The 114,007-nt window shown below is 59.9% G+C and overlaps 4 protein-coding genes across 11 annotated transcripts; 3 read left to right on the forward strand and 1 right to left on the reverse strand.

The window, feature by feature from the left end:
- The first annotated feature begins 23,632 nt into the window (after window positions 1-23,632).
- On the forward strand, window positions 23,633-53,621 carry LOC101939164 (uridine-cytidine kinase-like 1). Its single transcript, XM_065590030.1, is given in 16 exon segments — window positions 23,633-23,791; window positions 25,543-25,742; window positions 28,330-28,371; window positions 28,374-28,435; window positions 29,178-29,348; window positions 30,435-30,506; window positions 30,728-30,917; window positions 31,573-31,634; window positions 33,040-33,056; window positions 36,490-36,588; window positions 49,078-49,171; window positions 50,203-50,265; window positions 50,737-50,859; window positions 50,996-51,103; window positions 51,702-51,858; window positions 52,111-53,621. Coding segments are annotated over 16 exon segments (1,581 nt in total). The 5' UTR covers window positions 23,633-23,744; the 3' UTR covers window positions 52,185-53,621.
- A 585-nt stretch (window positions 53,622-54,206) lies between these two features.
- Window positions 54,207-61,253, forward strand: DNAJC5G (DnaJ heat shock protein family (Hsp40) member C5 gamma). Of its 5 annotated transcripts, none has more exons than XM_065587313.1 (5): window positions 54,207-54,405; window positions 56,197-56,315; window positions 56,686-56,899; window positions 58,648-58,918; window positions 60,357-61,253. In XM_065587313.1, exons 2-5 carry the CDS (start codon window positions 56,203-56,205, stop codon window positions 60,434-60,436), a joined length of 678 nt encoding a protein of 225 aa, XP_065443385.1. In that variant the 5' UTR covers window positions 54,207-54,405; window positions 56,197-56,202; the 3' UTR covers window positions 60,437-61,253. The 5 variants fall into 5 exon arrangements, with proteins under 5 accessions (XP_065443385.1, XP_065443388.1, XP_065443386.1 ...); XM_065587316.1 differs by having other exon boundaries at window positions 54,229-54,405; window positions 58,648-58,801; window positions 60,355-61,253; XM_065587314.1 differs by lacking the exon at window positions 54,207-54,405 and adding an exon at window positions 54,714-55,319.
- Window positions 61,254-74,391: 13,138 nt separating this feature from the next.
- TRIM54 (tripartite motif containing 54) lies at window positions 74,392-99,569 on the forward strand. 4 transcript variants are annotated; one of them, XM_005314662.5, is made up of 10 exons: window positions 74,392-74,704; window positions 78,424-78,596; window positions 79,584-79,755; window positions 80,782-80,877; window positions 90,611-90,844; window positions 91,126-91,148; window positions 94,492-94,616; window positions 95,156-95,263; window positions 98,281-98,319; window positions 98,818-99,569. In XM_005314662.5, the coding sequence occupies exons 1-10, from the start codon at window positions 74,537-74,539 to the stop codon at window positions 98,826-98,828; spliced, it is 1,149 nt and encodes a 382-aa protein (XP_005314719.2). In that variant the 5' UTR covers window positions 74,392-74,536; the 3' UTR covers window positions 98,829-99,569. The 4 variants fall into 4 exon arrangements, 3 of the variants coding, with proteins under 3 accessions (XP_005314719.2, XP_005314720.2, XP_042702817.1); XM_005314663.5 differs by having other exon boundaries at window positions 98,284-98,319; XR_006173621.2 differs by lacking the exons at window positions 91,126-91,148; window positions 94,492-94,616.
- A 4,932-nt stretch (window positions 99,570-104,501) lies between these two features.
- UCN (urocortin) lies at window positions 104,502-105,520 on the reverse strand. Its single transcript, XM_065587317.1, has 2 exons — window positions 105,258-105,520; window positions 104,502-105,001 (listed from the first exon to the last, which is right to left on the reverse strand). The coding sequence occupies exons 1-2, from the start codon at window positions 105,350-105,352 to the stop codon at window positions 104,662-104,664; spliced, it is 435 nt and encodes a 144-aa protein (XP_065443389.1). The 5' UTR covers window positions 105,353-105,520; the 3' UTR covers window positions 104,502-104,661.
- Between the last annotated feature and the right edge of the window lie 8,487 nt (window positions 105,521-114,007).

Raw genomic sequence — 114,007 nt, forward strand, 5'->3', positions numbered from 1 at the left:
CCTCGGGCTTTGCCTTCAGGGAGGACAGCTTGGGAACCGGGGGTAGGAAAGCCCACAGGGATTTCCACAGGGCCTCCGGCAAACCCCACTCCTGCTGCAGCTTCTTCCGCTGCATGTGCCAGTCCCAGTTCTCCCTGACCTCATCGAGCAGGAAATCGGTCTCCATCTCACTGAACTCCACCCCAGCTCCCCTGGCTGGGACGGCGGGAGGCAGCTTTGCCGGGGGCTCTGGGTCCAGGGTGAGCCGCCCCCGCTGCATGACGAGATGCTCACGCCTTATGTGGAGTGCGATGGGGTGGGCAGGCTGTTGTCCCATCATTGGCAATGCCGCTGTCCTGGGCTTGCCTGGCTCCCCAGGGGGGCGGAGTGGCCCAGGCAGGGCAGTCTCTCTCAGGAGGGGAGCATTTCTGTGCGACTCTCTCACCATCTTAGGAAACGCCTTCATTTGGATCTCCGAGCATTTCTGAGCCACGTGCTCCTGCAGCTTGACCAACGCTGTGGGCACAAGCCTGGCGAGGATGGCACCAGGGGATGCCATGATCCTGTGGGCCTTTTGGGGCAGGGATCCCGAGGGGCAGACACATGGTTCCTGGATCTCCTGGGCACGCTGAGGGCTGGTGTTGGATCTCAGGGGTTTTGTTTGTGGAGCTGGAGGCAGAAGAGCCGTGTGGGGTTTCTGGGGGGTGAGGGGTAAGCCCTGCTCGTGCTGGAGTCTCTTTGAGTGCACGTGACAGTCCAGCTCCTCCCAGACTTCATCACTTAGGAAAGGGCCCCTGCTCACGTCGAGCTTCGCCCTGGGGTCTCTGTCTGGTGGTTGCGGAGCAGGGGCGTTAGGGATCACCTTGGCCAGCGACTCAGTGGATAGGGTAGGTGCCCCCCGTTGGCTCTCCAAAAGTTTCTGTCGGATGTTGAAGTCTGAGCCATGGGCTGACGTCTGGTCCAGACCCGTGATCTGCTCTCGCCGGTCTCGTCTGCTGTGGACAGGAGGCCTGGGGAGAGGCTGGGCTTGGATGGGATGAGTGGATCCTTCCCAGCCCGCGACAGGCACAATCTCCCTTGTGCGGCAGAGGGGCTCTGACCAAGTCACGGAGGCTTCTCCCAGGGAAAAGGAGCTGTGACTCCAGAGGGAAGAGGGGATGGATTCCATAGACAAATAGGAGAACTGGCTCACCGCAGATGTCGTCACACTCGGCCTGTGGGAGAGAGCAGACAGGGACAGATGGGACATGGCCCTGCTGAGCAAAGGCGGGGCTTGGGCACAGCCTTCCAACTGTACTGCAATGGGGCAGTGCCTAGGCATGCATGGCACACCACACTCTGACACAAGGACATCAACTGGCTAACGAAGGACTGAGAGGGGGAGCTGGCACTCATTTGATCTATAACGATAACCCCTTCGTCACACGCTCAGGTGCAGCACCTAGCCCAATGGGGCCTTGAGCATGATTGGGGACCTAGTGCTATTTTAATAGAAAGATTAGCTACAAAAATTGGTCTGGGTGAGGAAGATGTGAGCGTGTGTGTAACCCTGGCCAGAGCATGTTGTGAAGGCCAAGACCATAAACAGGGGTCAAAAAAGAACTTTACAGCAGATTCCAGGCCAGGGACCCTCAACCCAGCAGTTCTGGGCTTTCCTCTCCCAGCCTTCCCTGCTACTTCCCTGGACTGCTTCCTGCCACTCCTGGCTCCCCTCCTTGCTCTGGGTGCACCAGCTCCAAGCACGTCCCCCTCTGCCCAGGGAGGGGCTGCCCTTTCCCAGCAGCAGCCCCTGTCTGGTGCCAGCTTCCTGGCTTTAGGGGCCCCGCCTATTCCTGCCCAGCTGAGCCTGCTTGCCATCAATTCCCTGCTCCCTGGCTCTTCCTCCAGGGGCACCTGTGGAGTTAATGGGTCTGCCTGGCCACCTTAGCCCCTTCCAGTCCTGTGTGGGGTGGACACCCCGTCCCAGGGGGTCATCTGATTGCTGTTTCTTTCAAACACAGCCGGGAGCAGGGGCAGGTTCTAGACAGTCGCCTGCTGGGAGATATTGCCGGACAGAAGGATTTGATCCTACTCACAACCCAGCTTGTGGTCTCTGCATTTAATTTCTGAGAATCCCTCACCTCACTGTCACTGGGATCTGACCTTGGAAGCTAAAGCCTCTTAGTGGTCTTTCCCCTGTCATTTTAGGATCCTGGAGTGTCTGGTTTTCCTGCTCCCGCCTCTCTCCATTCACTATCCCCTCCCACCCAGCCCCCAGGCTGGTGCCCCCCTTACGGTATCAGAACTTCATCCAGGTGTCTGGCCAGGTACTGAATATTCCTCTCAACGATCCTGAGGCGGTGAGCCCAGGGGAGCTGCTCCAGGTGCATGAGGCAGCTGTGGAACAGACAGAGCAGGTAGCTGAGTGCCGGCCCTGCCCTCAGGCCCTCTTTCACCCAGAGGGGCGGCACTGAAAGGCTCCCTGTCCCATTCTCCACCGAGGCAGCCTCCTCCCCTGCAATACCCAGGCCTTGGGTGTTCGGGTTTTGGGTTAGCTGGATTGTTAGGTGACCCCTGTCTAGGGCGGAGAAGGGGAGAGTGTATCCTGCTGGCAGCGTGTGTGTCATGTCCCTTCCGCAGAAGCTATCAACATATAGGATAACAGCCTACTACAGCTACCAACTAATGCAGCTCCCTCTTTAGCTCTAAGGGGTGCTTTCTGCTGCAGAGCTGAAGATGCAGGGTTCAAATCCTACTGGGAACCCATGCTGCGGGGTGGAGGAGGGGCCATTACACAGGTGCTACCGGATCCTTTTCACCCTACTCACCGTACCAGAAAAGCCAGCCTTCCTCCTGAACTCTCCACCTCACCTCCCTGGTGTGCACGGGGCCGCTCCCAGAAAACATATTCTCCCCGTCTTGGGAGGGGAGGATGGTCCAGTCCAGTCGACACAATCTACCGCCCCCCCCCCAACCCCAGGTTAAATGAGCCGCATGATGCTAGAGGAAGGAATGACCCATTGTATGATGCATGGGGGTGGATTAGAGATGGCAACTTCTGCTGGGTGGGGATGAATTGCATGATTCTAAGGAGAATAGTTGCTTGCCTGGTCTATAGGTCGGGGCAGGGGAGGGATTACTAGGGCTACTGCCCCTGGGGGGGATGAATTGCATGACCTGAGAGGAGGGGACTGACCCACTGCAGATTTATGGAGCGGGGCATTGCTTACCATGTCCCTAGGGGTGCACAAGTCTCCTCCAACCCTTCCTCACAGCGTCCAAAACCTGCCAGAAGTGAGACATAAAGGAGACGTTGAGCTGCTTGGGCACCCTCTGCTTCCTAGCGCCCCAGAGCCCCAGATTTCAGGGGCCCGAGCCAGCGCCTCTGCACGACTGTGGGCATGACTGCGCCTTCGCAGGAAGAGGGGAGGCAGGAGGGGGAATAGACCCTATTTCTCTGCTTTGCGTGGGGCCCGAGTCTGCCACCGCAGCTGTGGGGTCAGGGGCTGCTTACCTTTCGGTTTCTTCCTTTTGTCCCTGTGCCTCTTCTTCCTCGGAGAAGCCTGCCACACACAGAGAAAGCAGCAGGGTTATATGAGAACTCCAATAAAACGGGGATAACAATGAGGCAGAGGTGATTGCCATGTGGGGCCAGGGGGCAGTTTTTCCCATCCCCGCTCCCTCCTAGTGGAAAAATACCACCAGTCCAAAATGATGTCCAGTACCAGGTGACAGGATCACATGACCCTGCAGTGTCAAAGCAGCATCCCAGGAAACTTCTCAGGAAGGAGGAAGTTTAGTATCTTCAAAGTCCTACTGGCCCATCCAGGCGGATTGCCTACTGTTTGGTGGGCATTCCCCTGGTGCAAGCACTTTTGTAATTGATACAGAGCCCGTATTCCTAACTTCAGATACAGAAATGATACATCCATACAAATAGGATAATCACATTCAGTAAATCAGAACCTTTCCAATGATATCTCACATGACCCATCTTGCATAAAACATACCTTAGTTATGCCATATTCCTAGAACAATATTTCTATGAAGAATATAGGGCGTAATGTCACAGCGGTGAAGAAGCATGTGGACAAGGGCGATCCAGTGGATATCGTGTACCTGAACTTTCAGAAAGCCTTTAAGAAGATCCCTCCCCAGAGGTTCTTAAGCAAAGTAAGTTGTCAGGGGATAAGAGGGAAGGTCTTCTCATGGACCAGTAACTGGTTTTAAAGATAGGAAACAAAAGGTAGGAATAAATGGTGAGTTTCTGGAAGAGAGATAAATAGCAACGTCCCCCAAGGGTCTGTACCGGGACCAGAGTTGTTCAACATATTCATCAATGATCTAGGAAAGGGGGGAAACAGTGAAGTGGCCAGATTTGCAGATGATACAAAACTAAAGATCGTTCAGTCCAAAGCTGAATATGCCCTCCTTGTTCCTAGATGTAGAACTCTGTGTTGGGCTGTATGAAATCACATTTTGTTTGAATGGGCCCCATTTGCCAAACAAACTCTCCAGAACTCTCTGTATGACTGCCCTGTCCTCATCGTTATTTCCCATTCTGCCAATCTTTGTGTCCTCAGCACATTTTTATCAGCAGCAATTTTATATTGACATCCAAGTCATTGATAAAGATATTGAAAAGCATCAGACCTAGTATTGATCCCTGCAGAGCCCCATTAGAAACACCCGCATTCGACGAGCCCTTTGACAATTACTTTTTGAGATCTGTCAGTTAGCCATTAGCCTGGTCTCAGTCCATGTAACCTGTGCTCCATTGATATTGTATAGTGCTAATTTTTTAATCCAAATGTCCTGCGGTCCTTGAATGCATAAACAGGGAATCTCAAGTTGGAGGAGAGAGGTTATTTTACCTCTTTATTTGGCACTGGTGCAACCACTGCTGGAATCCTGTGTCCAGTTCTAGTGTCTAACATTCAGGAAGGACGTTGATAAATTGCAGAGGGTTCAGAGAAGAGCCATAAGACTGATTAAAGGATTAGAAAACCTGCCTTGTAGTGATAGCCTCTAGGAGCTCAGTCAATGTCGCTTAAAGGGGTTAAGGGTGGTTTGATGAAAAGTCTATAAATACCTACATGGGGAACAAATCATTACAAACCGGCTCGTCAGTCTAGCAGAGAAAGGTCTAACATGTCCGATGGCTGGAAGTTGAAACTAGACAAATTCAGACTGGAAATAAGGCGTCCATTTTTAACAGTGCGAGGAATTAACCATTGGAACAATTTACCAATTGACAAAACATTAGCACACTTCCAGCCTTCTGGAATTCCCTCAGGAATCCTAAATTTGTTAAAAATTCATGTCAGTGGGCCCATAACCTCCCGAGCCAGCTCTTTGAGGACTCTTGGGTGTAGATGATCCGAGCCTGCTGATTTAAAAATACTTCTGTTTGGTTCCTGCATTCAGCTGGCATCAATCCAGCCTTTCCCTCTCTCCAGGATTCTCACTTACCTCAGATCTGAGGCGTCTCAGCACAGCATTCAAGATGAGAACCAGGAGCAGTATCAGGATCTCTATACAGGGGGTCATTTCCCTGCTCAGACACTCTTACCGTTCTGACCTAGAGACACTCTTAAACCAGCAGCAAGTGCCCAGGCTACACCTGAGGGCAGGTTGCTGCTCTGGCATCTGGCAGGCGCTGATGTCGTCTCTAGGTCAGAATGGGGCTGCCCTCCTGCAATCTCCCACTAGCCTGTGAGCTGTCAATGCTGTGCTTACATCAGGAGATAGGATGTGGCAACAGCCCAAGGGGGCTGAGCTGCTGAGCTCAGAACTAGGCAGGAGAGAGGGCATCAGATTTCCCAGGAAAACCCTGGGTCTTTTCAAAGCTTTATGACTCTCAAGCCCCCAGGCAAGGGACGTTTTTTCCCTACTTGTGAAGCAGAATCTCCCAGCCTGAAGTGATAATCTAGTGTTACAAGTGCAGAAAAACTTTCACGGTATCGCCTGCCCAAGCATTCCAAAACCATGAGCTGGGCCCCACCAAAATCATGAGATTGACTTCAAAATAACGATATCTTAAAAAAAAAAATCATCTGGGGAACTCTTCATTTGCCTTCTGGTGTCTGAGCCGCTAGGGTGCATTCAATTGACATTTTCCAGCTTCTCTTTGCAACCATGAGGGCTTAAAATGTGCTAACAAATAAAATGAAATCAAATAAAATCAAATAAAAACCTGAGATTCTCAGATAAATCACTTGACTCCAGCAGTGGGAGCTTTAAGAAAAGCACCCTATATCATGAGATAATAAAGAGCCCTACCTCTTATCTAACACTTTCAGTCAGTGGATCTCAAAGCACTTTACAAAGGAGGTGTAGCATTAGCCCCCTTTTAGAGATGGGAAACTGAGGCACAGAGAAGAACAGTGACTTACCCAAGGTCACTCAGCAAGACAGTAGCAGAGAAAGGACTAGTACTTAAGTCTCCTGAGTTCCGTCTAGTGCTCCATCCCCTAGGCCACAGTGCATTTGAAGTAGGGGGTCATAGTCAGTACATTCCTGTGGTGTGTGGTGGTTATTTTGGCTCTCGCAAAGCCATAGTTGTTGAAGTGACACATTTTGACCTGTGACCTGTGCTGGCACAGGGGCATCATTGTTAAAACGAGTTTCTCACAGCAGGTTCTTGTTAGGCCTGAACACAAGTTAACTGGACCATGTCTCCGATGTCCCATTGGGAAAGTTTAAAAGCCACTGACGGCCTTGCAGTGCACTGACATACTGGGATTTTCAGAAAGCCTTTGACAAGGTCCCTCCCCAAAGGCTCTTGAGCAAAGTAAGCTGTCCTGGGATAAGAGGGAGGGTCCTCTCACGGATCAGTAACTGGTTAAAAGATAGAAAACAAAGGGTAGGAATAAATAATCCATTTCTCCGAATGGAGAGAGGTAAATAGGGGTGTCCCCCAGGGGTCTGTACTGGGCCCAGTCCTATTCAACATATTCATCAATCTGGAAAAAGGGGTAAACAGCCAGGTGGAAAAATTTGCAGGCAATACAAAACTATTCAGGGTAGTTAAGTCCAAAGCAGACAGTGAAGAGTTACAAAAGGATCTCACAAAACTGGGCGACTGGGCAACAAAATGGCAGATGAAATTGAAGGTTGATCAATGCAAAGTAATGCACATTGGAAAACATAATCCCAACTCTACAGATAAAATCATGGGGGGTAAATTAGCTGTTACCACTCAACAAGAGCTCTTGGAGGCATTGGGGATAGTTCTCTGAACACATCCACTCAATCAGCAGTGGCAGTCAAAAACGGAAAGAGAAAGTTGGGAATCATTAGGAAAAGGATAGCTAACAAGACAGAAAATATCCTATTGCCTCTATATAAATCCAGGGTACACCCAGATCTTGAATACTGCCTGCAGATGTGGTCTCCCCATCTCAAAAAAAGATATCTTGGGATTGGAAAAGGTTCAGAAAAGGGCTACAAAAATGAGTAGGGGTCTGGAACAGCTTCTGTATGAGGAGACATTAATAAGACTGGGACTATTCAGCTTGGAAAAGAGACGACTAAGGGGGATATGATTGAGGTCTATAAAATCATGACTAGTGGTGAGAAAGTAAACAGGAAGTGTAATTTACTCCTTCTTATAACACTAGAACTAGCGGTTACCAAATGAAATTAATAGGCAGCAGGTTGAAAACAAACAAAAGAAGTATTTCTTCGCACAACGCGCAGTCAACCTGTGGAACTCCTTGCCAGAGGATGTTGTGAAGGCAAAGAGTAGAACAGGATTAAAAAAGAACTAGATAAGTTCATGAAAGATAGGTCCATCAATGGCTATTAGCCAAGATGGGCAGAGAGGCAATATTATGCCCTGAGTGTCCCTAGGCTCTGTTTGCCAGAAGCTGGGAATGGGCAATGCGGGGTGGATCACTTGATGATTACCTGTTCTGTTCATTCCCTCTGAAACATCTGGTATTGGCCACGGTGGGAATACACGATAGTGGGCTAGCTGGACCATTGGTCTGACTCAGTATGGTCGTTCTTATGTTACAGCTGTTCAGTCTCCGTGATACCTGTGATGTCATAATCCTGCTCAGTTCTCCAGCCTTCCATGGAGTCTGGATGGAAAGACAGGGTAGATGTCACCTGCTGAGCTGGGCCTGTAAGAGCAACCTGTGTTCAGGCAGAGAGGGGCTCCTGGGAGAGCAGAGTCAGTGCTCCGTTAAAGAGACGGAGACCAGGGCCTGGCCTGAGTGTAACCCACCCAACTTGGATTCCACCCGTGCCCGTAATAATTCCATTTTACTGCAGGGCCGGGGAGCAGGGTCAGTCTGTTCTGACAGCGGAACTCCCACCTGTGGAGAACACCACAAATCTGCCAGTTGGGACAGGTGGGGATGCCAGTACCCTGAGTTGCTCCGATTTGGAGGAAAGACACCACAGTGTAGTAAAGCTGCTCAAACGAAACAAAAAAATCCTTCCGTTGCTAAGACGACAGTTTGTGGGTTAACTAAGACGCCTCATAAATCTAAACATGCTCGTAGCATTCCAGCAATACAGCCCATACCGGTCAAAGAAAAATAACAGGATCCAACATAGAGATTTCTTCAGTACTGACAGGTACATGGGCCACTGATCCCATGCATTGAAAGCACGCGCTGCTTCTTTGGCATTTATGCCCTCACACCCTCCTGAGCTGACCAGGCAGCAAGTACCTTGTTCTTTGAATAGGCCGGGATCCTTCTCCTGGCAGTTATCTGCTCGCTGCAGGTAGGCAAAGCAGGCCTGCGAACACCAGCCCTCAGGGCAGAGATCTTCACCGCCCCTCCCATACGCTGTCTCCTCTGGGGCTGGCTGAACTGGCGGAACAGGTTGGCACCCCCTTTTCTTTAAATTTGGGAGTGGAATTGGCCTTTCACCCTTGGAGATGCCCTACTGAGCATGTGTGACCCAAAGCAGCCCTCTCGTCACACCCTACATGCTATGGTCATCATCTTTGTACGAAATATGCCTTGTGAGGTACCATTTGAAAACTAACGACTCTCTGGTCAATAAGATCATGATTCAACATTACATAGAGAGTTATGAGTTCCCCCTGTACGCCATTACTTGTGAAAACCCCACAGCCCCTCCTCGGTAACGTTGTTAAAGAGGTCTGTCCTAAACAAAGGAATGGGGTTTCTATAAGCAGCAAACAGGGTCCTCAAGACAGCCGGGGAAGGAGATGGTAGTGAACAGAGCGATTTACATTTCAGCAAACACAAGTGGGGGGGAAGAAGAGCACGTGTAATGTTGACAGACAGGATCAAACCTGGGACCTCTGGAGCTTAGTGCATGAGTCTCTACGCAGGAGCTAAAAGCCAACGCGCTCTTAGCTAAGTCTGCAGAGACTCATTTTAGCTCTCTCTCATGAAGTGGTCTTGGTGCCGCTAGCTGGGACAGGACACCACCCCCAGGAGGTGTGTGGGTTACACACGGAGCCTTCACCACCAGACTTCAGGCGCCTTCCTCACCGCTTGGATACACTTTGCTTTGAGGGGTCTCCTTTAGAACAGTGACTCTCAACCTTTTCAGTCTCCTGTGCCCCTTTCAGGAGTCTGATTTGTCTTGTGTACCCCCAAGTTTCACCTCACTTAGAAACTACTTGTTTACAAAATCAGACATAAAATACAGATGTCACAGCACACTCTGACTGAAAAATTGCTGACTTTCTCCTTCTGTCTGTAGGAAATTTTAGTTTGTACTTATTTCACTAGTGTTTTTTATGTAGCCTGCTGTAAAACTAGGCAAATAGCTACAGGAGTTAATGGGAAGCAAAAGTGGATGGGAACCTAGGCAGCAGTGACCATGAGATAGTCGAGTTCAGGATCCTGACACAAGGAAGAAAGGAGAGCAGCAGAATACGGACCCTGGACTTCAGAAAAGCAGACTTTGACTCCCTCAGGGAACAGATGGGCAGGATCCCCTGGGAGAATAACATGAAGGGCAAACGGGTCCAGGAGAGCTGGCTGTATTTTAAAGAATCCTTATTGCGGTTGCAGGAACAAACCATCCCCATGTGTAGAAAGAATAGTAAATATGGCAGGCGACCAGCTTGGCTAAACAGTGAAATCCTTGCTGATCTTAAACGCAAAAAAGAAGCTTACAAGAAGTGGAAGATTGGACAAATGACCAGGGAGGAGTATAAAACTATTGCTCAGGCGTGCAGGAGTGAAATCAGGAAGGCCAAATCGCACTTGGAGTTGCAGCTAGCAAGAGATGTTAAGAGTAACAAGAAGGGTTTCTTCAGGTATGTTAGCAACAAGAAGAAAATCAAGGAAAGTGTGGGCCCCTTACTGAATGAGGGAGGCAACCTAGTGACCAAGGATGTGGAAAAAGCTAATGTACTCAATGATTTTTTTGCCTCTGTCTTCACGCACAAGGTCAGCTCCCAGATTGCTGCACTAGGCAGTACAGTATGGGGAGAAGGTGACCAGCCCTCTGTGGAGAAAGAAGTGGTTCGGGACTATTTAGAAAAACTGGACGTGCACAAGTCCATGGGGCCGGATGCGCTGCATCCAAGGGTGCTAAAGGAGTTGGCGGGTGAGATTGCAGAGCCATTAGCCATTATTTTTTAAAATTCATGGCGAACGGGGGAGGTCCCAGATGACTGGAAAAAGGCTAATGTAGTGCCCATCTTTAAAAAAGGGAAGAAGGAGGATCCGGGGAACTACAGGCCAGTCAGCCTCACCTCAGTCCCTGGAAAAATCATGGAGCAGGTCCTCAAGGAATCAATTCTGAAGCACTTAGAGGAGAGGAAAGTGATCAGGAACAGTCAGCATGGATTCACGAAGGGGACGTCATGCCTGACTAACCTAATTGCCTTCTATGATGAGATAACTGGGTCTGTGGATGAGGGGAAAGCAGTGGATGTGTTATTCCTTGACTTTAGCAAAGCTTTTGATACGGTCTCCCACAGTATTCTTGCCGCCAAGTTAAAGAAGTATGGGCTGGATGAATGGACTGTAAGGTGGATAGAAAGCTGGCTAGATCGTCGGGCTCAATGGGTAGTGATCAATGGCTCCATGTCTAGTTGGCAGCCGGTTTCAAGCGGAGTGCCCCAAGGGTCGGTCCTGGGGCCGGTTTTGTTCAATACCTTCATTAATGATCTGGAGGATGGCTTGGACTGCACTCTCAGCAAGTTTGCAGATGACACTAAACTAGGAGGCATGATAGATACACTAGAGGGTAGGGATCGGATACAGAGGGACCTAGACAAATTAGAGGATTGGGCCAAAAAAAACCTGATGAGGTTCAACAAGGACAAGTGCAGAGTCCTGCACTTAGGACGGAAGAATCCCATGCACTGCTACAGACTAGGGACCGAATGGCTAGGCAGCAGTTCTGCAGAGAAGGACCTAGGGGTCACAGTGAACAAGAAGCTGGATATGAGTCAACAGGGTGCTCTTGTTGTCAAGAAGGCTAACGGCATTTTGGGCTGTATAAGTAGGGGCATTGCCAGCAGATCGAGGGACGTGATCGTTCCCCTTTATTCAACATTGGTGAGGCCTCATCTGGAATACTGTGTCCAGTTTTGGGCCCCACACTACAAGAAGGATGTGGAAAAATTGGAAAGAGTCCAACGGAGGGCAACAAAAATGATTAGGGGTCTGGAGCACATGACTTGTGAGGAGAGACTGAGGGAACTGGGATTGTTTAGTCTCCAGAAGAGAAGAATGAGGGGGGATTTGATAGCAGCCTTCAACTACCTGAAGGGGGGTTTCAAAGAGGATGGAGCTCGGCTGTTCTCAGTGGTGGCAGATGACAGAATAAGGAGCAATGGTCTCAAGTTGCAGTGGGGGAGGTCCAGGTTGGAAAAACTATTTCACTAGGAGGGTGGTGAAGCACTGGAATGCGTTACCTAGGGAGGTGGTGGAGTCTCCTTCTTTGGAGGTTTTTAAGGCCCGGCTTGACAAAGCCCTGGCTGGGATAATTTAGTTGGGAATTGGTCCTGCTTTGAGCAGGAGGTTGGACTAGATGACCTCTTGAGGTCTCTTCCAATCCTGATATTCTATGATTCTATGATTCTACTCCCTAGAAGACCTCTGTGTACCCCGTATTCCTGGTTGACAACCACTGCTTTAGAAGAACCCACTTCCAAGACTCAACGGACTATAAAAGAAAGGGGCAGAGAACCCACCTTCTCTCTTTCACCTAAGAAAACAAAAACACCAGCACCTTTGGGCCCCTGGAAGAGAGCCTGACCAAGGGGAGAGCCAGTCACTATTTAGCTGGGAGACTATGGATGAGAGAAACCATCTTGAACAGAGCCTGTGTCTTGCTAGATGAAGTTTTAGACCTTTACAAGTGTATTTTGTTTTGTTTTACTAGTAATTCTTTCTAGCTGCATTCCTTATACTTGAATTCAAGGAATCCTACGTATGGTTTGTTAATAGACTCATTTCAGTTTGACCATCAACTCAGTGCTGCGTTTCAAGGGAAGGGTCTAGTTACCCCCAGTTAAGTTCATAAGCTGTGAAGGGCTTTGGTGTCTTTAAAGGAACAAATCAACCATATGATTTCTCTGGACTGTCCACAGGTTGAGGAAAATCCAGGACTGGGCGTGTGTTGGGGTCACCCTGTGTGACGAACTGGGACTGTTCTTACTGTGGTCTGTGAATGTTGACAGGGGAGTGTGCATTGGGGGATGGGAGTCTGCCCGAGGGCGCATACCTGAGCGTGTGGCATGAGAGCCCAGGGAGGGGTTGGAGGCCAGGGACACCTTGGCCCAGGAAACTGAACAAAGGCTGTGGGAGGGGTCGCTGAAGGCAGAGTGCTGGAAGCGGGCTGGAGAGATGGCTGGGAGGCAGAGATGGCTCTGACCCCCCAAAGGGGGGTGGGCTGGGATGCCCTGGGACCCCAAGCTGGACCTAACTGAGGGGGGGCCCTGTTGTCTGTGCCTGCAAGACCTGTCTTGGACTGTATTCCTGTCATCCAAATAAACCTTCTGCTTTACTGGCTGGCTGAGAGTCATGGTGAATCGCAGGAAGCCAGGGGTGCAGGGCCCTGAGTCCCCCAATACTCCGTGACAACTGGTGGCAGCGGTGGGATCTACTGCACCCCGTGGACGGCGCTTCCTGCAGTAAGTGACTGGGGAGCAGTAAAACGAAGGGGGATTGACGGGGACCAGGCGTGCTGAAGAGTGAGAGAGAGACGGTTATTACCCCTGGGAGTGTGTGACCAGCGAGAAGGACTTTTGCGGTAACAGGGTCCCCCGGGGGGATCGCAGCGAGTGGTCCCAGGGGCGGAGGAGTCTGCAGCTCGACCCTGGCAGAGAGGTGGTGACCTCGAGAAGGGCTGGCACCCTAGGGGGCCCCCTGGGAACTGTGGGGAGCTGTGAGCACACAGGCCGGTGAGTGGCCAGCAGGAAGATGTATGCCAAGCGGCTTAAGAGCGACCTGGTGGAGCTGTGCAAGCAGAGGGGGCTGCGCAGTGGGAGGCTCACCAAAGAACAGCTCATTGCCCGGCTGGAGGCGGAAGATCGCGCGAATGAACTGATCCCTGTGTCTCAGGGAAGCAGCCTGGCAAATGCAGCGCAGGCACCAGAGTCTGTCCCAGCTGGGAGTGGTCAGCCGGCTGCTGAGGGCTTCCCGAGACCCCTCCTTCCTATGCCTAGGGGAAGGGTGGGGAGGAGCCCAGCAAATACCGAAGGCGCCGTGACCCCCCCGGCCAGCAGGGGATCCTCCCGGCGAAGCTCGCTGGCCAGCACAGGATCCTCCCGGCGACGTTCGGCATCCTTGGAGCGGAATTGGCTGGAATGGGAGAAAGAGCTAAAACTGAGAGAGCTGGAGGATCGTGAACAACAGAGACAGCGTCAGCATGAACGGGAGGAGAAAGAGAGACAGAGACAGCATGAACGGGAGGAGAAAGAGAGACAGAGACAGCATGAAGAGAGACAGCGTCAGCATGAACTGGAACTGGCGAGATTGAAGGGCAGCGAACCCCCGGCTGCGGCGAGTGAGGGTGGACCCAGGACTGCACGGAGCTTTGATAAGTGCATCCTGGCCCCACACAAGGAGGGGGAGGACATGGATGACTTCCTGGAGGCCTTTGAGACGGCCTGCGAGCTGCACCGGGTTGATCCCGCGGACAGACTCCGGGTCCTTACCCCCTTACTGGACCCCAAAGCCGTGGCATTGTACCGCCAACTGGAAGAGGCAGAGAAAGGGGACTACGAACTATTCAAAAAGGCCCTGCTACGAGAGTTTGGGCTGACTCCTGAGACGTACCGGGAAAGGTTCCGGAGTCAGGATAAAACCCCTGAGATCTCATATCTGCAACTAGCCGTCCGCATGGAAAGATACGCCAGCAAGTGGGCTGATGGGGCCCAGACGAAGGAGGACCTGATTAAACTGCTGGTACTGGAGCAACTGTATGAGCGGTGCCCATCCGACCTGAGGCTGTGGTTGGTGAACAGAAAGCCAGAGAACCCGCGACACGCAGGGCGGCTGGCCGATGAGTTTGTAAAGAGCCAGTCAGGGGGTGGCAGGGAGGAGCCCCAAAGGAACAGGCCCGCCGCGATGCAGAGAGAGAGTCACCCTGGGACCTCCCAAAGGGGGAATATGGGGAATCCCCTCCCACGGGGAATGCCCAGCGTCAGGGACAACCGACCGGCTCGAGGGGACCCACGGGACATGAGCTGCTATTACTGCGGCCGAAGAGGCCACGTTCGGGCCCAGTGCCCCAAGCTCAAGGACAGACTGAGCAAACCGAACCCGCACCGGGTTAACTTGGTAGAGGCCCAGACGGTCGAGGGGCAGGCTTCTCACGCAAGAGGGGCTGGCAGCTTATCAACTGCTCAAGAGAGAGAAGGGCTCCAGGCCAGCTCCTCTAGGGGGCTGGATGCTCCAGACTCAGGTTTGGAACGGCTCCCATATGAGGAGAGATTAAAGAGGCTAGAACTTTTCAGCTTGGAAAAGAGGAGACTAAGGGGGATATGAGAGAGGTATATAAAATCATGAGTGATGTGGAGAAAGTGGATAAGGAAAAGTTATTTACTTGTTCCCATAATATAAGAACTAGGGGTCACCGAATGAAATTAATGGGCAGCAGGTTTAAAACAAATAAAAGGAAGTTCTTCTTCACGCAGCGCACAGTCAATCTATGGAACTCCTTGCCTGAGGAGGTTGTGAAGGCTAGGACTATAACAGTGTTTAAAAGAGAACTAGATACATTCATGGAGGTTAAGTCCATTAATGGCTATTAGCCAGGATGGGTAAGGAATGGTGTCCCTAGCCTCTGTTTGTCAGAGGGTGGAGATGGATGGCAGGAGAGAGATCACTTATGTTCTTATGTTCTAAATTGTTCCAAACTTGCACCATTGCCCCTGTTGTGGCATACCGATTGTCACGGAGTATTGGGGAACTCAGGGCCCTGCACCCCCGGCTTCCTGCGGTTCACCATGACTCTCAGCCAGCCAGTAAAGCAGAAGGTTTATTTGGATGACAGGAATACAGTCCAAGACAGGTCTTGCAGGCACAGACAACAGGACCCCCCCAGTTAAGTCCAGCTTGGGGTCCCAGGGCATTCCAGCCCAGCCCCCTTCGGGGGGTCAGAGCCATCTCTGTCTCCCAGCCATCTCTCCAGCTCGCTTCCAGCACTCTGCCTTCAGCGACCCCTCCCACCGCTTTTGTTCAGTTTCCCCGGGCTAAGGAGTCACCTGACCTCCAACCCCCTCCTGGGTTCTCATGTTACAAGCTCAGGCATGCGCCCTCGGGCAGATCCCATCCCCCAATGCAGACTATCCCAGCCCCACTCCCCTGTCAGCATTCACAGACCACAGTAAGAACAGGCCCAGTTCGTCACATCTCTCCCCCCTTCGAGACCGAACTGAGCAGGGTCACTTTAGCCAGTGACCCGGGGAAGTTCGAACCTACCCCCGTTCCCATGGATGCCCCCGCATCCCTCCCATTCCTTGGTGGGAATTACACCAGGCCCCTCCAGTTTCACGCCCCCCCTTAGGTCGGGGGTGCTTGATGGCACTCGCAGTTCGCATGTGGGAAGGTTTATGCGGCCTGTGCCCTTTTCCCACCCCCATACCTCTGGGGCTCCAACTGGGCTGTGGTCTTCTCCCAGCGCTCCAGTCTGGAGGTCTGTGCTTTGGGCTCTCTTGGTTTAGAGCCGCCCTTTTTACCTTGGCCACCCTCCGAAAAGGCTCCTCTATGCTGGGCAAGGGTCCTAAAGCTGTTTTCCCCTTGTCCCAGGCCTTCCTCCCCCTCTGACAGGGGTCACAGGATCCGCAGTACTGTCGGACAGTAACAAAGACCCCAGGCCAGTAAAAGCTCCGTAGCAGCCTCTGCTGGGTACGCCAGTTTCCCAGGTGCCCTGCGAGGGGAACGTCATGGGCCCGGCACAGCAGCTGGCGGCGATACTTCTGGGGTACCACCAGCTGCCTCCTGATCCCCCCTGACTCCATTTTCCCTGGGGGAGCCCATTCTCGGTACAGGAACCCCTTCTCCCACAGGAACCTTTTCCGGCCACCTCGTCCCATGGTCTGTACCGCATTGAGGTCGGCCAGGTCCCTTATCTTCCGCAAGGAGGGGTCTCTCTGTAACTCGGCCTGGAACTCAGCAGCTGGGACAGGGATGGCCACCTGCTCTTTCTCGCCCGCTGGGTCCGAAGCTGCAGCCTCTCTGAGCCGCGTCCCTGGGCGTTCCCTCCCCACCAGGTTAGGGTCCTGCGCCTCCGGCAAAGCACCCCCCCCAAGGCCAGGGCGCAGTGCCCCTCGCCGGCTCTGACCGCGGGTCACAACTAAGGCGGTCTGGGGGCTGCTTGGCCAGTCCTCTAGGTCCCCCCCCATCAACACCTCAGTGGGCAAATGGTGGTGCACTCCCACGTCCTTGGGGCCCTCCTTGGCCCCCCATTTCAGGTGTACCCTCGCTACGGGAACCTTGAATGGGGTCCCGCCCACCCCGGTCAGGGTCAGGAAGGTGTTGGGCACCACCCGATCTGGGGCCACCACCTCGGGCCGGGCCAGTGTCACCTCTGCGCCCGTGTCCCAGTAACCATAAACTTTCTTCCCATCCACCTCCAGGGGAACGAGGCACTCGCTCCGCAGGGACAGCCCCGCGCCAACCCTGTAAACGGAGAACTTTGAATCCGGAGCATCTGGCCCCCCAGAGAAGCTGGCCGGGGGCCCTTCTCTCTCTTGAGCAGTTGATAAGCTGCCAGCCCCTCTTGCGTGGGAAGCCTGCCCCTCGTCCGTCTGGGCCTCTACCAAGTTAACCCGGTGCAGGTTCGGTCTGCTCAGTCTGTCCTTGAGCTTGGGGCACTGGGCCCGAACGTGGCCTCTTCGGCCGCAGTAATAGCAGCTCAGGTCCCGTGGGTCCCCTCGAGCCGGTCGGTTGTCCCTGATGCTGGGCATTCCCCGTGGGAGGGGATTCCCCATATTCCCCCTTTGGGAGGTCCCAGGGTGACTCTCTCTCTGCATCGCGGCGGGCCTGTTCCTTTGGGGCTCCTCCCTGCCACCCCCTGACCGGCTCTTTACAAACTCATCAGCCAGCTGCTCGGCGTGTCGCGGGTTCTCTGGCTTTCTGTCCACCAACCACAGCCTCAGGTCGGATGGGCACCGCTCATACAGTTGCTCCAGTACCAGCAGTTTAATCAGGTCCTCCTTCGTCTGGGCCCCACCAGCCCACTTGCTGGCGTATCTTTCCATGCGGACGGCTAGTCGCAGATATGAGATCTCAGGGGTTTTATCTTGACTCCGGAACCTTTCCCGGTACATCTCAGGAGTCAGCCCAAACTCACGTAGCAGGGCCTTTTTGAATAGTTCGTAGTCCCCTTTCTCTGCCTCTCCCAGTTGGCGGTACAATGCCACGGCTTTGGGGTCCAGTAAGGGGGTAAGGACCCGGAGTCTGTCCGCGGGATCAAACCGGTGCAGCTCGCAGGCCGTCTCAAAGGCCTCCAGGAAGTCATCCATGTCCTCCCCCTCCTTGTATGGGGCCATGATGCACTTATCAAAGCTCCGTGCAGTCCTGGGTCCCCCCTCACTCACCGCAGCCGGGGGTTCGCTGCCCTTCAATCTCGCCAGTTCCAGGTCATGCTGGCGCTGTCTCTCATTCTCCTGTCTCTGTCTCTCTTTCTCCTCCCGTTCATGCTGTCTCTGTCTCTCTTCACACTGATGCTGTCTCTCTTTCTCCTCCCGTTCATGCTGTCTCTGTCGTTCACGATCCTCCAGCTCTCTCAGTTTTAGCTCTTTCTCCCATTCCAGCCAATTCCGCTCCACGGATGCCGAACGTCGCCGGGAGGATCCTCTGCTGGCCGGCGAGCTTCGCCGGGGGGATCCCCTGCTGGCCGGGGGGGTCACGGCGCCTTCGGTATTTGCTGGGCTCCTCCCCACCCTTCCCCTAGGCATAGGAAGGAGGGGTCTCGGGAAGCCCTCAGCAGCCGGCTGACCACTCCCAGCTGGGACAGACACTGGTGCCTGCGCTGCATTTGCCAGGCTGCTTCCCTAAGACACAGGGATCAGTTCATTCGCGCGATCTTCTGCCTCCAGCTGGGCAATGAGCTGTTCTTTGGTGAGCCTCCCAATGCGCAGCCGCCTCTGCTTGCACAGCTCCACCAGGTCGCTCTTAAGCCGCTTGGCATACATCTTCCTGCTGGCCACTCACCGGCCTGTGTGCTCACAGCTCCCCACAGTTCCCAGGGGGCCCCCTAGGGTGCCAGCCCTTCTCGAGGTCACCGCCTCTCTGCCAGGGTCGAGCTGCAGACTCCTCCGCCCCTGGGACCACTCGCTGCGATCCCCCCGGGGGACCCTGTTACTGCAAAAGTCCTTCTCGCTGGTCACACACTCCCAGGGGTAATAACCGTCTCTCTCCCACTCTTCAGCAGGCCTGGTCCCCGTCAATCCCCCTTCGTTTTACTGCTCCCCAGTCACTTACTGCAGGAAGCGCCGTCCACGGGGTGCAGTAGATCCCACCGCTGCCACCAGTTGTCACGGAGTATTGGGGAACTCAGGGCCCTGCACCCCCGGCTTCCTGCGGTTCACCATGACTCTCAGCCAGCCAGTAAAGCAGAAGGTTTATTTGGATGACAGGAATACAGTCCAAGACAGGTCTTGCAGGCACAGACAACAGGACCCCCCCAGTTAAGTCCAGCTTGGGGTCCCAGGGCATTCCAGCCCACCCCCCTTCGGGGGGTCAGAGCCATCTCTGTCTCCCAGCCATCTCTCCAGCTCGCTTCCAGCACTCTGCCTTCAGCGACCCCTCCCACCGCCTTTGTTCAGTTTCCCGGGCTAAGGAGTCACCTGACCTCCAACCCCCTCCTGGGTTCTCATGTTACAAGCTCAGGTATGCGCCCTCGGGCAGATCCCATCCCCCAATGCAGACTATCCCAGCCCCACTCCCCTGTCAGCATTCACAGACCACAGTAAGAACAGGCCCAGTTCGTCACACCGATATCCTAGATAATCTAATTATGCATGTAGATTTTAGAGTACTTTGAAAATTAAAAGAAGCTCATAATGCAGAGGGAGGACATGTATTGGGAACCTCTTGATCAAATGACCTAAATTTGCACCATAAATTCTACCCCAGTCCCTGAATAGCTTTTTAATTATTGCTTCCCCAAAATGGAAGTGGGTGGTGGCATTTATCCATGACTGATCCCGAGAGAGTAATATCAGGATCAGAGCCATAGTTTGAGCCCCAAGCATGTGTAAAAAAAAAAAAGTTAGAAGTGTAAAATTTGGATGTTGCTTGATTATTTCAGTGGGACTGTATCTCACTTAAACAACCTCCAAAATCTTGACTACTAAACCAACCTTGTGGCTATTTTCAAAACAAGATTTTTTGAGAGCCTCTTTCCCCTAATCAGCCTTCTCTTACCCTAACCTATTCTGTCATGCTCCCAGCACTCTGTTCTATATGTACTTGCAATGGTGGAAAGGAGAAATTTTCACACCTGGATCCAGTTTTCAGGCCCACAAAGTCAGCAGTTACTCTGATTTGGGGGAATTAGGAATGTAAAGGATAATTTCATTTTTAAAGTTGATCTGTAAAGGGGCAATAACGGAGACTGTGCCTTCGTTTGATTTTCTTCTGATGTGTAAAGAAGGCATGAAGATTTGGGGGCCTAGGTGTTTTTTTTTTTTTTTTTTTGTATGTTTGTTTTTGTTTGTTCTGGGGACGGAAGATACATTTATGTTGCCTCCTTTTATATTAAAAATCCAGGTCCTGCCTAGCCTGGGGGACTCATGCTTTGGCTTTGTCTAGACTAGAGTTGATGGTCCTGTTCTAATTTGAGCTAATTGATCGTAAATGCTAATTGTGTTGATAACGGTGGCTCTCCACAAATGTTTGTTCTGGGGCACAAGTTTTGTGGTTTGCCTGAGGCTGAGTCACCATGTCCTGATACTTTGCAAATGTTTGTGTCTAGATTTCAGAGTAGCAGCCGTGTTAGTCTGTATCCGCAAAAAGAACAGGAGTACTTGTGGCACCTTAGAGACTAACAAATTTATTAGTCTCTAAGGTGCCACAAGTACTCCAGTTCTTTTTGTGTCTAGATTAGCATTCACAGTCACTTAACAAGCAACTGGCAAGCCTATGATACCAGGAGAACTAGTTAGATGATATCACAAGAGTCAAGAGACAGAAAATTGAGCAATGGAGAGGGGAAGGGATTTTAAATCACACTTCGAAAAACTCTGTTTTGTCTGATTTTGTTAACACCTATTTAACTTCAGTGCCAAATGAGCCTTTTGGATAAAGAATGCCTGGGTGCAAGGGAGGATGAGAGAGACAAATTTGCCCCCAGATTTTTACTATCCTGGGGGGCCAGTACAGTCCCATCCCTTCCTCCCCTAAATGGCACCCCGAGGACAGACACGTCCCCACCTAGGCAGAGCAGCTTGGCACTGGCAGAAATGGGGGAAGGCAGCGGCAGTGACTCTGCATGCCCCCAAACTGCATCCAGGGAGGACTCCCGTCCCCCTCTCCTGACACTGCAGTGGGCCTGCCCGGCCGGCTCCCTCTGCCTGCAGGACTCACCCAGTGCTGCCTGCAGTTGGAGCCGGCTGGGAGCTGCAGCTTTCCCAGGAGATCTAGGGATCACGCTGGGCTTGTGCAGAGCAGAGGAAGCATGGGCGGCCGGTGACCCGGCCAGTGACCCAGCTGCCCAGGGAGGCTAAGCCCCGGACCCTCCCCTTCTGTCACATTGTGGCCTGGGCCTTCAACATTCCTCTAATCTCCTTCATATAGACACAATACAAGATCCTGTCTCTTACTTACTAAACCTTAAAACAAAGAAATGTATATTTAACTAGAGTGCCTAATTTATAATACATATAGGAAACCATAGTAGACATTATATCCCAGAACAAAAGGGTGACCATATTCAGTCATAAGGATTGTTCTGGTCTGTCCCTGCCTTAACATCAGTACAGACACTGGCAGTCTGTCAGATGTGTTTCTACCAATGCCCCAGACGGTCATTCCTTTGTGCTTTTCAAAAAGAGTGGCTGGCAGGATGATCAAATCATACATTAATTCTTATAGTACAAATTCTTATAGTAAAATCCTGCTCCTACACCCCTGTGTTGCCCCAGCTCTGCACAACAACAGGCATGGCAAACCTCAAGCAAACTGCCCAGTGACCACAAGATCCGTTAAGGTACGAAGGCGCAGAATTTTACATTTTTTGTTGCAGAATTTTTTATTTTTTGGCACAGAATTCCCCCAGGAGTAGGAGATGCAGGGGCATCCTACTGAGGGCAGGTTTTGGGTGGTCAAACGACTCATTCCAAAGAGCGGACAAGTTGGGACAGTCACTACATTAGAGTAAAACAGAGCTTGAGCCATTTATGAGTGGGATCATATTATGGGATTGCTTGCGATGGTGAAAGACCAGGGGCAGTGCCAGGCTCTTCCCGGCCAGGGGGCTGAGGTGGGCTAGACAGAAAATTGGAGGGGTGCACCCCCCACAAGGGCCTGCCCCGTCTGTGACCCCACCCACTGCTCCTCTCCCAGCAAGTGCCAGCCCCGCCTCGTCCTCTCCCCCTGAGACCCCGCCCCCTTGGCCAGGTGTGACATTATGAGTGTAATATAATATCTCATTGAAAGGTGACAGGGCCAAAAAGAGTTAATTAACTCACAGACTGACCTGACCTATGGCCGAATCTAGACTGGTTAGGAAGATCTGTAAATGAATGGAGCTTTGAAATGCAAGTCTGCATTGTTAAAAGTAAAAGGGTAGGTGTTTGCTCAGGTCTTGTGATGTAAGCAAACAAGTCTTGTCCATTGCTTTTAAATCAAAGATCAAAAAAGGAATATTAACATTTATGATGACACTTGAGTAAAATAGTATTATTGTCTATATGTCTCTTTGAAGGTTGTGGTGCTCTGTATCTGAACTGTTTAATGGATAAATTACCCTGGGCTAATTGCCAGGATGTTTGGGAGAAGGAGAGTTAAGCCTATTGTTTTCTCAGGCCTAAAGGCTGCTGGAAATGTATAAGAACCCTGGGACACGATCCTGCTGCATCTCAGACCTGCTTTGGGTTTCAAGAGGGGGAAACCTTAAACCACAAGGATTGAGATCCCCAGTCACTGACTGAAGCCACCCTGAATATGGACATTGGACTATAACCTCTGGACTATTTCTAAAAGGACTTTTGGCAACTACAAGCTCATCTCTGCTATGTGTCCGAACCTCAAGAATTGAATTCAAGTCTGTCTGTAGATTGATCTTTTAACCAACACTCTCGCTCTTTTCTTTTTTAATAAATTTTAGTTTAGTTAATAAGCATTGGCTATAAGCGTGTATTTGGGTAAGATCTAAGTTATAATTGAACCTGGGTGTGTGGCTGATCCTTTGGGGTTGGAAGAACCTTTTCTTTTATATGATGAGATAAGATTCTCAGTAATATCATCATATCTGACAGGTGTGTCTGGACGGAGGCCTGAGGCTGGGCACTTTAAGGGAACTGCGTTGTTTGGACTCTGAGTAACCAGTGAGGTACTGTATAAGTTGTTTTCTGCTGGCTTGGTAAATCTAAGTATTGGAATAACCACCAGCGTTTGGGGTTTGTCTGCCCCGGTCTGTTTGCAGTTCACCCTGATTGAGTGACCTCAGCTGGCTCCCACGGGCAGCACCGTCACAGGCAGCAAAGAATCAAGGCACCAGGGCAGGCGACCAGCAAGCGCCTCCCCCAGCGTTGTCCCTGCTCACGGCATCCAGGGGAAGTCCGACCACAGCCCCCCCCCAGGAACTCCCCCAGGGGAGATAATCTTAGCATTCAAGAGGCTGCCATAGAGCAGACGAGTCTCTGTGGGAAACGCTGGTTCTGTTCTTGTTCCAGATCCACCCCTGCAGCAAAGTATCAGGTGCTTGTCCCAGCCCCGCAACTCGCCCCATACTCTGTGCTCACAGTGGAGCCCCCCTTGGCCCTCCCCGACCTCGACTGTCGCCAGCTGCCCCCCACAGCCCCAGGCCGGACCCCCCTCGCAGCGCGCCCTGGAGAGTCCCCCCCGCCCCCGGCCAGGGTTTGGGCAGGCAGTGGGCGGGGCTGTGGGCAAGGTTTGGGGGCAAGCGGGGGGTACAGTTTATGGGGCAGGCAGTGGGCGGGGCCATGCAGCAGGCGGGCGGAGCAGTGGGCGGGGTTTGGGCAGGCAGAGGGCGGGGCCATGCAGCAGGCGGGCGGGGCAGTGGGCGGGGCCGAGGCCCGCTCCCCCCGCGCGGGGGCTGCCGGGAGCTGTAGTTCCCGCGGCCCCGCCCGACGGAGCCACGAGACACGGCCCTGGGGACCGCAACTCCCGGCAGCCCCTGCGGCAACCGGCAAGATGGCGGCGGCGGGCGCGGAGGAGCGGCCGGGCTCGCGGCGGGACAGGTGAGGGCGGGGGGGGGTGTCGGGCTCTCTGGGGCGCGCTGCCCGGGGGGGGGGGGGTGTCGGGCTCTCTGGGGCGCGCTGCCCGGCGGGGGGGGGTGTCGGGCTCTCTGGGGCGCGCTGCCCGGCAGGAGGGGGGGGGGTGTCGGGCTCTCTGGGGCGCGCTGCCCGGCGTGGCGGGGGGGGGGGGTTCGGGCTCTCTGGGGCGCGCTGCCCGGCAGGAGGGGGGGTGTCGGGCTCTCTGGGGCGCGCTGCCCGGCGGGGGGAGGGGGGTGTCGGGCTCTCTGGGGCGCGCTGCCCGGCGGGGGGGTGTGTCGGGCTCTCTGGGGCGCGCTGCCCGGCGGGCGGGGGGGGTGTCGGGCTCTCTGGGGCGCGCTGCCCGGCGGGCGGGGGGGGGGGTCGGGCTCTCTGGGGCGCGCTGCCCGGCGCGGGGGGGGTGTCGGGCTCTCTGGGGCGCGCTGCCCGGCGGGCGGGGGGGGGGGTCGGGCTCTCTGGGGCGCGCTGCCCGGCGCGGGGGGGGTGTCGGGCTCTCTGGGGCGCGCTGCCCGGGGGGGGGGGGTGTCGGGCTCTCTGGGGCGCGCTGCCCGGCGGGGGGGGGTGTCGGGCTCTCTGGGGCGCGCTGCCCGGCAGGAGGGGGGGGGTGTCGGGCTCTCTGGGGCGCGCTGCCCGGCGTGGCGGGGGGGGGGGGTTCGGGCTCTCTGGGGCGCGCTGCCCGGCAGGAGGGGGGGTGTCGGGCTCTCTGGGGCGCGCTGCCCGGCGGGGGGAGGGGGGTGTCGGGCTCTCTGGGGCGCGCTGCCCGGCGGGGGGGTGTGTCGGGCTCTCTGGGGCGCGCTGCCCGGCGGGCGGGGGGGTGTCGGGCTCTCTGGGGCGCGCTGCCCGGCGGGCGGGGGGGGGGGTCGGGCTCTCTGGGGCGCGCTGCCCGGCGCGGGGGGGGTGTCGGGCTCTCTGGGGCGCGCTGCCCGGCGCGGGGGGGGGTGTCGGGCTCTCTGGGGCGCGCTGCCCGGCATGGGGGGGAGGTGTCGGGCTCTCTGGGGCGCGCTGCCCGGCGGGGGGGGGGGTGTCGGGCTCTCTGGGGCGCTGCCCGGCAGGAGGGGGGGGGTGTCGGGCTCTCTGGGGCGCTGCCCGGCAGGAGGGGGGGGGGTGTCGGGCTCTCTGGGGCGCTGCCCGGCAGGAGGGGGGTGTCAGGCTCTCTGGGGCACGCTGCCCGGCGCGGGGGGGGGGGTGTCGGGCTCTCTGGGGCGCGCTGCCCGGCATGGGGGGGAGGTGTCGGGCTCTCTGGGGCGCGCTGCCCGGCGGGGGGGGGGTGTCGGGCTCTCTGGGGCGCGCTGCCCGGCGGGGGGGGGGGTGTCGGGCTCTCTGGGGCGCGCTGCCCGGCAGGAGGGGGGGGTGTCGGGCTCTCTGGGGCGCGCTGCCCGGCGCGGCGGGGGGCTCTCTGGGGCGCGCTGCCCGGCGGGGGGGGGGTTCGGGCTCTCTGGGGCGCGCTGCCCGGCGGGGGGGGGTTCGGGCTCTCTGGGGCGCTGCCCGGCGTGACGGGGGGCTCTCTGGGGCGCGCTGCCCGGCAGGAGGGGGGGGTGTCGGGCTCTCTGGGGCGCGCTGCCCGGCAGGAGGGGGGGGGTGTCGGGCTCTCTGGGGCGCGCTGCCTGGCAGGAGGGGGGGGTGTCGGGCTCTCTGGGGCGCGCTGCCCGGCGCGGCGGGGGGCTCTCTGGGGCGCGCTGCCCCCAGCCGGCCCGGCTCTGAGGCGCGGTGCCCCGCAGTGGCAGTGGTGAGGACTCCCTGGACACGCTGTTGAGCCGCCTGCCGCTGACGCCCGCGCCGTCCCCGCGGAAGAGAACCATGAGCCAGTCGAAGACGGAGCCCCCGCTGCTGCGGACCAGCAAACGGACCATTTACACGGCGGGGCGGCCGCCCTGGTACACCGAGACGGGCACGCCCTTCAAGGAAGCCTTTGTCATCGGTGAGACACCCCCCTGCCCGGCTGCAGCTGTGCCAGGCGCGGGACCCGCCAGGAGGGGCCTGCCCCAGCCGCACGCGCAGCTGGGCTCCCCAATCCAGCTCCTGGCCTCACGGGCAGCTCGGGCTGCCCCCGCCGCTCCCCTGCCTGCGCTGCTCTCCGGTGCCGTGCGTCCCGGCGAGAGCGCAGCATCGCTGGGCCTGCGTTGGGCTCGGGCTGGCGTCCAAGGGCGGCTCACCAATGTTGCTAGACTGGCGAAAGGTTCAGTGTAGACCTGGCCTCACGCTGCTCGGTCGGCTGGGCCCGGGCCCTGGGGCGCCCCAGAGGGAAGGGCCGAGACCTGGAACCTGGCCTGATGCCGTGGGCAGGTGGGATGTGCTGGTAGGAGCCTGGCTGCGGAGGAGACGTGCTGCGGAGGCTGGGCTGGCTGGAGTCCCCGCAGTGCCCAGGGCTCCCTGCCCAGGTGTGTCGTGTTGCCGTGATGCAGATGGGGGCTGAAGCCCGTATAACTGGGGCAGGTCATTGCCCGCCAGGAAGGGGTGGGGTCTCCTAGCCAGCCGGGGGTTGTAGGCAGTGTTGCTGAGCGAGGACTCCAGTATGGATTGCCCTGACTGTCTGTGGGTGGGTGTGAACCTGCCGCTGTGCACCCCTCAACCCCCAGGCCTCTCCTGCCCCCCAACCACTCCCCCACCCCCTGATCAGGCCCGGCTCTGCGCTGCTAGCCTCACCCCTGCAGCCTGGTGCCGTTCCCCCCCTCTGCCTTCCCCCCACTGGGCCTTGCTGTGAGTAGATGAGCTGCCTGCTCCAAGCACTGCTGCCCCCGGCACCAGCTGTGGAATACCCCCTCTCTTTCCCCAGTCTGAGCTCTCTGGGGCGCAGTGGGGCAGAGAGCAAGGGGGGAGGGAGGCCGTGTGGCTGACGTGTCAGCATGGACATGCTGACTGCCTTGAAGGGTCCAAGGAGGCCCTGAGTCAGCAACTGACAGGGTGGACACAGGGATCAGAGGGGATCATGCCTTGGGTGGGGTGACGGCAAGCGAGCGTGGGGGTTATAGTGAGCTTAAGGGGGCCGGGGGTGATGGCAAGTGGAGGGAGGAGCTGGGGGGATGAGAGGATGAGGAGGGAAGTGGCCAGTAGGCAGGGGATGATGGGCAGTGGGAGGGGCAGGGTCAAGGGGTGACAGTGAGCTGGAGGGGTAAGTGGGTGCTGGTGAGTGGCAGAGGGGTGACATAGGAGGGGCCGGGGAGATCTAGGGGTGACAGTGAGCTGGAGGGGTAAGCGGGTGCTGGTGAGTTGGGGAGGGGTGACGTGGATGGGAGGGGGCAGTGGCAGGCATGGAGGGGACAATGGAGAATGGGGGGGCAGGCTCAAGGGGTGACAGCGGGTGCTGGTGAGTTGGGGAGGGGGTGACGCGGATGGGAGGGGGCAGTGGCAGGCAGGGAGGGGACAATGGAGAAGGGGGGGGCAGGCTCAAGGGGTGACAGCAGGTGCTGGTGAAGTGGGGAGGGGGTGATGCAGATGGGAGGGGGCAGTGGCAGGCAGGGAGGGGACACTGGAGAATGGGGGGGCAGGCTCAAGGGGTGACAGCAGGTGCTGGTGAGTTGGGGAGGGGGGTGACGCGGATGGGAGGGGGCAGTGGCAGGCAGGGAGGGGACAAGGGAGAATGGGGGGGCAGGCTCAAGGGGTGACAGCGGGTGCTGGTGAGTTGGGGAGGGGGTGACGCGGATGGGAGGGGGCAGTGGCAGGCAGGAGGGGACAAGGGAGAAGGGGGGGGCAGGCTCAAGGGGTAACAGCAGGTGCTGGTGAGTTGGGGAGGGGGTGACGCGGATGGGAGGGGGCAGTGGCAGGCAGGGAGGGGACAATGGAGAATGGGGGGGCAGGCTCAAGGGGTGACAGCAGGTGCTGGTGAGTTGGGGAGGGGGTGTCTGGGCAGTTCTCAGAGCTGCTCTAGGAAAGGCCTTGGCCCTTTGCCCAGCAGCCTGCCCCGACCCACCTGGCCTCTGCCCCCTGAGGTTGGCCCCGGGCAGAGTCTGCTAAGTTTGGAACAATGCTACCAGACAGCATATTCGGAAGATGATGTGGGTCAGACCAAGTCTGTCCCCGTCCTGCTCCCCAAGCAGGACCAGCTGCCCTGAAGCCACGGGGACGGGCATGTGTTGCCTGCCATCTGTCCGTGTTCCCCCCCGTGTGGCCCCGAGGGTGCCAAGGGCCTGCAGGGGCAGCAGCGTGCATGGTGGGAGGTTGATACCCCTTGGGGGTGGGGTAGGGTGACTGTCATGGCTGAGGGTGTGGCTTAGCAGGGGCCTGTGCCTGACTCTGAGGTCTGGGAGCCCTCGCTAACTGGCCCAGAGGGTTCCCTGTGGGGCTTGCTGGGTATGTGGGGGGCAGGCCCGAGCTGCAGCATGCTGGTGACAAGCCCCCTGTCGACAGGGTTCCCGTGCCCCTCCCCAGATGGTGGGTGGGATGTGGCCGTTTTCTCCATGCTGACCTTCCTGTGAATCTCCTGGAGGGGGAGGCAGCTCTGGCCCCTCTGCGTGGCACTGGGGAAGCAACGGGTAACGCCAGCGTCCCGGGCGGATTTCTCTTCCCAGGCCTGAGTGGAGGGAGCGCGTCAGGCAAGACCACGGTGGCCAATAGATCATTGAGGCCCTGGATGTGCCCTGGGTGGTGCTGCTGTCCATGGACTGCTTCTATAAGGTGAGCCGGTGCGCCCCTGGGAGAAGAGGGAGCCCCGACAGGGCTGGACATCTCTGCTGCACAGCGCTCTGGCACTCCGCTGCCCCAGCCCTGAGGCTGACCAGCTGCTGGGAATGGGGGTGGGGGGCCAGAGCCTAGCTGAGGCTGAAGGCTTGGGGAGCTGGGCTCCCTGGGAGACAGCCCTGGGTCCCCAACAGTGGGGCAGCTGCTTGGGAGGTGTCAGGGTGGGGGCACTGGGCTCCGTGTCTGAACTTTGGCAGATCGAACGGACTAAGTTTCTTCCATCTTATCAATCCTTCCCCGTGCCCCCCTCCCTCCCTTCCGCGTGCTGCGCCCGTGCCCCCCCTCCCTCCCTTCCGCGTGCTGCGCCCGTGCCCCCCCTCCCTCCCTTCCGCGTGCTGCGCCCGTGCCCCTCTCCCTCCCTTCCGTGTGCTGCGCCCGTGCCCCCCCTCCCTCCCTTCCGCGTGCTGCGCCCGTGCCCCTCTCCCTCCCTTCCGCGTGCTGCGCCCGTGCCCCTCTCCCTCCCTTCCGCGTGCTGCGCCCGTGCCCCCCCTCCCTCCCTTCCGCGTGCTGCGCCCGTGCCCCCCCTCCCTCCCTTCCGCGTGCTGCGCCCGTGCCCCCCCTCCCTCCCTTCCGCGTGCTGCGCCCGTGCCCCCCCTCCCTCCCTTCCGCATACTGCGCCCGTGCCCCGCCCCTGTACGCTGCTCCACCCTCTTCCCTGTGCGCCCCCCCCCCCCCCCAGGTGCTAAACAAGGAGCAGCAGGAGCTGGCTGCCCACAACGAGTACAACTTCGACCACCCCGACGCCTTCGACTTCGACCTGCTGATCAGCGTGCTGCGCAAGCTGAAGAAGGGCAAGAGCGTCAAGGTGCCGGTGTACGACTTCACCAGCCACAGCCGCCGCAAGGACTGGGTGTGTGGGGGCAGGGCGGGGAGCCCCTCCAGACGGACGGCTTCCCGGGGGGAGGGGAGGGCTGGGGAGCAGTGGGGGTGTGGGGGCAGGGCGGGGAGCCCCTCCAGACGGACGGCTTCCCGGGGGGAGGGGAGGGCTGGGGAGCAGTGGGGGTGTGGGGGCAGGGCGGGGAGCCCCTCCAGACGGACGGCTTCCCGGGGGGGGGGAGGGCTGGGGAGCAGTGGGGCTGTGGGGGCAGGGCGGGGAGCCCCTCCAGACGGACGGCTTCCCGGGGGGAGGGGAGGGCTGGGGAGCAGTGGGGGTGTGGGGGCAGGGCGGGGAGCCCCTCCAGACGTACAGCTTCCCGGGGGGAGGGGAGGGCTGGGGAGCAGTGGGGGTGTGGGGGCAGGGCGGGGAGCCCCTCCAGACATACAGCTTCCCGGGGGGAGGGGAGGGCTGGGGAGCCTCTCCAGACATACGGCTTCCCGGGGGGGGGGGGGGGGGCGCTGGGGAGCAGTGGGTGTGTGGGGGCAGGGTGGGGAGCCTCTCCAGACGGACGGCTTCCCGGGGGGAGGGGAGGGCTGGGGAGCAGTGGGGGTGTGGGGGCAGGGCGGGGAGCCCCTCCAGACATATGGCTTCCCGGGGGAAGGGGAGGGCTGGGGAGCAGTGGGGGTGTGGGGGCAGGGCGGGGAGCTCCTCCAGACGTACGGCTTCCCGGGGGGAGGGGAGGGCTGGGGAGCAGTGGGGGTGTGGGGGCAGGGCGGGGAGCCCCTCCAGACATATGGCTTCCCGGGGGAAGGGGAGGGCTGGGGAGCAGTGGGGGTGTGGGGGCAGGGCGGGGAGCTCCTCCAGACGTACGGCTTCCCGGGGGGAGGGGAGGGCTGGGGAGCAGTGGGTGTGTGGGGGCAGGGTGGGGAGCCCCTCCAGACATACGGCTTCCCATGGGCAGGGGAGGGCTGGGGGCAGTGCACAGTGTGTGTGTTTATGGGGAGGATGGGGTGTGTGGGGACGGATTGGGGTAGGGCAGGGACATGGGGTGCAGTGGGGGAGTGGACGGGGCAAGGTTACCAGTCTCTGAAGCGTGGTGTGGCCCTTCTCTCTCTGCAGAAAACCATCTATGGGGCCAATGTGGTAGTGTTCGAGGGGATTTTATCTTTTTCCAACAAGGAGCTGCTGAAGGTATGGCGTGCCTGCGGGGCATGGAGGGCGTCCTGAGTGCCTGCGGGGGCTGGGCGCTGCCTGGGAACTGGTGGGGAGGACAGGTCTGTCCTCAGAGCACCCTGGCGGGGTTGGGGAGACTGGCCTGGCCAGCTGGCCGCTCCTGAGAACTCCCCTCTGTGTGGTCAGAGCTGGGTGTGCGGGGGGGGCCCAGATGGGTGCTGACCCTCCCGGCCCCCCAGCTCCTGGACATGAAGGTGTTTGTGGACACGGACTCTGACATCCGGCTGGTGCGGCGGCTGCAGCGTGACATCATGGAGCGCGGGCGGGACATCGTGGGCGTCATCAAGCAGTACAACAAGTTCGTCAAGCCGGCCTTCGAGCAGTACATTGAGCCCACCGTGCAGGTGGCCGACATCGTGGTGCCCAGAGGTGAGGCCAGGCCGGGGGGAGCGGGTCTCCGTGGATCTGGGCCTGAGGCCAGGTTCCAGGTGGGCAGTGGGTGTCAGGGTGGGCGGGGCTGTCGGGCAGACAGGAGAGGCAAGGGGGGTGAGGCAGTGCTCTGGCTATCTGAAGGGGTGTCAGGGTGGGCAGGGCCGGGCGGTCAGGGTGGAGAAGTCGGCAGCTGGGCTCCAGGGGGTGGAAGTGTTGGGGTGAGTGGGTGGGGAGCTGGGCTGGGGATCAGCGTGGTGTGTGGGCAGGGCTTGGGGGTTGGGGTGGCAGGACAAGGGTGTTGGGTGGGCAGGGCTGTGTTCCAGGAGGGTGGAGTTGTGGAGTGGGCAGGGCTGGGGTGCTGGGCTCCAGGTGGGTGGAGATGTTGGGGTGAGTAGGTGGGGAGATGGACTGGGGGGTCGGGGTGGTGGGTGGTGGGTGGGGAGGGCTGGGCTCCAGGGAGGGGGAAGTGTGGGGTGGGCTCCGACGGAGCAGGGGAGGGCTGTGGGGCTGGGGGGTGGGCTCCGACGGAGCAGGGGAGGGCTGTGGGGCTCTGGGGCTGGGGGGTGGGCTCCGACGGAGCGGGGGGGGCTGTAGGGCTGTGGAGCTGGAGGGCTGGGGGGCTGTGGTTATCTCCGGTTCTTGCTCCCGTCAGGTGGGGAGAACTTCGTGGCCCTGGATCTCATTGTGCAGCATGTGCACAGCCAGCTGGAGAAGGTGAGGGGGGGCCGGGCCGGGGGCGGGGGGCTGGCGGAGGTGAGGGGGGGCCGGGGCCGGGGCGGGGGGCTGGCGGAGGTGAGGGGGGACCGGGTCAATGTGAACTGTGGGGGGGACACGGGTCCTGTGTATTGTGGGTCCTGCTGACCCGGGACTGTCCCCGTCTCCAGGCCCCCGGTGCCCCATGTGGTGCCCCTGGCCAGGCTGAGGGGGGAACGGTGAGAGCGAGCAGGGACCGAGCTGGCTGGCCCAGGGCACCACATTGCACGTCTCCCGCACCCTCTTGTTCTCCAGTCTGGCGCCCCGCGCTGGTAGCTGGCCCCTGCTCGCCTGGTTCTGCAATCCTGACCTGCAGCCCCCAGCCAGCCCAGCGCTCCCCACACACAGCTCTGCCAGTGCCCCCAATCCCGCCCCACTGCCCCCTGCCAGCCCTGCGCTCCCCACACACAGCTCTGCCAGTGCCCCAATCCTGCCCCATTGCCCCCTGCCAGCCCTGCGCTCCCCACACACAGCTCTGCCAGTGCCCCAATCCTGCCCCATTGCCCCCTGCCAGCCCTGCGCTCCCCACACACAGCTCTGCCAGTGCCCCAATCCTGCCCCATTGCCCCCTGCCAGCCCTGAGCTCCCCACACACAGCTCTGCCAGTGCCCCCAATCCCGCCCCACTGCCCCCTGCCAGCCCTGCGCTCCCCACACACAGCTCTGCCAGTGCCCCAATCCTGCCCCACTGCCCCCTGCCAGCCCTGCGCTCCCCACACACAGCTCTGCCAGTGCCCCCAATCCCGCCCCAGTGCCCCCAATTCCGCCCCACTGCCCCCTGCCAGCCCTGTGCTCCCCACACACGGCTCTGCCAGTGCCCCAATCCCGCCCCACTGCCCCCTGCCAGCCCTGAGCTCCCCACACACGGCTCTGCCAGTGCCCCCAATCCCGCCCCACTGCCCCCTGCCAGCCCTGCACTCCCCACACACAGCTCTGCCAGTGCCCCAATCCCGCCCCACTGCCCCCTGCCAGCCCTGAGCTCCCCACACACAGCTCTGCCAGTGCCCCAATCCCGCCCCACTGCCCCCTGCCAGCCCTGAGCTCCCCACACACGGCTCTGCCAGTGCCCCCAATCCCGCCCCACTGCCCCCTGCAAGCCCTGCGCTCCACACACACAGCTCTGCCAGTGCCCCCATCCCACCCCACAGCCCCCTGCTACCCCAGCCCTGCCCCTCCATGGATATACGTGCACCCACTGCTCTTGGAGTTAGCAATGGCTGGAGGTGCTGGGCTGCCGCCGGGGCGGGCGTGGGGGCTGGCGGGTTTGTGGCCAGTTGCGTGCAGTGACAGATGTTCTGTATTTCTCTCCCCATCCCCTGCCCTGTAATCACCTTGTTTTCTCCCGACGTGGGCTCCTACCATTGCAGCGTGAAATCACGGTCAGGTACGATGGGTGCAGTGCGGCCCCCTCTCCTCTCGCACCTCAGCCCAGGGCGCAGTGCGGGGAGGGGGAGCAGCCCAGACCTGTCCCTGGGGCGCAGTGCGGGGACGGGGAGCAGCCCAGACCTGTCCCCGGGGCGCAGTGCGGGGACGGGGAGCAGCCCAGACCTGTCCCCGGGGCGCAGTGCGGGGACGGGGAGCAGCCCAGACCTGTCCCCGGGGCGCAGTGCGGGGACGGGAAGCAGCCCAGACCTGTCCCCGGGGCGCAGTGCGGGGACGGGGAGCAGCCCAGACCTGTCCCCGGGGCGCATGGCGTGCGTAGACTCCCTGCTGCTGCTCCTGTAGCCAGCTCCCTGGGAGCCCCGCACCCGCCACCTGCCCACCGGGGATGGCTCGGGCCCCTCCGCAGCGTGTGCTGGGGTCCCCCAGGGGGCCTGTGCTTGGCGCGGCTGAGCCCACGGCTGGGTGGCCTGCAGCACGGGAGCTGCCGATCCCGTCCCCTCTGGAGTCGGAGGGGCTCCCCGAGCCTGGAGAGCTGCTGCAGCTTGCTGGCAGCTTGGGCACAGCTCCCCGGAGGGAGGTGCGCCGGGACCTGTGCCCTGCCTCCTCTTGGGCAGCCGAGTGGAGTGTGTGTATGCGAGGGGGGGGTCTGGCCGCTCTCCTTGCTGTCGCACCGGGCCAGGCTGTGCTGCTGAGTCGGGGGGCTCCGATGCTGGGGGGGGCTGGCTCGGCTCCTCCAGAGGGGGTCTGGAAAGGGGCAGCAGCCCCAGCCCACACTCCCACGCCGGGGACGCAGCGCTGCTGGGCATGCTCTGCTCAGACACTGCCGTGCTGCTGCCGCCACTGCTGCTGGGGGGGGGGGGGGCCCTCCATGGCCACCTGCTGGGGCCAGGCTGCTCCACCCCCCTCCCTGTCCCTGCCGCCAGGTGCTTCCAGCAGCTCCCTGCTCCTGCTAGGGCTGGGGCCAGATGCTTCTCCCCTCGGGCCCTGTTGGGCTGCCCCCCTCTCCCCCGGCACCCTGTGTCCACAGCAGGAAGGTGCCGCTGCCTGCTGCCCTCTAATGCCCGTTTGTCTCTCTTTTGTCCCCCTGTCGTGCCCTCCCCTGTCCCTGTTGGCCCGCGGTGTCTGCACCAGAGGAAGCTGCGCTGGGATATGTGAGGACAGTTTGTCTCCGTTCCTCCCCTGCCGCGCTGGCCGCTCCTGTGTGTGTTGCTTGGCTTGGGGGGATGTCTCCTTGGCTGGTGACTTGCTTTGTTTGTCTCTGAGCCCCAGCGCCCCGGAGCGGAGCAGACCCTTCCCCAGTGCTGTGTGTGTGTGACCTGCAGGGCTGGTGCTGTCACCCAGGCTTCTCCGCAGCCTCTTGGCACTCACCCTCTGCCAGGCAGGGCCCTGGTGCCCACTGGGCTCCCTGCTGTGGGAGGAGGGCTCTGGTCACCGGGGGGAAGCGGCAATTCCTGCATCCCAGCTCAGGAGCTGCTAGCCCTGCCCCTGGAGGAGCTGGGAGGCAGTGAGTTTTGCGGCCTGCGCAGTCGGGATATGGGCTTCGCCCAGGGGAGCACTGGGCAGGCTGCTCCTGCCTTTCCTCCAGTGAGACACACGCTTCATTGGCCTCAAACTGCACCATAGCCGTGAGAGCAGCTGGGCCCGGAAGGGGCACCCAGCTGGGGTCAGGGTCTGCGCGGGTGTCACGGGATCGGTGCTGCGTCCCCAGCTCAGGAACAGACTCTTGGAGGAGCCCTTCAGTGGGCCAGACCCCACGGGTCCCACTCCTCCTTCCTGAGTGTGAACTGCTGGGCTCCAGCACTCCTGCTTCACACCAAGAGCTCTGGTCAGCGAGTCCCTGAGACCCATCCGAGTAGAGACTTGTCCACTCGCAGCGATCCAGGCACCTCGCTGGATATTTGCAGTGACGCTCACAGCTTCTTTAAACAGGGTGAGCCCGGAGAGGAGAAGCTTGAAGCATGGACCATGGTGGTCAGTGCAGAGCCCAGCCAGGCCGCAGTGAACTCCATTTTCAACCCCCCCCTCCCTCCCCGACCTGGTTTAAATTGGGTCAATGTAACAACGTTGCTCAGGGGTGTGAGAAATCCCCCCTCCCGGGGGGGCGTAGTTGAGCTGACCTAAGTGCCCGTCTAGACAGCACTAGGTTGACAGAAGAATTCTTCCATCGACCTAGCTGCTGCCTCCTGGGGAGGTGGATGATCTACACCTTCGGCGTGGATCGTGTCTGCACTGAACAGCTGCAGCATTTTGAGCATAGACAAGCCCTAAGCCTGACCTCCTCAGTCACGGCTCGTCCACACCAGAAGCGCCACATTGGCACAGCCTGCAGCACATCTGGTGGAGACGCGCTATGCCAGCGGGCCAGCGCTCTCCCATCGGTGTAATTACTGCACCTCGGCAAGAGGTGGAAGCGATGGTGGTGGGAGAGCATCTCCCGCTGACCGCGCCGCTGTGGACAGCGCCTAGGTGGCTGTAACGTGCGTTGCGCGGGGGGGAGGTGGCCTTTTCACACCCCTGAGCGACGGAAGTTCGATCGACAGAAGCGGTAGCATAGACCTGCCTAGTTCCTAGGTGAGAGAGTTTCCTCCAGAAGCCAGCACTCATCCCACCTCTCACCAGCCACTCATTTGTTCTCTGCTCAGCTTCCTTGCTGAGAGCGCGGATCCAGGAGTCATCGGAGCTGGTCTTGTCTCTCTGGCCCCCTTCTTGATCTGGGTGGGTGTCAGCTGGTTCGCTGATGACTCTGTCGTTCCACCCAGACGGGGAGATGACACCCACCTGGGTCTCTTAGCCTGCCCTGAGAGCCAGTGTCATCCCTTTTCCCCAGTGAGTACCAGTGCAATGCATAGGGGAAACTGAGGCACAGCTAGGCTTCAGAACAGCTCTTCCAGTTTCCTTGTCACAGCAGGCCCTTAGGGCTGTCTGTACTGCGTGGGGAGGCTGCACCTGTGTTAGCGTCCATCTAAACTAGTCTCATTCTAGCTAGATCACAACTCACTTGAGTGAGAAGTACGTACCAGGGCCCCGGCGGGGGGGGGGGGACTAGCCTGCAACACCGCCCAGGCTACTGCAGCTTCACTGCCATTGCTAGTCCAGCTGCTTGGAGGTAGGGCCCACCCTGCGTGCCAGGGCAAGTGTCCACGTGGCCCCCCCCCCCCCATGCCGCTGGTTTTGGGGAGGTGGGGGTCTGTGCCCTGTGTTTGGAGGGGGCCCCGGGAGCAGGGCATGGGACTGCCTGGCAGCCCCCCTGGTGGACGGAGCTGCCGTGCAGGTGTCAGACACACACGTGCCTGCGGGATAGTGAACGGGGCAGAGCTGGCGGGGCCACCGGCACGTCCCTGCATGTGCTGCTGGCGGGGGGGCTGGCGCGTGCATGTCTGTGCCAACGCCTGGCAGAGGATTGCTGGGCCAGACTCACTTGTGTCTCTCTGCAGAGCGGCCCTGGCCTCTGCCCACCAAGGGCAGCCGCTGCCCAAGTCACTGAGTGTCCTCGAGAGCACGCCGCAGGTGCGAGGCATGCACACCATCATCAGGTACTGAGTCCTCCCGCCTGCTCTGTCTGGGGGTGTGTGTGTGTGGGGGGGTGCCTCTCCTTTCCCCCCTGCCCTCTCCCTGCGGGGGTGCCTCTCCTTTCCCCCCTGCCCTCTCCCTGGGGGGGTGCCTCTCCTTCCCCCCCCTGCCCTCTCCCTGGGGGGGTGCCTCTCCTTTCCCCCCCGCCCTCTCCCGGGGGGTGAGGGGAGGGAGGCTGGCCTAGTTGCAGTCCTAGAGCACTCCTGTCTCCCTACCTCAGTTTCTCTTCTGACTTTTCCAGTAACTCACTCTCAGCCAGGCATGTTTCAGATCAAGCCCCCCACCCTTGAGGTGTGGTTGACGAAGTCTCTCAAACATGGGCTTCCTTTGGCCCTGGTTCCCTTCGCTGCAGGGTGTCCAGTCTACCCTGCTTCTCCCAGTTCATTAAGTGGAGCAGGGCTGCTGGTCTGTCACTGATCCACGGGATTGAGGGTACGCTCCCCTACTTGGGAACACTATCTGGGAGGTGCCAGACCCCGAGGGGTCTCTTCCTTCAGGGTAGGCCACACAACCTCACCACCTGAACTGGGCCTCTGGGGCTCCAGCCCCCCCGCCCCACCCCCTGAGTTCCCGTCAGTGAGTCAAGCTGCACTAGACACCTGGCAGAGCCTTGCCTGCTCCTCACCCGGTATTTCCAGTGACACTCAGGCAGCGTTTTCAAACCGGTTGGGTTTGTCAGGCTACGTGCACACTAGCGAGGTTACAGCAGTGCGCTGGAAGGTCTCCCGTGTAGCCGCCCTGTGCCGACGGGAGCCAGCCTTGGTCAGCACAGAGAGATGAAGGGGAAAGCATGGCCCGAGTCATTCTGGTCAGCCCGGCGCCCAGCTGTGGTGAACCCCGTGGCTGACATGCTCTCTCTCTTCGTTCAGATCCCAGGTGAGAGCTCCAGCTCCTCCCCGCAGCCAGCTCTTGCCCCCCACCTCCCAGCTCCTTTGCTCTTGAGCTGACGGTGCTCAGCTTCCCTGCTGAGAAGTGGAAATTGGTGTCTGGTGTCCCGTCCGTCTTCCCCCCGTCCCCCCCACGGTGTCAATGTCCTAGTGATTTTCCATTGCTATGGGTTGGCCTTGGCCAGTCCTTTCCCATGACCCCTCCCAGCAGGCATACAAAATACAGGGGAAACGGAGGCACACATAGGCTTCATAAAAAATATTACAGAAAATTCCCACGTTGTCACAGAGTCCCACTCTGGTCCCTGGCCTTTCTGCAGAGCCTTTTCTAGTCCCAGGCCTCTGGCAGGGCCCTTTCTGGGGCCAACAGGCTTTGCCCAGCCCGGGGGCTTGGAAACGTCCCCCTCAGCCGTCTTGGGCGTGGGAGGCTGGGACATGCTGGTAGGGGACTGTGACAATGCGGTTCTGGCAGAACCCAACTGAGAGTGCCAACTCAGGACAAATTGCTCAAATAGGGCAGTTACAGCCCAAGGCTGGGGTTTTTTCCACCTCTAAGGCAAACCAAACCAGCCAGACTAAGAGGACTTCAGTCTCACCCCACTGGCTAACTGCAAGTCTCACAAGCAATCTCCTTAGATACTCCAGTTTCCCAGTATTACCACCAGTACCACTCGTTATGGGGCCAAATGGTTATGACAACCAATACCCCAGTAAAAGAAAAAGGTTCTCCTGATCCCAAAGGACCAAGCCCCAGACCCAGGTCAATATACAAATCAGATCTTACCCACAAATCACGCTGTTGCCAATCCTTTAGAATCTAAAATCTAAAGGTTTATTCATAAAAGGAAAAAGATAGAGATGAGAGTTAGAATTGGTTAAATGGAATCAATTACATACAGTAATGGCAAAGTTCTTGGTTCAGGCTTGCAGCAGCGATGGAATAAACTGCAGGTTCAAATCAAGTCTCTGGAATACATCCCCCGCTGGGATGGGTCCTCAGTCCTTTGTTCAAAGCTTCAGCTTGTAGCAAAGTTCCTCCAGAGGTAAGAAGCAGGATTGAAGACAAGATGGAGATCAGGCATCAGCCTTATATAGTCTTTTCCAGGTGTAAGAACACCTCTTTGTTCTTAAATTACAGCAACATGGAGTCTGGAGTCACATGGGCCAGTCCCTGCATACTTTGCTGAGGTACAAGGCGTATCTGCCTTCTCTCAATGGGTCCATTGTATAGCTGATGGTCCTTAATGGGCCATCAAGCAGGCTAGGCAGAGCTAATCTCAGCTTGTCTGGGATGTCACCCAGAAGTATAGCATAAGTTTGCCATACAGACAGTATAGAGCCAATATTCATAACTTCGACTACAAAACTGATACACACATATAGACAGCATAATCATAACCAGTAAACCATAACCTTGTCCTAGACACCCCATTTGACCCCCTTTATACAAGATTTGGGTGCCACTACAGGACTTTGGTTGCAACAATGATCTATATGGTCCCAGTTTATGTCAATAACGTCACACCCCCAACGCAAAACGGATGCAGGAAGGGATGACACAAACATCACTGACTGCATCCCAAGAGCTCCCCATCCTGGGTTCTGTCTCACTACAGCTAGTATTGGGTTAGAAGCCATACCAGTGTATAACAGAAATGGTTTATCAAAATCATGTTCAACCACATGATTGAACCTCTTTACAAACTCAAGGTAACACTTAGTTAGAACAATAGTGGATTGGATCTGCTCTGGCAGCATGGTTCCTGTATGTGCCATGTGATCTTGCCAAGAGCTAAAGAAAACTGCTACTTTATCCATACAAGCTCGGGCCAATGTTTGGAACCCAATTAACATCGAATAAATGCAGATATTAATGTTCTTCATAGTCCAGGAATCTTGGCATTTAGCCATGAAAGCAATATGGTAGTGTGCCTCAGTCTTCCTTTTCATACAGCACATTAGGTCTGGACTGTCCTTTCCCCTGTGAAAAGTTCCCATATTGTTTATATGCATTGCCTGTGAAACCCCAGTGTAACAAGGCCTTTTAACATAACGTGTGTTTTCATGTATTCCTTTTAACATGTTCAAGGAATTCTCCAAAAGATTAGGCACATTGTATATTTTTACAGTTTGTGGCAATAGCAACACATTAATTACAAAATCTAGCAATAACAACAAGTTCATTGCAAGTGTCCATCTACAGTCATGTTTGTCATGCCACCCCTTTGGCTCAATACCATTGGAGTTTGGGCATTTTAGGGTTAACCTGTGGCTTCCCTTTGCAAAATTCAGTTTTCTCTTTCCTCCTTGTCCTGCAGGATCAAACCCTGATTTCTCTTGCTTAACAGAATTCACTGGCTGATGGGGTGGGCCCTCTTTGCTAACAGCTATTAGCAAGTCCTTCCTTTCCCAGCCAGGCAAGTAATTTGCACTACCCCAGACCAGAGCCAGTCCACCAGTTTTCATATTCGTAACTGCTATCATCTCCAAGGCTGGACTCTGTCTTAAAGAGATACCACACAAATCCAAAGAGTCTGCGGGTGAGAGTTTGCTTCCTCTCCCCCGCATCCTCAAGCATTTAGCCATAAAACTGCTCTGCTCTGACACATCAGTAACCAAATCTGTCCTCAAACCCTGAAGCACAAACTGCTCATTTAAAGAATCAGAAAGGAGACATTCCTGTTCCAACACCATTGTCTCCCCAACAAGTTGGCCCCACACAGCCACTTGGTTATAGGGATGCCTCAATTCCTTAACAACTTTTACTTCCTCTGAGACCTTCTCAAAGCTACCCACACTGGATCTTTTACAAGGAAAGTTAGTGGATCCCTTCACAACAGACAATTTTTGGCTGCTAGGAACTGAAACTTCCTTGATTAAATCACTCTCACACCCTTCAATTGCAGGGAACTGCTTGCACCGAGTACCATGAGGATTCCTTTCTCCAGGAGCTTTTCTAAGCAGCAATTCACCCCTCACAGAAATTCTGCCCTTACCCTCTTCACCTAGGGCTTGCTCTAAAGGAACACTTTCCTGAGCAACAACAGACTCTGTCTGGGTCTTACTTACATTCAGGATCACCTTTGGCCCATCAGGCAGATCTCTACACAATCCCCTTTCAGGCGAACCCATAGACTTCCTAGATAAAAGGTTAGAAATACTTCCCTTCTCTTTGCCACACACAAGCTTAGGAATTTTTTCCTTTTTGCTACAAGTTGTTAAACTGTCGGTAGGTAACACAACCAAATTACCTTTCTGCTCTCCTTGTGCCCTGGCTAGGGTATCACCCTGATCAGACAGAGTTGTTACACCCTTCTCCAACCACACATGAGCAACAGGCCAAATACAAGCACCAGAATTGTTTGGTCTCTGGGATTTTGCTAAGCCACTAACTGGATGCAACCTAGTTACGGGGCCATTCTCCCCAGTTCAAGAGGAGGGAAGGATTTAAAAATAAACCTGACTCTTCTAAAGGAGTTCAAGGGGGCCCGGAGGGTAGGAACTCACATCCCCAGCAGGTTACATGCTATCGCTGTGGTATGCTGGGCCACATGAGACCAGACTGCCCGACACTGAAGGGCAGCCCAAAACCAGCAACCCCAAATGCCACGGCCAATGCTAACCCTGTTGTTGTAAACTCACAGGCAAGCCACACAGAGCCCAGCATTGGTGCCCTGTGTGCAAATGCTGTTTCTGTTGTCTCTGAAGGATTTGACCTTAAAACTCACATTAAAGCTAAATATGGGGGAAATAATGCAGAGTTTATTAGCAGTGCAGAAGTGAATGGAGTGAGGTGTATGGCATGGAGGGACACCGCAGCAGATATTACTCTGGTTAAAGCAAGTCTTGTCAGGAAGGAAGATTATTTGCCAGGTGAAGATGTAACTGTTGTAGCCTTATCTAAGTATTTTGTCAGGGTGCCTTTGGCTAAAATCCACCTGAAATGGAAGGGATTGGAGGGCACCATGGTTGTGGGAGTAAAAGACATAATCCCTAAGGATATTATGATTGGAAATGATATTAAAGCTATGGTCAGTCAAGTTAATACAAACCAGGCACAAGAGAGGATTGATCCTAAGGTTGTGCCTATGGAGGGTTTCTCCAAAAGTTTGTCTTTGGAAAGTAGCTGTTTGGCTATGAATGAAGTTTCTGAATGTCTATCTAATGTCTCAGAAGTAAATCTGGAATTAGATCAAGCGAAGGGAGAGGAGAACAAGGAGCTTTTGGATGAGCCTAGGCAGTCTTGTGAGCTGATGGCTTTATCTAGTCAGCAGTTTGGGAAGGCAAGGAGAGTGGAAGATGAGTGTCCCTATACCTTATCTGTTTCCTGTGCGAAGAATAGTGACAGTGAAGGAAATGTGCCTGTGTCTGTCAGGGGTATTGACTTGCCTATGGAGGAAGCTACCCCAGTCTCCAAGCAGTTGTCTGTGAACAGCCCGGTGAGCTGGGACAAGGGAAATGAAATCCCAAACAGTATGTCTAGTAAAGGAAAATGCGTCTCCAACTCTTTTTTGTCTGTGGAGCAGACAGAAGGTGCCTTTCGGCCTGTGATGGTTGAGAGTAATTTAGTTGTCTCAGAGTTGGTTCTGGATTCAACTAAAGCCCAGGAAGGGAATGGTCCTAAGTTTGCATCTGCTGGGGGAATGGTGATCAGTTTTCCCCGGGGTTTTACACCCTTCTCGAGCCCTGTTTTGGGTATGGGCATCCGCAATCTCCGCCGCCCGTAGGACTGACTCAGGGTCCCTGTCACACACAGCTGCTCTCACATTGTCAGGCACAATGTCTAAGAACTGTTCCAAAGTTATTAAATCCAGCAGTTTTTCAAAACTCCCATGAACCTTGGCTCCCATAACCCACTTTTTAACAAAACCCATCAGCTTATGAGCACATTCTACAAAAGTACAATCCTTAGGCATTTTAAATTCTCTAAACTTAACTCTGTAAGATTCAGGAGTAACCTTGAATCGCCTTAACACAGAATCCTTAAACCGCTCATAATTTAATGCTTCTTGTTCCCCCAAGTCATTAAACACCTCCCTGGCTTTTCCAGTCAGTCTGGTTAGCAGGACAGGCATTCGCTGACCCTCAGGGATCTGGTACAGATTGCAGAGGCGTTCAAAGGTAGACAAAAACTCCTCTATATCCTCAGTATCATTGTAAATGGGACACATCCTTTCCCAGTTTTTCTCATGGTGGGGGGGAAGTGGAGTACCAGGTGGGGATGACTTTTTCCGCTCTTCCATTACTTGGAGCTGAAGTCTGGCCGTCTCCTGTTCCATCTTGTGAGTCTCCTGCTCCATCCTGTGAGTCTCCTGTTCCGCAGCGAGCAGCTCTAGACGCCCCTTACGAGCTCTCTCTTCTAACTCTGCTATTTTGTGCTTCTCCAGCAATCGAAGATCTGCTAGCTTCTGTTCATGCTCAAATTGCAGTTTACTTGTCACCCTTTGCATCCTAATTTTTTCTGCATCTTCTGCAGCCTCAGGTAAGGGCTGTGCTCTTGCCCCCTGATCACTGGCTATTAGCAGATTTCTCAATTCTTCCTTTGTAGCTTTCTTTCTAAAGCTTATCCTCTTTTCTGAACACAAATTTTCCAGGGCTTTTTTGCCAAGTCCCTCATATGCTCTTTGCTCAGCCATTGCAGCAGCTCTTTAACCAACAAAACTCTCAATCCCAAAATTCAAATTTGGATAGCGTGGGGTTCTGACCCAAAGCTTAATTGACCTGGTTCTGTGGATCCAAGCACGACTACGCCACTGTGACAATGCGGTTCTGGCAGAACCCAACTGAGAGTGCCAACTCAGGACAAATTGCTCAAATAGGGCAGTTACAGCCCAAGGCTGGGGTTTTTTCCACCTCTAAGGCAAACCAAACCAGCCAGACTAAGAGGACTTCAGTCTCACCCCACTGGCTAACTGCAAGTCTCACAAGCAATCTCCTTAGATACTCCAGTTTCCCAGTATTACCACCAGTACCACTCGTTATGGGGCCAAATGGTTATGACAACCAATACCCCAGTAAAAGAAAAAGGTTCTCCTGATCCCAAAGGATCAAGCCCCAGACCCAGGTCAATATACAAATCAGATCTTACCCACAAATCACGCTGTTGCCAATCCTTTAGAATCTAAAATCTAAAGGTTTATTCATAAAAGGAAAAAGATAGAGATGAGAGTTAGAATTGGTTAAATGGAATCAATTACATACAGTAATGGCAAAGTTCTTGGTTCAGGCTTGCAGCAGCGATGGAATAAACTGCAGGTTCAAATCAAGTCTCTGGAATACATCCCCCGCTGGGATGGGTCCTCAGTCCTTTGTTCAAAGCTTCAGCTTGTAGCAAAGTTCCTCCAGAGGTAAGAAGCAGGATTGAAGACAAGATGGAGATCAGGCATCAGCCTTATATAGTCTTTTCCAGGTGTAAGAACACCTCTTTGTTCTTAAATTACAGCAACATGGAGTCTGGAGTCACATGGGCCAGTCCCTGCATACTTTGCTGAGGTACAAGGCGTATCTGCCTTCTCTCAATGGGTCCATTGTATAGCTGATGGTCCTTAATGGGCCATCAAGCAGGCTAGGCAGAGCTAATCTCAGCTTGTCTGGGATGTCACCCAGAAGTATAGCATAAGTTTGCCATACAGACAGTATAGAGCCAATATTCATAACTTCGACTACAAAACTGATACACACATATAGACAGCATAATCATAACCAGTAAACCATAACCTTGTCCTAGACACCCCATTTGACCCCCTTTATACAAGATTTGGGTGCCACTACAGGACTTTGGTTGCAACAATGATCTATATGGTCCCAGTTTATGTCAATAACGTCACAGGGACGGGCTGGGGGTGGCCTCTGGTTACCCCTGGACTAACCCGACCAATGTGCCGTTGGTCCTGGGGATGGCTGGTGCCCCTGGCAACAGGGCTGTGTCGGAGGGACATGAGGGGTGGTTTGGAGGCAGATTCGCATGGGGTCAGGATGCAGCGTGGACAGATCCTGCTCCTGGGAATAGCATAAGCTCGGATCTTCTAGCCAGCAGTGTCTGTGGGGCTGGGTCTCTTCTTCCTTGGGGTTCTGGCCCCACCCTGGCTGAGGCAGCAAAGAGCCCTGGGCATCACGCGACGCTGGCGCTTGTGGTGGCGTGTGCTCTGCCGATGCCCATGGGGACTCTGCCTGGGCATCTCACCTACTCCCCGTCCTTGGTGCCTGGACACTAGGGCACTCCGAGCTGTTGGATCCCTGGCTGCCAGCACCCGGCTCACCCAACATCACTGTCCCCCACCACCAGCACACGACCAGCTCCCCCCTGGGCTGCCCCAGAGCGAAGTTCACCGGGCCCCATTCAGACTGTTGGGTTTGTCTCTGTGTCACCCTGTAGCACCAGGCCTGGGCTGAGCCGCCTTCCATCCGCATGAATGTCCCCCCGATTCCTCTCCAGCGTGGTCTCTGGCTTTCGTCTGCCTGTCACTGCCCTCCCCCAGGCGCTCCCGCCCTGGGCTGTAGCAGCACGTCTTTGAGTCACCGTCCCTGGAGGTGCTGCACCATGGGGGGGGGGGGGGTGCTCACCTTGCCTGGAGCTGTTTGTCAGCAGTGTCCATCCCACCCTGTGCACCCTTGGGCTGCTGTGTGAGGGCATGTTGGGAGCCACCACGGCTGCAGTTCCTTCTCATAGAATCATAGACTTTAAGGTCAGAAGGGACCATTATGATCATCTAATCTGACCTCCTGCACCATGCAGGCCACAGAATCTCACCCACCCACTCCCGCAACAAACCTGTGTCCGAGCCACTGAAGTCCTCAAATCGTGGTTTAAAGATTTCAAGGTGCAGAGAATCCTCCAGCAAGTGACCCGTGCCCCACGCTGCAGAGGAAGGCGAAAAACCCCCAGGGCCTCTGCCAATCCGCCCTGGAGGAAAATTCCTTCCCGACCCCAAATATGGCGATCAGCTAAACCCTGAGCATGTGGGCAAGACTCACCATCCAGCACCCAGGAAAGAATTCTCTGTAGTAACTCAGATCCCACCTCATCTAACATCCCATCACAGCCATTGGGCATATTTACCGCTAGTAGACAAAGATCAATTAATTGCCAAAACGAGGCTATCCCATCATACCATCCCCTCCATAAACTTACCAAGCTCAGTCTTGAAGCCAGATATGTCTGTTGCCCCCACTGCTCCCCTTGGAAGGCTGCTCCAGAACTTCACTCCTCTGATGGTTAGAAACCTTCATCTAATTTCAAGTCTAAACTTCTTGATGGCCAGTTTATATCCATTTGTTTATATCCATGTCATTAGCCGGTGGTGCCAGACAGACACGCGCTGTGTCTGCTGCTAGTGTCTCAGCTCCCACCTTTTCTTAGTATTGTCGTCTTGTTTTGTTATATTTGCTTTTCAATTGGTTTTTGGTCAGGCTTGTGCTTTGGGGGGCTGGGGGTTCCCCTTCAGCCCATTTTCTTTGTGGCCAGGACCTTACCCTCAGCCGTTGTTTTTTCTGTGCCTTCGTTGCTCAAGTTATGCCAATGACAATGGGTTCAAACCCTGCCAGACCTGCCACAGGTCTTTCCCCCACAGTGACAGGCATTCCACTGCCTCAGGGAGTCCTACGCCCCACGTGAGGGCAAGGTCTGCTTGAGTGTGAGCGCATATCTTGCAAACTGAAGGACGGTAGATTGAAGCTCCTGCAGGGTCCGACTCTTTCTAGCTCCCTGCATGGGTGACTGCAGCCTCACTGAGCAAACGCCATGGGGCTGCTTCAGAAGTGAAACCTTCTCAACAGAAGAAACCCGGTTTCCCTGAGGGAGTCTCCAAAGGAAGGAGAAGGTAACCCCTGAGGCAAGGAAAGGAGACCACATCCCAGCATGGATACTGCTGAGGCTTCTACGCGTCCTGGTCCCAAGAGGACTTATGGTATGCCCCACGCTGAGGAGCCTTTTAGCAAGTCACAACAAGCTGCACGATTGTCAGTCCTGGAAGCAGAGACGAAGGATCCTTCCAGGAACAGGGACTCTTCTAAGAAGCCTTCTTCATCTCATGCTCTGGGCTTGCCCTCCTGGGTCGCAGCCCCAAGAACCACATTGGCCAAACCTCTGCACCATCCTCCTCTGCACCATCCTCCTCTGCTTGCGTATCTGCGGAGACTGTACCTGTGCACTGTCCCCGGTGTCTGTCCAGGTTCCTCTTCTATGAAGAGATACTAGTTGCAGAAGGGCCTGGATCTCCCCTCTTAAGGGCATCTGTCACACCCTTCGGAGCCAGAGCTGCCATTGGTTCTGCTGCACCCCAGCACAAGATCTCAACCACTGGTACTGACCCAGCCGCCAGCCCCTCCTCGGTCTCCTGGTACTGATGCTTCGAGCTCCTCCACAGGATATGGGAGAGGACACCTCAGCTTGGGACATTTCTGCCCAAGACTCTGGGCTTTTCAAGACCAGATGAGGAGAGCGGAATCATTCCAGATCCCTTGGGAGGAAATCCAGGAAACTCCGCACTCCCTGCTGGACCACCTTGCCTTAGCCCTTAACGAGGCTTTACTGTCAGCCGTCTGTGCCATGTGGCACACGCCTGCTACCATCCTGCCTGTTTGCAAGAGGTCAAACAACAACTATATTGTACTGACCAACGGGCTGGAATATTTTTTTCTCCCATCCTGCCCCCAACTCCTTGGTAATGGACGTGGTCAACAAGAGGAGTCGACAGACCCAGCTCCAAATTGACTCCCTCAGATAAAACACTCAAGCGAAGGGTCCTGCCGGGCTGAAAGAGCTACTCATTGGCTGCTCTGGGATTTCACAAACTATGCCAAATTTTCACATTTTATTGACCACCTGCCGCAAGACCAAAAGGAACTGGCTCAGGCCCTCACGGTTGAAGGCCAGATGATTGCGAAGGGTTCGCTTCAAGCTTCTCTTGACGCTGCTGACACAGCCTCGTGCTCGATGGCAACTGCTGTCTCCATGCACTGAGCCTCCTGGCTATGGTCTGCCGGCCTCCCCGGTGGTACAGAACATGGTGTTGGGCCTTCCTTTCTAAGGCCTCAAGCTCTTCAGTAGTGACACACCAGCAATGGAGAAGCCACCACGATCCTTGGTCAATTGCTCCAATGGTTAATTACTCTGTTTAAAAAATACGCCATCTGTCGAGTCCAACTTTGTCTAGCTTCCAGTTACTGGATCATGTTAGACCTTCCTCTGCTAGACTAAGGAGCTCATTACCAAGTATTTGTTCCCTGGGTAGTTACTTATCGACTGGGGTCAAATCATCTCTTAACCTTCTCTTTGCTAAGCTAAATAGATTGAGCTTGAGTCCGACACTGTAAGGCATTTTTTCTAATCTTTGTTATTCCTGTCTCTTCTCGGACCCCTCTCCAATTTATCAACCTCCTTGAATTGTGGGCACATGAAATGGACGCGCTATTCCAGCAGTGGTCACATCCGTGATAAATAAGAGGTTATTTTACCTCTGTGACTCCTACTTGAGAGTCCCCATTTATGCGTCCAAGGCTGGCATTAGCCTTGGACGCATTACAGGAGGAGCTCACAGTGAGCTGATTAGCCATCCCCACTCCCAAATCTTCTCCAAAGTGACTGTGTCCCCTAGGCTGAGTACGGGCTGCATTCTCTGTTATAATCATTAATGGAGATATCCTATCTCCTAGAACTGGACGGGACCTTGAAAGGTCATTGAGTCCAGCCCCCTGCCTTCCCTAGCAGGACCAAGTACTGATTTTGCCCCAGATCCCCAAGTGGCCCCCTCAAGGATTGAACTCACAACCCTGGGTTTAGCAGGCCAATGCTCCAACCACTGAGCCATCCCTGCCCCCCCCCCTACATCTACATTTAGCCACATTAAAAGACCCACCTTACTGAGTGATCTGGATCTCTGTGTGACCTGTCCTCTTCATTATTTACCACTCCCCCAATCTTTCTCAGAGTTGGTTTTGTTTTCTTTCAGAGGGCTCAAGAACAGATCCCTGTGGGACCTCACTAGGAACACCCACTGGAGGAGGATTCCCTGTTTATAGTTACATTTTGAGACCGGTCAGCTAGCTTTTAATCCCCTTACTGTGTGCCATTTTGAATTTGTATTATTTTAGTTAGTGTCAGGTGGTACCAAATCAAATGCCTTGCAGAAATCTAAGTCTATCACATCACCACTATTACCTTTATCAGCCAAACTTGTAAGAGAGATCCTATCAAACTATTTCCATAACTCCACGTTGATTGAAAAAGAGAGTAATATAATTAATGCCATTCTTTATTAAGTGACTCCCATATCAGTTCTTCCCTTACTTTCCCTGGAGGGGAGGTGATGGCTAGGTCCCCTCTATGCCCTGGGACCTCCACATGGGAGAGGTGACAGGCGCCTGGTGCTGGGGGTGCAGGGATCTCACGCTGGCGAGTGCCGGGATATTTTCCCCAATATGCCTACTCTGCCCCCATCCACTCCCCTGCGCTGTATTCTCCTGCCCGTGGGATGGGGCTGGAATTGGGGTGCCATTGGGGTGGGGGGGACGCAGGGGCCCCAGGGCCTGGAGTCTGCTCTCACCTCTGTGTCACTGGTCCCACAGGAACAAGGACACAACCAGAGATGAATTCATCTTCTATTCCAAGCGCCTGATGAGGTTGCTGATTGAACATGCCCTCTCCTTCCTGCCACTCAACGTATGTGACCTGTAGGCCCTGCCCCTCCTGCCTGCCACTCATGCTACAGGCTCTGCCCCTTCCCTGGTGACCTGCCCCATCTGCCTGCCACTCATGCTACAGGCCCCGCCCCTCCTGCCTGCCATTCATGCTACAGGCTCCGCCCCTTTTCTGGTGACCTGCCCCATCTGCCTGCCACTCATGCTACAGGCCCTGCCCCTCCTGCCTGCCACTCATGCTACAGGCCCTGCCCCTTCCCTGGTGTCCTGCCCCTCCTGCCTGCCACTCATGCTACAGGCCCCGCCCCTTTCCTGGTGTCCTGCCCCTCCTGCCTGCCACTCATGCTACAGGCCCTGCCCCTCCTGCCTGCCATTCATGCTACAGGCCCCGCCCCTTTCCTGGTGACTTGCCCCATCTGCCTGCCACTCATGCTACAGGCCCTGCCCCTCCTGCCTACCACTCATGCTACAGGCCCCGCCCCTTTCCTGGTGACCTGCCCCTCCTGCCTGCCACTCATGCTACAGGCTCTGCCCCTTTCCTGGTGACCTGCCTCTCCTGCCTGCCACTCATGCTACAGGCCCCGCCCCTCCTGCCTGCCACTCACGGTACAGGCCCCGCCCCTTTCCTGGTGACTTGCCCCATCTGCCTGCCACTCATGCTACAGGCCTTACCCCTCCTGCCTGCCACTCATGCTACAGGCTCCGCCCCTTCCCTGGTGACCTGCCCCATCTGCCTGCCACTCATGCTACAGGCTCTGCCCCTTCCCTGGTGTCCTGCCCCTCCTGCCTGCCACTCATGCTACAGGCTCTGCCCCTTCCCTGGTGACCCGCCCCTCCTGCCTGCCACTCATGCTACAGGCTCTGCCCCTTCCCTGGTGACCCGCCCCTCCTGCCTGCCACTCACGGTACAGGCCCTGCCCCCAACCTGCCATGTAAGGCCCAGGCCCTGCCCTTTGCTACCTGCTCTTATGCTGTCTGGACGAAGTTGCTGCGTCATGCTGCAGCCTGGCTCAGGGTCTGCCCCCACATTAACAACCTGCTCTTCTCCTGCAGCCAGTGACGGTGGAGACGCCTCAGGGGACTGTGTATGAAGGGAAGCGGTTCCACAGGCAGCGGGTGAGACTGGCCAGGTCCCCCCAGAACTCTGGGAGGAAGGGTGGCCATTCCACAGCCCTGGCTTGGGGAGAGCTGGTTCCATTCCCTGCTCTGCACAGACTGCCTGTGTGACCCCCGGTCAGTCACTTAGCTTCCGTGAGGTCAGTTCCCCCTGTCCCGTGCAGCAAGGCAGGATTGGGAGAAGATGGCGAGGCTCTCGGGTCCTGGGCTGATGGGGACCAGAGAAATGTCTATTCTCCCATCTAGGACAACACCCCCTTGGGCTCCAGGAGGGGGATGCAAGGCTTCCCAGACTGCTTTGGGGAATAGGAAGGGTGGCTGGGGGTCCTTGCCCCAGTATGAGGGCTGGGGGGCTGTTGGGATGTGCTGCCCTGGCGGGGGGTCTGAGAGGCGGGAGGCGGTCGCTGCCCCCTCGGGGTAGCTGCATGCCCAGTCCAATCTAAGGTGGCTGTTGTCTTCCCTCTGCACCAGATCACAGGTGTGTCCATCCTGCGGGCGGGGGAGACCATGGAGCAGGCGCTCACTGCTGTCTGCAAAGACATTCGACTGGGCAAGATTCTGATCCAGACCAACCACGACACAGGGGAGCCTGAGGTGAGCGCTGCCCTGTCCATCCCTTCTTTGCCCCCAGCGTCCACAGAGTGCTTGTTAATTCCACAAGGGGCTGCGGGGTGGGGGCAGGGTGTCGCACTTGACTCCTTCATAAACCCTGTCCCCCATCTGTCCTCAGCTTCACTATCTGCGGCTCCCCAAGGAGATCAGCGAAGATTATGTCATCCTGATGGACAGCACCGTGTCCACGGGGGCTGCAGCCATGATGGCCGTGCGCGTCCTGCTGGTGAGCCTGCCGGGCTGGCCCTACCCTCTGGGAATGGGGGTGGGCTGCCTGGGGTTTCCAGCATGGAAGCAGGGAGGCTACTGCTCTGAGAGCATGGGGCACTTCGCCATAGGTGGTAGTATAATAGGCTAAGCCTCCCTGGCCTAGCAGCTGCTGCCAGGTTGCAGGTTTTGGCAGTTTGCATGGGGAAAGTTTTTGCTTATTCTGCGCCAGGCAGGTGCTGAGGTGGTTGAGGACGTGGTATGTGCTACTCAGCTCCCCCAGTTCGTCAGTAATCTCCTGGAGTAGCGGATACCACCTCCTCAGCTGCCTCGGAACCTGCACGCGGCTTTTCCAGCGGGGCGTCTCGGGAGCGGAGGTGCGGCGTGGCTGGGGCTGGCCTGGGGCTTGTGATGGAGGGGGTGGGCTCAGGGCACCTGGCGGCCTGGGGCTCCTCTAGCCGGGGGAGGAGGACAGGGGAGTGGGCTTGGGGCGGCCCGGGGCTTCTCTGGCGGGCAGAAGGGGCAGGGCTGGGCCCTAGCCTCCCGGAAGGGGGCTCCACCTGCCGCCCATGCACTTCGCTCTGGGCCCATTCTGCTCAGCACTGTCTGTGCTGCAGGATCACGATGTCCACGAAGAGAAGATCTTCCTGCTGTCCCTGCTGATGGCGGAGATGGGGGTTCACTCCGTGGCCTACGCCTTCCCCCGTGTCCGCATCATCACCACAGCCGTGGACAAGAGGGTCAACGAGGAATTCCACATCATCCCTGGCATCGGTAAGGGGGGCGGGGAGCTCAGCCTGGCTTGGGCGACTGCCTGTGGCCGCTCAGACCAGGCCCTATGGTGCCCTTCCTCGGCCCGGAGACAGCTGTGCTCCGGCAGGGCCGGGCCGGGCCGGGCTGCAGACCTGGGGGGATTGATGTGAGGCAATGGTTTCATTCTCCTGGGGCTTCCCCGGGGGAGAGGGGCTGGCATCATGGGGTATGGTGCTGCTGCCGATCGCCTTACTGTGTTGCTTTTGTGTTTAGGTAACTTTGGAGACAGGTACTTTGGTACTGATGCCCCCTCCGCCTGGTGTGAGAGTGAGAGCACGGACTACTGAGCTGGCCTCCCTGCCTGCCAGCCTTGCCCCCACTGCCTCCTCCCTCCCTCCAGCCTTGCCCTTCTGCTCCCCCAGGATGGCCCCTCCCTGCTGGCCTCACAGGGCCCTGATGCTACTTCCCTCTGGACCACATGCTGTCGGGCGGGCAGCTATTTGGAAACTGCCCACCAGTGCCTCCAGTGTGCGTGCAAGGCAGAGACTGCCTGTGGCCTGCAGTGTCCGCACGCTGGGTACACACTCCTCGTGCCTCCCTCTGGTTGGTGGGCGGAGGGGGGGGTCAGATTCTCCCTCTGGCCCCACATGGATGTGGGTGCATGTGGAGTGGTGGAGGTGGTAAGGGACTCTCCCTATGGCCTGGAAGGGGCGAGGTGAGGCCCGTGCACTGGCTGGGGCAGGCACTCTGTTTATTTGCTCAGAGCAGTTACTCCCCCCACGTTCCGGCTCATGGGCCAGCTACTTGAAAAATTGTCAGGGACCAAGGATCAAATGGAAGGGAACAGCCCCGTCTCCCTCAACCCCCAGCTCTACTCTTTTCCCCCGTCCTCCCCAGTGCCCTGATAGTCCTGAACATGGGGCAGTGCCCTGGAGCTGTTTAGCCTGGAGCAGTCTGGTGCTGGCAGGGAACTAGGGCTGGTGCAGAATAGGAGGTGCCCTCGCCTTCCACAGCAGGCATTCCAGCCCACGGGCCAGGTTCGTGAGTCTGGCAGCTCCCTCTTCTCTGGGGCGCTGGCCATGGGTGGGTGGTCAGGGCCTGCTCTGCTGGAGACGCTCAGCCTGTCCGGAAGGCAGGTGGGGGATTGCAGTTCATCCCTCCACGGGTGTGGGCTTGGGAGGAGACCCTGAGCTCCTTCCTTGACTCCTGTCTTGTGCTCAGGGCAGGATAGCTACTTGCCCCAGAAGCTGCTCCAAGGGGGAGCACGGCAAGGCAAGGCGGTCTTAACGTGTTTCACCATCCCCCCCTCCGAGCCCCTCCCCCCAATGCTGCCTCCTTGCCCGGGGCATGGGGAGACGGCTGCCGCGCCAGCGCTGGCTCATCCATTACTTCAATGCAGAGGAAATCAGGACCAGAGAGTGGGACAAGAGGATTTCCGTCTCCTCGGAGAGCTGGTTTCAGTGGGGTCTCCCATTGCCACGCACAGTGCTAGAAGCCAGAGGCTGCCTCGTGTCTTGCTGGGGCTGTGGGCCCGGGCCCAGGAATGGTGGCAGCGGCACGCGGTGGGGCATGCGTTTCTTGGCCCTGTAGCGAGACTGGCAAGGGCACGCGAGGCTTCTGCAGGATCTCTTCGGCCCGCCTGAGCTGCCTGGGAACGGGCAGATGCCCCTAGCGCCTGGTTCCTGCAAGCGGCTCTGCCCCGGGACCGGGCGCCCCTGCTCTGCCCTTGCAATGCTGTACAGGGCGGCCTTCCTTGTGTTCGACTAATAAAGGGTCTGCCCCGAGTTCCCTGCTCCCTCCTTTCGACCAGCAGCGCCAAGGAGCACTGCCTGGGGCGCGGGGCATGCCGGGAGTCGGTGTAGCTGCACGGGAGCGGGGCATGCCGGGAGTTGGAGGCGAGCGGGGGGGTGACGGGGAGCGGGGCATGCCGGGAATTGGAGGCGAGCGGGGGGGTGACGGGGAGCGGGGCATGCCGGGAGTCGGTGTAGCTGGACGGGAGCGGGGCATGCTGGGAATTGGAGGCGAGCGGGGGGTGACGGGGAGCGGGGCATGCCGGGAATTGGAGGCGAGCGGGGGGGTGACGGGGAGCGGGGCATGCCGGGAGTTGGTGTATCTGGACGGGAGCGGGGCATGCCGGGAGTTGGTGTAGCTGGACGGGAGCGGGGCATGCCGGGAGTTGGAGGGGAGCGGGGGGTGACGGGGAGCGGGGCATGCCGGGAGTTGGAGGCGAGCGGGGGGTGACGGGGAGCGGGGCATGCCGGGAGTTGGAGGCGAGCGGGGGGTGACGGGGAGCGGGGCATGCCGGGAGTTGGAGGCGAGCGGGGCATGCCGGGAGTTGGAGGCGAGCGGGGCATGCCGGGAGTTGTGTCTCTCGGGGGGCTCCCAGGCCCGGTGGTCCCTAGGGACGGGCTCTGCCTTTTCATCTCCGTGCAAGGGTCTGCACATGCGCAGGGTCCGGTCAGGGTTAAGGCGCCTGCGCAGGGCTCAGGCTGCGCATGCGCAGTTGTGACGAGGGTCTGGTTCTACCGGGTCGGTGGTGGAGGCTGAGCGGGGCCGCGGGAGCCGCCGGTGAGAGACGGGCCGGGACCGGGGGCGGATCAGCCGGGCCCAATCTCCCCCCCCCCCTCCCGCCGCCGCGGGCCTGCGGAACTCCCCGCGACGGGACGGGCGAGGCCGGGGCCGCCCCTCGCTCTGCCGCGCGCCCCGGGTTGCGGGGGGGGCCGGGCCGGGCTGCGAGTCCGTGTGCGGCCGGGGCTGGGGCTGGGGCTGGGCCGGGCCGGGCTGCGAGTCCGTGTGCGGCTGGGGCTGGGCTGGGCTCGGGCCGGGCCGGGCTGGGCTCGGGGCGGGGGAGTCCCGGGCTCCAGCGAGCGCTCCGCGGGGGGGCCGGGGCCGGGCAGCGGCGCTGGGGGCGGCCGGGTTCGGGAGCTGGTGAGCCGCGTACCCCCGCGGCTCCGCCCTGCCCGTGCCGGGAGCGGCGTCTCCCGCCAGGCCCAGCTCCGCGCCGCCCTGGGAGCTGCTCCTCCGCGGGGCGAGGGAGTGAGGGAAGGGTCCGGGGTCCGGCTCATCACCCCTCCCTCCCTGCCGCCGCCTTGGGCAGCCGCGCCCCCTCCGCCGCCGGGCAGAGCCGGGGCCAGGCGCGGGGCCAAGCCCCGGCAGGCGAGACCCCCTCGGTTCGTGGTGCCCGGGGATGCTGTGAGGGCCCCGCGCTGTACAATCCGATTAACACGGGTCCGTCTCAAAGCCTAAGTCCCGTCGTCACCCCGCTGCCCCCCGCTCCCGCCCTGCAGCCAGAGCAGGAAGTGATCCCCCGAGCCCAGGAGCCCCGGCACATCCATGGGGCCGGGCAGGGGCTGGCACTGGCAGGCTGGTTGCTGGGCTCTCTCTGTGTCTCTCTGTGTCCTTGCCTGGCCAGTTCTTGCCCTGCCTTGTTTCACTTCCTCATTCCTGCTGCCGGGTGAGCCTGGATTCCCAGGGCCGGCCAGGTAAGTGCTGTGTCCTGGCCCCTGTCCTGCTGCTGAGCCCTCGTGCCCTTCCTGGGGGTAGGGCAGGGGGAGAGAAGCCCCGAGCTCGGACAAGCTGCAGACAGAGGGTTTGGGGGTGTCTGTGTGGGGAGATGCACTTCGATGTCTCTGCGGTTAGTGCATGGCTGGGAATGGGGCGTGCTGCGCTGGCGTGTATCTGGGATTGCTGTGGGCCCTGGGGCCAGGAGGCCATTGGCCGCCCTGACTCGTGAGGGTCAAGGGGAGGCAGAGCAGCTGCTGCGAGCGGCCTGCCCAGAGTGTCTGCGCGTGTGGCAGGGTCGCCCCAGGCTGCTGGGGGCCCGTGGTGCTGGTGTGCTTGGCTGCACCTGGCACTGATGTAGCCTTGTCTCCGCTGTCCAGGGCTGTGCGTGTTATGGAGGTGGGGAGGGAGCTGTAGGCACTGCTGGCCTGGCCTGGCCTTGCGTGTGGGAGCCCCAGGCCAGGTGGTGCACGCGGGGCCTGACGGAAATCTGCTGTTCCCTGCTTCCTCGCTGGTATTGTGAGCGCTGGCTGCAGCGTGGGAGCCCCGGGCTTGACCCTCTGCTGGAGAGCTGGTGTCTGCATGGTTTCCTAATCCCCCGGGGGGCTCTGCTGAGCGGGCCCTGCGATGGGAGGGGGACCCCCATGGCAGCTGTGTCCCGCTGCTTGCCTGGATTGCCATGATGAGATGGCCCTGCAGTGGGTGACAGGACCCTGGCCAGCACATGCCCCCCCCGGCTGCTCACTCTGGGGAGCTGGAATAGCTGGCGTGCCAGGCCCTGCGCCCAGCTCCCTGTGTCCTCACCGGTCCTGCCCCACAGCATGTTGACTTACACCCCCCATTCCCCCTCCAATACAGAGCAACATGGCGGAACCCGGCCGACCCCAGCGGAAAATGTCCCGGGCGGGGGAGAGTTTGTACAGAGTCCTGGGCCTGGAGAAGGGGGCTTCTTCAGAGGAGATCAAGAAGGCGTACAGGTAGGGAGCCTACCTGCGGGGCCCAGCGACCCCAGCCTCTCCCACAGGCCCTTTGTGGCTGCACCTCCGCTGCCGGACTTGCTGGGGCAGGGAGAGCCCAGCCAGCCATGCAGGCCAGTGCCTCCGCACGCATGCTGGGCTCTGGCCCTGTGTCTGGAGAGCAATGCGCACCCTGGAACTGCAGGGTGGAGTTACACCATGCCGTCCCAAGGGTCCTTCTGCCCCCAGCATGGGGCAGGGTCATACCAAGGAGCTCAGGGTCTCCAAGCCCCAGGGAAAAGGGAGGGAGGATTCTCTGGGTGCCCTCCTGAGATCTGGGGGAGCGGCTTTGTCCGTCTCCTCAGCCCTGCCGCTCCCCTGCACCATGCAGGAAACTGGCCCTGAAGTACCACCCGGACAAGAACCCCGAGAATCCCGAGGCAGTGGAGAAGTTCAAGGAGATCAACAATGCGAACGCGACGCTGAATGACGAGAACAAGCGGCGGATCTATGACGAGTATGGCTCCATGGGGCTCTACGTGGCGGAGCAGTTTGGCGAGGAGAGCGTCAAGTACTACTTCCTCATGTCCAAGTGGTGGTTCAAGGCGAGTGCCCGCTGCCTGCTGGGCACAGCCCCCCCCCCCCCCCCCCCGGCCTGTTCTGTGCACCTGTCGGGCTCCCACAGAGACACCACGGGCCACTCTCCAGCGCTGGCTGCTCCAGCCACGTGGCTCGATGCAGAGAGGTCTCCTGGGCTCTGGGTCCCCCACTGGAGGTGGGTGGGGTGCCCAGGCCCTGAGCCACCCATGGTGGGAGTTCACAGTCAGTCTGACCATTGGTGTAAATGGGGCAGGATCTGAGGCTAAACTAAGAAAGAACAAGAATTCCATAGACAAGTTAGGTGACTTCAGGTGGCAGGGCCTGATGAAATACATCTTAGAATACTTAAGGAACTGGCTGAAGAGACCTCTGGGCCATTAGTGATTATTTTTGAGAACTCCCGGAAGCCAGATCCCAGAGGACTGGCAAAGGGCAAATATAGCCCTTGTCACTAAACGGGAATAAGGACAAACCAGGGAATTACAGACCAGTCAGTTTAGCTTTGGTACCTGGAAAGATAATGGAGCCAATATTCAAACAATGTATTTGTAAAGACTTACAAGATAATAAGGTGATAGGTGACAGTGAACATGTATTTGTCCAGAACAAATCATGGCAAACCAATGTAATATCCTCCTTTGACAGGGTAACAAGCCTTGTGGATAGGGGGAAGATAAAAGCCTTACTGAAGTTGAGATATGATACTGTCTCATAAACAAACTAGGGAAATGTAACCTAGACGAACCTACTGTAAGGTGGGTGCAAAACCCTTGCCAGAGAGTCGTTGTCAGTGGTTCACAGTCAAGCTAGAAGGGCATATCAAGTGGGGTCCCACAGGGATCTATCCTGGGGCTACTTCTATTCAATATCTTCATCCGTGATTTAGAGAATGGCATAGAGATACATTTGTAAAGTTTGCGGACGATACCAAGCTGGGAGGAGTTGCAAGTGCTTTGGGAGGACAGGATTAAAATTCAATGTGACCTGGACAAACTGGAGAAATGGTCTGAAGTAAACAGGACGAAATTCAAGAAGGACAGATGCGAAGTACTCACTCAGGAAGGAACAATCAGTTGCACACACACAAAATGGGAAATGACTGCCTAGGAAGGAGTCCTGTGGAAAGGGATCTGGGGGTCATAGTAGATCACAAGCTAAGTATGAGTGAAGAGTGGAACACAGTTGCATAAAAAGCGAACATCATTCTGGGATGTATTAGCAGGAGTGTTGTGAGCAAGACAGGAGAAGTAATTCTTCCTCTCTACTCCGCGCTGATTAGGCCTCAACTGGAGTATTGTGTTCAGTTCTGGGTGCCACATTTCAGGAAAGATGTAGAGAAATTAGAAAAAGTCCAGAGAAGAGCAACAAAAATGATTATAGGTCTGAAAAGCATGACCTTCCAGGAAGAACTGAAAAATTGTTTTGTTTAGTTTGGCAAAGAGAAGATTGGGTTGGGGGAATAACAGTCTTCAGGTAGATAAACGGTTGTTATAAAGAGGAGGGAGGTAAATTATTTTCCTTAACCCCTGAGGAAGCAATGGGCTTAAACTGCAGCAAGGGAGGTCTAGGTTGGACATTAGGAAAACTTCCTGACTGTCAGGGTGGTTAAACACTGGGATAAATTGCCCAGGGAGGCTGTGGAATCCCCGACGCTGGACAACGCCCTGTCAGGGCTGGTCAGACAGTCCTTAGCCCTGCCTCAGTGCCTCTCCCAGCCCCTCGGAGTCTGACCCGGCTGCTCCCTCCCATGCAGGCCTTGGCCGTGTGCTGTGGCATCTTCACCTGCTGCTGCTGCTGTTGCTGCTGCTGTTTCTGCTGCGGGAAGTGCCGGCCGCCGGAGGATGAGGACTCCTACAAGTATGTCAACCCGGAGGACCTGGAGGCGCAGATCCAAGCTGAGGCCGAAGGTGAGGAGGAGGAGTTGCCCTGCACTGTGCTGCTGCCAGAGGGGAGCCCAGCTCGGCCCGTGGCATGTCCTTCGTCCGAGCCTCGCTCTGAGCGGGGCAGGGCACCCCCAGGCAGGCGTGCGGTTGAGCAGTGAGGGTAACGGGGGGGTTGGGGCAGGAGGGGAGGCCCTGAGGCTGCAGGCACATGGCCAGCACCGGGGGTGGGCAGCACGGGGCAGGTGCTGGGCAGATGAGAGCAGGAGCTCGGGGAGGGGGCAGTACTGGGCTCTGGCCCAGGGTCCCGGCTCTGCCACAGCTTGCTGTGAACTCTGGGCAAGTCTCTCGGCTGCCCTGCCCCACGCTGTCTCTACACGAGCCTGTGGCTGGCTTGGCCTGGCCCATCCCAGGGGCTGCGGGGGGGCCTGGCCGCCGTCACCAGGGAGGGGGGACGTGGAGGAAAGCGAGGTCAGGATCTCGCTGACACCCTGGGGTCCCCTCTGGGCTGGGGCAGGCAGTGCTGGGCCCTAGTGCTTGGAGCTCTTGGGGGATTGTGCTCTCCTGCCCCCTGCGGGGCGGGGCCAGCAGCCCAGGTGGGAGCAGGGGCTTGGCGGAGCCGGTGGTCAGTCCCTCCCGCGGTGTGGCACTCAGGCACCAGGGCTGCGTGTGAGCTGGGTGCGGGGCAGAGCAGACCGGCTGGGATCCAGGCTCCCGGAGGGAGCTGAGCGTCCCTGGGGCCTGCCCTGCTGCCCCGCCTGACGGGCCCAGTCCGGCTCTTGCGGTTACCGGTTGCAGTGGGGGGCACCCTGCCCTCCGGGATGGGGCTGAGCCCTCCTTGCCGTTGGCCCCAGCGAGAGGCTGACAGGCCTGGTGACAGTGCTTCGAGTGGCCAGGAGGGGGGGCCCAGCACAAGGCGATTGTCTCACTGTGCTTGGGGCAAGGCCGCCCTGGGACTCACCCCAGCACTCACCAGGCCCTGCCTGCCACAGCCTCCCCCACCTGCGTGTCCCCGGGGCCCCAGGCAGGCGTGGAGGGAGACAGCAGGGGTGGGCCTGGCGGCTACGCCCGTCGGCTGATGGGGCACTCCTGGAGTCCCCACACTTGTGCCACCACCCCTCTGGTGCCGGCTGTGGGTGGCCCTTTGTCACGGACCCACAGGGTTTGTGGTACATCCTGGCTTTCACCAGCCCCTTGGAGGAGCCTTTCAGTGACTCAGAGGAGCACGTACAGCTCCCTTGTCCCCCGAACCCACCCTCTGCTCCCAGTCCCCCAGCCTGGGCTCCCCCCCCACCCCCCTGACCTGCCCAGCCTGGGCTCCCCTAGCTCTCCCTGGCTGCCAGTGCCCCACAGTCGTGGGCCAATAATAGCCATTTGGGCTGGCCAGGTCCACACCCTGCTCCATGGCTCTCACCTCCCTGGGGCCTCTGCTTGGGTTTGCTCTGGGAGCCTGGAGCAGCTGTCGGGAGCCCCGACTCCCATGCCTGTGGCTGCCAGGTTCTGTGCCAAGCCGGTGTGGGCTCGGGGGTGCTCTGAGACCCCCGAATGCCCTGCCCCTCACGGAGCCTGTCGCCCCTCAGAGACCCAGACCCCCATTGTGGTGCAGCCCCTGCCTGCAGCAGCTGGAGAGGAGCCGCTGCCAGGCGCCAGCCCCAGGACTGATGCATGAGGCCAGCTTCGACCTGCCGACTGCCTGTCCCCTCGCCTGGACTCTGGGTGGGAACCCCACTGGACCTGCCGCTGCCCGGGGATCCTGTCCCCCGCTGGGGGCAGCCAGGCCACCTGGCTGTGGCTCGAATCTCAGGTAAACTGGCAACGCCTGTGGGGAGGCCGTTCCTGCAAGGACTCGCTCCTGCGCCTGCCAAGGCTCCTCGTGCTGTGACTTCTCTGGCTGCCGTAGCCTGCTGGCGGGCCAGGCTCCCTGCGCTGGCATTGCTGCCCAAGGAACCTGAGACTGGAAACCCCTGGGCACACCCCGCGCAGCCCCCCTCCCTCCCTCCCGCGGCCAGTCACTCACCAGCAGCACCAGCACCCGCCTGGCTTCTCCCCAGCAGGCCCCTCCCCCCACAAACCCCGCGTTTACAGCTGCGTGGATGCCGAGCTCGCAGGGCCCTGGCCCGAAAAGCACAAGTCTGTGCCCCAGCCGCGCAGTCTGGAGGCAAACGAGACCAACCCCACTGTAACTAGCCCATGGAGACGGGGCAGCCGCGGGCTGAGCCGGCCGGGCACCCTGTCCCTTCCCTGTGTCGGGTGCCAAACAGCTCGCTGGGCTGGGCGTGGGCCTGGCAGGCAGCGCACTCACTACCTGCTTGCACTGTGACTTGCTGCCCCCCAGGGGCAGCACCCCTTCCCCCAGCGCTCCTGGCCTGGCCCAGACAGAGCCTCAGTCACTGTGTCTGAGCCTCGGTGGTGTCCCTGCCGGCGCCCTGGGGCCCACCGGGCCGCGGTGTCAGGGCAATAAAGGAACCTGTGGTCTGGCTTTGATGACACCATTAAAGGCTGCTGGGGGGCGTCTCTCTCACCGTGGTCTCTGTCCTGCCAGCACCACTCTGAGCCCATGACTTGCACCTGCGCAGCCAGCTCCCTGCCCAGCCTTGCTCCAGACTGTGTCCTCAGGAGCGTGGCCAGAGACCTCTCGCCCGTGCCCCAGGACTGGCCCCAGCACCGGGGGCCCAGCCGGTCTTGCACTGTCGCATTACTGTGTGCCCAGAGCCAGCGACGGGTGCGTGGTCGCAGCTGGGCGGGAGCCCTCCCTGCTTCCCTGCAGGGGCTGTCAGCTGGACAGTGAGGGACCAGAGAGGGAAAGGGACATGGCTGGGCCTCCTCCCTGGGAGCCCGGCGGAGCAGGGGCAGGGTCCTTGCTCAGCCCTCAGCCCCTGGCAGCTGCACGCGGGGATGCGGGGGGTGTTGCCAGCCACGCAGCCTGGCTTGAGGGAGGAGTGAGCCCGTTGATGCAGGCCCATTGGGCAATCAGAGGGTCCCTGAGAAGAGCCAAAGCCGCCTGGTTCTTGTATAACCTATAACTCGCCTGCGGAACTTCCTGCCACTGGATGGGGTGAGGAGAGAGCCAGGCCAAGGCACCCTGGGCTCGGGGGCTGGGCTCGCCTAGCAGCACCCCCTGTGCCACTCTCGGCTTCCCCAAGCAGCCGCACGTAAGGCTAATGTTATCACACCGCCAGCCCAGGTTCTGCTCCTCCTTGGGTGGGGGGAAGCCTAGGTGATTTGGGTCAGGGAGGGGCATGAGTGAACCCAGCTGTTCTAGCTTGGGACTCCCTGCCCAAGGCCCCCCTCCCCACTCTCCCTTCCCAGTGTGTGCCTGTGGGCGGAGAGTGGCTGCCATCCTGTCCCCTGCAGCCCGGGGCTGGGCACTGCAGCTGTGAGCGGGGGGGCTCTTCGGGGTGTGTGTGGGGACCTGTCCCTCTGCTGAAGTCAGGAGGGGCCGTGGCATGTGGATCATTGTGGCAGTGCCATGGGGGCAGGGCTGGGGGGGTCAGCTGGGGTGTCATTGGCTGGGGCCCAGGTGTGATGGGGGTGGAGTCCAGCTGGAAGGGCCACGTGTGCCCCCCACCTCAGCTGGCCTGGAGAGCCCCCCCCCCAGCACCTCCTCTGTCCATCCCCCGGTGCCTGGCTGAGCTCAGAGTGGAGCGGTTACAGCCACGTGCCCCTGGCCTGCTGGACACTGCTGCCCGGCTCTCCTGGGCAGCAGCCCCCACTGTGCTGTGCTAAGGGGGGGCAGGGCAGCGCCTGCCCCATGGTTGCCTAGCAGGCACCTGGCAGCGCTGGGAGTGGGGTATGGCCTTGCTCTAGAGGCTGATTGGGCCTGGGGGAGGGTAAGGGGCCATTGGAATCTCTTCCCCACCACCACCACACAGCTGCTCCCTGCACTGCACCTCCCCTGGAGGTTGGTTCACAACACTCCCACTCCCCCCCCCCAAGTCCAGCTTCCTCCCCCACCTGGAGATTGGCCTGGGGAAGACGCCTGCCCAGGCCTCTGCTCCCAAGGGAGTCGCTGTGAGCTGGAGCCACCAATGCTTGTCCCCTGGCTGCCCTCCCTCAGGGGTGCTGCGTAGGGAGGGGGCAATGGGGCCAGGTTGCTGCCCTGCCAAGGCCACAGATGGCTTCTGGGGCTGCGGTGTAAGCAGAGCCTGCTCACTGTGCCAAGGGTTCATTGTCTGCTCAGGCTGCCCTGTCCTGGGGGCTGGAATCAGCTGCGCGGGTGGGGGTGCCAGGGTGCAGCTGGGCAGGGGCATCACCTTCCTCAGTGCCGTGGTTGGTGCCACGCCTGCCGTCCCATGGGGCAGAGAGGCCATGGGGATAAGCTCTGGGGAGGGGCCAGCCAGTTTCACATGCTGGTAGCAGAGACCAGGCAGGGACTGACCCGGCCCTTTAACCAGGGCACCTTCGTGGCGCTCAGGAGGGAGCCCCTCCCCTGACCCACAGGGTCAGGCTTGTTGGCCTTTCTCTCCGTCAGGTGGCTCAACCCCCCCACCCCACAGCCATCCTCCCCCCGCACTGCTGGGCCCCCACCAATGGTGCTGCATCAGGCCAGCCCCCAGTGCCCCCCCTCCCCCACCAGTGGCACCATGTCAACCTCGGGTTCCCCCTCCCCCAACAGCAGCACGCCAGCCCCCCTGTAACAAAGTGGGAATTTCTTGCAGTGTTTTCCTGAAGGCTGAGCCCGGTGAGACTTCCCGGGTGGGGGGCTGCTGCCCGGGGGGCAGAGGGGTTAAATGCTCCTAGGGCAGGAGGGGTGTGTCAGGCCTGGCGGGGCGCTAAGGCCAGGCTGACCTCAGCTCAAGGGAGGATCTGGCTGGACAATGGGAGCCCCAGGACTGAACAAGCTCCAGCAGGCGGGGCTGGGGACTCGCAGGGCTCGGCAGGACGGGACTGAAGGTTGGGACAGGAGCTGGCCTTTGGTGGGACCTGGGGCTGCCTGGCACGGACAGACAGAGCAGGGAGCGGAAGCGGTGCCCACAACTGCTTGGCCAGCTGGACTGTGTCTTAACCCGAGGGCCCCCCACACCGTACCCAGGGGACTGAGACCGGCTCTGGGGGAAAGGCTGCCTGGTGTCCCTGCAGGCACTGGCGGGCGCAGGGGTCCCTGCAGAGCAGCCGAGGCTGTCCCGGGTGTCTGGCTCAGCGGGACTCGCTGGGCAGAGCGATGGGCGGAGGCAGGAGCCCAGGAGCTCTGTTTCAGGAGGCAGGGAGGCCGTGTGGCTCACCCCGGGGGAAGAGTGAGATCCGGGGGGGGGGTGGTCTGGCCCACTGAAGGCCCCTCCCAGAGACTGTTCCCAGGTTGGGGCCAGAGCCCTGACCCTGTGGGTCCATGACACCCCCTCGCTAGGAAGAGCATGGCAGAGCGGTGCAGGGAGTGGGGGAAGTAAAGCAAGGTGCAGCTGGAGAAGGCTGGCCAGACCCAGGCAGGGCGCGGAGAGCCCAAGCGTAATGAAGGCAGTAGCAGGGCGTCCTCACGCCCAGTTCCCCTCTCTGGAGCTGCAGCGGAGGGAGGGAGGGGCTGGCAGAGACACTGGCTGTCCCAGGACAAGCAGCTGCAGCAGCTTTTGGAGGAAGGAGGAGCATGAGGTCCTGTTGAGGGGCGAGTCCACGGGAACCTGCAGTGTACAAAGTGCCCTGTTTAAGGGAGGGTGCTGGAGACTTGGCCTTTGAGAAGGTTGCGCTTTGAGCCTGGTCCCCCCTGCAGACTGGCCCCACCGTCTGGCCCCCCGCCCCATCCCTGGCGGTAGAGGTGCACAGCCAGACGGAGGGCGTGGATGCTCCCAGGACAAGGTTTTGGCGTGCGCAGTGCCCAAGGGATCGATGTACATGGAAGTCACCTCCCTGATGGGAGTTTGTCTCCACACACGTTTTCACGAGCTGCTCGGGTTCAAGTAGCGCCTCCGAGCTGAACCTGGAGCTAGTGGGAAGCTGAAGGAGCAGGGCCGTGCAGGCTGGTTGGCAGATGTTTGTGGCCAGTGGGTCTGGATATGAAAAGAAACCCAAAGGGATGGGGCTAAGCCTGGGTCCTGGGAAACAACCAGTGGGGGTGCCCCAGACATGGGACTTGGGGAAAGGCAAAAAGTGTGTGGGGGGGTAGCTGACCCCAGTCGATCCCCACCTAGGGATCTCGAAGCCCCGAAGGATAATGTTTGTGAGAAGGGTGGGCAAAAGGGGAGAGGGAGGGGCACTCTGTTACCTGGTTGTGAGTCACTGACAACTCAAAGGAAAAGTCTCTTGAATGCCTTTGGCGCCAAGGGCGAACCGATACAGCACATGCCTGCAGAGAGATGGCAAGGACGTGCTGGCTTTAGGGGTGACCCAGCACCTGGGCCTTGCCGATGGTGCTGGTCCCCAAGAAGGACGGGTCGATCTGGTTCTGTGTGGACTATTGGAAGCTCAGTGCCATCACCATCTCCAATGCCTACCCCATGCTTATGACTGATGAGACCCTAGACAAGTTGGGGTGGGGCCTGGTACCTCATTACCACGGATCTCACCAAAGGCTACTGGCTGGTGCCTTTGGACCCAGAAGTAGGAAGTGCTAGAGCCGGGGAAGCCCAGTCTCGGGAGGCGCTGAGGCTGCACGGCCTGCCCTGAAGGAAGAGTTGGACCCGCTGGGACATCTGGCCCGCTGAAGAGTTCCTCCAAGAGACTTCCCAAGCTGGGGGCCTAGCACCGATCTGGGGCAGGTGTGACAAATGGAGCAGCTGATACAGAACTTGGTTAATAAAGAATTAAAGGAGGGTGGTATAATTAATGGCAATCATCACCGCTTTATGGGAAATAGATCCTGTCAAACTACCTCAATGTATTTTTTGATGAGATGACCAGTTTGATTGGTAAAGGTAACAGTGTTGACATAACATACTCGGACTTCTCTAAGGCCTTGTCTACACTACACGGTTTTGTTGACAGAAGTCAGCTTTCGTTGACAAAACACTGGACGAGTATACGCTGCGCTGCATCTCCCGCCGATGGAACTCCCCTGCTACGCTGACATCAGAAAACCACCGCGACGAGAGGCAGAGAGCTTTGTGCGATGTAGTTAGAGCGACGCAGTGTCAGTGTAGACACCTCACTTAGTGTCTACATTGGACTTGGTATCACACGACATTTTGATTAAAATACTAGAATAATATAAAATGAACCTGTCCCACATTAAATGGATTAAAAACTGACTAAGTGGTAGGTCTCAAAAGGTCATTGTAGACGGGGGTTCTCATTATCAAGCGGGTTTGTTTCCAGTGGGGTCCCACAGGGGTGGGGTCTTGGCCCTACACTATTTAACAGTTTTATCAATGACCTGGAAGAAAACAAAACCAACACTGATAAAGTTTTCAGATGACCCACAGATTGGGGGAGTGGTGAATAATGAAGAGGACAAGTCAGTGACACAGAGCGGTCTGGCTCCCTTGGTACGCTGGGCACAAGCAAGCAGTGTACATTTTAGTATGGCTAAATGTAAATGTACCACTAGGAACAAAGGATGCCGGTCAAACTTACAGGCAGAGGGACTCTACCCTGGGTGTCGTGGTGGACAATCAGCTGGACATGAGCTCCCAGTGTAACACCGTGGCCAGAAGGGCTAATGCCATTCTGGGAGCATAAACGGGAATCTCGGGTAGGAGCAGAGAGGTTATTGTACCTCTGTTTGGCACTGGTGTGACTGCTGCTGGGATCCTGTATCCAGGTCTGGTGCCCACAATTCAAGGAGGAGGTTGATAAATTGGAGAGGGGTCAGAGAAGAGCCACAAGAATGATTAAAGGATTAGAAAACTTATAGCGATAGAGCTCAATCTAATTATCTTAAGGGAAAGCTAAGGAGTAACTTGATTTATTTACTTATTTATTTATTTGGCGTATGCAATCCGGTCAAGCCAAGACCCAGCGTCCTTATCGACAATGTTTCAGGCATGAAGAGTCTAGGAAGTTGAGTCATTTTGCAGTCCTCAACACTGTGTGTCAGGGTTTGTGGCTGCCCACGCTGACAGAGTGACTGGCTCTCAAACACCACTGAAATTCCCCTGAGCACAAATTCCACATCTGGTACAAAAGTGGTTGAGAAGCTCCAGTGCCTCTGTGGTAAATCAAACCCGGGTTGATGTTGAGTGGGGTCAGAGACAGGCTAATTATGTGTCACTTTCTCTGCGAACCATGAAGCTCGCCACGCGTCCTCTACCGTAAATCCTTCACCCGGTAAACTTATCCACAGTGGGCATCGTGAGGGCAGACGACCATGTGGCGGATTAAACAAGTCTTTAGTTAACGGTAGATGTGGCATATCACAATATTTCATCCTAAGCTTTGCTACGCTTTCCTCTCTGCGAACACTGGGTGGAGCAATATTGCAGAGAACCGGTAACCATGGCTGAGGAGTAGATTGAAGTGTGCCCGAAATAATACGCATGGTGGAATTAAGTTGTACGTTGATCATTGTTGTGTGAGACGAGCGAGCCCAGACTGGAGCGCAGTGCTCTGCCAATGAGTGCCAAGGCTAACGTGTGTGATGTCTGGGCACTGGCGCCCATGGCGTTCCAGCCAGCTTTCTGACCAGGTGGTTGTGTGTTTTGACCCTAGTTGCTGTTTTTGTAAGATGGTCACAATAGGTGAAAGGGGGACTGTGGCAGGGTGGACTTAGGTCCGGGGCCCGCTGCTGGAGGCCTCGCCGCCCTGGGTCACCCTGCCCCAGAATAGAGCAGCGAGGAGTCCTCCAGGCTGCCTAGAGCGGCTGCAGGGGAGTGGCCAATCAGAGGGGCTGCTGGACTGACCAATAAGGGACCAGAAGGATCGGATAAAAGGCAATCAGCAGAGCGGAGCCTTCATTGCTGTGTGGAGCTCAACAATAGAGGCTGGCTGGCTGGCACAGTATGCACAGCTCACTGCAGACAGGACTGAAGCCCAGGGAAGGCTGCTGAAGACCGGGTGCCTGGCTGGCGGGAAGAGCAGCAGGACCAGGGGAAGGTCAGTGGAGGCAGGCTGCGCCCGGGGGACTGAGCACAGAACTTGGCCAGGCCCATGAGGTACCGAGATGGGCCCCGCTGGGCTGGTCATCCACTGAGCCCCGTGCGGCCTGCTGAAACACCACCAACTGTGGGTACCGAGATGGGCCCCAGCCCAGGGGAGAAGCCTTAGCGCTGTGGCCCTGTACCAGGGCCGAGATAAGTACTTGGACTGTCTATCCCAGAAGGGGGAGCAGCGTGTGCGGCTCGGCTGGAGGGCTGAGCTGCGGAAGACCCGCTGAGAGAACCATCAGCCAGGGGGTGCTCGCAAGAGACCGGTGCCACCCTGGTGTAAGAACTGAAAAACAAGCAGGCTCACATCCAACCGAGAGAAAAGGGCTGTCCACGAGAGGTGGGTGCTGTCCTCTGAAAAGACCTGTGTTTGCAGGCATGACAGCCAGAGAAAGGGGGTGCTCATGAGAGGTGGGTGCCAGCCCCGTTACAGGGGCGATGGATCGGCGTTCACGACGCGTCCCCTGTAAGTACCCAGTGGCAACTTGTCTGCGGTCTGGAGAAACAGATGATGATTACCACAAATCTTGGTCAAACAGGTTTCAGATGATGATTTCCTAGTCGTAGGTCTGGCACTTACGGTCCATCAGCCGAACGTTGAGGGGTTGTCTGCCAAACAGGGAAGAATTAGTAGGGGAAGCAAAAGTGGATGGGAACCTGGGAGGCAGTGACCATGGGATGGTCGAGTTCAGGATCCTGACACAAGGAAGAAAGGAGAGCAGCAGAATACGGACCCTGGACTTCAGAAAAGCAGACTTTGACTCCCTCAGGGAACAGATGGGCAGGATCCCCTGGGAGAATAACATGACGGGCAAAGGGGTCCAGGAGAGCTGGCTGTATTTTAAAGAATCCTTATTGCGGTTGCAGGAACAAACCATCCCCATGTGTACAAAGAATAATAAATATAGCAGGCGACCAGCTTGGCTAAACAGTAAAATCCTTGCTGATCTTAAATGCAAAAAAGAAGCTTACAAGAAGTGGAAGATTGGACAAATGACCAGGGAGGAGTATAAAAATATTGCTCAGGCATGCAGGAGTGAAATCAGGAAGGCCAAATCACACTTGGAGTTGCAGCTAGCAAGAGATGTTAAGAGTAACAAGAAGGGTTTCTTCAGGTATGTTAGCAACAAGAAGAAAGTCAAGAAAGGGTGGGCCCCTTACTGAATGAGGGAGGAAACCTAGTGACCGAGGATGTGGAAAAAGCTAATGTACTCAATGCTTTTTTTTGCCTCTGTCTTCACGAACAAGGTCCGCTCCCAGACTGCTGCACTGGGCAGCACAATATGGGGAGAAGGTGACCAGCCCTCTGTGGAGAAAGAAGTGGTTCAGGACTATTTAGAAAAACTGGACGTGCACAAGTCCATGGGGCCGGATGCGCTGCATCCGAGGGTGCTAAAGGAGTTGGCAGATGAGATTGCAGAGCCATTAGCCATTATTTTTGAAAACTCATGGCGATCGGGGGAGGTCCCAGATGACTGGAAAAAGGCTAATGTAGTGCCCATCTTTAAAAAAGGGAAGAAGGAGGATCTGGGGAAGTACAGGCCAGTCAGCCTCACCTCAGTCCCTGGAAAAATCATGGAGCAGGTCCTCAAGGAATCAATTATGAAACACTTAGAGGAGAGGAAAGTGATCAGGAACAGTCAGCATGGATTCACCAAGGGGAAGTCGTGCCTGACTAACCTAATTGCCTTCTATGATGAGATAACTGGCTCTGTGGATGAGGGGAAAGCAGTGGATGTGTTATTCCTTGACTTTAGCAAAGCTTTTCATACGGTCTCCCACAGTATTCTTGCTGCCAAGTTAAAGAAGTGTGGGCTGGATGAATGGACTGTAAGGTGGATAGAAAGCTGGCTAGATCGTCGGGCTCAACGGGTAGTGATCAATGGCTCCATGTCTAGTTGGCAGCCGGTTTCAAGCGGAGTGCCCCAAGGGTCAGTCCTGGGGCCGGTTTTGTTTAATATCTTTATTAATGATCTGGAAGATGGTGTGGACTGCACTCTCAGCAAGTTTGCAGATGACACTAAACTAGGAGGCGTGGTAGATACACTAGAGGGTAGGGATCGGATACAGAGGGACCTAGACAAATTAGAGGATTGGGCCAAAAAAACCTGATGAGGTTCAACAAGGACAAGTGCAGAGTCCTGCACTTAGGACGGAAGAATCCCATGCCCTGCTACAGACTAGGGACCGAGTGGCTAGGTAGCAGTTCTGCAGAAAAGGACCTAGGGGTCACAGTGGATGAGAAGCTGGATCTGAGTCGACAGTGTGCTCTTGTTGCCAAGAAGGCTAACGGCATTTTGGGCTGTATAAGTAGGGGCATTGCCAGCAGATCGAGGAACGTGATCGTTCCCCTTAATTCGACATTGGTGAGGCCTCATCTGGAGTACTGTGTCCAGTTTTGGGCCCCACACTACAAGAAGGATGTGGAAAAATTGGAAAGAGTCCAGTGGAGGGCAACAAAAATGATTAGGGGTCTGGAGCACATGACTTATGAGGAGAGGCTGAGGGAACTGGGATTGTTTAGTCTCCAGAAGAGAAGAATGAGGGGGGATTTGATAGCAGCCTTCAACTACCTGAAGGGGGGTTCCAAAGAAGATGGAGCGCGGCTGTTCTCAGTGGTGGCAGATGACAGAACAAGGAGCAATGGTCTCAAGTTGCAGTGGGGGAGGTCTAGGTTGGATATTAGGAAACACTATTTCACTAGGAGGGTGGTGAAGCACTGGAATGCGTTACCTAGGGAGGTGGTGGAGTCTCCTTCCTTGGAGGTTTTTAAGGCCCAGCTTGACAAAGCCCTGGCTGGGATGATTTCGTTGGGAATTGGTCCTGCTTTGAGCAGGGGGTTGGACTAGATGACCTCTTGAGGTCCCTTCCAACCCTGATATTCTATGATTAAGCGGGAACATATTGGTGCTCTGGTGGCCTGAGCCCAGTCTGTAAGTACCTACATGGGAACAAATATTTTATAGTGGGTGCTTCAGTCTAGCAGAGGAAGGTCTAATTCCAGTTTCTGGAAGTCGAAGCTAGACGAATTCAGACTGGAAAGAACGTATACATTTTTAATGGTCAGAGTAATTAATTAGCCATTGGAACAGTTTACCAGGAGCTGTGGATTTTCAATCGCTGGCCATTTTTCAGTCACAATGGGATGTTTTCCTCAAAGCTCTGTTCTGGGAATTATAGCGGGGAAAGGCTCTGACCTGTGTTATTCAGGAGGTCAGACGAGATTAGGGGGACCAGACAGCAAGTGTGAAAAATTGGGACAGAGGTGGGGAGTAACAGGAGCCTATATAAGAAAAAGACCCAAAAATCGGAACTGTCCCTATAAAATAGGGACATCTGGTCACCCTAGATGAGATGGCTGCAGTGGTCCCTTCTGGCCTGGCAATCAATGAGTCTATTACTCCTGAGGGAATTCTGTGCAAAAAAATTAAAAATTCTGCGCACAATATATTAAAATTCTGCGTATTTTTTTATCAAAATAACACAATATGATCACACCAGTTTCAATTATTTTTGGTCATTTATTTCAAAATACCTGTCAGCAAGTATGTCTGTAACAATACAGACAACAAAAAAGATTCAGGAAATGATTTTTGACAAATAGATTCATACTAGGCATTTTTAATTACATTGATTAGGCGTATTAATACAGAGCTCTGAGTAGTAATTCATTTAAACTACAACACAGAACCGGATTTCCCGCCCCCCTCAGAAGCAGTGCAAAGGCTGGGGGGAGTCAAGGGTAATGGACGAGCTGAGGGAGAGGGAAGTAATTGCTGGACAGGAGCCTGGGAGCAAACCTGGAGGGTTCTTGGGTGTGGGTGGAAGAAGAATGGAACAGGTTTTGGGGGGGATGGGGATTGTTGTGGAGCCTCCCCCATTCAGATCTGGCTGATCCCTAGCCTCTCCCATTCAGTCAGGCATCTGCCCTGTCCCCATGTGTCCTTGCACCCCCACTCAGCCATGCCCTCCCCCATAGCTGGGCTCCTGACAGGCGCCCAGAGACCTGCAGACCGGGGAGAGAAAGGGGGGCCAAGGACAAGCGGGCAGTTGCTTGTGCCAACATGGGCTCTGACCCTGAATGGAGTGTCCTGCCAGGCACTTAGGTGGCACAGGAGAGCTGTGCGGCTGTAACGATGCTGCCTTTGGTGGGACACTTCTGAGAGTATCAATTCAGGACAAATTGCTGAGAGCACGGCAGTTACAGCCCCAGGCTGGGGGTCCTTTGCACACCAAGGCAAACCAAACCAGCCAGACAGAGAGGACTTCGGTCTCACCCCACTGGCTAACCGCAAGTCTCACAAGCAATCTCCTTAGACACTCCAGTTTCCAGAATTACCACCAGTGCCACTCGTTATGGGGACAAATGGTTATGCAAACCAAGACCCCAGTAAAAGAAAAAGGTTCTCCTGATCCCAAAGGACCAAGACCCAGACCCAGGTCAATATACAACTCAGATCTTACCCACAAATCACGCTGTTGCCAATCCTTTAGAATCTAAAGGTTTATTCATAAAAGGAAAAAGTTAGAGATGAGAGTTAGAATTGGTTAAATGGAATCAATTACATACAGTAATGGCAAAGTTCTTGGTTCAGGCTTGCAGCAGCGATAGAATAAACTGCAGGTTCAAATCAAGTCTCTAGAACATCCCCAGCTGGGATGGGTCCTCAGTCCTTTGTTCAGAGCTTCTGTTTGTAGCAAAGTCCCTCCAGAGGTATGAAGCAGGAATGAAGACAAGATGGATAAGCTGCTGCAGCCTTTTGTAGTCTCTTGTCTTGTGGCCTCTGCTTCCTTTGTTCCAAACACAAGCTCCCCAGCCCATGGCCTGGAAAAACCTCCGAGTTCTGTCCATAGGCAGGTCCCTGCCTTGCTGAGTCACAAGGCGTATCTGCTTCTCTCAATGGGTCAGTTGTAGCTGATGGTCCTTAATGGGCCATCAAGCAGGCTAGGCAGAGCTGACACCAGTTTGTCTGGGATGTCACCCAGCAGCACAGCATAAGTTTGAAATACAAACAGTATAGAGCCAATATTCATAACTTCGACTACAAAATTGATCCATGCACCCAGATAGCGTAATCATAACCAGCAAACCATAACTTTGTCATAGAGACCTTATTTGATCCCCTTTATACAAGATTTGGTGCCACTACAGGACCTTGGTTGCACCAATGATCTATATGGTCCCAGTTCATGCCAGTAACATCACAGTGGCCCTATCACCAGGACAGTCACTGTGTTGTCAGCCTGAAGCAGCCGGGTGCGTGGGTGACACAGGAGAGCTGTGCGGCTCTGTCACCGGGACAGTCACTGTGTTGTCAGCCAGAAGCGGCCGGGCGCGTGGGTGACACAGGAGAGCTGTGCGGCTCTGTCACCGGGACAGTCACTGTGTTGTCAGCCAGAAGCAGCCGGGCGCGTGGGTGACACAGGAGAGCTGTGCGGCTCTGTCACCGGGACAGTCACTGTGTTGTCAGCCTGAAGCAGCCGGGCGCGTGGGTGACACAGGAGAGCTGTGCGGCTCTGTCACCGGGACAGTCACTGTGTTGTCAGCCAGAAGCGGCCGGGCGCGTGGGTGACACAGGAGAGCTGTGCGGCTCTGTCACCGGGACAGTCACTGTGTTGTCAGCCTGAAGCAGCCGGGCGCGTGGGTGACACAGGAGAGCTGTGCGGCTCTGTCACCGGGACAGTCACTGTGTTGTCAGCCTGAAGCTGTCCGGGCGCTTGGCCAGCCTGTCTGCTGGGAACAGCCCAGAGAAGGCAGGCAGCTGTGCGGCCGGGCAGTGCCCCTGCAGGAGGGAGGGGAACGTGGGTTTCCAAGGGGGCCCTGGCTAGGGGGCTGGGGCCCGAGCGTGCCGGCCTTGCTGGCCCCCTGAGGGGAATTACAGACGCAGGGGCCCTGGCGTGTGGCACAGTCACCAAGAGCCCAATCCGCTCCCCTGCAGCAATGTCAGCCCCTGAACCCTGCAGCTGCACCCACCCAGCCGGCCTGGAGTAACCAGCACGCGCACGTCCCGGCTTGGCCTCCCTCTGCCTGGTCTCCCTGCGGTGCCTCGCGGCCTGGCCTGGGAGCACATCTGGGCAGGGCCGGCGCTGCGGGGGCTGCTCCCATTCCGGACCCCACGGAGCAGGCTGCCCTCCAGGGTCACCCCGCTGCATGGGGCCCTTTTCCTCCCACCGGGACAGCACCGCAGGGCCACTGGCTGCGATGGGGAGGAGCACACCGGCCTGCCAGGACCCAGCATCACCAGCCTGGCCCAGAGCCCCCGGCAGCACAGCCCGGGACAGTGAGAGCTGGGGCAACGCGCCACTGCATGAGCGCCTCCCCGTCCAGCCAGGCCCAGGACCCAGTGGCTGGGTCTCGGCTTAGCGCTTGGCTCTCCAGCTGCCCCCCAGCAGTACGGGGGCTGCCCGCTGCCTGCCCCCAGGCTCCCCGCTGGAGCCAGGCCTCACCGAGGCAGCGTGACTCAGTGTCACCCGACGCCGCTGACAGCTGCAGCCTCGGCCCGGGATAAAATTGGCTCTGGGATTCCACGGGGCCCACGTGCTGCTAAAATTAGCGCCCGCGCTCACCGCTGGGGCTGGGGCCGCGGCCGGAGCGGGCAGCGAGTGCAGACGGGCAGGGGAGCGGCTCTGGGGCAGACGGACGCAGGGAGAAAGAGACCCAGACGGGGCGAGTGCAGGCCAGGGCCAGGCAGCCCAAGGGGAGGCCGGGGCAGAGCGTGGGAGCAGACGTAGGGCACAGAGCAGGGCCGCGGGGATGAACTTTGCGGTGGGATTCAAGCCCATGCTGGGGGATTCGCACAGCATGGACAGCCTGGAGAAGCAGCTGATCTGCCCCATCTGCCTGGAGATGTTCAGCAAGCCCGTGGTCATCCTGCCCTGCCAGCACAACCTGTGCCGCAAGTGTGCCAACGACATCTTCCAGGTGTGTGTGTGCGGGGGGGGCGGGGGCTGGAGAGACAGGCTACGGGGGTGGGTGGCATTGGGGCTGGGGGCTGCATGGGGGGCTGGGAGCGGCACTGGGGGATGGGGATGGGGCTGCGTGGGGGGCCAGGCCCCCCGACACTCTCATCCACCCCGCAGAGCCTGGTCGGAGTCAGCGTCACATGGCCGGACCTGCAGTGGCCCCCAGCCTTGTCTCATCTCCATGCAGCCACCCCTCACGGCTAGGGAGGGGGGCTCTGTGGTTTTCCCCAGCCCCGGCGCTCCCTGTGGCCTGCTCACAAGCCTGCGCGTCCCCTCTCCATCTCCAATAGTAACTGGCCTCTGCCCTGGGCTCCTGCCAAGTGCCCGTCTGGGGCTCCCCAGGGCACCCTGGGGACCCCGCCTCTGCAGCCCCTTCCAGAGACATTGGCACAGCTGGTCTATTGGTGTGGGGCAGCCTCCATGGCCGTGAGTGCCCAGCGCGACCAGCAGGGTGGGGGGCGGGAGGGGGCCTCTTGGGCATGGCAGGGTGGGCGCCAGGGGTCCCTGGGTCCTGCTTGGTGCCTGCTGCTTCTGCTCAAGTTGTGGGGGGCCCCTGCTTTGGGTGATTAGTGCAGCCTCCGGACTGGAGGGGTAAGTTAGGGGGCTGGGGTTGGGGTGCTCCTCAGCTCCGGCCGGGGGGAGGTGGGAAGATCGGCCCAGGAATGGGCAGGTGGATCAGAATCAGGGTCCATCTAGCCCCACGTCCCCTCCCTGGTTGGACCAGCACCCAGCCTGCAGGGTCACTGCTCCAGTGAGGGGCCCAGGGGCCCGTGGGCTCGGTTCTGGTCCATGGGGTGCGCTGCCCTCTGGTCCGACGGCTGGCCCTGGACATTGGCCCCAGCCCCTGCGATCGGCGTCTGAGCCCCCGACGTGCTCCCACGTTCTCCACGCGCTGCCAAGGCTGGGGGCTCCCTGGGCGGCCAGTTTGCCCCTCCGGGGTCACCGTGGCCAGGAGGCAGGGAACCGCCTCAGCTGCGGGTTTTTTGAGCTGCCCGCACAGCCCTCAAGAGTCACAGCTGCCGGCTCCCCCTGCGGCTGCGGCTCGGACGCGTGTCTGGTGAGCCTGCGCTCACAACGTGCCCCGTCCCTGTGCCATGTGCCCCCCGTGGCCAGAGCCCGCTGTCCCATGGGGGTAGTGCGAGTCAGCCGACCACCCTGTCAGCGAGACTCTCCCACACGGGCACTGGCTGCCCTGAGCAGCCCCCACTCCTGGGCCGAGGCCTGTTGCATTGATCTCAAGGTGTTTATTGACTCTGTCACTGTCCCACCTTAGAACAGCGACTCTGGGGTTTCGGGGGTTTCCAGAGCCCGTGGCTGGCTCAGTGTCACGGACTCACAGATCGTGCCCACTCTTGGCCCCGTGCGGTCCGTGGGGGGTGCCCCTTCCAGTGCGCCAGCCCTTCTCGGGGGTCCACTCTCTCTCGGGGTCAGGCCCCTCCACCTCCTGGAGCCGCACCTCTCTGAGCCTCAGCACGTCTGTCTCTGCCGTGGGCCCCCTCAGGGAGTCCCCTCGCTCTGGATCCCCCGGGGCCTCCACCCCCCGAAGGGGTTGATGCAACCCTGTTCTCTAACCCGGAGTGACTCTCAGCCAGCATGAAACAGGAGGTTTATTGAGAGTTGAACACAGCACAGGAAACTCTCAGGGCCTCAGGCCTGGCCTCCCTCAGCCCAGCACATCCCAGTCTCTCTGCATCTAGGTGGGCTCTGCCTGCTCCCCCTCTCCAGCCTCGAGCCCCCCTGGTCCCAGCTGGGCATCTGAGATCCCCGGCCCCAGGCCCCGCCTCTGTCCATTGTCTTCTCTCCAGGGAAACAGGGTCACTGGGCCTCCTCTCCTGCTTCTGTCCTCTGGCCCCTCTGGCTGGAACCGGCTGGTCAGGTCACTGGGGTCTCTTCACTGCCCATTGTCCTCCCACTGGCCAGAACCGGCTGCGACTCCTGAGCTGGGCCTCTGGGTCACCAGTCGCTGGGGTCTCCATCCTCCAGGCCATTGGCTGGGGTCCCAAGGTCCCTCTCCGGTCCCATGTAACAACAAACTCCCTCTCCCCTCCCCTCGTTAAACCAGCAACACCCAGGGAAACTGAGTCCCACCCCCTCCGCATGCAAACCATTGGAAAAACAAGGAAAAACCAAGAACCCCCCTAACTTCGTCACACTCGGGTCCTTGGCAAACACCCTCCCGCCCCGCTCCCCTCCCCATTCTTTCTGAGCCCGGCAGGTTCCTGCTCAATCAGGAACGAACAAGAAATTCAAACAAGCATTTGCACAGAAACGAAACTGAGCGATTGTGCAGCACAAACGTACGCGAAAGTCTCTCTGCTTTGGCAGTAAAATACCTGCGTCTCCTTTTCATCGCTGAGCAGCCTTGGGGGGACGGAAAGGGCTCCCTGGCCACAGACCTGCTGTGTGAAGAGGGGTCACCAGCCGGACACAAGGGGGAGGAGAGTGGAGAGGGAAGCTGGGGAAATGCAACTTTGGAGCACGGGGCAGCTGGTTGGCCACGGACGGGGCTTTGGCTGGCAGGCGCCCCTGGCCCCTGGTTCACACTCCGGGCTGGGACGTCACATGGCTGGGCCTTGTCTCCTCCGGCCGGCCGGGCTGTGGCCGTCTCGTCTCGCGGGACCGATGCAGGGCAGGTTATTCAGGCGTTGATGGAAAGTCGGGCGCGCGAGACAGGCAAGGAGCAGCTCGCAGGGGCTGGCAGTGAGTTTCCCCACTGTGGGCTCAGGCCTGGCCGTTGGGACAGACCAGGCCCATCCGGACTCCCAGGGGAAGCGTCTTTCAGCCTGGGCTGCTCGTTTGTCTGGGGCTTGGGGAGAGGAGCCCGGTGAGACGCACTGGGGTGCAGGGAGTGACGAGCGGGCGGCCTGGTTCAGCTGTGGGCGGGGCTGGTGTGGGGCTGGCAGGGCTGTGGGTGGGGCTGGTGTAACCCAGGCGGGGCTGCCGGGGCTGTGGGCGGGGCTGGTGTGGGGCTGGCAGGGCTGTGGGCGGGGCTGGTGTAACCCAGGCGGGGCTGCCGGGGCTGTGGGCGGGGCTGGTGTGGGGCTGGCAGGGCTGTGGGCGGGGCTGGTGTAACCCAGGCGGGGCTGCCGGGGCTGTGGGCAGGGCTGGTGTGGGGCTGGCAGGGCTGTGGGCGGGGCTGGTGTAACCCAGGCGTGGCTGCTGGGGCTGTGGGCGGGGCTGGTGTGGCCCTGGCAGGGCTGTGGGCGGGGCTGATGTGGCTCTGTCAGGGCTGTGGGAGGGGCTGTGAGCGGGGCTGGCAGGACTGTGGGCGGGGCTGGTGTGGTTCTGGCGGGGCTGTGGGCGGGGCAGGCAGGGCTGTGGGCGGGGCTGTGTGGCCCTGGCAGGGCTGTGGGCGGGGCTGGCAGGGCTATCGAAGGGGCTCGCTCCCCTGAGCCGGGCAGAGCTGGCCCCTTTGCTGCTGTACGTCGCGGCCCAGCCCTGCCCTGGCCTGAGTTTGTGACTCTGCCCTGCGCTCCCCCTGGGTGTTGCTGCCTCTGTGCCAGGCGCCTGGGGCGGTGCCCTGCAGCCCGCTCTGGGGCCGGAGCACAGAGGGGCGACCCCGGGTTGGGTGCTCAGCGCTGGGCGGGCGTATGTGGGTCTCCCCCCATGGCCTCCTGGCCTCAGCGTTCCTGGCGCGGGCTGGCCCCATCCCCCTGACTCGTGCCCGTTCCCTGCCAGGCTTCCAACCCGCTGTGGCAGTCGCGGGGCTCGAGCTCAGTGTCGTCGGGGGGGCGGTTCCGGTGCCCCTCCTGCCGCCACGAGGTCGTCCTGGACCGGCACGGCGTCTACGGGCTGCAACGCAACCTGCTCGTGGAGAACATCATCGACATCTACAAGCAGGAGTCGACCAGGTAGGGGGCAGAGGCCCAGCGAGGGGCATGGGTCTGCCAGGGCCTGGGGGGCCTAAGGGCTTGGGGAGGGGAGGGGAAGATCTGTGCAGGGGGGTCCTGAGGGGTCGGGGGGGTGCGCGGGGTTTCCTGAGGGCGTGGGGTGATTACAGGCCATGCAGGGCTCCTGGGGGATGGAGGGTGTGGGGCAATTCTGGTCCGTGCGGGGCGGCTGCAGGGCACACGCAGGGTGGGGGGGGCCCTGGTGGCCAGCAGGGGGTGCACGGGGTTTCCTGAGGGCGTGGGGCGATTCCAGGCCGTGCGGGGGGCTGCAGGGGACACGGAGGGTGGGGGGCCAGCAGGGGGAGCATGGGGTTTCCTGAGGGTGTGAGTTGATTCTGGGCCGTGCGGGGGGCTGCAGGGGACACGGAGGGTGGGGGGCCAGCAGGGGGTGCACGGGGTTTCCTGAGGGTGTGAGTTGATTCTGGGCCGTGCGGGGGGCTGCAGGGGACACGGAGGGTGGGGGGCCAGCAGGGGGAGCACGGGGTTTCCTGAGGGCGTGAGTTGATTCTGGGTCGTGCGGGGGGCTGCAGGGGACATGCAGGGTGGGGGGGCCGGCAGGGGGTGCACGGGGTTTCCTGAGGGCGTGAGTTGATTCTGGGTCGTGCGGGGGGCTGCAGGGGACACGCAGGGTGGGGGGGCCGGCAGGGGGTGCACGGGGTTTCCTGAGGGCGTGAGTTGATTCTGGGTCGTGCGGGGGGCTGCAGGGGACACGGAGGGTGGGGGGGGTGGCAGGGGGTGCACGGGGTTTCCTGAGGGCGTGAGTTGATTCTGGGTCGTGCGGGGGGCTGCAGGGGACACGCAGGGTGGGGGGGCCGGCAGGGGGTGCACGGGGTTTCCTGAGGGCGTGAGTTGATTCTGGGTCGTGCGGGGGGCTGCAGGGGACACGGAGGGTGGGGGGGCCAGCAGGGGGTGTGCAGGGAGCGGGGCCCATGCTGTGCCCGTCCCCAGGCCCCTGCACGCCAAGGCAGAGCAGCAGCTGATGTGCGATGAACACGAGGATGAGAAGATCAACATCTACTGCCTGAGCTGCGAGGCACCCACCTGCTCCCTGTGCAAGGTGTTCGGGGCCCACAAGGACTGCGAGGTGGCCCCGCTGCCCAGCGTCTACAAGCGCCAGAAGGTACCTGGGGCTGCTCCTGGGGGGCCAGGAACTGGGGCAGGGGGCGCGTGGCCGGGGGCATGGCGGGGTCCCTGTGCCGCCTTCTCCTCTGCTGCGGTTGGTGCCTGCGGGGGCCCTTGGGCTGCCCTGATCCCCCCAGGAGCCGGCCTGGCCCGGCCTGGCTGGAGCAGCAGGAGGGAGGCGGCCCCACCCACAGGTCTGTGCGATTCAGCGGCTGCCCCCCCCTCTGGGTCTGGGGCAGGTCTCTCCTCCCGCGGGGGCGCCGAGGGGCCAGAGCTGCCCCAGGTGCAGGCTCTGTGGGGCTCCTGGCAGAGGGCCGGGGGGGTAGCGGGGACCAGCAGGGAGCCTGCAGGGCCCACTCTGGGCTTGCTGAGCAACCCATGTATTCATTGCTGTGGCGGCCGCTGGCCAGGCCCCCTCCTGCAGCGAGGGGGGGCTGCCCCCCGCCCATGCCCAGCACTGACCCCTCCGCCCATGCCCAGCACTGACCCCCGCCGCACATGCCCAGCACAGACCCCCCCCGCCCGTGCCCACCACTGACCCCCGCCGCACATGCCCAGCACAGACCCCCCCATGCCCAGCACTGACCCCTCCGCCCATGCCCAGCACAGACCCCCCCGCCCGTGCCCAGCACTGACCCCTCCGCCCATGCCCAGCACTGACCCCCGCCGCACATGCCCAGCACAGACCCCCCCCGCCCGTGCCCACCACTGACCCCCGCCGCACATGCCCAGCACAGACCCCCCCATGCCCAGCACTGACCCCTCCGCCCATGCCCAGCACAGACCCCCCCGCCCGTGCCCAGCACTGACCCCTCCGCACATGCCCAGCACAGACCCCCCCATGCCCAGCACAGACCCCCTGCCCGTGCCCACCACCGACCCCCCCGCCCATGCCCAGCACTGACCCCCCCCATGCCCAGCACAGACCCCCCTGCCCGTGCCCACCACTGACCCCCCCCGCCCGTGCCCACCACTGACCCCGCCGCCCGTGCCCAGCACTGACCCCTCTCCCCCCCCGTGGCAGAGCGAACTGAGCGACGGCGTCGCCATGCTGGTGGCTGGGAACGACCGCATCCAGGCCATCGTGACCCAGATGGAGGAGATCTGCAAGGCTATCGAGGTGAGAGGGGTCCCGGGGCGGCCCCTGCATGGGGCGAGAGCAGCCGGCGGCCGTGGGCAGGAGGATCTCTCCTCCCACATGGCTTGGGGAGCGGGGCCCTGGGGCACAACGCACCTTGTAGCCAAACGCCAGGTCCCAGCCCAGGTGCCTGGGGCTGGGGGTGCACCGGGAAGGCAGGGAAGGGCTCCTGGGAGAAACCAGCCAGCCCAGCGTAGCCCCGTGAGACGCTGTAGCGAAGAGGGCGAAGGCGCCTTCGATGTACAAGGTGGACTGGCAGAGGGTGTTTGCTCTCCAGACAGGGACAGTGCGCCGGGGTCTGGCGCCTGCCCTGCCAACGGGGGGTTGATGGACTGGACAAGGTTCAGGGAACAGGACAGAGGGCTAGAAAATCCGCCGGCTGCGGAGAGCCTGGAGGAGGTGGATCTGATCGTCTCGCCAAAGGGACGGTTGAAAGGTGACTTGCTCAGGGTCTGCTAGTACCTGTGTGGGAAGAGATCTGTGAGAGCAGACGGCTGGGAGCGGGCACGACCCGAATTCAGTCTGGGAACAAGGTGCAGATACTGAACAGTGAGGGTGGGACAAAGGGGGAATTTTCTGTAATATTTTTATGATGCCGGCATGTGCCTCAGTTTCCCTTTATGTAGCAGTGTTACCCAGTGTGGGGAAGGGACCGTTTGCTCTCAGGATAGGCTAAGAGACGGAGGTGGGAATGGCGCCCAGCAGTCTGAGCCAGGTGGGGCATTAAAAAGGACTGGCCGAGGCTGACCCCACATCACTGGATGTTGACACCAGCAGCCAACGCCCCAGGGGAGATGGATTTAAGAGCTGCGGGCTGGAAGGAGTCAGGGGCAGGGCTCTCACCCTGGAGTCTGACCAAAGAGGTTGGATGGAAAGTGTGACGGGTTGAATCACAGAACCCCCTTGGGAGCTGCCACCTGATGTACCAAGATTACCCCTGCCCCTGCTTTCCTGCCCTGTCAGCTTAGGACTTCAGTGCCCTGCCTGGTTTGAGCCAGACTCACTAGCCTGCTGCAAACCCAGACCCAGGTCTGAACCATGTCCCCTAACAACTGTAGGCTTGACTGAAAGCAGCTCACAGAAGTGTTCTTGTCTTTAGCACTCAGATGCCCAACTCCCAATGGGGTCTAAACCCAGATAAATCCATTTCACCCTGTATAAAGCTTATGCAGGGTAAACTCATAAATTGTTCACCCTCTATAACACTGATAGAGAGATATGCACAGCTGTTTGCTCCCCCAGCTATTAATACATACTCTGGGTTAATTAATAAGTAAAAAGTGATTTTATTAAATACAGAAAGTAGGATTCAAGTGGTTTCAAGTAGTAACAGAGAGAACAAAGTAAGTCACCAAGCAAAATAAACTAAAACACACAAATCTATGTCTAATAAAACTGAATACAGATAATCTCACCCCCAGAGATGGTTCAGTAAGCTTTTTCTCAGACTGGACACCTTCCAGGCCTGGGCACAATTCTTTCCCCTGGTACAGCTCTTGTTGCAGCTCAGGTGATAGCTAGGGGATTCTTCATGACGGCTCCTCTCTCCACTTTGTTCTGTTCCACCCCTTTATATATCTTTTGCATAAGGCGGGAACCCTTTGTCCCGTTCTGGGTCCCCACACCCTCCTTTTCAACGGAAAGACACCAGGTTAAAGATGGATTCCAGTTCAGGTGACATGATCACATGTCACTGTGAGACCCCCCCAAGCCTTCATTCCTCCCAGCCTGACTCACGGGAAGGACTCCCTGCAAACAGAGCCATCCATAGTCAATTGTCCTGGTTGATGGGAGCCATCAAGATTCCCAGCCACCATTAATGGCCCACACTTTGCATAATTACAATAGGCCTCAGAGTTATATTTCATATTTCTAGTCCCAGATACAAGAGTGTTACATTTATACAAATAGAATGATCACACTCAGTAGATTATGAGCTTTGTAATGATACCTTACAAGAGACCTTCTGCATGAAGCATATCCCAGTTACATTATATTCACTCATTAGCATATATTTATAAAATCATATAGAGTGCAACATTACAGAGAGTCAGACGGAGCTTGAACCATGGGGGTCACTGCTGCTGGGCTGGGCTGTAACCGTCTGTTCTCTGGGCCACCCGCCTGGTTTCACAGCGCTGGGTGAGTGTCCCTGCAGACACTGGGCGAGGGGCACTGATCCCTGAGGAGAGGACACGTCTCCCCCAGGGTCTGGCTCAGTTACAGTCGCTGAACAGAGCTCAAGGGGTGAAGCAGGAGGTTTGGAGCCCCAGAAGTTCTGTCTAAGGAGGCGGTGTGGCCATGTGGCCTACACTGAAGGACGAATGAGGCCCCCCCAGGGGGTCTGGCCCACTGAAGGGTCCTTCCAGAAACTGTTCCCAAGCTGAGGCCATAGCACTGATCCTGTGGAGCCATGACAGGTGGTGGTAGCGGTGGGATCCCGGATGCACGAGTAGCATTTTGCAATAAGTGATTTGCAACAGTAAAACAAGGCTAGTTTAAAGGAAATGCAAAAAAATGGGGTATAACCACCTCCATAAGAGGGACGTCGCAAACCTGTGCAGCGAGAGAGGGCTAAACATTGGGAAACTCGACAAGCTGCCTCTGGTTGCACGGCTGGAGAAGGACAGTCGGTCCAAGAAGCAGGTTCCAGGCCCAAGTGGGGTTCCAGAAAAGTCCCACAGTAATGGAGGCAGCAGCAGGACGTCCTCACGACCTGGTTCCCCATTGATGGAGTTGGTGGGAGCTGGAGCTGGAGCTGGAGCTGAGTGAAGGAGCTTTGGCTGGAGGAACAGAGGCTGGCAGCCCATGAGATGCAGCGAAAACACGAGGAAGAAGCAGGAGAGGCAGCGAAAGTGTGAACGGGGGCCGGAGAAGCCGAGGGCGAGAGGACCCACCGAGGGTAAAATGGGGAAAGGCCCCAGGATGCCGGTTCTAGGGGAGCCTAGATCCCAAATTGTTGCCCAGTTGGAGGAGGGATATCGTGTCCTACCTCACTGCCTTTGAGAAGGCCTGCGATCGAACCAGGCTGACCCCACAGGCCGGCTCCGCGTCTCACCCCCTTGCTCGGTCCCAGAGCCATAGGGGCGCCCAGCCAGATGGGCGGAGCCGATACTGGGGACTAGGAACCGTTCAACCAGGCTCCACTGCTCAAGTCTGAATGGGCACCTGAGGCTCATGGGAACAGGTTTTGGGGTGTGCAGCGCTAGCGTAGCTGAGGGGGAGCAGGGGGAGCAGCCGCTCCCCCACTCAGCACATTCCCCAAAAGTGGCGCCTTTTTAATTTTTACACTCACGCTGTCAGCTCGCGGCACAGCGGGCGCGCCTGTCCCTTTAAACCGGGCGAGAGGGGGCGTTCTCATGGTGCCTAGCGGCGGGCAGCTTGGATTTTAAATCCTAGTGGCCGGCGGCGAGAGTGGGACAAGGTTCAGTGCAAGGCCGGAGCAGGACAGGGGCAGAATCACGAGCGCGGTGGCCGGGAAGGGGGTGAAGCAGGAAGGCGGCTGGGTCTGGGTCTGGGGCCGGGGCCAGGGCACTCACCGGCAGCGGCGGGAAGTGGAGCAATGTGGCCCCAGCCCGCTCCACTCTGCCAGCTCCCAGCTGCGGCGCTCCGCTTCCCGCCGCCGGTGAGTGCGGTGAGCAGGGAGGTTGGGGAAAAGACGCCCCCCTGCACCCACTGGCGGTGGGAAGCGGAGTGACGCAGCCCCAGCCAGTTCCGCTTCCCTTGCCCGGGCCCCAGCCGTGTTGCTTGGGGCTGGGGAAGGATCCCCCCTCCCCTGCACTCACCGGCGGCGGGAAGCGGAGGGCCGCGGCTGGGAGCTGGTGGAGTGGAGAGGGCTGGGGCCGGGCTGCTCCGCTTCTGCCGCTGCTGGTGAGTTCAGGGGGGGATCCCTTCCCGCAAGCCCCCTCCCCTGAGCGACACGGCTGGGGCTGGGCCGAGGGAAGTGGAGCAGGCTGCTAATCCCCTGGGCCACTCTGGGCCTGCGGGCCCCCAAAAGTGCCCCCCACAGCTCCTGCTTCCCAGTCCCTCCGGGTCTTTGGCGGCGGGACCTGCAGTGCCGCCGAAGACCCGGAGCGAGTGAAGGGCCCCCCGCTGAAGACCCGGAGCGAGTGAAGGGCCCCCCGCCGAAGACCCGGAGCGCCGCCGGGTGAGTAAAAGTGCCGCAGCGGGTGGTGCCTTTTTTTTATTGCTCCCCCTGTTCCCGCCACATGGCTACACCACTGGTGTGCAGAAGATCCCGGGGGTGACCTACATGGAAGCCGCCCCCCCCCTGCCCCCCGCTGGGAGGATCTCCCCACAAATGGGTTAGGAGAGGGGTCACTGCGCTGGAGGATTTGTGTAACCTGGCTGGGTCGGAACAACTCCAGGAGATGTGTCCCTACGAGCCTAGACCGTGGGTCGTGGACAGGAAGCCGAAGGGGCTGAGCCGAGCAGGCCGGTGGGCAGATCACTTTGAGGACAGTCGGTCTGGGGGTGGAGAGACCCGAAGGGGACTGGCCTAAGCCTGGGTGCTGGGAGAGGGACATGGAAACGCCCCAGAAGTGGGACTGGGGTAAACCCAAAGTGGCTAATGAGAGTAGACCTCCGCCTCACCTCAGTCCCTGGAAAAATCATGGAGCAGGTCCTCAAGGAATCAATTCTGAAACACTTAGAGGAGAGGAAAGTGATCAGGAACAGTCAGCATGGATTCACCAAGGGCAAGTCCTGCCTGACCAACCTGATTGCCTTCTATGAGGAGATAACTGGGTCTGTGGATGAGGGGAAAGCAGTGGATGTGTTATTCCTTGACTTTAGCAAAGCTTTTGATACGGTCTCCCACAGTATTCTTGCTGGCAAGTTAAAGAAGTATGGGCTGGATGAATGGACTATAAGGTGGATAGAAAGCTGGCTAGATCGTTGGGCTCAACGGGTAGTGATCAATGGCTCCATGTCTAGTTGGCAGCCGGTTTCAAGCGGAGTGCCCCAAGGGTCGGTCCTGGGGCTGGTTTTGTTCAATATCTTCATTAACGATCTGGAGGATGGTGTGGACTGCACTCTCAGCAAGTTTGCAGATGACACTAAACTGGGAGGAGTGGTAGATATGCTGGAGGGTAGGGATAGGATACAGAGGGACCTAGACGAATTAGAGGATTGGGCCAAAAGAAACCTGATGAGGTTCAACCAGGACAAGTGCAGAGTCCTGCACTTAGGACGGAAGAATCCCATTCACTGTTACAGACTAGGGACCGAGTGGCTAGGCAGCAGTTCTGCAGAAAAGGACCTAGGGGTTACAGTGGATGAGAAACTGGATATGAGTCAACAGTGTGCCCTTGTTGCCAAGAAGGCTAATGGCATTTTGGGCTGTATAAGTAGGGGCATTGCCAGCAGATCGAGGGACGTGATCATTCCCCTCTATTCGACATTGGTGAGGCCTCATCTGGAGTACTGTGTCCAGTTTTGGGCCCCACACTACAAGAAGGATGTGGAAAAATTGGAAAGAGTCCAGCGGAGGGCAACAAAAATGATTAGGGGTCTGGAGCACATGACTTATGAGGAGAGGCCGAGGGAACTGGGATTGTTTAGTCTGCAGAAGAGAAGAATGAGGGGGGATTTGATAGCTGCTTTCAGCTACCTGAAAGGGGGCTCCAAAGAGGTTGGATCTAGACTGTTCTCAGTGGTACCAGATGACAGAACAAGGAGTAATGGTCTCAAGTTGCAATGGGGGAGGTCTAGGTTGGTGTAACGATGCGGTTCTGGCGGGACCCAACTGAGAGTGCCAATTTAGGACAAATTGCTTAGAGCAGGGCAGTTACAGCCCAAGGCTGGGGTTTTTCCACCTCTAAGGCAAACCAAACCAGCCAGACTAAGAGGACTTCGGTCTCACCCCACTGGCTAACCACAAGTCTAACAAGCAATTCCCTTAGACACTCCAGTTTCCCAGTATCACCACCAGTGCCACTCGTTATGGGGATGAATAGTTATGAAAACCAAGACCCCAGTAAAAGAAAAAGGTTCTCCTGATCCCAAAGGACCAAGCCCCAGACCCAGGTCAATATACAAATCAGATCTTACCCACAAATCACGCTGTTGCCAATCCTTCAGAATCTAAAATCTAAAGGTTTATTCATAAAAGGAAAAAGATAGAGATGAGAGTTAGAATTGGTTAAATGGAATCAATTACATACAGTAATGGCAAAGTTCTTGGTTCAGGCTTGCAGCAGCGATAGAATAAACTGCAGGTTCAAATCAAGTCTCTGGAATACATCCCCAGCTGGGATGGGTCCTCAGTCCTTTGTTCAGAGCTTCAGTTTGTAGCAAAGTTCCTCCAGAGGTCAGAAGCAGGATTGAAGACAAGATGGAGATGAGGCATCAGCCTTATATAGTCTTTTCCAGGTGTAAGAACACCTCTTTGTTCTCACTGTGGAAAATTACAGCAAAATGGAGTCTGGAGTCACATGGGCCAGTCCCTGCATACTTTGCTGAGTTACAAGGCGTATCTGCCTTCTCTCAATGGGTCCATTGTATAGCTGATGGTCCTTAATGGGCCATCAAGCAGGCTAGGCAGAGCTAATCTCAGCTTGTCTGGGATGTCACCCAGAAGCATAGCATAAGTTTGCCATACAGACAGTATAGAGCCAATGTTCATAACTTCAACTACAAAATTGATACACACATATAGACAGCATAATCATAACCAGTAAACCATCACTTTGTTTTAGATACCTCATTTGACCCCCTTTATGCAAGATTTGGTGCCACTACGGGACTTTGGTTGCAACAATGATCTACATGGTCCCAGATTATATCAATAACGTCACAGTTGGATATTAGGAAAAACTTTTGCACTGGGGGATGGTGAAGCACTGGAATGGGTTACGTAGGGAGGTGGTGGAATCTCCTTCCTTAGAGGTTTTTAAGGTCAGGCTTGACAAAGCCCTGGCTGGGATGATTTAATTGGGGACTGGTCCTGCTTTGAGCAGGGGGTTGGACTAGATGACCTCCTGAGGTCCCTTCCAACCCTGGTATTCTGTGATTCTATTCTATGATTCAAGGGACCTCAGAGACCTGAGAAGCAGGGGGACTGGAGCCCAGAAGTTCAGTCAAGGAGGCGGTGAGGCCACGTGGCTCACCCTGGGGGAAGAGTGAGACCCCGGGAGGTCTGGCCCATTGAAGGGCTCCTCCCAGAGACTGTTCCCAGGCTGAGATGTAGCCCCGACCCTGTGGATCCAGGACAGAGGGTATTTAACCACTGCAATGACTGACCGGGGGGAGTAGCGGATTCTCCAGCTCTTGGGGTCTTCCTGTGATGGCTGGGCAGCTGTAAAAGATATGCTGGGGTTCAACCAGCAAGGCAGGACTGGAGGCAGGAATTGCGGGTGGGGTCTCTCTGTCACGGACTCCCAGGGCTCTGGACTCGCTCTGAATGAGGGTCAGGCAGGAGTCTGGGGCAGCGTCTCCCCTCAGGCCACCTGTCAGCTGCTCGGCTTCGGCACCTTCTGGATCTGACCTCGGAGCGTTCAGCCCCCTGCTCGCCGAGGGAGCTCCCTGCAGCGAGTCCCCCTGGGTGCCCCCAAAGGGCCCTGCCCCCCACTCCGCAGCCAGCAGTGACCCAGCCAGCGTGTGATGCAGACGGGTTCTTAGTTGTCAGGAACACAACCCGGCACAGAACAGATCTTGTTAGCTCAGAAATCAATGTTTTTTAGTGTAACCCTTCTGCCCGCGGGAGCCGGCAGCAGCTAGGGCCGGGTTCGATATCGCGGGGTTCCTTTTCATACATCCAATACAGAACAGGCTCAAGCCCCCACCCAGTGACCTGGGACAATTACACAGCACCCCAGGGCGCCTCTGAGAGGCAAAACTCCCCCTCTTGCAAGCACAGAGTCTGAGTGTAGAAAAGAAACTTTTAATGAAAGGAGGGAGATCACCCGACATCAATTAGGGAAAACGCCACAAGCAGGATTCATACACATAACACTGCGAGCGGGACGCCCGCCCCAGAGGGCAGTGCCTTCCGCCTCATGTTCTAGAGTCCTACAACCAAAATCTCCTTTTGAATGCCCCTCTCTGCTCCCTCACCACACCCCACTCACAGGGTTTGTCCTTGGTCAGAGAGGACTCAGCGTTCAGAGGTGCATCTGTGTGAGTTACCGTCCCACCCGGGGAAGAAGGTACCACCCCACCAGCCGTGGTTCCACTCACTGGACACCTCCTACCACCCTGCTGTGACCTCTGCAGTCCATCTCTGGAGGTGCCACCAGCTCTCAGCTGGCTGCGAAGAGACACTGACCCACCGCCAGTGATTTCAGCTCTTTTGAGCATTTAACATAACAAAAGGCTTCTAATGAAACCTATTTAGCTCAGTTTTAAACAATGGGAGGAACAGGTTAAACCTGACCAGGCACCCTTAGACAGAAGCCACACTTCCTGGCTGAGATCCCTGTCCCCACCCTCTCTTACTTTCCAGGGCTCTGGCATTTGAGCCCCTGGCGTACCGAGGTGCTTTCAGCTGAAGGTGACCCCTCAGTTGGGACAGGTTAAGCACAGTTCTGCTCCCCTCTATTCATACATTAAAGACAACAACATTTCACTCCCCTGCAGTCAGTACTAACGTGATTTGTACCCCACGCCGGCCAAAGCTGATCACTTTGAGCAGCACCGCTCTGCCCGCTGGGTACCGACGCAGAGTTAGGTGTTCGTGTAAATACGGTTTGCTCCTGACGTCTCTCCTGCTCCGGGTGAATTCATCCAGACCCGGCTTACAGCAGCAAAGTCCATCTTAGCGGGATCCAGGGCCTAGCGCGCCGGACTCCCCCCTCTGAGTCTCAAAGCACGAGACTGACCAGTTCCAGCTGCCTGGTCTCCTCACCCCCATTGCTCCTCCTCCATCCTTTGTCTCTTTCTCCAGCAAGCAGGTCACCTGGGCTGCACCAACTCCTCCGCCCGGCTGCTGCAGAGGAGGGGGCCCGGCCCTCCTTTGCCAGGATACAGTGTCGGCTTTTTTCTGGGCCCGGGCAGCCAGGATGGGCAGGGAGGGTGTCCCTAGTCTCTGTTTGCCAGAAACTGGGAATGGGCGACAGGGGCTAGATCACTGGACGATTCCCTGTTCTGTTCATTCCCTCTGGGGCACCTGGCATTGGCCATTGTCGGAAGACAGGATACTGGGCTAGATGGACCCTCGATCTGACCCAGTGTGGCCGTTCTTAGGAGCAGTCAGACCTGCCATTGAGGGGCCTCTACAATGATCACACACCCTGATCCCGCCACCTAGATCCTCGAGTAACACACAGGGGAAACTGAGGCACACACCGTATTCAGAAAAAACATTAAGAACATTCCCACTTTGTCACAGGCTGGGCGTCTGTAACGGATCCGCTGGGGCCCAACCAGCACGGCAGGGCTTGATGCAGGAATCGCTGGGTGGGGTCTCTGGCCAGAACAGCACGGCGGTCAGGGGGGTGATCTCCTGACTCTGGAGAACAGAAGGGAACGGCCCCAGCGAGTCAGTGCCCTGACGGCTAATCCAACCCTCAAGTCCTGGCTCCCACCCCAGCACTAGACACCTTCCCTCCCAGAGCTGGGGAGAGAACCCAGGAGTCCTGGCTCCCAGCCCCCTGCCCTGACCCCTGGCCCCCTTGCTCCCTGGTGGAGGTCAGTGGAAGAGGCGGGGGCTATTGTGGGGCTGGAGGGGGGTGGCCCCTGAGCCCCCCCAGTGATGTGCGTGCGGCTCCCCCTGCAGGAGAACAGTCGGCGGCAGAAGCAGCACCTGAGCCAGCGTTTCGACTCCCTCTACAGCACCCTGGAGGAGCGCAAGAAGGAGCTGGTGCAGCGCGTCAGCCGGGAGCAGGAGGAGCGGGTCAGCCACGTGCGCTCCCTCATCCGCCAGTACGGGGAGCACCTGGAGAGCTCCGCCAAGCTGGTGGAGTCGGCCATCCAGGCCATGGAGGAGCCCCAGATGGCCGCGTACCTGCAGGTCTGTGCGGGGAGGGGGGTGTCTGGGAAGGGCAGGAGAGGGGCTTCTCCACGCTGGGATCTGGCCAAGCCGTGGGCACCATCCTCCTGGAATGGGCAAAGGGCTCGGGGGCAGGGGCCTGCTAGGCCACGGGCACCTGTGGTTGCCTCTCTGCCCCGAGCCAGAGCTGGTGCCAATACCAGTGCCAGCCTGCAGCTGATGGGCCCACGGGGCTGGCGGGGGCTGGGCTCCGGGAGCAGGTGCTGACGCTAACCAAGCTCTCTGCCTCTCCCTCCCTGCAGCAATCCAAGGAGCTGCTTAAAAAGTAAGTCTGGGGGGTGGGGTGGGGTGGGGGGAGACAACAGAGGAGAGAAACCTCCGGTTGGAGCCCATCCCTGTAGGGGTCGGGGGTCCTTGGGGCAGAGTCACAGATCCACGGGGCCAGTGCTAAGCCCCCAGCCTGGGAACAGTCCCTGGGAGGGGCCTTCAGTGACCCTGACCCCCCCGGGGTCTCACTCTTCCCCCAGGGTGAGCCACGCGGCCTCACCACCTCCTGAGACTGGGCCCCTGGGCCTGCAGCCCCCCTGCCCCACCCTGGGAGCTCCGGGCAGCGAGTCTGGGACAGACCTGGGGGAGACGTGTACAATCTGGGGGAGCAGCACCCCCCCGCCCAGAGTCTGCAGGGACACTCACCCAGCGCTGTGAAACCAGGCGGGTTTATTGGTCACCTGGCACACGGCCCAGGCAGCCCCTCGGGCGGCCCAGAGAACTGACGGTTACAGCCCAGCCCGGCTGCAGTGACCCCCATGGTTCAAGCTCTGGGGCTGTCTCCATCCAACCTCCTTGGTCAGACTCCAGGTGAGAGCCCTGCCCCCGACTCCTGCCAGCCCCCAGCTCTTATCCCCCCTCGCACCTCCCAGCCCCTGTTCCCCAGCTGGGGAGCTGCTGCTCGGCTCCTGCGGAGAGGTGGGGCCAGGTGTCCATGTCCCACAATTAGATTTGCCAGCGTTGCCATGGATTCTCCATTGACCCGGGGTTGGCGTCAGCCAATTCGTTTCCAATGACCCACGTAGTCCCAGCCACCGGGCGCCATTCCCATCTGTGCCTGAGCTTGCCTGGGGGCACCCAGCCCTCCCCTCACTGGGTAACGATGCAGCTGTAACGATGCTGGTTCTGGCGGGACCCAACGGAGAGCTGGGGTGGGGGGCCTGGGACAGATTGCTGAGAGCGGGGCAGCCCCAGGCTGGGGGTCCTTTGCACACCAAGGCAAACCAAACCAGCCAGACAGAGAGGACTTCGGTCTCACCCCACTGGCTAACCACAAGTCACACAAACAATTCCCTTAGACACTCCAGTTTCCAGTATTACCACCAGTGCCAAACCAAACCATCCCCACACAGCTCTGCCAGTGCCCCCATCCCGCCCCACGGCCCCCTGCTATCCCAGCCCTGGGCGCCCCACACACAGCTCTGCCAGTGCCCCCATCCCGCCCCACGGCCCCCTGGTACCCCAGCCCTGGGCACCCCACACACAGCTCTGCCAGTGCCCCCATCCCCTCCCACAGCCCCCTGGTACCCCAGCCCTGGGCGCCCCACACACAGCTCTGCCAGTGCCCTCATCCCGCCCCACGGCCCCCTGACAGCCCTGAACGCCCCCCACACAGCTCTGCCAGTGCCCCCATCCCCTCCCACAGCCCCCTGCTACCCCAGCCCTGAGCTCCCCACACACAGCTCTGCCAGTGCCCCCATCCCCTCCCACAGCCCCCTGGTACCCCAGCCCTGAGCGCCCCACACACAGCTCTGCCAGTGCCCCCATCCCCTCCCACAGCCCCCTGGTACCCCAGCCCTGGGCGCCCCACACACAGCTCTGCCAGTGCCCCCATCCCCTCCCACAGCCCCCTGGTACCCCAGCCCTGGGCGCCCCACACACAGCTCTGCCAGTGCCCCCAATCCCACCCCACAGCCCCCTGCTATCCCAGCCCTGGGCGCCCCACACACAGCTCTGCCAGTGCCCCCATCCCGCCCCACAGCCCCCTGCTACCCCAGCCCTGGGTGTCCCACACACAGCTCTGTCAGTGCCCCCATCCCGCCCCACGGCCCCCTGACAGCCCTGAACGCCCCCCACACAGCTCTGCCAGTGCCCCCATCCCGCCCCACGGCCCCCTGGTACCCCAGCCCTGAGCTCCCCACACACAGCTCTGCCAGTGCCCCCAATCCCCTCCCACAGCCCCCTGCCAGCCCTGAACGCCCCACACACAGCTCTGCCAGTGCCCCCATCCCCTCCCACAGCCCCCTGGTACCCCAGCCCTGAGCGGCCCACACACAGCTCAGCCTGTGCCCCCATCCCGCCCCACAGCCCCCTGGTACCCCAGCCCTGAGCGGCCCACACACAGCTCAGCCTGTGCCCCCATCCCGCCCCACAGCCCCCTGGTACCCCAGCCCTGAGCGGCCCACACACAGCTCAGCCTGTGCCCCCATCCCCTCCCACAGCCCCCTGGTACCCCAGCCATGAGCTCCCCACACACAGCTCTGCCAGTGCCCCCATCCCGCCCCACGGCCCCCTGGTACCCCAGCCCTGGGCACCCCACACACAGCTCTGCCAGTGCCCCCATCCCGCCCCACAGCCCCCTGACAGCCCTGAACGCCCCACACACAGCTCTACCAGTGCCCCCATCCCCTCCCACAGCCCCCTGGTACCCCAGCCCTGGGCGCCCCACACACAGCTCTGCCAGTGCCCCCAATCCCACCCCACGGCCCCCTGGTACCCCAGCCCTGAGCTCCCCACACACAGCTCTGCCAGTGCCCCCATCCCGCCCCACAGCCCCCTGGTACCCCAGCCCTGAGCTCCCCACACACAGCTCTGCCAGTGCCCCCATCCCCTCCCACAGCCCCCTGGTACCCCAGCCCTGAGCTCCCCACACACAGCTCTGCCAGTGCCCCCATCCCGCCCCACAGCCCCCTGGTACCCCAGCCCTGGGCGCCCCACACACAGCTCTGCCAGTGCCCCCATCCCCTCCCACAGCCCCCTGGTACCCCAGCCCTGAGCGCCCCACACACAGCTCTGCCAGTGCCCCCATCCCCTCCCACAGCCCCCTGGTACCCCAGCCCTGGGCACCCCACACACAGCTCTGCCAGTGCCCCCAATCCCGCCCCACAGCCCCCTGGTACCCCAGCACTGAGCTCCCCACACACAGCTCTGCCAGTGCCCCCATCCCCTCCCACAGCCCCCTGGTACCCCAGCCCTGAGCGCCCCACACACAGCTCTGCCAGTGCCCCCATCCCCTCCCACAGCCCCCTGGTACCCCAGCCCTGGGCGCCCCACACACAGCTCTGCCAGTGCCCCCATCCCCTCCCACAGCCCCCTGGTACCCCAGCCCTGGGCGCCCCACACACAGCTCTGCCAGTGCCCCCAATCCCACCCCACAGCCCCCTGCTATCCCAGCCCTGGGCGCCCCACACACAGCTCTGCCAGTGCCCCCATCCCCTCCCACAGCCCCCTGGTACCCCAGCCCTGGGCACCCCACACACAGCTCTGCTGCCCCCCTCAATCCCAGAGGGTGGGGGGGTTGGTCAGGCTGTGCAGGGGTGTCACGGAGCCAGGCTCGGTGCCCTGCATTGGCTCTGAGTGAAGACTTGTGAGTCTGACAAGCCCCCGGCTCTGCCTGGCAGGATCACGGACACGTCGAAGGTGTCAATGAGTAGCCGCCCGGAGCCCGGCTACGAGAAGATGGACCACTTCTCTGTCAATGTGGACAACCTGGCCGAGATGCTGAGAACCATCGAATTCCAGACAGGTGACCCAGGGAGTGTGGCACCAGCGGGTTCTCCTGGGGCCATGGTGCGAGCCCTGGCCCTGGGTGCTGTGCGGGGTGGGCAGAGCCGCTCCTCGGCCCAGACGTCTGTCTGCGTGTCTGTCTGACATGCACCAAGGCGGGGGCAGGGCTGGTGTTAGCTGTGGCAGGGGGATCCGCAGAGGGGTGTGGGGCCCAGGGTGTACGGGCTCTTGGAGGGGGTGTGGCTGGGGTGCAGGTGGGGGGATGGGGTGCCTCCTGGGGTGGCTGCCAGCACGGCCCCTCCCCGGCAGTGGGTCCCGGCTTCTGCCCCTCTCCGTGCGCAGCTGGCTGTGTGCTGGGGGCAGGATGCCTGGCAGGGACCCAGGACTGGCTGAGCTGGGTGCAGGTGGCATGACCGGAGCATCCTGTCTGGCTGCCCCACGCCTCCGCCCCGCTGGGCTCTCTGGGGCGGCCTTGCAAGGGACCCTCAGTGGGGAGGGTGGGGCAGGCTCAGCCCCCACCGGCGCGGGGGCTGACTCCGGATTCCCTCGCTCTCCCAGACTCGCAGGGTGAGGACGACATGGACGGGTTTGCGGGCGGGGATGGAGGAGACGCTGGAGCCGACGAGGACAGGCCGGAGGGGCCAGAGGCGCTAGAGGGGGCCGAAGGTGAGTGCCTGGAGTGAGGGACAGTCACCCCGGGCCACACGAGGGTAACAGCTCCCCAGAGCCCCCAGCTAGCGGGGCCCGTGACCGTGCTTTGCCCCCCGTACGACCCGGGCCAGAGACCTGCCCCAGAGCAGAGCTGGCTGCACTGAGCTGTCAGTGCCGGAGAACCACCCGGCCCCGGGGGATTGTCCACTGGCTAATTACCTCCCTGTTAAACACCGACCCCCATTGCCAGTGGGGATCTGTACCGCTTTGGCTTGGCCCTTCCTCCACCTGCCCGCACAGCCCCTTGGGCGACGCTTGTTCCCTCCACGGTACTGCCCCGGGGTCGGGACCCAGACTGTGTCGAAGGGTTGTGTGGCAGCTCCTGTCCCATGGGGCTGGCTGGGCTCCCTCTTGGTCCCTGCCAGGGGCTACGGATTCTTCCTAAAGGTGGGGGGGCCACGAGGCCCCCTCTGCGGCCCCACCCCTGCCCCTCCTCTTCCCCTGAGGCCCCACCCCCTGGCCAAGCCAGAAGCCGGAGCTGGGCCAGGGAGGCTGGGCCCCTTCACCTGCTCGGGGTGGGGGAGCTGAAGAGCAGCCCCTGTGTCCCCGACCCCCAGGCCCCCCATGCCCCGGGCAGGTAGCAGCTCCCCGGGCTGCAGAGAGCCAAGCCCAACCCCCCCACAGCACAGGAGCTGGGCAGGCCCCAACCCCCCTGGAGGGGCAGGACTTGTTCAAAACCACCCCAGGGCCCCCACCCCCAGACTAGTTACTGGGTCGCGCCATTTACAGATGGGCCCTGAGCCCACAAAGGCGGAGCAGCCGCTGCTCTAGGCTGGGATCACGTCACCCCTTGGACCCTCCCATGGTCTAGGTTGAGCTCCTGGCGGGTCACTGAGGCAGGTTTCTAACCCTTCGATCGTTCCCGCAGCTCTTCCCTGACCCCTCCAGTTTATCAACCTCCCTCCTGCTCTCACCCCCGGCCTCTTAGTTCTGAGGCCGCTGGGCTGGTCTCGGCAGGGGCATGTCTGAGCCTCTGTCACAGACCCCCAGGGCCGGGCTACGCCCCAGCCTGGGAACAGGCAATTAATTGATCTTTGACTATTAGCGGTAAATATGCCCAATGGCTGTGATGGGATGTTAGATGAGTTGGGATCTGAGTTACTGCAGAGAATTCTTTCCTGGGTGCTGGATGGTGAGTCTTGCCCACATGCTCAGGGTTTAGCTGATCACCATATTTGGGGTCGGGAAGGAATTTTCCTCCAGGGCAGATTGGCAGAGGCCCTGGGGGTTTTTTCACCTTCCTCTACAGTGTGGGACACAGGTCATGTGCTGGAGGATTCTCTGCCCCTTGAAGTCTTTAAACCATGATTTGAGGACTTCAGTGGCTCAAACATAGATTAGGGGTTTGTTGAGGGAGTGGGTGGGTGAGATTCTGTGGCCTGCGTTGTGCAGGAGGTCAGACTAGATGATCATAATGGTCCCTTCTGACCTTAAAGTCTATGAGTCTAACAGTCCCTGGGAGGGGCCTTCAGTGACCCTCACCTCCCCGGGGTCTCACTCTTCCCCCAGGGTGAGCCACGCGGCCTCGCCGCCTCCTGAGACTGGGCCCCTGGGCCTGCAGCCCCTCTGCCCCCCCCGGGAGCGCCGGGCAGCGAGTCTGGGACAGACCTGGGGGAGACGTGTACAATCTGGGGGAGCACCCCCCCAGAGTCTGTGGGGACACCCAGCCAGCGCGGGCGGACAGGAGGGTGTATCCCCGGCCTGGCACACGGCACAGGCAGCCCTGGGGGAGCCCAGGGAAGTGAAGGTCCCAGCGGAGTCAGTTCTGGGCAGCCGGCGCCCAGCTGCAGTGACCCCTGTGGTTCAAGTCTGTCTCCTTGGTCCGAGCCCCCACCCCCTGCCAGAGCCTTCAGCAGCCAACACTTATTCGCCCCCCCACTGCCCCCCCCCAGCCCATTCTGAACTGGGGATTGGTGTCCAGCTGCCCTGCGGAGAGGCGGGACGTCCCTCTCCCTCTGGGGTGTTGGGGATTGAATCTGCCACTGTCACCTGCAGAGCTCCGCTGGTGAGGGCCTGGGCAGCTGAGCGACACTAGGGTTACCATATTTTAAGTGTCCAAAAAGAGGACACTCCACGGGGCCCCGGCCCCGCCCCAACTCCGCCCCCAGCCCCACCCCGCCCCTTCCCGCCCCCGCCCCAACTCCGCTGCTTCCCGTGAACATTTGATTCGCGGGAAGCCTGAAGCAGGCAGGCAGCAGGTAAGCTGGGGCTGCGGGGGCACGAGGAGGCGCGGCCCAGTCCGCCCCCCTGGCCGAGCGGCTCCCTCCGGCAGCCGGCCCAGGCCAAGAGGCTCTGGCCCCGGCGTCTCCCGCCCGGCTCGGCTCGGGCCCTGGGGTGCCGGCCCCCGGGGCGCCGGCCCCCAGCCAAGCACCGCCGGCCCCTGGCCCCGCACTGCCGGCCCCTCCCTCCCTATTTTTTCCCAGTCATGTCCAGCTTTTTGGGATTTCCTCCCGGACGGGGATTTGAGGCCCAAAAAGCCGGACATGTCCGGGAAAATCCAGACGTATGGTAACCCTAGGCGACACCCAGCCCCGTTTCCCCTGCCCTGAGAGCACACAGCCCCTTTCCACCCACTCGGTAACGACGCAGCACCGAGGGGAAACTGAGGCACACACAGGGCTTCTAAAATATTACAAAAAATGCCCCCTAGTCCCAGCCTGACAGCCCGGGGCCCGCACGGGTCAGAGGCTGCGATTTGGGCCACAGGGAGGTGGGAGGGGCAGGTGCGGCCTGCACTGGGGGTGGGTCTGGCTGGAGGCCCCTGAGCCTAGGGTCCCATGTGCCTTCGCTGCCCCGCTGGCCCCACTCTTAGCCCGCCACTGACCCCTCCTCCATCAGCTCACCCGGCCCAGGCTCCCAAGTGGGGCTGGGTGGGGGCGCCGGGCAGCAGGGGCGGGGGGAATATTTGGGGAGGGGCAGATGCAGGCAGCCTCCCGCTCCAGCTCACCCACCCTCTCTCCTTCCCTCCCTAGCAGTGGGGCCCAGGCAGAAGCCAGCGAGCTCCCCGCATGGTAAGTGCCGTTCCCGGCCAGGCCCCCACTGGGCCGAGGCACAGCTGGGCCAGCCTGGGGGTGGGGGAGCCCTACACCGAGGGCAGCTGACGTCCAGCCGGAGGTCCCGACCCACAGGGGACAGTGTAGATGGGGGCAGGGGCTGATAAGACAGCAAAGGCCATGGGGGGAGGGGGGCTGGGGGTGACTGGGTGGAACTGCAAACACCCCAGCAAGGAGATGGGTGCAGCTGGGGGTGGCTCTCCCAGGGGGTGCCGGGAGCCCTGCTGCTCGGATGCTTAGGAACCAGCCGGGGGAGAGCCCTGAAGCCCCGACCGTCAGGACAGGCCTGCCCCGGACCCTGGCCTGGCGGGGTTGGGAGCCTCCAGCCCCTGCCCCCCAGCGCCTCGCCACGTGCTCAGCCCGGCACCAGGCCTGACCCTCTGGGATCTCAGCCAGTGCCCGCCCAGAGGGCTCCAGCGCAGGGGGCTGGTGCTGATCCCCCTCTCCCCGTGCCAGGTCAGCACTGAGAGCCGGCAATGCAGGAGGAGCCCACGAGTGAGACCCCCAGGACGTGGTGTCATCAGCGACTGATTTCCCCAGCCGAGACCCTGCGTTCCCGGCCCCTTCTCCCCCGGCCGAGACCCTGCGTTCCCGGCCCCTTCTCCCCGGGCCGAGACCGTGCGATCCCGGCCCTTCTCCCCCGGCCGAGACCCTGCGTTCCTGGCCCTTCTCCCCCGGCCGCGACCCTGCGTTCCCGGCCCCTTCTCCCCCGGGCGCGACCCTGCGATCCCGGCCCCTTCTCCCCCGGCCAAGACCCTGCGTTCCCCGCCCCTTCTCCCCCGGCCGCGACCCTGCGTTCCCGGCCCCTTCTCCCCCGGCCGAGACCCTGCGTTCCCGGACCCTTCTCCCCCGGCCGAGACCCTGCGATCCCGGCCCCTTCTCCCCCGGCCGCGACCCTGCGTTCCCGGCCCCTTCTCCCCCGGCCGCGACCCTGCGTTCCCGGCCCCTTCTCCCCCGGCCGAGACCCTGCGTTCCCGGACCCTTCTCCCCCGGCCGAGACCCTGCGTTCCCGGACCCTTCTCCCCCGGCCGAGACCCTGCGTTCCCGGACCCTTCTTTCCCGGCCACGACCCTGCGTTCCCGGCCCCATCTCGAACCCACCCCCCAGCTAAGTCCCTGCTATGTTCCTAGCCATCTTCCCTCAGGTTTTCTATATTCTAAGAATAATGGAATTTTGTTTGTAATTTTGTTAAAAGCATGTGAAAACCCTCCTGTGTCACGCGCTGGGTGGTGCTGGGGGCAGGGTGCAGGGGAAGGGCTGGGCTTCAGGTGACACTGGTGGGAGCCGGGGCCGGGATCTTCCCATTGCGTCACCAGCTGCGCTCTGAGGGCCATCAGGCCCCGTCCCGCAGAGCCCTGGTCACATACAGGGAGGGGGGCCCCAGCCCTCACAGCCCCCCGAGCCCAATGGCCAGGCCTGTCACCCCCCTGATCCGACACCTCCGCCACGCAATGGCGCCTCCACCAGGGCAACACTGGATAGTGCCACTAACTGCAACAGGAGAGCACCCCAGTGCACCCCGCTCCCTGCCCCACAGCGCCCCCTAGCGCCGCTGTGGGGCCAGCCCTGGCAGCCAGGGGAGAGCGCCCCCTGCTGAGCCCCCCACACTCTGCTCCCTGCCCCACAGTGCCCCCTAGCGCCGCCCTGGGGCCAGCCCTGGCAGCCAGGGGAGAGCGCCCCCTGCTGAGCCCCCCACACCCTGTTCCACAACACCCCCTAGTGCTGCCCTGGGGCCAGCCCTGCCTGCCCGGGGAGAGTGCCCCCTGCTGAGCCCCCCACACCCTGCTCCCTGCCCCACAGCGCCCCCTAGCGCCGCCCTAGGGCCAGCCCTGCCCGTCAGGGGAGAGTGCCCCCTGCTGAGCCCCCGCCACCCTGCTCCCTGCCCCACAGCGCCCCCTAGCGCCGCCCTAGGGCCAGCCCTGCCCGTCAGGGGAGAGTGCCCCCTGCTGAGCCCCCCACACCCTGCTCCCTGCCCCACAGCGCCCCCTAGCGCCGCCCTGGGGCCAGCCCTGCCTGCCCGGGGAGAGCGCCCCCTGCTCCCTGGCACCGCACTGGGGTCAGTGCTGTGAGGTATTAATATATCGAGGGGGGTGTCGGGGCATAGAAGCCAGGTGTCCTGCTCACCTTGCACAGGCTGCCTGGGGTGCAGGGCTCTGGCTTTGCCCTCCTTAGCCTGCTGGGCCTCCAATTGTATCCGGCTGTGGGGGTGGTGGCTCCCCCATGGGCACGGCAGGGGAGGGGGAGCAGCACGGAGCCCCCAGCAGCCCCCCGTTGCCAGGTGCTGTGTCTCATGCAATTTCCTCTGGCGGCAGCGAGCAAACAGGGCTGGAGCGAGCAGGCGGCCGGCAGCGTGGGGCTGTGTGCAATTACTGCCGTGAGCTGGGCGACGCGCCCCCGCCTGCCCCCGGCGCTCTGCCTGCAGCAGCCCACGCCGGCTCCACAAACCTGACCCCGGCCCTGGAGCCGCCGGAGGCCCAGTGACGCAGGAGCCAGCCCCGGCTCAGCACACGCTCGGGCGGGGCTCCGTGCGCAGCCCGGCTTGGCTCTGACGCCACCGCCGAGGCGGATCAGTGCAGAACTTATCGCGTGGTGGGGGCTCAGCCCCCCACTCCGAATCCCCCCCATGGGGGGCAAGGACTGGGCTCCCCTCTACTGGGGCTGAAGGAAGCTGATATCCCCTTCCCCAGCTCACTGCTAGTGCCCGGAAAGTGCAGGCGTCTGCCCCAGAGCGGCCTCTGCTTCTTGGGGCCAGGGGCCAGGCTGTGGCCCCCAGACACCAGCCAGGGCAGGGCCTGGCCCTCAGGCGTGGGGACTGGCGGCCCATCCAGCCTGCAGCCGCCCAGCCCTGCACGGGACACCACACCCAATGCAAGCGGCCCTGGGGCTGCAGGACGCCATGGGAGCGTCAGGGCAGCTGGTCAGTGTCAGCGCCATGGAGCAGCAACGTTTTATAGCCACTTCCAAGGGCAGCGAGTGGTACTGTGGCCTGTGAGGAACCCTGAGCCCAGGCCAACCGGGGGCTCAGGTCAGCAGCCTTGGGACGCCAAGTGCCTGCCAGCGCCCCCAGAACCCAGCCCTGGGCTCACCCCCATAGGCCCGGCCCCACAGGTGTCCAACAGTGGGTCTGTCACGGAGTCCCCGGGCGATGCTCTGGAATTGCTCCCCACAAAGCCAGTCAGGACTTTGGGGAGCCTCCTCTCCCTCGGAGCAGACTGTCTTCAGGGCAAGGAGCTCACACGGCTTCACCTTCCTGGGTCTGACCTTGGAGCATTCAGCATATGCCCCTCCGTGCGCTTCCCACAGCGAGTCCGCCCGGGCAGGGTCCTGGGGAAGCCAGAGGGCCCTGCACCCCCACTTCGCAGTCAGACGTGACTCAGCCAGCCGGGAAAACAGAAAGTTTATTAGTCCACAGGAACATGGCATAGGGCAGAACTTCTTAGCACAGAAATCAGTGACTTTCAGCCAAGTCCCTCTTCGGGGAGGGGAACCCAGAGCCTGCACCCTAAGCTAGCCGGGACTGACTCGCTTCCAGCTGTCTGGCCCCTGCCCTGCCCCTTGCTCCTCCTCCAGCCTTTGTCTTGCTTCCTGGGCCAGAGTCATCTGGCCACCTCCCCCTCCTGGGCCTCTGCAAAAGTCACTCCCCTTATTCCCACCACCTAGACATTGGTGCAACACACAGGGAAACTGAGGCACACGCAGCATTCATGCAAAACACTCCGACTCACATACAACATAACAAGGGAAAATCCCCACTTTGTCATAGGGTCCATCTCCATGGGCCCCCCAGCGATGCCCACCCCCCGCGGGGCGCCTGGTGCCCGCAGAGCCACCCCTGACATGCAGGTCGCATCCTGGGCGCTGAGTCCCCTCCTCACCATGCAAAGGCCCCTGGTCTGGGGGCAGCGCCGGAACCTGTGACCTGCGCAGGTCGCTGGCAGTCGGGCCTCAAACAGCGGCTGCCATTAGAGGGGCTGGTACCAAGAGTCGGGGAAATCTTGGAGTGACCCTGTTTATTCCCACAACGGCCCATTCCCTGGCAGCGCCCCCGTTCCTCTGTCCCCATACTTCTCAGTGCTGCCTGCTCCTCTGTCCCTGTTGTGCCCCATGTCCCTGTGTCCCCCCACCTCCTCTGCACCTCTGTCCCCATGCCCCCCAGCTCCCCGTCCCCATGCTGCCTCTGGTCCCTCTGCACCTCTGTTCCTGTGTCCCCCCAGTGCCCCCACGCCTCTGTCCCCATACTGCCCAGTGCCACCCGCTTCTCTGTCCCTGTGTCCCCCCACCTCCTCTGCGCCTCTGTCCCCATGCCCCCCAGCTCCCCGTCCCCATGCTGCCTCTGGTCCCTCTGCACCTCTGTTCCTGTGTCCCCCCCAGTGCCCCCACGCCTCTGTCCCCGTACTGCCCAGTGCCGCCCGCTTCTCTGTCCCTGTGTCCCCCCCACCTCCTCTGCGCCTCTGTCCCCATGCCCCCCAGCTCCCCGTCCCCATGCTGCCTCTGGTCCCTCTGCACCTCTGTTCCTGTGTCCCCCCAGTGCCCCCACGCCTCTGTCCCCGTACTGCCCAGTGCCGCCCGCTTCTCTGTCCCTGTGTCCCCCCCACCTCCTCTGCTCCTCTGTCCCTGTGCTGCAAACCCAGTGCCCCTCAGATCCACCGCTCCTCCATTCCCGTGCCCCCCTGCGTCCCCCATGCTGCAAACCCTGGGCCACCCAGCAAGACCTGGGCCCTACAAGCTGCTTCCCCCAGTGCAGGGGGCTGGACCCACTCCCCACGTCTGCAGCCAAGCAAACCCGTCCAGCCCCCGGCCTGTGCAGAGCTGCAGGGCGCCCAGGGAATCTGCAGGTGTCTTCACTGCACGGAGGGGCTGGTCTGCCGCAGGCCACACAGGCTCGTACCTGGCTCTGCCCTGCAAGGCCGCAGCAGGTTGCCGAGGTCTGGGTTGTCTTGGGCCCCAGCACCCTGCCAGCAGCACCGGATGGCACCCCTCGGCACCGCGCCACAAAGGGCCAGGCCCTGCCCTGCCTCCCACCCACCCAGGTGCCCCAGTCCCTGTCCCTCCTGGCACGCTGGAGAGCAGGGAAACACCGGAACAAAGCCGCCCCCCCCTTGGGAGAAAGGAAGCAGGGGCAGGGGCCAGTCCCATGGGCACCCCACCGCCTTCCCCTGGGCTCTGAGCAGGCACCACTGAGCCCCCAACGACAGGATCCGCCGCCCTGGGCACCCAGGGACCTTGAGACGGGCAGCGCGAAACACCAGAGTCAATATGGACTTTGCAATGGGGGGGGGGGCAACGCCTCCCTCATCCCCTGGCCCATCGGGGTCCCCTCCCCTGGCCCATCGGGGTCCCCTGCCCTCTCCCCCCCCGCCTGCAAGTAGAGGGGGTGCCCAGGCTGCACCCAGAGGGGGAAGGTGGGCTGAACTCGGGGCGCCCTGCGCACAGGGGGAGGCGCCTCACGCCCGATCTCCCGGCACCCCGTGGGGCCGGCCAAGGTTCCGGGGCCTCGGTACCCGCCCCCAGCCCGGCTGGGTGTTGGAGGGAGCGCCCCTCCCCCCCTTTGTCCCCCCCAGGCAGAAGACACGCGCACCAGGGGGCCCTCAGGCCCCTGCTCTCCCAGCCAGGCGGGGCCCCCCAGTACTTACCCTGGGCCGGGGCACTGCGCCCCCCAGCCTGCTGCAGAAATCCTGCGGGGGTGAGGCCCGGAGCAATGGGGCTGGAGCCCCTCAGAGCTATTGGCCCACCTCCGCCCGCTCCCTCTCGGGGTCTGGCCCCCTTGGGCCCTCCCTCCCCGAGCTGCCCCCCCCCCGGGCTCAGACTCCCCCTCCCCCCATCGGGCTCGGACCGGCCGCTGCTTGGGACCCCAGGCAGCTCCGGTGCGTCGCTCCGGGCCCTGGGGCCAGCTCGCTCCCCGCCCGCCCCCTCGGGCTCCGGGGTGCACAGAGATCCCAGGCCCCGCAGCTCCCGTCCCGGGCAGCGCCGCCCCAGCAGAGCTCATCCCCGCACGGATCCCCTCGTCCCCGCATCGCCCCCACGGATCCAGACCCCAGGCGCCCCCGCCGCACAGACCCGCTCCTCCTCTCAGGCGACCCCCCGCCCCCGGGAGAGCCCCGCCCCAGCACAGACGCGCAGACGCCGGGGCTTTTCCCAAGACATTTTATTAGAAAATCGCAGCGCCCGGGCGGCGCCTCCAGCTGCGCCCTGGAACGCGCGGGGCGCTGCGGGGCCGGGCGGCGGGCCGGGCTCTCTGGCGCCCCCTGGCGGGCAGGCCCGGCCCGGCGCAGCGCAGCGCAGCGGCCCGCGCACGTGGCCTCACTTGCCCACCGAGTCGAAGATGAGCCGGTTCTGCTCGGCCTGCGCGCGTTGGCTCTGCGCCCGCGCCACGTCCAGCATGTGGCGCAGCAGGTGGAAGGTCAGGTCGATGGAGAGCGGCGGCTCCTCGCGCCTCGCCCGCGCCAGGCCGCCCACGGGCCGCAGGGCGCGCAGCAGCGGGGCCGGCTCGGGGCGCGGCGCGGGGCCCCGCAGGGACCGGCTCGGGCGGGGCGCGGCCTCGGCGCTGCTGCGGGGCCCGGCGCAGCGCAGCGGGGAGAGCAGCAGCGACACCAGCAGCGCGGTCAGCAGCGCCCGCCTCATGCCGGGCAGGGTCCGGGACCTGCGGAGAGACCGCGAAGGTGACAGGGAACCGGACCCCGCCCCGCCGAGCTCCCTCCCCGCCCCGGGCTGCGCGCCCCACCGAGCCCCCTCCCCACACCCCGCCCCGGGCTGCCCCGCCGAGCCCTCCCCCCGCCTCGGGCTGCCCCGCCGAGCCACCCCACCCCACCCCGGGCTGCGCGCTCCGGCGCAGGGTCCCGCGACCAGCCCGGTCCTGGGGAATCGGGCGGGGCGCGCGGCCTCTCCGGCGGCCTCACCGAGTGGTGCCGTGCGGGGTGAGTCCGGTCCGGTCCGTCCCGAGCGCGCTGAGCCGGCGGCTCGCGGGATGTTTATATAGAGCCGGGAGCTCCATTGACGTCAGTGGGACATGAACTGATTAGAGATGGAGCGACTCAGGGTCCGGCCTGGGCCAGCGCCGGGACCGGCCGGGTGCGCCCCCCGCCATGGGACCGGCCCGCGCAGCGCTGGCCCCTGGCGAGCCTGAGCCCCGGGGGCACCGAGCGCCGCGGCTCGGGGCGGTTTGTTCTGGCCCGACCCCGGTCCCTGCGTCTCTCCGCTCCCTGCGCTTTATTTTCAGATTCTTAGCTGCCGGCAGGGCGCAGCGCAGCTGCCAGAAAGCCTCCCCCACCCATAGCCAGCCCCATAGGCATGTGGCCCCCATTCAGTTCCTCCTGCATGGCCATGCCCCCTCCTTGGCCGCCCCATAACCACCCCATAGCGTATTGCCCCCCGCACTGCCCCCCAGAGCAACCCCTCAGCTATAACTGCTCCACCCAAAGCCCCCCGTACCCACAGCCGTCCCCTAGAGCCAGCCCCCATAACACATTGTCCGCATAGCCCCCCACGCTCACTGCCCCCATAGCCCCCCTCCAATGCCCCCAAATGCCCCCACTCACTGCCCCCCATAGCCCCCCCTCCACTGCCGCCATAGCCCCCATAGCCCCCCACGCTCACTGCCCCCATAGCCCCCCTCCAATGCCCCCAGATCCCCCCACTCACTGCCCCCCATAGCCCCCCCTCCACTGCCGCCATAGCCCCCATAGCCCCCCACGCTCACTGCCCCCATAGCCCCCTCCAATGCCCCCAGATTCCCCCACTCACTGCCCCCCATAGACCCCCTCCACTGCCGCCATAGCCCCCACACCCCCACACTCACTGTCCCCATAGCCCCCCACACTCACTGCCCCATAGCCCCCCACTGCCCCCCACGCTCACTGCCCCATAGCTCCCCACACTCACTGCCCCATAGCCCCCCACTGCCCCCCACACTCACTGCCCCCATAGCCCCCCACTGCCCCCCACGCTCACTGCCCCCCACGGCCCCCCACACTCACTGCCCCCCATATGGCTCCCCCCGGGGCCGGAGGCGGCGGCCTGCGCGCGTTGCTGTCCGTGGTGCTGAGCTCCGCTGCCGGCCGCTCGGAACCCCGAACCCCGGGGCAGGGAAGCGGCTGCCGCGGTCACCGGGCGCAGGGGCTCCCGGGTCTGGCCTGCACTGGGGTCCATCAGCCCTGCCCCCGGGACCCCGCTGGCAGGTCTGGCGCTCGCCAGGGGCTCGGCCCACGAACGTGTCACCCCCCAGGCTGCCCAGAGCTGGGGGGAGCGAGCGAGGGCGGCTGCGGGGCAGGGACTGTGATGTGGCGTCGTCAGAGCGCCGGGCAGGCACCCACCTCCCCGGGCTAGCACCGAGCTGTGGGCCGGGAGCCTGGGGAAACTGCCAGGCGGGACGGGGGGGACGGGGGGGGTTGGCGCCTTAGAGGGGAGACGGATAAGGGAGGCCAGGACACACATATGGGACCCAGTGGCTGGCGGAGAGGGGAGTGTCTGTTCTCCCACCCGTCAAACACAAGGACAAGGGGCCAGTCAGTGGCACACGAGGTGCCAGGCTCAGCGTGAGAAGAGGAAACGCTTCTCCACACCAGGTGTACGGAGCCTGTGGAACTCTCTGCCACTGGGCGTCTCTGAGGTCAAGAACTGAGTGTGATTCCAGGGGACTGGCCGGGATCCAGCACCATTCATGCTGTAACGGAGAGACAAGGCCCTGCTTCGGGGCTGAAGGCAACGGCTGCCTGCCAGGGGCTCTCACACCTTCCCCTGCAGCACACGGTGCTGCCGCCCTCAGCCACAGGGCACGGGGCTAGCTGGGCTAGCTCAGAGCCCGTCAGGCATTTGTGTGTGCCCACAGGGCCTGTGGGGCTGGGCACTGCGCACCCATAGGGCACTCCTGTCCCTGGCTGGGGGGATCCCAGGGCAGGCAGCACCCCATGGGTCTCTGCTGGGGGGGCAAAATATCCCCCAGGCTGTCTGCCCAGAGCACCACTGCTCCTGGGCCCCGCCCCCCCGACCCTGGTGTGAGGTCACGGGGGGATGTTTATGGAGATGGGAATTCCCAGCCTCTGCCTTTCCCATCCAGGGGACCCTTCTGCTCCTGTCTCAGCAGGCTGGGGGGCTGAGCCCGTCCTGGGGGGCCGTCAAATCACAGTCGGGGAGGGACCCGCTGGCCTGGCTCAGTCTGGGGCGTTCCCCGCAGAGCCTGCACTCTGTGGAGCTGGGCCAGGTCCCGGTTCCCGGGTCCAGCTGTCACGGGGAGCAGCAAGGCGCCTGCTGGCAGAGAGGGGGCAGCAGGACTTCGCTCCACTTTTCACAAACCACCTGCAGCCCTTGGGATTCAGGCCAGCACCTGAAGGCTGGAGGGGCTGTTCCCCACCCGCTGCTCCAGAGCGAGCCGGAGCCGGAGCCAGACGGGTCCTGACTCATGGTGTCCCCTACCCTGCAGAGAGCGAGAGAGAGTGTGTGTGTGTCAGAGATCCGTAACAGTGCGTCCCGCCCCCACACAGCGCATCCCACTCCCACGCGGTGCATCCCACCCCTACACGGTGCAGCCCGCCCCCACACAACACAGGACAACCCAGCCCGGCCCCACATGGCACATCCCACCCCCACAGCACAGTGCAACCCATCCCGCTCCCACACAGCGCATCCCCCCCCACAGCACAGTGCAACCCATCCCGCCCCCACACAGCGCATCCCCCCCCACAGCACAGTACAACCCATCCCGCCCCCACACAGCGCATCCCCCCCCAGCACAGTGCAACCCATCCCGCCCCCACACAGCGCATCCCCCCCCACAGCACAGTGCAACCCATCCCACCCCCACACAGCACATCCCCCCCCACAGCACAGTGCAACCCATCCCGCCCCCACACAGCGCATCCCCCCCCACAGCACAGTACAACCCATCCCGCCCCCACACAGCGCATCCCCCCCCAGCACAGTGCAACCCATCCCACCCCTCACACAGCACATCCCCCCCCACAGCACAATGCAACCCATCCCGCCCCCTCACAGCGCATCCCCCCCCCACAGCACAGTGCAACCCGTCCCGCCCCCTCACAGCACATCTCACCCCTACATGGTGCATCCCACCCTGACCCAGCACAGTGCAACCCATCCCACCCCTCACACAGCACATCCCCCCCCCACAGCACAATGCAACCCATCCCGCCCCCTCACAGCGCATCCCCCCCCCACAGCACAGTGCAACCCATCCCGCCCCCACACAGCACATCCCCCCCCACAGCACAGTGCAACCCATCCCGCCCCCACACAGCGCATCCCCCCCCACAGCACAGTGCAACCCATCCCGCCCCCACACAGCGCATCCCCCCCCACAGCACAGTACAACCCATCCCGCCCCCACACAGCGCATCCCCCCCCAGCACAGTGCAACCCATCCCGCCCCCACACAGCGCATCCCCCCCCACAGCACAGTGCAACCCATCCCACCCCCACACAGCACATCCCCCCCCACAGCACAGTGCAACCCATCCCGCCCCCACACAGCGCATCCCCCCCCACAGCACAGTACAACCCATCCCGCCCCCACACAGCGCATCCCCCCCCAGCACAGTGCAACCCATCCCACCCCTCACACAGCACATCCCCCCCCACAGCACAATGCAACCCATCCCGCCCCCTCACAGCGCATCCCCCCCCCACAGCACAGTGCAACCCGTCCCGCCCCCTCACAGCACATCTCACCCCTACATGGTGCATCCCACCCTGACCCAGCACAGTGCAACCCATCCCACCCCTCACACAGCACATCCCCCCCCCCACAGCACAATGCAACCCATCCCGCCCCCTCACAGCGCATCCCCCCCCCACAGCACAGTGCAACCCATCCCGCCCCCACACAGCACATCCCCCCCCCACAGCACAGTGCAACCCATCCCGCCCCCACACAGCGCATCCCCCCCCACAGCACAGTGCAACCCATCCCGCCCCCACACAGCGCATCCCCCCCCACAGCACAGTGCAACCCATCCCGCCCCCTCACAGCGCATCCCCCCCCACAGCACAGTACAACCCATCCCGCCCCCTCACAGCGCATCCCCCCCCACAGCACAGTGCAACCCATCCCGCCCCCACACAGCGCATCCCCCCCCCACAGCACAGTGCAACCCATCCCGCCCCCACACAGCGCATCCCCCCCCCACAGCACAGTGCAACCCATCCCGCCCCCTCACAGCGCATCCCCCCCCCACAGCACAGTGCAACCCATCCCGCCCCCACACAGCACATCCCCCCCCACAGCACAGTGCAACCCATCCCGCCCCCACACAGCGCATCCCCCCCCACAGCACAGTGCAACCCATCCCGCCCCCTCACAGCGCATCCCCCCCCACAGCACAGTGCAACCCATCCCGCCCCCTCACAGCGCATCCCCCCCCACAGCACAGTACAACCCATCCCGCCCCCACACAGCGCATCCCCCCCCACAGCACAGTGCAACCCATCCCACCCCCACACAGCGCATCCCCCCCCCACAGCACAGTGCAACCCATCCCGCCCCCACACAGCGCATCCCCCCCCCACAGCACAGTGCAACCCATCCCGCCCCCTCACAGCGCATCCCCCCCCACAGCACAGTGCAACCCATCCCGCCCCCACACAGCGCATCCCCCCCCACAGCACAGTGCAACCCATCCCGCCCCCTCACAGCGCATCCCCCCCACAGCACAGTGCAACCCATCCCACCCCTCACAGCGCATCCCACTCCCACACGGTGCATCCCACCCCCACACAGCGCAGTACAACCCATCCCGCCCCCTCACAGCGCATCCCCCCCCCACAGCACAGTGCAATCCATCCCGCCCCCTCACAGCACATCCCCCCCCACAGCACAGTGCAACCCATCCCGCCCCCACACAGCACATCCCACTCCCACGTGGTGCATCCCACCCCTACACGGTGCAGCCCGCCCCCACACAACCCATCCCGCCCCCTCACATATCATCCCGGCCCCACATGGCACATCCCACCCCCACATGGTGCAGTTCACCCCCACTCAGTGCATCCCCCCCACAGTGCATCCCACCCCTCCCACACAACACATGCCCTGCCCAGCAATGCACCAACATGGATGTTCCCCTGCGCCCCCAGCAATGCAGCTACATGCAACATCCCTCCCCAAGCCCCAAGGGGTGCGCCCTCCCTGGCGTGAAGATTGGCTGGGCGGCTGACGGCCACAGGCAGGGGTCCCCGGGGCTTGGTCCTGTGCGCACCAATGACACTGCGTGACGGGCTGGCTCACAGGTAGAGCACGCCGCAGCCTGCTGATGGGGAATGGCCAGGCCATCTTCTCCGAGCGCCTTCCTGTCCCTCGAGCAAGGAGCCAGAGGATGCGGGAGGGGAATCGCTGGCTAGGTGAGGCGTGTAGGGGGAGAGCTTTGCGGGAGTGGAATATGGGTCCCCCTTCTACAGGGCGAGGGGGCCGTATGGGCTGCATGGCCTCCACCTTTCGAGAGGGTGTGCTCTCCTCGGGACGGGCTGGCTGGAGCAGCTGGGGGCACAAGAGCTGGTAAGAAGAGCTGAGCGCTCAGCGCAGGATGGAGCTGTTGAGAACACCACTCATTAAGGAGCCGAAGGCCATGGCGAGAAGGGATTTGCCATGTGCTGATGCACTAACGGGGGGTTGGGATGGCTGATTTCTGAGCGTGTTCGTTGTTCTGACACAGAGCTGGTGGGACGAATCGCACAACTGGAGTGTCACAATCAGTGGCTGTGCCCCACCCAGGAAGGATCAAGGTGAGGGGGGAGGGCCATTACCTGGTTCCACGTCATGGATAACTCAGAAGAAAATGATTGGATGTTTCTGGCTCGATGTCCTAGCAGCTAAAGCACAAGACAGGGTGTGAGCTGGTGTCTGTTACAGACCCCCATCCCCCAGGATGACCAGCTCCGTACGCACCTACCTACAGCATGCAGGGTACCAAGCTGTGACCACTGGGGACTTCATGCTGAGTGACACGCTGGAGGTCTCATCCTGCTGGCGTGAAAGCGTCCTTGGACTGTCTGAGCATTATCGATGGCGATTCCCTACCTCCAAAAGGGTTGCAGCTGACGGGGGGATTGTACATTAGACCTGGTCCTAACATAGGTGCCAACTCTCCAGCTCACCTTCGCCTCCTCCCCTGAGGGCACCACTGAGTCCTGCTTCTCCCCCATCCCTCCCAGCACTTGCGCCGCAGAACAGCTGTTTTGCGCAGCAAGCGCTGGGAGGGAGCGGGGAGGAGCGGGAACACGGCATGCTCGGGGAAGAGGCGGGACTGGGGTGGGGATTTGGGGAGGGGTCCAATAGGGGCAGGGAGGGGGTGGAGTCGGGGTGGGCCGGGGGCGGGACCAGGGGCGAGGGGGGTGCGAGCACCCACCGGCACCAAGGAAAGTTGGCGCCTGTGGTCCTAACAGAGGGGAACTGATCACAGAGTGAAAAATTACTGGTAGCTTAGGTACAAGTGATCACAACTTGATCACATTTATAATGCGCAACCAGCATAAAGCCCTAAACCTGTTTGCCAGGAGCTGGGAATGGGCGACAGGGGATGGATCACTTGCTGATTCCCTGCTCTGTTAATTCCCTCTGGGGCACCTGGCACTGGCCACTGTGGGAAGACCAGACACTGGGCTAGATGGCCCTTTGGTCTGACCTGGTACGGCCATTCTTATGTTAAGCAAACAGGTGTAAATGTGTCCATCTAGGAACAAAGGATGCGGCTGTACATACAGGATGGGGGACTCGATCCCAGGCAGCAGAGACTCTGGAAAAGCTTTGGGGCACATGGCAGACAAACATGAGCTCCCAGAGCAATGCTGTGGCCAAAAAGAAACCTGATGAGGTTCAACAAGGACAAGTGCAGAGTCCTGCACTTAGGACGGAAGAATCCCATGCACTGCTACAGACTAGGGACCGAATGGCTAGGCAGCAGTTCTGCAGAAAAGGACCTAGGGGTCACAGTGGACGAGAAGCTGGGTATGAGTCAACAGTGTGCTCTTGTTGCCAAGAAGGCTAACGGCATTTTGGGCTGTATAAGTAGGGGCATTGCCAGCAGATCGAGGGACGTGATCGTTCCCCTCTATTCGGCATTGGTGAGGCCTCATCTGGAATACTGTGTCCAGTTTTGGGCCCCACACTACAAGAAGGATGTGGAAAAATTGGAAAGAGTCCAGCGGAGGGCAACAAAAATGATTAGGGGTCTGGAGCACATGGCTTATGAGGAGAGGCTGAGGGAACTGGGATTGTTTAGTCTCCAGAAGAGAAGAATGAGGGGGGATTTGATAGCTGCTTTCAACTACCTGAAGGGGGGTTCCAAAGAGGATGGAGCTCGGCTGTTCTCAGTGGTAGCAGATGACAGTACAAGGAGCAATGGTCTCAAGTTGCAGTGGGGGAGGTCTAGGTTGGATATTAGGAAACACTATTTCACTAGGAGGGTGGTGAAGCACTGGAACGGGTTACCTAGGGGAGGTGGTGGAATCTCCTTCCTTAGAGGTTTTTAAGGTCAGGCTTGACAAAGCCCTGGCTGGGATGATTTAGTTGGGGATTGGTCCTGCTTTGAGCAGGGGGTTGGACTAGATACCTCCTGAGGTCCCTTCCAACCCTGATATTCTATGATTCTATGAAAACAGCTAATGCGTTCCTGGGATGGACAAATAGGGGAATCTTGAGTCGGAGCCGAGAGGTTATTTTTCCCTCTGGATTTGGTGCTGATGTGTCTGCTGCTGCTGTCCCGTGTCCAGGTCTGGTGCCACAATTCTGGGAGGAGGCTGATCAATTGGTGAGGGTCAGAGAAGAGCCATGGTCTATAAGTCTCTACATGGGGAACAAATATTTGCTAACGGGCTCTTCAATCTAGCAGAGGAAGGTCTGACATGAGCCCAGGGCTGGAAGTTGAAGCCAGACAATTTCAGACTGTAAATATGGTGTAAATGAAACTAGGAGACTGATTAGCCATCAGAACAGGGGCCGGGGCCGGGGCCGGTTCTCCAGCACTGGCTGTTTTTCCATCAAGACTGGATGTTTTCCTAAAACATCAGCTCTGGGAAGTATTTTGGGGAAGTTCCATGGCCTGTGTTGTTCAGGGTGGGGAGGGGAGGAGAGGGGAGGGGGTCTGTGCAATGAGGGAGGGGAGGGGTCCATGTGATGGGGCGGGGAGGGGTGTGTGATCAGGGGAGGGGTCCGTGCCCCAGGGCAGTGGGTGTTGTGCCCGGGCTGTGCTCTGGGTTCAGAGGAGCCCCCCCACAGGACCCAGGACTCTCAGGGACTCTGGAAGGGGCCTGTGTGACGAACTGGGCCTGTTCTCACTGTGGTCTGTGAATGCTGACAGGGGAGTGGGGCTGGGATAGTCTGCATTGGAGGATGGGATCTGCCCGAGGGCGCATACCTGAGTGTGTAACACGAGAACCCAGGAAGGGGTTGAAGGCCAGGTGACTCCTGAGCCCGGGAAACTGAACAAAGGCTGTGGGAGGGGTCGCTGAAGGCAGAGTGCTGGAAGCGAGCTGGAGAGATGGCTGGGAGACAGAGATGGCTCTGACCCCCCCGAAGGGGGGTGGGCTGGAATGCCCTGGGACCCCAAGCTGGACTTAACTGGGGGGGTCCTGTTGTCTGTGCCTGCAAGACCTGTCTTGGACTGTATTCCTGTCATCCAAATAAACCTTCTGCTTTACTGGC

The sequence above is a fragment of the Chrysemys picta genome, chromosome 3, assembly GCF_011386835.1.
Source record: "Chrysemys picta bellii isolate R12L10 chromosome 3, ASM1138683v2, whole genome shotgun sequence".
NCBI lineage: Eukaryota > Metazoa > Chordata > Testudines > Emydidae > Chrysemys > Chrysemys picta.

What these genes read in the sequence shown, in the direction of transcription:
- DNAJC5G (XM_065587312.1), top strand. Translation starts at nt 55,451, where the DNA reads ATGCACTTCGATGTCTCTGCG. An exon ending in TGCACTTCGATGTCTCTGCG is followed by an intron (nt 55,472 to 56,196) that starts GTTAGTGCATGG and finishes CCTCCAATACAG; the next exon opens with AGCAACATGGCGGAACCCGG. An exon ending in CAGGGCACCCCCAGGCAGGC is followed by an intron (nt 58,919 to 60,356) that starts GTGCGGTTGAGC and finishes CGCCCCTCAGAG; the next exon opens with ACCCAGACCCCCATTGTGGT.
- TRIM54 (XM_005314662.5), top strand. Translation starts at nt 74,537, where the DNA reads ATGAACTTTGCGGTGGGATTCAAGCCCATGCTGGGGGATTCGCACAGC. An exon ending in GCGTCTACAAGCGCCAGAAG is followed by an intron (nt 79,756 to 80,781) that starts GTACCTGGGGCT and finishes CCCCCGTGGCAG; the next exon opens with AGCGAACTGAGCGACGGCGT. An exon ending in AGATGGCCGCGTACCTGCAG is followed by an intron (nt 90,845 to 91,125) that starts GTCTGTGCGGGG and finishes CCCTCCCTGCAG; the next exon opens with CAATCCAAGGAGCTGCTTAA.
- UCN (XM_065587317.1), bottom strand. Translation starts at nt 105,352, where the DNA reads ATGGAGCTCCCGGCTCTATATAAACATCCCGCGAGCCGCCGGCTCAGC. An exon ending in ACCCCGCACGGCACCACTCG is followed by an intron (nt 105,002 to 105,257) that starts GTGAGGCCGCCG and finishes GTCTCTCCGCAG; the next exon opens with GTCCCGGACCCTGCCCGGCA.